Consider the following 139877-nt stretch of genomic DNA (forward strand, 5'->3'; position numbering starts at 1 on the left):
AAAACGAAGCAAATGGCTTCTTCCTACCACTGTGATCCTTCCCTGCCAAGTCGGTGAGCAGATAACCTCTGGGACGCAGCCTACTCTCCTCTCCCGATTTCTTGGTCCAGCCCTTTCCCCTCTGACATGTTTTTCAAAGACCACATGGTGGTCCTGGGCAACACCATGCTTGAAGAAACGTTCTAGGTTATCTGTTGAGTAAATAGATGGGTCTAGCACCCCTTACTGTCTTGGGAAGTCTTGTGTAAACAGGACACGGGAAGAATGGCCCGTCGTCCCGTCTGCCCTGGGTCTTGATCAGATCAGTGAAGCCTTCCTTTGCTTCCACCGGACATAGTGGGGAGTATGTGCTAAGAATAGTTACACCAGTCTCTGTCTTTCCTCCTTCCACTCTTTAACCTCCTCTCCTGCCACATCTTTTGTCTTTTTCCCTACTTAACCCAACTTTTTAAAAAAGATTTTATTTCTTTACTTGACGGGAGAGAGAGAGAGAGCACAAGTAGGCAGAAGGAGAGGAAGAAGCAGTCTCTCTGCTGAGCAGAGAGCCCGAAACGGGGCTCCATCCCAGGACTCCGGGATCATGACCTGAGCCGGAGGCAGCCGCTTAACCGACTGAGCCATGCAGGTGCCGCTACTTAGCGCAATCTTGTTTGAGATAGCTTTAATGTGGGTCTCGGGGTAAAGCCTTTAGGCTACCTTCAGTGCTGCTGTTACTGCGTCTTCCCAAATAACGGGGTACATGCTGGGACAGGATTTCCCAGTCTTGGTGGAAGCTTTATACAGCAGATGAATATTTATTTGTTCCCTGCCTTGTTTCAAAAGTCATGAAGGTGGTTTACACGTGGGAATGAAACCCTGTGATATGGTCAGTGTCGAGTTAAATTTTGTGCTTCTTACCTACACCGAAGGCATAAAAGACCTTACGTGATGGAATGTTTAACCCTCACAACAACCCTAAAACGAATGTGACTCCCATTTTATAGAGAGGTTAAAGCCACAAAATGTGTGATCCTAGAACTTGTGCTTTTAGCAATACAGCTAACCAGTTACCATCTCTGCAAGAGAAATCTTCACTGCAGCCTACGAAACAAGATGCAAGCTGTTTCCACGGACAGTTGGCCAGAACACCCTTGTTCTGCTTTTCACCATCCATGTAAGTAATTGACGGTAAATTCACAAGCAGCTCTTGGTATCTCTGCTGGTCAGCTCAGAACTGGCTTTGGCCTTGGCTTGTCATGTGTGGGTGAGCTTAACAAATTTTGGTGCCCCGTGTGGGGACCGTAAAGGTACAGTGCCCTTATCATATGCGTGCCCCAGGATCTGGTAGTGCAGCCCTCACCTGAATAGTGGGCCAGAGGCAGGCATCCTACCTATTTGGAAACTGTGAGGGTCATGGGTCAGGTTAGCATATAGAATTTTCTGGAACCTCATAGTTGATGCTGCCTGTTGATAGACGTTTGGAGGTCAAGTGGCTAGAGGTAAGATTGGTGACTTCAGGTGTTAAAAGTGAGTTTGAGGGGCACCTGGGTAGCCCAGCCGGTTTAGGATTTGACTCTTGGTTTCGCCTCAGGTTGTGATCTCAGGGTTATGGGATTGAACCCTGAGTTGGGATCCGTGCTCAGTGTAGAGTCTGATTGAGATTCTCTCTCTCCTTCTACCCTTCCTCCTGCTCTCTTTCTCTCTCTCTTTAAATAAATAAATAAATAAAATCTTAAAAAAAGAAGTGAGTTTGAGGCTGCATTGACGGCCATTTAAAACCAAAACTCAGTTTAAAGCTGTGCTTACTGGTGTAAGTTGCTCCCCTTCCGTCCAGCTACTACACAGACCTCCTGTAGTGCCTTTGCTAAAACTCCTTGGTTTGTGTTTCTGTATTTAAAAAAAAAGAAAAAGAAAAAGAAAGGCACCTAATAGAGTTTGGGCAAAAACCTTGCAAGGAAGCCGTGGGCAGGATGGGGGTAGGGGGACTGCTGGTGCAGGAGATAAAGATGAAGTAACTTGGCAATTTCTTTTACGAACTGTTGTAATTGGCATTGAAATATTTTACGTGCTTGAATTGTGAGTGTGTACAAAGTGCTAGAAAATTCCTCTAGGGTCCACAGCTTTTGGTCTGTGATGATACCTTTTTTTTAAATCTCTGCGTTGGAAGGTTTTTAATTTTTTTCATTTTACGTTATATATGTTTATCTATAAAAAGCACACATAATTATGCAATCTTTATTTTTCATCGAGCATTATGTTAATTTCAGGTGTCTCATTCATACAGCGGATCAATACTTGTGCACACACGGCAAAGCAATCTCCACGATACGTCTAGTTACCCTTCCTCACCACCCAATTGACCTGAGACCCCTTTCCGCCTGCCCCCGACCTCCTTCCTCTCTGATAAACGCCAGTCTGTTCTGTGTCTGTGCATTTTGTTTCTTTGTTTGCTTTGTTTTTTGGATTCCACATACAAGTGAAATCATACAGTATGTGTCTTTCTCTGTCTGACTTATTTCACTTAGCATAATATCATCACGGTCTGTCCATGTTGTCACAAAAGGCAAGATCTCATTCTTTTTTTTATGGCAGCATAATATTCCATTATATCTAGAGACCACATCTTTATCCATTCCTCCATCAATGAACATGTTGGTTGCTTGCTTCCTTATCTTGGCTAGTGTAAATAAGGTTGCAATGAACATACGGGTGCATGGGTCTTTTTGAGTTAGCATTTTCATTTTCTTTGGGTAAACACCCAGAAGTGGAATTGGAATTGCTGGGTCATATGATAGATCTATTTTTAATTTTTGGAGGAAACGTCACATTGTTTTCCACAGTGACAGCCCCAGTTTACGTTTCCACCAGCAGCGTGTGAGGGTTCCTCTTTCTCCACATCCTCCCCATCACTTGTTTTTTCTTGTCTTTATAATGATGTCTTGTTGTTTGGCAAGTTAAAGATCTCATTCTTAGTGGCCTTGGCTGCCTGCCAGTGGGAGAAACCACAACCAATAAGCCCCGACAAGACCCAGAGCGGGCTTGCCAAGTAGAGTGTCTTGAAACAATGAATTTCTCTGACAGCCAAGGAAAACTGCTGTGTTTTAACAAAGTAAAAAATTCTATGTTCCTAATTCAGAATTTGTAACTCTTTTTTAAAAAGATTTTATTTATTTATTTGCTTATTTATTTATTTAACAGCAGGGGGATGGGGAAGAGAGCATGAGCAGGGGGAGCGGCAGAGATGGAGCAGAGAGCAGAAAGCCTGACGTAGGACTCGATCCCACAACCCTGGGATCACGACCTGAGCCGAAGGCAGATGCTTAACCGACTGAACCACCCAGGTGCCCCAAAACTTGTAACTCTTGACAAGAGTTCATCAGAGCTGGCCCTATTCATCTTGCCGTAAAAGAGGCTACATGAGTTTCCTCTGGCTGCTAAAACAATTGTCCCAAAGCTGGTGGCTTAAAGCAACAGTTCCGGGGGCCAGAAGTCTGAAATCAAGGTGTCAGCAGCTCAGTTCCTTCTAGAGGCCCCTCGACCTACACCTCTCTTCTAGCTTTTGGTGGCTGACAGCGGTCCTTGGCCTTCCTTAGCTTGCAGACAAGTCAAGGCAATCTCTGCCTCCGTGTTCACGTGCTCTTCTCTGTGTCTCTTTTTCCATTTTGCCGTCTCCAGTGAAGACCGTTGTTACTGGAACTTCCTCATCCAGGATGGTCTCATCTTGAGATCCTCTCAGACAACTGCGAAGACTGCTGATTTCAAATAAGGTCACATTCTAAAGTCCAGGGTAGGGGTATTTTTGGGGAATTGCCATTCAACCTGTACAGAGGCCCTACTATGTCGGGCTTGGCCCACCTGCCCCTGACAAGTTGGTCATAATGGATTTTTTTTTTTTTTAAAGATTTTTTATTTATTTATTTGACAGAGAGAGAGCACAAGCAGGCAGAGAGGCAGGCAGAGAGAGAGGAGGAAGCAGGCTCCCTGCTGAGCAGAGAGCCCGATGTGGGGCTCGATCCCAGGACCCTGAGATCATGACCTGAGCCGAAGGCAGCGGCTTAACCCACTGAGCCACCCAGGCGCCCCGGTCATAATGGATTTTAACACCGCTTCTTCTGGAGGTTGATGAGAACATGGTGCCCTTTTGGAAGAAGATCGGTGTGACCCTGTGGCTGCAGTTTAGGATGCTGGGATGGTAGTGACCCTGGTTGCTAAAGCATCTGGGGGACAAGTGGTACTCGGCTGTTGCCTCAAGACCCCAGTCTTTTGCGTTGGTGGCTAGAGTTACGGAGGAAGGAAAGGATTCTGTAAAGCTAAGAAAAACAGCATGGTGGTTATTCACCCTTTTGTACCACTGGGAGAGCAAAACTTCCCTCCCACTTGTGGCTGTGACCGCAGGAGAAACTCCCTGGGGGTCAAGGACAGTCATTTGCGCAGATATGTACTAAGGTCTGCTCTTACAGTGAGTGGGGAAGGAGGAACACTGGGGAGGGTTTTGGGCAAAAACTGAATGTCTTCATCCACCTGGACTGCTGTAACAATATCATAGACTGTGAGGCTCATAAACCACATAGATTTATTATTCACAGTCCTGGAGGCTGGGAAGTCCCAGATCAAGTCACCTGCAGATTTGGTGTCTGGTGAAAGCCAGCTTCCTGGTGCGGGGATACCCGTCTTCCAGATGTCCTCACGTGGTAGGAGGGTGAGGGAGCTCTCTTGGATCTCTTAGAAGGGTGCTGATCTCCAGTGAGTCTTTTTCTTTTTTTTTTTTTTTAAGATTTTATTTGTTTGTCAGAGAGAGGGGGAGAGAGAGCAAGCACAGGCAGACAGAATGGCAGGCAGAGGCAGAGGGAGAAGCAGGCTCCCCGCCGAGCAAGGAGCCCCATGTGGGACTCGATCCCAGGACGCTGGGATCATGACCCGAGCGGAAGGCAGCTGCTTAACCAACTGAGCCACCCAGGCGTCCCTCCAGTGAGTCTTTACCTCAACAGTGAAATAATGGCCTGCCCAAGAGGAGCTCTCTGCTAAGTACCCATGGGCAATGATAAGGGAAGCTATAACTTCCCTTAGAGTCACTGTAACTTCAGCCTGGATTTATAATGGAAACCATAAGTGCCCAGATGATAAGATAGTCATTCAGGGTCAGGGTGACTGGTTTGTTCAATTGGCACCAATTGTCAGGGACCATTAAATCCAGAAATCTTCATCTACTGGACAACCAATTCCCTCAAAATAGAAGCCCAGATACAGGTCGAAGTAAAGACCCTTCAGGCTAAAGAGGAGAAAAAGAAACAAATTGAAGGTCTAGGCTGGAGGGCAACGTGGACCTGACATTTATGCCAAGAAGTTCCCAAAGAGGAGATTGATAGTTTTTCCATGAGAGAAATTCACTATCAGGCCATGAGAAGGCCACAGAATTTAAAGATCTGGGCTGTAGGGGTGCACGGCTGGCTCGGTTGGTAGAGCACGCAACTCTTGTGCTTGGGCTTGTGAGTTTGAGCCCCGTGTTGGGTAGAGAGATTACCTAAAAAGAAAATCTTAAAGAAATATATGAATTAGAAGAAGATCTGGCCTGTTGCAGGCAAAGACACCCGGCCAACTTTGGCATTAACTGTGGACGAACAGGAGGACCAAGTGGGCTAAGAACCACTATGAAGGTCTGTGTTGTTCAGGTTGGAGTTGTTCCAATGCATTCACACCACCCCTCAACCCAGATGTTACCCCCTTTAATAACAAAGAGGACTGGACTAGGGTGGGGCCCCAGGGTAGCTCAATCGAGCATCCAACTCTTGATCTCAACTCAGGTCTTGATCTCAGGGTTGTGAGTTCAGGCCCCACATTGGGCTCCCCACTGGGCAAGGAGCCTACTTAAAAACAAAAAGGGAAACACAGGAGTAGGGCACAAGCCAAGGTCCCTTCTTCCCTAAGGAGGGCTGGAGGCCGTCTGCACTGGTCAAGGTGTTCTGGGGACTTGATGGCAACAAAGGTTACCAAACCTTTTCCAAGTTTTTGGACGATGATCTGGGATAATTTCTTTATCTCAAATTCAGCTGGTTAGGAACTTTATTTATTTTTACAAAGATTTTATTTATTTGACAAAGAGAGATCACAAGTAGGCAGAGGGGCAGGCAGAGAGAGAGGAAGGGAAGCAGGCTCCCCACTGAGCAGACAGCCCCACGAGGGACTTGATCCCAGAACCCTGGGATCATGACCTGAGCCGAAGGCAGAGGCTTTAACCCACTGAGCCAACCAGGCGCCCCAGGTTAGGAACTTTAATTCCATCTGGCTCTCTAATTCCCCTTATCAGGTAACATAACTATTCACAGGTTCCTGGGATTCGGACTTCAGTACCTCTGGGCATCCAAATTATTTGCCTCCCAGAGATGTGTTTTCAGAGAGGCACTCCATGTCCATCTGCACGGGACGTGGGTGCCATACCAGTCAAGGATGCTTAGATGGACTCGTCGCATTTTTTGATTTCCTGAGCACATCTTTGGAGCAAAAAGTGCCCAGCAGTGGGCAGCATCTGGGGCCCTTTCAAGCTGGCATCCTCCCCAGGCAACAGGTGCCTCTGCAGGATGGCCTGGGCTCCTAAACAAGGAAGAGATGGCAGGGATAACCAGCTGGACAGCTGAGGCTCAGCTTCCAGCAGAACAAACTACAGACAGTTCAGTCTCTGAATGTGGCAATTCCTGAGCAAGGACCTCCCATTAAAATATGCTGTTTAGGGGCGCCTGGGTGGCTCAGTGGGTTAAAGCCTTTGCCTTCAGCTCAGGTCATGGTCTCAAGGTCCTGAGATCAAGCCCCACATCGGGCTCTCTGCTCAGTGGGGAGCCTGTTTCCCCTTCTCTCTCTGCCTGCCTCTTTGCCTACTTGTGATCTCTCTCTGTCAAAATAAATAAATAAAATTTAAAAAGAAAGAAAGGAAGAAAGAAAGACACTGCTGAGCTGCCTAAGGATGAGGCTGGGTGTGTGGTGTGGGCCATACACAGGATGGCAGACAGGGTGACCATCTGGCTGTAGAGGCAGGACATAGAGTCATGTGCTGTGGAAGGAGGGGAAGGACCCTGCCTGCTGGAGAGAGAAAATCTTAGACTTCAGGAGGTTAGCTAAGGAGGCTATGTCAGGTGATGTGGCAAAGCAGAGTCTGCAAGACTTGTGGGACTGAGTGGGCCACCCTACTATTTCTAACCCCACCAAGTAACGTTGGTGGAGAGCCCCACGTCTGCCTGAATGAGGACAGCCCGTGGTGGGGTCCTGACAAGTCAATGGGCAAGGGCAGATAGACAGGGAGCATTGAGTGGATGGTCCTACAGGAGGCTGGGAAGAACAAAGAAGTAGCAGGGCTGTGAGCAATGGGGTTTCCAGATGGATCTACCCTTGGTGAGCCTCAGGAAGGGAAAACAAGATGATACAGCAAATCTGGGGGGAAGTTGAGAGTGGGGGACAAGACGGGAAAACTGGTCAAGGCTGGAAACCCAATCTAGAGAAGGCAGGAAAGAGAGGGGACTTGAGAAGGGTTTCCATATAGTCTCCAGGAATAAGGGTCTTGCCCAGAGGGTCTTCATCTTCTGGACATCATCTGGGGAGGAGACCATACATTCACGGGTGAATACAGAACTCTTCTACTTTCTCTTCTCTCCTCTTTGCCCTGATGGGATTTTGTGGCTGGTTTGCTACTTGAGTCTAAAGCCAATTTTTTTTCAGATTTTTAAAAAGATTTTATTTATTTATTTGACAGACAAAGATCACCAGTAGGCAGAGAGGCAGGCAGAGAGAGAGAGGAGGAAGCAGACTCCCTGCTGAGCAGAGAGCCCAATGCAGGGCTTGATCCCAAGACCCTGAGACCATGACCTGAGCCGAAGGCAGAGGCTTAACCCACTGAGCAACCCAGGCACCCTTTTTTTCAGATTTTATTTATTTATTTAGAGGGGGAGGGGCAGAGGAGGAGAGAGAATCTCAAGCCAACTCCATGCTGGGCACGGGGCCTGATGCAGGGCTTGAGCCCATGACCACGAGATCACAACCTGAGCTGAAACCAAGTCAGACACTTAACTGACTGAGCCACCCAGGTGCTCCTAAAGCCAAAATTCTAACCCAGTGTCAAGCCAACTCTTAAAACGAGGGTCCAGAAACTGTCTACGCAGCAGTTTGCCAGGCACTTCTGACCTGTGAGGACATCCCCCAGGCTTCTCCCTGAGATAGAACCCAGACCCAGCCTAAGAGAAAGAGTCTCGGCACCAAGAAGAGGGAAGAAACTTTCTGGCTGCAGTGTTCCAACAGGAGAGTGAAACCTTCCTAGGGACAGTCAGAGCTGGGGGTTTTGCCCCCAGGGTAAGGGGGGCGGTGGGGGCAGATTCCACGCTGTTGACCTGCTAGAGGAGTTAGTACGGGGCAGGTTCCTGAGCAAAGGACTTAGTTTAGGATAATCATGTTCTGTTGCCAGCCCCATTTTCCCCATGTCCCATAACCAGAAGCTATGCTTGTGTCCAGCTTAGGAAAAATCAGCACCTGCCTAATTTTCCGCCACCTGAATTCCTGGGGTCAAGATCAGCTCTGCTTTCCCTGTCAGCTCAGCCTTGACCTCTGTTCCTCTGACCATGATCCTCTGACTACCGGGCACTGACCCTGGGTTTGTAATCACAGGCAGAGTGTGGGAGCCCGACATACAGACCTGACCTCAGATCCAGGAAAATGACTGTTCACTCATCTACAGGATAGGGGTATTAATACTTAAGTACCAGGATTGCTTTGATAATTAAGAACCCAAACACCATGTTTAGTCCACACTAAGATAACATTAGTTGTTACATGCATCGTTGTTTCCTATATTATCATGAAAGGAAAAATGCCATCATTGCTGCTTTTTGGCTTTTTTGTGGGGGCGGTAACACTATTGAAATATGGTGTTCTCATTTCATACCACATGGCCTTATCATTTCATACCATGAAATTCACCCATTTGAAATGTGTAATCCCATGGTTTTTGTATATTCAGAGTTGAGAGTCTATCATGACAACCTAATTTTAAGACATTTTCATCCCTCCCCACAAAGAAACCCCATTAGTGGGCGCCTGGGTGGCTCAGTTGTTAAGTGTCTGCCTCTGGCTCAGGTCAAGATCCCAGGGTCCCATGATGGAGCACAGGATTGGGCTCCCCGCCTGCAGGAAGACTGCTTCTCCCTCTCCCCCTCCCTCCTGCTTATATTCGCTCCCTCCCTGTCTCTCTCTGTGTGTCAAATAAATAAATAAAATCTTAAAAAAAAGAAAAGAAAAGAAAAGAAACCCCATTAGTGGTCACTCCCCATTGCCCCCTTCCTCCAGCCCCTGGTAACCATTAATTTTCTTCCTGTCTCCATAGATTTGCCTGTTCTGGACATTCCATATAAATGGAATCATACCTTACACGGCCTTTGGTAACTGGCTTCTCTCACTTAGCATCGTGTTTTTAAGGTTTGCTCATGTTGTAGATAAACCAGCACAGGCAAACCTCGTTTTATTGCACTTTGTAGATATCACATTTTAAAATATATTTATTTATTTGAGAGAGAGAGAGAGAGAGAGAGAGAAATCATGAGCAGGGGGAGGAGTAGAGGGAGAGAGAATCCTTAAGGAGACTCCCTGCTGAGTGCAGAGTCTTACTAGGGGCTTGATCCCAGGACCCTGAGCTCATGACTGAGCTGAAATCAAGAGCCACACATTTAACCTACTGAGCCCCCAGGTGCTCCTTAGACGTCAGATGTTCACACTGAAGGCTTGTGGCAACCCTGGATTGAGCAAGTCAATGGTGCCATTTTCCCAACAGCTTTTGCTCACTTTGTGTTTCTGTGTCACTTTTTTCTAATTCTTGCCAGGTTTCAAACTTTTGGGTTAGTACATTTGTTATGGTGATATGTGATCAGTGATCCTGGATGATCCTCTTGTACGTGTTTTGGGGCGTCATGAACTTTACCCACATAAGACGGCAAACTTAACCGTAAACGCTGTGTGTCTTCTGGCTGCTCTGCCAATCAGCTGGTCCCCATCTCTCTCCCTCTCTTCGGGCCTCCCTAGTCCCTCAGACACAACAATATTGAAATCAGGCCAATTAAAAAAACCCTACATGGCCTCTCAGTGTTTAAGCGAAAGGCAGAGTCTCCTCTCTCTCACTTGAAATCAAAACGCTAGAAATGACAAAGCTTAGCAAGGAAGCCATGTCAAAAGCTGAGACCGGATGAAAGCCAGGTGCCTCATGCCAGTCAGCCAAGCTGTGAACGCAAAGGAAAAGCTCTTGAAGGAAATTAAAAGTGCTACTCCAGTGCACACAGGCATAAAGACTGAAACAACCTTATTGCTGATATGGAAAGAGTGTTAGCAATCTGGAGAGAAGATCAAACCAGCCATGACAGTCCCTTAAGCCTAAGCCAAATCCAGAGCGAGGTCCTAAATGCCTTCAGTTCCATGACGGCTGAGAGAGGCGAGGAAGCTTCAGAAGACGAACAGGAGGCTGGCCGAGGCTGGCTAATGGGAAAGGAGACGTCTCCATCATATTCAAGTGCAAGGTGACAGCGAGTGCTGATAAAGAAGCTGCAGTGACTTCTCCAGAAGGTCCAGCTAGGATAATTCCTGGAGGGGGCTATAGTCAACCATAGATTTTCAATGCAGGCAAAAAAATCTTACTGTTATTATTATTTTTTTAAAGATTTTATTTATTTATTTGACAGACAGAGATCACAAGTGGGCAGAGAAGCAGGCAGAGAGAGATGAAGGGAAGCAGGCTCCCTGCCGAGCAGAGAGCCCAATGCGGGCCTCGATCCCAGGACCCTGGGATCATGACCTGAGCTGAAGGCAGAGACTTTAACCCACTGAGCCACCCAGGCGCCCTTATTGTTATTATTTTTTTGAACAGTCTTATTTGGGGAGGAGATGCCATCTAGGACTTTCAGAGCTAGAGAGAAGTCCATGCCTGGCTTCAAAGCTTCAAAGGACAGGCTCACTCTCTTGTTAGGGGCTCATGCAGCTGGTGACTTTGAGTTGACGCCCGTGCTCATTGGTCGTCCTGAAAATCCTAGTGCCCTTAAGAGATGTGTTATGTCTACTCAGCCTGTGCTGTGTAAATGGAATGAAGCTTGAATGACAGCATATCTGTTTACAGCATGGCTTACTGAATATTTTAAGCCTGCTGTTGGGATCTATTGCTCAGAAAAAAAGATTCCTTTTAAGATGTTACTGCTCATTGATGAGGCTTCTGGTCACCCAAGAGCTCTGGTAAAGACGTCCAATGAGATTCATGTGGTTTTCATGCCTGTTAACACATCCACTCTGCAGCCCATGGATGAAGGAGTCATTTTGACTCTCAAGCCTTTATTATTTAAGAAATACATTTTGTAAAGCTTTGGCTGTCATGGACAGAGCGGTTCCTCTGATGGATCTGGGCAAAGTAAATTGCAAACCTTCTGGAAAGGATTCACCATTTAAAAAAATTTTATTTATTTAGTTGACAGACATAGATCACAAGTAGGCAGAGAGGCAGGTGGAGAGAGAAGGGGAGAAGCAGGCTCCCTGTTGAGCAGAGAGCCCGATGCGGGGCTTGATTCCAGGACCCTGAGATCATGACCTGAGCTGAAGGCAGAGGCTTTAACTCACTGAGCCACACAGGTGCCCCAGGATTCACCATTTAAATGCCATTAAGAACATTCGTGATTCATGGGAAGAGGTCAGAATATCAACATGATATTGGAGGAAGTTGATTCCAAACCTCATGGATGACTCTGAGAGACTTAAGACTTCGGTGGAGGAGGTCACCGCAGATGTGGTGGGAATAGCAAGAGAATGAGAGTTAGAAGTGGAGCCCACCAATGGGACTGAATTGCTGTGATCTCACGATAACTTGAACAGATGAGGAGCTATTTCCCAAGGATGAACAAAGATGGTTTTTGAGATGGGATCTACTCCTGGTGAAGATGCTGGGAAGATTATAAAAATGACCACAAAGGGTTTTGAATATTGCATAAGCTTAGTTGATAAAGCAGGGTTTGAAAAGATTGACTCCAGTTTTGAAAGAAATTCTGTTTTAGGTTGTGCTGTCAAATAGCATCGCACGCTATGGAGGAGTCACTGGTGACACGAAGAGTCCACTGATGCAGCAGGAACTTCACTGTTGTCTTATTTTAAGAAATTGCCACAGCCAGGCCAACCTTCATCAATCAGCAGCTGTCAACATCAAAGCAAGACCCTCCACCCAGAAAAGATGACAACTTGTGGAAAGCTCAGATAGTGGTTAGCATTTTTTAGCATTGAAGTATTTCAAAATTAGGGTGTGTACCTCTTTTTATTTTTTATTTTTAAAGATTTTATTTATTTATTTATTTGACATAGAGAGAAAGATCACAAGTAGGCAGAGAGGCAGGCAGAGAGAGGTGGGGGGAAGCAGACTCCCTGTTGAGCAGAGAGCCCAAAACGGGGCTCGATCCCAGGACCCTGAGATCATGACCTGAGCTGAAGGCAGAGGCTTAACCCACTGAGCCATCCAGGTGCCACTGTACCTCTTTTTAGACATAATGTTCTTGCACACTTACTAGACCACAGAGAGCTGTAAACATAACTTTATATGGACTGGGAGACCCCAAAATTCATTTGACTCATTTTATCATAATATCTACTTTATCACGATGGTCTGGAGCCAAATCCATAATATCTCTGAGGTTTACCTGTACTACTACTACTACAATGATTTCTCTTCCTCCTCCTCCTACTTCTTCTTCTTCTTCTTCTCCTTCTCCTTCTTCATCTTCTTCTTCTCCTTCTCCCCCTCCTCCTCCTCCTCCTCCTTCTTTTTAAAGATTTTATTTATTTATTTGACAGAGAGAGATCACAAGTAGGCAGAGGCAGGCAGTGAGAGAGGGGGAAGCAGGCTTTCTGCTGAGGAGGGAGCCCAATGCGGGGCTTGATCCCAGGACCCTGAGATCATGACCTGAGCCGAAGGCAGAGGCTTAACCCACTGAGCCACCCAGGCACACTCTTCTTCTTCTTGAGATGTAATTGACATATAACATTATGTTAGTTTCAAGTGTACAACATAATGATTTGATATTTGTATATCTTTTGAGTACTTCATTTCTTTTTTTTTTTTAAGATTTTTTTTATTTGACAGACAGAGATCACAAGTAGGCAGAATGGCAGGCAGAGAGAGAGGAGGAAGCAGGATCCCTGCTGAGCAGAGAGCCCGACGTGGGGCTGGATCCCAGGACCCTGGGATCATGACCTGAGCCGAAGGCAGAGGCTTTAACCCACTGAGCCACCCAGGCTCCCCTTCATTTTTCTTTTTATTACCAAATAATATTCTGCTATATGGATGTACCATTTTGTCTCTGCACTCATAAGTCGAATGATGTTTGGGTTGATTCCACTTTTTAGCTCTTTGGCCTTTTGGCTATTATAAATAATGCTGCTAGAAACATTCCCATACAGGTTTTCATATGGACATATATTTTTGTTTCTCTGGCTATTCATCTATGAAAGGAATTGTTTTCCAAAGAAGCAGCACATTTTGCTTTCTTACTGTCAATGTATGAGAGTTCCCTCCCTTTTTTCCCCCCACATCCTCACCAATACTTGTAATGATTGTCTGTCTTTTCGCTAATAGCCATCCTAGTGGGTGTGATGCAGGATCTCACTGTGATTTTGATTTGTGTTTCCTAGATGGCTAATGATGTTAAGCATCTTGTCATTACTTCCTATCACCTAGAAATTTCTTTTTTTCTTATAATGAGACCTTTAGGATGTACTCTCTTAGCTACTTGCAAATATGCAAAACAGTATTATAAACTATAGTTACTTGTTGTACATGATATCCCCATGACTTATTAATTTTTTAATTGCAAATTTGTACCTTTTCATCCCCTTCACCCATTTCACTCATGACCTGCTTCTGGCAACCACGAACCTGTCTCTTTTTTTTTGAAGGTTTTTTTTTTTTATTGTGCTTGGGATTTTTTAGATTCCACATATAAGTGAGATCATATGGTGTTTGTCTGATTCATTTCACTTAGCATAATACCCTTAAGGTCCATTCATGCTGTTACAAATGGAAAGGTTTCCTTCTTTTTCATGGCTAAATAATGTGTGTGTGTGTGTGTGTGTGTGTGTGTGTGTGTGTGTGTGTGTGTGACTGCAGCATTATTTACAATAACCAAATATGGAAACAACCTAAGTGTCCATCAATAGATGAACAGATAAAAAAATTTTTCATAGTTATGTATGGTGACAGATGTTAACAAGACTTACTGTGGTGATCATTTCACAATATATATAAAATCTAATCACTATATTGTACACCTGAAACTAATATAATGTTATATATCAAATATACTTCAATAATAATACAAAACCCTATTAGCCAGGTATAAAGTTGTTAAGGAGGTAACTTAAAGTGTAAAAAGAGGCTGTAGGGTATCATAGATTTAGAAATTGTCTGAAGTAGGGCCCCTGGGTGGCTCAGCGGGTTAAGCCTCTGCCTTCGGCTCAGGTCATGATCTCAGGGTCCTGGGATCAAGTCCCATATTGGGCTCCCTGCTTGGCAGGGAGCTTGCTTCCTCCTCTCTCTCTCTCTCTGCCTGCCTCTCCGCCTACTTGTGATCTCTCTCTCTGTCAAATAAATAAATAAATATTAAAAAAAAAAAGATTTTATTTATTTATTTGAGAGACAGAGACCATAACTAGGCAGACAAGCAGGCAGAGAGAGAGGAGGAAGCAGGCCCCCTGCCGAGCAGAGAGCCCAATGTGGGGCTCAATCCCAGGACCCTGGGATCATGACTTGAGCCAAAGGCAGAGGCTTTAACCCACTGAGCCACCCAGGCGCCCCAAATAAATAAATTCTTTAAAAAAAAAAAAAAGAGAGACGCCTGGGTGGCTCAGTTGGTTAAGCCGCTGCCTTCAGCTCAGGTCATGATCCCAGCATCCTGGGATCAAGTCCCACATCCGGCTCCTTGTTCTGTGGGGAGCCTGCTTCTCCCTCTGCCTCTGCCTGCCACTCTGTCTGCCTGTGCTCGCTCTCTCTCTCTCTGACAAATAAATAAATAAAATCTTTAAAAAAAAAGAAAGAAAGAAATTGTCTGAAGTAGCTACAAATAAAAAAAAGTTTTGTTATTGATTGTTTTATTCACAGATTATTGGTTACATTTTTCCTTCTTCTTGTGTCCAGTAATTTTTGTTATATGTTGGACATTGTGTAACATGTTGTAGAGGTTCTGGATTATTTTCTCTTTCCATAAAAATATTATGTTTTATTCTGGCAGGCAGTTAAATTACTAATAGATAACCATGTCTTGTGAGGCTTGCTTAACAAAGGCTTGCTTTGTTACAATGGGTCTACTTCAGTTTTGCTCTTATCCCTAGAGTGTGGATAGCTTTACTCCTAGAGGAGTTCAGATTATTTGCCAAGCTCTCTTCATTCTGTATAGGGGAATATGGGCTGACCACAGAAAACTCTAACTAAGAAGCATGAAAATAAAATTAGATTTTATGGGAAACTTGCTTTCCTCTAATAGCTCTTATAGAGAGAATTTTTATTATTTAATAATATATCTCACTTTTCACTTCTCAGGATTAGATTTTTTTCCTCAGACTTCTTTTTTTAAGAATGTTCCACACTCAACATGGAGACCAATGTGGGGTTTGAACTCAGGACCCAGAGCTCAAGACCTGAGCTGAGATGAAGAGTTGGAGGCTTAACTGACTGAGTCACCCTGGCACCTTTCTTCTTCAGACTTTGAACAGCAGTCTAGAAGCAGCAGACAGAACAAAACAGGCATAGTTTGGGGGTTAAAGGTGTCAAAGATTCTAGAAGAGGGGCCAAGATTTAGTCTTTAATGGAAGTCATGAACAGCTTATATTTAAAATGGGGGAAGTTAGGAGAGTGGAAGAAGGGATTAAATAGAATTTGATAGAAAAACGAGTGCTATTTCCCCCTTTACCCCTTCCTTTTTAATACAAAATTGGATTGGTCAGTAAGTTGCTGTAAGCTAGGCGACAGGAGTTATCAGATCTATTCCCACTGTTGGCACTATCTTTGGGGCTGTTTATTTCAGTGAGACCTCAGTTAGGCATGTTGTTAGGGGAGGCCTGGGGAATAATCAGAAATTGAAATCCTCACCCTAAACAATAGCTCTACCTACTTTCTCTTTCTTTTACATTCTTCACCAGAACCACTCACACATAGGAATGCCATGACTTGCAAAGTTTGCAAAATCATGATTTGGAAATCCTTTCTCACATTTTCTTCCTGTTTCGCGGTGAGGCTGCCATGAGAAGGGAGTGGACTGGTTAAGCCATAAGCAGAGAGCATCACGCCCTTGAATCCCTGAGAACCAGCTGCATCCTTCCCTCTCAGGGGCTCAGTTTTCCATCTGGCCTCTCCAGGGGCTCAGAACAGGCCATCAAAGGACCTTGGATGAGCCCTAGTTGGAGGTGGGGGTCCGAGAACCCACAGTCTCCTCCCCAGGGGAGGTGGTCAGTTGAGCAGGTACTTTCTGGGGCCCACGGGCCATTTTCTGCCTGAGCGCTCCACGCTGCGGGCGACAGAGTGACGTGAGGGCACTGTGGAGGCAGCTCAGTCTGGACACGGATGTGGAGGTGGAAGGGTGTTCTGGCCTCCAGAGGCCTCCAGCTGCTAGAGCCATTCCCGGCCTCTTCCTTCCCACGGCCGGGGGGGTCGGGGGGCCTCACGGTGGCGCTGCCAGAGCAATTTCACAGCCTCATCGCGCGCGCGCTCGCTCGCTCGCTCTCTCCCCTTAGACGCATCTGACCTTCGGGAAGGAGTTCCCAGAAACAGTGGAAGCCAAACAGGTGGTTCAGCAGGAAGGGACTGCAGCAGTTACACAGGGTTCTATATACTTATAGGAGCTATTGTAAGAATGACCAAGGAGACGATGCAGCAGAGGAAAGAAAACCCAAGTAAATATCAAAGAAGTCCAAGACACCCAGGTCCTTCCTCAGTTACCTAGAACAAGCTTTTTTGGGGGGAATCACAAACCACCAAGATATCTGTGACATACACAGGTTTTACAGAAAAATAAGATGACAGAGAAACACGAAGCTATGGACTGAATCTTGAGAGAATCTCAAGCAGACTCCGAACTTAGTGCAGAAGTGGACACAGGGTGGGGCGCCTCGGTGGCTCAGTGGGTTAAGCATCTCCCTTCAGCTCAGGTCATGGGGTTGAGCCTTGCATCGGACTTTCTTGCTCAGTGGGGAGCCGGCTTCTCCCTCTGCTTGTGCGCTCTCTCTCTGTCAAATAAACAAATAATATATATATATATACACACATATATATATGTATATATATATATATAAAAGATGAGACCCTGGAGAGCAAGCTCTCTCTCCACTATGTGAGCACATACAAAAAAAAAGGAGCTTTTTGGGGGGACACCTTGGTGGCTCAGTGGGTTAGGCCTCTGCCTTCAGCTCAGGTCATGATCTTGGGGTCCTGAGATCGAGCCCCGCATCTGGCTCTCTGCTCAGCAGGGTGCCTGCTTCCTCCTCTCTCTCTGCCTGTCTCTCTGTGTACTTGTGATCTCTCTGTCGGATAAATAAATAAGATCTTAAAAAAAAAAAAGGGGAGCTTTTTGCTGGCCCCCTGATCTTGGACTCCCAGTCTCCAGAACTGTGGGAAAAGAATTTTCTTTCTTTCTCTCTTTTTAAAAAGATTTTATTTATTTATTTTAGAGACAGGGAGAGAGAGTGTGAGCATGGTGAAAGGGGCAGAGGGAGAAGAGAATCTTAAGCAGACTCAGAGTGCAGAGCCCAATGTGGGGCTGAATCCCATGACCCTGAGATCATGACCTGAGCTGAAACCAAGAGTCAAATGCTTAACCTACTGAGTCACCCAGGCACCCCAGAAAAGAGCTTCCTCTAAGACACCCAGTTTCGGGGCGCCTGGGTGGCTCAGCCATGTAAGCATCTGCCTTTGGCTTAGGTCATGATCCTAAGGTTCTGGGATTGAGTTCTGCATCAGGTTTCTTGCTCAGCGGGGAGTCTGCTTCTCCCTCTGCTTGTGCTCTCTCTCTCTCTCTCTCTGAATTAAAACAAAAAAAAATTTTAAATAAAGACACTCAATTTATGGTAGGTTTTAATTATAATGACCTTAGCTGATTAATATATGTAACTGTAATAAATGTTCCATAATGTATGTTCTAGAACAAAAAGACCCTTCTACAGGGAAAACTAGTCCAGCCTTAAGCTGGATGAGAGTAACTCATCTACTTTCATTCACTCACCGAATGCCTGCTACGTTCCAGGCTTTGTGTTGGTACTGACGTAAAAAATGTTGAGGTTCAGAGCCAAAGGCCAAGAAAGAATTCTTGGGATGTCTTGCCAAAGGTGCCAAAAGGTGGTTTTATTAAAGCACGGTGGGCAGGACCTGTGGACAGAAGGAGCGGTGCTGGGGTCATGAGGAGTGGCCGATTTTATACTTTCAAGTTGGGAGGGGGTTAAGGATAGCGTCTCTAAGGAATTTTGGAAGCGAGGTTTACAGGACTTTGAGGAGGCTAGCTATGGTCGGAAAAGAGTTATTTATTTATTTATTTATTTAAAAAACTTTTTAAAAGATTTTATGTATTTATTTGCGAGAGAGAGTGAGAGAGCACAAGAGGGGCAAAGGGAGAGGGAGAGACAGTCTCCCTGCTGAGCGGGGAACCTGACGCAGGGCTCAATCCCAGGACTCCCAGGATCATGACCTGAGCCAAAGGCAGCCGCTTAACCAATTGAACTATACAGGTACCCTGTGAAAGGGTCATTTATTACTGTTTAGTAAATCCTGAGTCATGAGACCTTTCGGATGTATATCTGTGGGTCATATGATTGGGGAATGATTGTTAACATGTTTCTTGGAGGGTAGAGGTAAAGGAAGTTTCCAAAGGAATTTTTATTTGTTTAGTTGACTCACAAGGATCCTGGGGGGTTGAGCTAAGACTGCCTTTTGCTTTTAGCAAAGTGTCAACATCGAGGCCACTGAGATCCCGGAGGAAAGCCACCCTGTTTCAAGGACTTGTCAATGGGCTGTAAGTAGTAAGGAAATTCAATTTATTTACTTTATATTTTATTTTAAAGAGAGAGGGGGGAAGGGGAGGGGCAGCAGGAGAGGGAGAGAAATCCTCAAGCTGACTCCCTGCTGAACATGAAGCCTGACTCTGGGCTCAATCCCAGACCCTGGGTTCATGACCTGAGCTGAAACCAAGAGTCAACATTTAACGGACTGAGCTACCCAAGCACCCTGGGACATTTAATTTTTCTTTTAAAGATTTTATTTATTTATTTGACAGAGAAAGGGAGAGGGAGAGAGAGGGCACAAGCTGGGGGAGCAGCAGGTAGAGGGAGAGGGAGAAGCAGACTCCCCACTGAGCTGGGAGCCCCACACGGGGGACTTGATCCCAGGACCCTGGACCATGATGTAAACAGAAGGCAGATGCTTAACCGATCGAGCCACCCTTGTGCCCCTAATTTTTCCTCTGCCTCTGTTTCCCACATCAGTACTGAGGATATAGCATTGAATAAAATAAATGCAATCTCCACTTTCCTGATGCTTATGTTCTGCAGGAGGTGAGGAACCAATAAACCAAGAAAGTGATTCACAGGTACAAATCAGGGAGTGGTAAGTGCTGTACAAAACTAAATAGAGTATGATTAAGGGAGCACATTAGTCTGGAAAACTAACCCCACATTCTGGGAAGTGACATTACATTGAAGCCTGAATGACAAGAAAAGGACAACCAAATGACCGGGAAGAAGAATATTCCAGGGCGCCTGGGTGGCTCAGTGGGTTAAGCCTCTGCCTTCAGCTCAGGTCATGATCTCAGGGTCCTGGAATCGAATCCTGCATCGGGCTCTCTGCTCGGCAGGGAGCCTCTCTGCCTACTTGTGATCTCTGTCTGTCAAGTAAATAAATAAAATCTTTAAAAAAAGGGGGGGACACCTGGGTGGCTCAGTGGTTTAAAGCCTCTGCCTTCGGCTCAGGTCATTATCTCAGGGTCCTGCGATTGAGCCCTGCATCAGGCTCTCTGCTCGGTGGGGAGCCTACTTCCCCTCTCTGTCTCAGCCTGCCTCTCTGCCTACTTGTGATCTCTATCTGTCAAATAAATACATAAAATTAAAAAAAAAGAAGAAGAATATTCCAGGCCAGGAAAGAGCTGGTATAAAGGCTTCTTAGGGAGAGGAACTCAATGTACTTGAAAAAAATTAGATAAGGCCTGTGGGGCTGGAGTGGAGTGAGGATGGAGGGAAAATAGAAGTTGAAGTCTGGGGAGCCCCTGGTAGCTCAGTCACTTAGGCGTCTGACTCAGGTCATGGTGTCAGAGTCCTGGGATGGAGCCCACCCCATGAGGGTCCATCTCAGCGGGGAGTCTGCATCTCTCCCTCTTCCTCTGCTCCTCTCCCTGCTTGCAAAGGTGTACTCTCTCTCTTTCCAAAATAAATAAATAAAAAAAATTTTTAAAAAAAGGTTTAAAATAAAAAAAAGAAGTTGAAGTCTGAGAAACAGCCAGAGACCAGATATCACAGGCCATGCTAAGATATCTTAACCTTATTCCGTCTGAGTCAGTGAGAGCTACTGGATGGTTTTTAAGCAGGCAAGTCTGATCATCTGATTCACCACGGGATTTGAAGAATGGCTTATAGGGTAGGAGCAGAAGCAAAGAGACCAGATAGGGAACTTTTGTAAACAAGACAGTAAGCAAATGCTGGTGATTGTGGCAAGAGTGGCACCTGTGACGGTGAAGAGATGGGAACAGATGTGTCCTCCGGATTGGGACTCATGGCTGGGTTGGACACTGGGGACTAGGGAGAGGAAGGAAAAAGCATGATCCCCAGATTTTTGTCTTAAGAAATTTTGTCTTGAAGCAGAGAGAGTCAATTATCATATGGTTTCACTTATTTGTGGAGCATAACAAATAGCATGGAGGACAAGGGGAGATGGAGAGGAGAAGGGAGTTGAGGGAAATTGGAAGGGGAGGTGAACCATGAGAGACTATGGACTCTGAAAAACGATCTGAGAATTTTGAAGGGGTGGGGGGTGGGAGGTTGGGGGCACCAGGTGGTGGGTATTGTAGAGGGCACGGATTGCATGGAGCACTGGGTGTGGTGCAAAAATAATGAATACTGTTATGCTGAAAAAATAAAAAAATTAAAAAAAATAGTAAAAAAAAAAAAAAAGAAATTTTGTCTTGAGAACCTCGTGGGGGAGATTGCGTCCTTTACTGAATCCGGGAAGACTGGGGGATGGTCCCATTTGGGGAAAATTCAGAAGATTTCCATACACCAAGCTCATGATGCCTTTAGTCTCTCAGATGTCAGGTAGACAATTAGCTGTGTCAAGAAGACGACTGGATAGGCAAGTGTTATATAATAAAGCATGTGGTTGGTCTTTGGCCCTGGTTCCTGGGAGGTCGTCCCTAAATCCTTGAAATTTTTGAAGTGATAGGAGCCAGTCCTGAGTTAAGTGAAAGCTGACTCAGATGGGGACTGGCTGGAAAGACCAACCACGCGATCAGAGGGTTGGACCTTTGGGCCTGCCTGACCTCCAGACAGGGGAGGCTGCATCATGAGTTCAGCTACACGATCAGTGAGTCAGTCAGTCATGCCTAGGTAATAAGACAATGAAAATTCTGCAAACCCAAGGCTCATTGAGTTGGCTTCCTGGTTGGTGAACAGATTAATGTGCTGGGAGGGTCATGTCCTGATCCTGTGGGGAAGTGGACGCAGAAGCTCTGCTTTGAAAACCTGTCCAGACCTGGCCCTAGGGGTGTTTCCATTTGGCTGATCCTGATTTGTATATTCTTTTTTTTTTTTTTAAGATTTTATTTTATTTATTTGACAGAGAGAAATCACAAGCAGGCAGAGAGGCAGGCAGAGAGAGAGAGGAGGAAGCAGGCTCCCTGGCAAGCAGAGAGCCCGATGCGGGACTTGATCCCAGGACCCTGAGATCATGACCTGAGCCAAAGGCAGAGGCTTTAACCCACTGAGCCACCCAGGTGGCCCCTGATTTGTATATTCTAACAAAACTGTAATAAGTGTAGAGTTTCCTGAATTTTCTGAGTCATTCTAGCAAATTATCAATTCAGGGGAGGAGGGCCATCGTAAGCCCTGAATTTGTAACTCATTGGTGAGAAGTGTGGGTCGTCTGGATACCCTTGGACTTGGCGTGTGCAGTGAAGGTAGTTTTGAGGACTTTGCCCTTAAATCTCTGAAGTCTGTGCTAACATGGGGTGGTGAGTGTTAGAATTGGATCGCAGTCTTACAGGAGTTTAGAGACTAGGCAGAGCTAGAGATCTGATAGTCCTTGGCATGGAGATGGTCTTTAATGCCTTGGTCTGTGGGAGATTTCCTAGGAGGAGTGTACAGTTGGAGAGAGGAGTCTCAGGAATGACCTTGGGGCGTGCCAACATTTTGAGTTTGAGCAGAAAAGCAGCCAGTAAAGGAGATTGGAAAGCGCCTGGCAGGGAGAGGAGGGAAACTTGAAGGATGTGATAGGGTAGAAGCCAAAAGAGGAATGGATTCCTACGAAGATGAACGGTCAACTGTCTTAAAAGTAAGAAGATAAAGAGAGGGAGTGCAGGAAAGGGACCAACTGTATTTGACAATATGACCTTCTCAGTGGAGTATTTACCTCCTAAGCATCTTTCCTCTTAGATCTTCAATATTCACAAGGTCCTTCCTTTCTCACCTTCCTCCTCGGTCACAGCGGAAGAGGACATTGAAATTATGCCCTCTGTGCAGGCAAAGCAGCTTTCTTAGCCTCCTTCCTAGCTACAGAAAGTTGGAGGCAGAAAGGACATTTTATATCTCCAGACCCTTTCAGTCCAGGTGGGGGGCAGTGTGCCAACATAGCTCTCTCAAAACAGAATATTTCCTATGTATTTTATTTATTTATTTAAAGATTTTATTTATTTATTTGACAGAGAGAGAGAGAGATCACAAGTGGCCAGAGAGGCAGGCAGAGGGAGAGTGGGAAGCAAGCTCCCTGCTGAGCAAGGAGCCCGATGCGGCACTCGATCCCAGGACCCTGGGATCATGACCTGAACCGAAGGCAGAGGCTTTACCCCATTGAGCCACCCAGGCGCCCCTACGTTTTTAATTATTACCCTTACATTTTTTTTTATTAGTTTCAGAGGTGGAATTTAGTGATTCATTGCACACAATATCCAGTGCTCATTACATCACTTGCCCTCCAAACTGCCCATCACCCAGTGACACCGTCCCCCCACCTCCTCCCCTCCAGCAACCCTCAGTTTGTTCCCTATAGTTAAGAGTCTATTATGGTTTGTCTCCATCTCTGTTTTGTCTTATTTGATTTTTCCTTTCCTTCCCCTATGGTCATCTGTTTTGTTTCTTAAATTCCACATATGAAATCATATGATATTTGTCTTCTCTGACTGACTTATTTGCTTAGCACAATACCCTCTAGTTCCGTCCATACTCTTACATTCTTTTTTTTTTTTTAAGATTTTATTTATTTATTTGACAGACAGAAATCACAGGTAGGCAGAGAGGCAGGCAGAGAGAGGAAGGGAAGCAGGCTCCCTGCTGAGCAGAGAGCCTGATGTGGGGTTCGATCCCAGGACCCTGGGATCATGACCCGAGCCGAAGGCAGAGGCTTTAACCCTCTGAGCCACCCAGGCGCCCCCATACTCTTACATTCTTAACACACATACTTATCCCTATATTTTTCCCATCAAAATCTAATAGTGACTGGTCAAAACACCTCTTCTTTTCTGAGTGAGACAAGATTCTTGGCTTTTTTTTTTTTTTTTACTATATTCTAAACGTTCCCTCTCCATATCTTCTGCTCTTGCTTTCTGATATTTAAATTTACAAATATTTACATATCATTCAGTAGTGTTTATAACAACAATTTAGACACACCAGTTTATTTTATTGATTTTTTAAAAAAGACTTTATTTATTTATTTGTCAGAGAGTGAGACCACAAGCAGGGGAAGTGGCAGGCAGAGAGAGAGAAGCAGGAGCCCGACATGGGACTCCATGGAAGGAACCTGGGATCATGACCTGAGCCGAAGGCAGAGGCTTTAACCCACTGAGCCACCCAGGCGCCCCTCGCTTCACTTTTAAAGTTACATGTAGGATTCTTAATTGACAGTCATTTCCCCGTGGTGCTCCTTGGGTCTCCAGGGGTTTCCAAGGTACACTTGCAGAACCTTCTGACCTATCTTGTTGCTAATACACAAGCTGCTTCCATTCTGGACAACATTCCCTTATTAGAAATCCCATAGTATTTGTCTCCTTTCCTGGTATTTTTACATTTTGCACTTGAACCTTTGATCTTTCCCAACCTCACCACAATAAAAAATTGTTTTTATTTTTCCTGCTCAGAACGTGGTGTGTCCTTAAAAAAAAAAACAAAAAACAACAAAAAAAACCCCAACAGCATATTTATTTATTTATTTATTTAGAGAGAGAGGGGTGGGGAGGAGTAGGGAGAGGGAGAGAGAGAGAGAGACGCAAGCAGATTCCTCACTGAGCATGGAGTCCAACCTCGGGGCTTGATATCATGACTCCGAGATCATGACCTGAGCCAAAATCAAGAGGACACTTGACTGACTGAGCCACCCAGGCGCCCGCTGGTGTGTGCTTTTCAAATGGAGGATGCATCCTCCTTTCTTCAATCCTGGGAAATTCTTAGCCATTAACTCTTTGAATATTCCAACTCCCTAGTTGTGCTCTGCTTTTCTGATAGAATTCCCATTTGATGCCTTTTGGACTTTCTCACTTAACCTTCATGCTCCTTAACCTACTTGTCATTTTTGCCCCTAGTTCTTGAACTCTCTATACAGCATTTTGGGGAATTTCTTCAGAACTGTCTTCTGTGTTCATGGAATCTCTTTTCAGCGAAATCCAAATTTTTCATTTCTCCACTAGCTTTTATTTTAATGCTTTTTTCCCCCTTTATAGGCTTTCCATTGGAATCTTTGTCACATCTGCCTGTTGTTTTTTTCTATAATGTTCTGGCTTTGTTTTAAGGATTGAATGTGTCTTTATTATCTTTGGAATATGCAAACATATTTGTTTTATTATTTATTTTATTTTATTGTTTATTTTTTATTTTTAAAGATCTTATTTATTTATTTGAGAAAGAGAGAGAGGCAGAGATAGTGAGAGAGGGTGCCACCTGGGAGGAGAGGGAGAAGCAGGTTCTCCACCGAGCCGGGAGCCTGACACCGGACTGAATCCCAGGACCCTGGGATCATGACCTGAGCCGAAGGCAGATGCTTAATTCCCTGAGCCACCCAGGCACCCCTAGTCTGATTTTTTAAAAATCAGTAATCTCTATGCCCAACATGGGACTCGAACTCACAGAGTTCCGAGCCAGCCAGACAACCCGAAAGTTATGTTCTTTTTTTTTTTTTTAAAGATTTTATTTATTTATTTGACAGACAGAGATCACAAGTAGGCAGAGAGGCAGGCAGAGAGAGAGGTGGAGGCAGGCTCCCTGTGGAGCAGAGAGCCCGATGCGGGGCTCCATCCCAGGACCCTGGGATCATGACCTGAGCCGAAGGCAGAGGCTTAACCCACTGAGCCACCCAGGCGCCCCCCCGAAAGTTATGTTTTAATTGGGTATTACAGTGTTACTGAAATGATACTGATTTTTGTACGTGGATCTTATCCATACTCATTTTAAAGTCTGTTCCCAATTGTCTTACCATTTTTTTTTTAAAGATTTTATTTATGGGGCGCCTGGGTGGCTCAGTGGGTTAAGGCCTCTGTCTTCGGCTCAGGTTGTGATCCCAGGGTCCTGCGATTGAGCCCCGCATTGGGCTCTCAGCTCGGCAGGGAGCCTGCTTCCCTTCCTCTCTCTGCCTGCCTCTCTGCCTACTAGTGATCTCTGTCTGTCAAATAAATAAATAAAATCTTTTTTTAAAGATGCGGCATGAATAATTTAGAAATCTTAGAAATTTTGAAATCTAGAGGAGGGTAATTCAGAGCTGGGCTGGCAGTTTTACAATATGAGGGCCCCAGGCTCCTCTAGCTCCCCGCTCTCTAGTGTCCCTAGGATGAGGCTTGATCCTCATGCTTACAGAATGACTGCAGAAGTTGGAGCCATCAACTCCACATTTCTAGGGTGGGGGGTGATGGGAAAGGACCAAGTATAAAAAGCTGAGAGGGCTGGTTGCATCTGCCCCTCCTTACCAAGTGATGTCCATTGAACAGGTAAACAATGGCATAATGGCAGCTTAGCTTGCATTCCCGTAATCTATCATAGATAAGAGTGTGGTCAGAAGCTCCCAGAGCTTTACCTCTGCTTAAATCTGAAGACCAAGGCAGAGCCCCACTTGGGCTCAGCTCCTCTGTTCCTCCTCAGCTCCTCCTTCTGCTGCTCCCAGGCCTGGGACCTTACAACATTGCCACCAAATAGCCAACTAAACCCTATGGTATCAGGTTACCCGAGGTTTGCATGATGCCAGCTGGCTGAAGGAAGCACCTTAATAAAATGCAAAGGTTGAAAGTACACTGACTGTGAAATGCAAACAAACTCTACAGACTGATCGCCCAGCTACCTCAGTCTTTGTGGAGCCTCTGAATTAGCTACTGGGTCAACACAACTGGTAATACTCTCCGGGGAGTCAGGTTACAGGCCAGCAATGCCATGAGGGTGTCCTTTGGAGAGGGAGGTCATTCTGTTCCTTGGCACAGCAGCTCTAGAGAAGTTGGGAGCCGGTGGGGGTGCCCAGGGTAATGGATGGATGGCTCTAAGCACAGATGGGAGCGTCCTATGCAGCTTTGCTGATAATTGTACTGGTTCACTTCATCCCATGTTACCTGTATTTGTTCTGGAAGGTCCGGGGGATAAAAATTTAAAAAAACAAAACAAAACAAAACAAAAAAACCTACATCTACACCATCCCTGCCCTTTGTTTCTGTCTTATCCATACTGGGCCTGTGGCACAGGGCAGAAAAGAGCTATTTAAGTGAGTCTGGGCTCTGAGAAACCAGGAGATTTTTTTTTTTTTAAAGATTTTATTTATTTATTTGACAGAGAGAGATCACAAGTAGATGGAGAGGCAGGCAAAGAGAGAGAGAGAGAGAAAGAGAGGGAAGCAGGCTCCCCGCTGAGCAGAAAGCCTGATGCGGGACTCGATCCCAGGACTCTGAAATCATGACCTGAGCCGAAGGCAGCAGCCCAACCCACTGAGCCACCCAGGCGCCCCACCAGGAGATTTTCTTAACTTGTCTGAGGGATAGGAGTAGAACCGGGAGGCGGTGGTACATGGACAGCTCAGGATTTATGAATTGACTGGGTGCTTCATAAGTATTCCCAGTCCAGGCAAGGACCTGGAATTCATGGGCACAATGGTGTCACGACTGTGGGTCCCCACAGCCCAGAACAGGAGTTGGGTTGAGAGCTGCAGACACTGGTTGGGAGTGAGATCCGGTTCCCTGGGTAATGTAAGGCTACACGTAGAGGGCACAAGGATAATCCCATTTAAAAATGGATGTGGCGCTAGGTGTCCTGAGAGTCTATTTCTTGATTTATCTCTCTCCCCCTTTGTGCTCCCTTTGCTCATTTGTTTTGTTTCTTAAGTTCCACGTATGAGTGAAATCATATGGCATCTGTCTTCCTCTGATCGACTTATTTTGCTTGACCTAATCCCCTCCGGGTCCACCCATGTCATTGCAAATGGCAAGATTTCGTTCTTTTTTTTTTTTAAAAGATTTTGTTTATTTATTTGTCAGAGAGAATGAGAGTGAGCGCACAAGCAGGCAGAGGCAGAGAGAGAAGCAGGCTCCCTGCTGAGCAAGGAGTCCCATGCAGGACTCGATCCCATAATTCTGGGATCATGACCTGAGCCGAAGGCAGCAGCTTAACCGACTGAGCCACCCAGGCGTCCCAAGATTTCATTCTTTTTTATGGCTGAATAATATTCCATTGTAGATCTATACCACGTCATCTTTATCCATTTATCAGTTGATGGACTTGGGCTGCTTCCATATCTTGGCTATTGTAGGTAATGCTGCTATGGACATAGGGGTGCATGTATCCCTCTGAATTAATGTTTTTGTCTTCCTTGGGTAAACCTAGTAGCGCGATTACTCAATCATAGGGTAGTTCTATTTTTAACTTTTTGAAGACCCTCCCAACTCTTTCCCCCAGTTTGCATTCCCACCAACAGTGCAAGGGAGTTCCTTTTTCTCCAAATCCTCACTGATACCTGTTGTTTTATTATTATTTTTTAAAAGATTTTATTTATTTATTTGACAGAGGGAGAGAGAGATCACAAGTAGGCAGAGAGGGGGCAGGGAAGCAGGCTCTCCCCTGAGCAGAGAGCCCCATGCGGGGCTGGATCCCATGACCCTGAGATCCTGACCTGAGCTGGACAGAGGCTTAACCCACTGAGCCACCCAGGCGCCCCCTGTTGTTTCTTGTGTTGTTGCAAGGCAGTCCCCTTTATAAAGGCCAGACAGTTCAAGTTCATATATACAGAGTGAACTTATTTATGGAGACAGTTCAATTCTCCCTCACACTTTTTCATGGATGAACCACACTAATTAGAGAAAGATCGCTCAGAAACTGCATTAGCGTGGCAATGTAGACATGGGATAATTTACAAATGAAATTTTTAGAGGTCACTTAGCTATGAAATGTGGCGAAAACTACTCCCGTTGATGAAGCTCTAGGGCCAGTGGCAGGTACATGACTTAGAAAACAATAGAAATTGTGGAAGGGGTTTCAGACTTTAACAAGGAGCATTTTATTGTTTTCAGAAGTGAGGAAACTCTGTTCATATTTATGGTAAAAAAAAAATTTATGATCATAACTGCTAACCAAGAAAAAAATTTTTTCTACCCATTGGTAGAAAACTGAAATGAAATTTGGTTAATTTCCAGATAGTGGTCCCTGGACCAGAATTCTGTGATCTTATTTGGTCACCTCCCCTGAGGTCCAAACCCATAGATTCTCAGATCCCAAATTCTGATGTGGAAATGTCAGATCCTCACAAAATTTCCAGAGCTGACGGGATGCCTGGGTGGCTCAGGGTTAAGCAGCTGCCTTCGGCTCAGGTCATGATCCCAGCGTCCTGGGATCGAGTCCCACATCGGGCTCCTTGCTTGGCGGGGAGCCTGCTTCTCCCTCTGCCTCTGCTGCCACTCAGCCTGCCTGTGCTCGTGCTCTCTCTCTCTCTCTGGCAAATAAATAAATAAAATCTTAAAAAAAAAATTTCCAGAGCTGACATGGCTCATTCCTAGAACCTTCCATTTTTCTTCCATTGCTAAGATATCAGAAGAGGAGAAATGCAAGAAGAGTCCGAAGACAGTGATTGGTGAATAGCTTTGATCTCTACACTGACCAATTTTGAGGCTTATGGCTGTTTCGTGGGGAGGACACAGCGGATCAGGGTACCACTGCTACAAAAAGTGCTATGTAACAAACAGCCCCACACTCAGTGGCATAAAACAGTAAGCACTGGGGCACCTGGGAGGCTCGGTCGGCTAAGGACCTACCTTTGGCTCAGGTCATGATCTCAGGGTCCTGGGACTGAACCCGGCATCAGGCTCAAAGGGAGTCTGCTTCTCCCTCTTCCTCTACCCCCTGCCCCATGCTCTCTATCTCTCTCTCAAATAAATAAATATATCTTTTAAAAAGAAAACAGTAAGGGGCGTCTGGGTGGCTCAGTGGGTTAAGCCTCTGCCTTCAGCTCAGGTCATGATCTCAGAGTCCTGGGATTGAGCCCCGTATAGGGCTCTCTGCTCAGGGGAGAGCCTGCTTCCCCCTCTCTGTCTGCCTGCCTCTCTGCCTACTTGTGATCTCTCTCTCTCTGTCAAATAAGTAAATAAAATCTTAAAAAAAAACAAGACAAAACAGTAAGCATTAATGATCGCTCTCATGTTCACAGGTCAGTGGGGCACCTGGAGCAGCTCTGTTCATATGTCTCTCGTATTTCTGGAACCAGAGCATCTTTTTCTCCTGACAATGGTAGCAGCCCAGGAATATGAGTAGATGCAGGCAACGTGTCGGAAGTTCTGGGCTCATTCTGGCATGCCCTCCCTTCTGCCCCTACTCTCCTGGGCCAATCCCAACACCAGCAGAGTGGGGAAGGATACTCCACGCCCAGCGGGAGGACCCGCAGGGTCCCGTCATGGAAGGCACCCATCCACGGAAGGGTGAATCACTGAGAACTATCATGCCGTTGACTCTATGTGGTCTGTCCCTCAGCAGCTGGACCTAAGGAAGTTCATACGAGCCCGCTCTCTAGACTTAGGACACTGCCGAGAGCACACAAAAGTTGAAGACTGAAAGTGTACATTTGATTTAGTAATGCGAAGGTCACGGGGTTCTTAGCAGAAGCCGTTCTTGTGACACTGTGGAGGGGAGTCCTTGACAGAGACATTGAGGCAGGTGTGGCTGGGGGAGGGATGAGGCCAATGAGGGCAGACAACTCTTCAGAGGAATCTGGCTGCAGAGGGAGGAAGGAGAATAGTGGCGGAAGAAAAAACTGGGGAGAAATTTTCTTTTCTTCATGAGGTGTGAACGTGTTTAAATATTGCCTGGAGGGGTCCAGGAGAGAGGGAGAAACTACCAGAAGCCAGGGGAGGGGAGTCTGGCTCACAGGTGTCGCAGACGATCCAAGCTCGTGCTGTTTTCCTCCTCCTCTGTCCTCTCTACTGTGGAAAGATGTGGGCAGCAGCTCCTCTCATGGGGAGAGTGGGGCAGGCCCTCTTCTTCTTACCTGTCTCACGCCTCCCGGAGCACACGTCCTCCAAGTTCCTTCCCAGCCCCACTCCAGGCCAAGCTGTAGACGTGTGTGGTACAGGGAGAGAAGGACATGATGTTTCAAATCCCCTTCCTAAGAGTGGATGTTCCAAGCTGGGACTCTGTGTCAGTCAGGGCTCCTGGAAAAACAGAACCAGAAAACCATAGGACATCTAGACATCTTTATCTCTTCGTAGATAGAAGACTCACAACCAGGAGTTGTCTCCTGTCATGATTGGTGCTATGAAGCCTCAGGATTGGCAGTCGGCAAGCTGGAGACCCAGGAGAGCTCACAGGGGAGCTCCAGTCCAAGTCTGAAGGCCTGGGACCCAGAAGAACTGGTGGTGGGAGCTCCAATCTGAGTCTGAGGGCGGGAGAGGACTGATGTCCCAGCCTGAAGCCAGTCAGAGACAAAACTTTTTGTTCTCTTCAGGCCTTCAGCAGACTGAGGCCCGCCCACCTCTGCTTCCCTCAGTCCACAGATTCAACTGGGAATCTCATACGGAAACAGCCCACCAGATGCAAGTATCCGAATACCCAGGGGCCCCAGTCGAGCTGACACAGAAAAGTAAGTCAGTGCGGATTCCAAACAATCCCGGGCATTCAGAGCCAAGGCTAGAACTGGCGGTGCTTGCTTTCAAGGGGAAATGGTGTTGTGGGAATTCTGGAGTCGGTCTCCCCACACATGTCTTTCTTTGTTTCTGAGGAAGACCTCATTCCTTGTTTACTCGAGAAATGAGTATCAGTGAGAAGTCTAGAATGATGTTCTCGAGATCAGGACTACTGAGCTCCTGTGCTTTGCAGCTCAGCGAGCTCAGCGCAAGGGCGTGCTTTTTCTGTGTGTCGTGTAAGGGCACACACAGCCCGGGGAGGCATATTCAGGCACAATTATGCCTGGAGAGAGAGCGAGAAAGTGCACAGAAGATGGCACGGAAAGATGTTCTGATGGAATTTCAGAAGGGTGTGAAGGAGTGGATGAAATGGCATTAAAGAGACTTTAGAAGCTTACAGATGTTAGCAAGTAAGTATGGATAAATGGATAGTATTTACTCACGTGTCAAGCATTATTCTAAGTGCTTTACTTGTATGAACTTTTTATATTCTTTTTTTAAAAGATTTTATTTATTACTTATTTGACAGAGATTACAAGTAGACAGCGAGGCAGGCAGAGAGAGGAAGGGAAGCAGATCCCTGCTGAGCAGAGAGCCCAATGTGGGGCTGGATCCCAGGACCCTGGGATCATGACCTGAGCCGAAGGCAGAGGCTTTAACCCACTGAGCCACCCAGGTGCCCCAACTTTTCATATTCTTAACAGCTTTGTGAATGAGGTCCCATTACCATGATCACTTGATCACATGATCACGGATCATGTGATCGCAGATCACGGATAAAACCCCTGAAGCACAGAGAAGTTAAAGGACTTGCCCAAGGTCACACAGCTACAAGGTAGACCCGGAATTTGGCTCCAGAATCTATGCTTTTATCCCCTTGACTACCTTAATTGACTGCTCCTTAATAAAATGAAAGAAATGCAAATTCCTCCCAAGAAGGGAGGAAATTAGATGAAATCTTTGAGGATGAAAGGCACAGCACAGGGAATACCATTGTTTTGCATGGTGACAGATTACACTCGTGCCCTCGTGGTGAGCAGGGCATGAGGTAGAGACTTGTGGAGTCACTGTGTCATACACCTGAGACTGACGCAACATTGTGTGTCAATTACACCTTAAGAAAAAGAAAAAAAAATTAGATGCAATCTTGGTGAGAGTGAAGACTTCAGTATACGCAAGTTTTTTTTCTAGTTTTATCTTTTTTAAAAATTTTTCAATTCTTAATTTTTCTTTGGCATACTCAAATTGAAGGAAAGGATTAGATAATGGTGTAGTGTGGACTTAAAGGGATAGGTCCTATGAGGGCTCTCTAATGATAGGATACGGGTTTGCAATCTCAGCTGGCTGAGTGTTTATTTAAATCAGGGAGTGGTGAAGTCTCAGATCCCAGTGAAAAATTTCCACCTGGTAAACAACTCAGCCTGCTGAGATGGTAACTCTAGTTATTTCTGGATAGAGTGAACTAATTTTCTTAGTAATGAAGTTTAATTCCTGGATAGTTCAGAGGTAAATATAAAGATGAAATAATACGGGACGCCTGGGTGGCTCAGTTGGTTAAGCGGCTGCCTTCCGCTCAGGTCATGATCCCAAGGTCCTGGGATGGAGTCCCGAGTCGGGCTCCTTGCTCTGCAGGGAGCCTGCTTCTCCCTCTACCACTCTGTCTGCCTGTGCTCACTCTTTCTCTCTCTCTCTGTCAAATAAATAAATAAAATTAAAAAAAAAGATGAAATAATAAATCAAACCCATTGTATTTATATTATATTGTTGGGGCCATACTCAGGAATGATTTGTGTGTTGTAAGTAATGGGGTTATTGATTATTGATGACTTGTTTAGTTATATATTTATTTACTTATTTATAGAGCACGAGCAGGAGGCGGGGAGAGAGAAAAGCAGGCTCTCTGCTGAGCAGGGAACCCGACCCAAGGCTCGATCCCAGGAACTGGGGATCATGATCTGAGCTCAAGGCAGAGGCTTAACTGACCAAGCTACCCAGGTGCTCCTAAGAATTGTGAGATTTAAGAGAAATGTATGACCCTGGATTAAGTTTATAAAGTGATGGGATGTTTTATTTTTTTATTCTTTTTTTTAAAGATTTTATTTATTTGTTTGACAGACAGAGATCACAAGTAGGCAGAGAGGCTGGCAGAGAGAGAGAGGAGGAAGCAGGCTCCCCACTGAGCAGAGAGCCCGATGTGGGGCTCGATCCCAGGACCCTGAGATCATGACCTGAGCCGAAGGCAGAAGCTTTAACCCACTGAGCCACCCAGGCGCCCCGATGGGATGTTTTAAAAAAGAACTTGAGATGTACTACATTTTATCCTGTTTAATCGATTAGGGTTTCCTAGGTAGATAAGCACTTAGAGACGTTTTGCTTGTCTGATCAGAAGTGCTTGAAAGAGAGGAAAAAGTGAATAGAAATATGTTCCCCTTAAGAACGCAAGTACAGGAGTGCCTGGGGGGCTCAGATGGTTGAGCCTTTGCTTTTGGCTTGGGTTGTGGTCCCAGGGTCCTGGGATCCAGTCCTGCATCCGGCTCCCTGCTTGGCGGGGAGCCTGCTTCTCCCTCTCCCTCTGCTGCTCCCCCTGCTTGTGCTCTCTCTCTCTCTATCAAATAAATAATCTTTGAAGGAAAAAAAACACACAAGTACAGGCTGTCCGATGATTTGACTTACAATTTTTTTGACTTTATGGTGGTATGAAGGCAATATGCATTCAGTAGAAACTGTGCTCCCAATTTTGAATTTTGGTCTTTGCCCTGGCCAGCAATACATAACCCAATGCTCTCTCATGATGCTGGGTGGCAGTAGCTCCCCGTTTGCTACCTGATTGTCAGGGCAAACAACTGAGAACCTGTAATCATTCTGTACCTATACGGTTGCATTTTCAGTACAGTATTTCATAAATTACAGGAGACATTCAACACTTTGTTCTAAAAGAGGGTTTGTGTTAGACGATTTTGCCCAGCTGCAGGCTGACGGAAGTGCTCTGAGCACATAAGTTCACCTAGGCTGAGCTATGATGTTCAGTAGGTGAGATATATTACGTGCATTTTTTAAAAGATTTTATTTATTTATTTGACATACAGAGATCACAAGTAGGCAGAGAGGCAGGCAGAGAAAGAGGAAGGGAAGCAGGCTCCCTGCCGTGCAGAGAGCCCGACGCGGGGCTCGATCCCAGGACCCCAGGATCATGACCTGAGCCGAAGGCAGAGGCTTTAACCCACTGAGCCATCCAGGCGCCCCTATTATGTGCATTTTGGACTTAGGATATTGTCAGTTTATGATGGGCTTACTGGATGGAACCCCACTGTACGCTGAGGAAAATCTGTAGAAATGTTTTAGGGAATTTAATTAAATAAGATTGTTGTGGAAAAGGAGACTATCCAACCATCCAGAGAGCTGGGCTTCCCTCCTATGGCTGGAAGTCCCCCGATAGCCTGCTGCTAGGGTTGTTGCCAGGAACTGACTGCCCAGCCGGGGTCCACATTCCCCAGGCTCCTCTGATTAGGTGGGTCCAGGAGCCAGCTGTGATCAGTGGAAGGGAGTAGAAGTTACGCGTCCCTTTCGGAACAAAGAGGACATTTATCTGGCTTATCTTTTCCATGAGTTTCTTTCTATGGAGTGGTGACTTTCGAACCCACCTGTTGGGGATGAATGCTTTCAAAGTTGGAAAGAACCCAAGTCCCTGAATCACTCTGTCACTCCACACAGAACGACCCAACCAGGAACATCCACAACGGTCTTTACATGAGCAAGGAATAAACTTCCACTGCATTAAGCCATTAAGATTTGGGGGTTCTTTCTTCCCCTCTTCCTTCCTTCCATTTAAAAAAAAAGATTTTATTTATTTATTTATTTATTGGAGAGAATGACAGAGAGAGCACGAGTAGAGGGAGAGGGACGTCAGATTCCTGCTGAGCGTGGAGCCGGATGCAGGTCCCGATCTCAATGACCCTGAGATCAGGGCCGGAGCTGAAGTCAGACACTTAACCGACTGAGCCACCCAGGAGTCCCATGATTTGGGGGTGGTTTCCTAACAGCTATGATGGTACACTGATTGATCCAGTTGTCAATGGGACTGTGTGCTAGCTATTCTCTTCTTCCAGATCTATCTGCCACCCTTCACTGCCTGGTCCAGTGTTCCAAGAAGACATAGTCTATACAACTCATGCTCCTTCGTCTTCCTGCTTCCAGTTAGGTTCAGCCAATGAGAGAAACTAGCAAGAGGGTAGAGCGTGGGAGTATTTATTCCTCCAGCTCCCTCCCTTTGGTTGGCAAGGGCTGTGGTTCCCTAAGGCCACCAGTCTGACCGCTTCAGATTTCTCACTCCCCACCCTTAGCCCCTCAGCCCAAGGTAGTCCAGCTCCCTGCTGGTGCTAATGGCTGAAGGCTTCACCCCACCCACAGCACTGGCAGTCATTCCTTACTCAAACTCCCTTCGGCCATTTGAGTGAGTCATATCTTTGCTTGTGAAATTGACATTGACGGACATATAGTATTGTTGAAGGAAGTTTAAATATTAATCAAAGTTTCCCTTGAAACTCAGGATTAATCTTTACTGGATTTTAGCAAGGTTAGCAATATGTCTTAGTTGACTTTTGTCCCAATAGTGCCATATAACAAGCCTTTAGTCTCAGGCTCTTTGGTTGAAAGACCAACTGTGGTTCAGCAGATCTAGGCTGGGCTCAGCTGGGGAAGTCTGCTTTCGGCTGCTGGTCATGGGTTCCAGGTGGCTCTGCTTCCTGGGTTTTCTTCTGGAGCGACAGCTGAAGGGGCAATAACTGTCTGGGGCAGTCTCTTCTAAAGGCAGATTGCCGCAACTCAGGAGATAAAGCAGATTCACACAAACTGTAGTGCAGCCTTTGCTAACATCCATTTGGCCAAAACAGGTGTTATGGCCAATCTTCGGGTGGTAGCCTGGGGCCCACCGGGAGGCAGGGCAAGGGTGTGATGTGTAACTTTTTCAGGGGAACAAAGCCTCAGAAGCGATCAGTCAGCAGGTAATAAGATCTGTTCATTGAAAACAGAGCTTGCGCTTGAGACTTCACTAAATTCAATATTAATTTAAACCCTAGCAATCACAAAGAGACTTCTCAAAGCACAAAAGCTTCCCTTCAAATAATAAGTGCTAACACTTACTGTGGAAATATTACTTCCTGGACACTGTTTGAAGTACTTTACATATATCAACTCACTTAATTCTTTTTTTTTTTTTTCTAAAGGATTTATTTATTTATTTTAGAGAATGAGAGGGGGGTGAACGGGTTGGGGGGTGGTGGAGGTGCTGGAGGAGGTGGACAGATGCAGAGGGAGAGAGAAGAGAGAAACAGACTCCCTCTTGAGCACCAAGCCCAACCCCGGGCTCAATTCCACAAGCCTGAAATCATGACCTGAGCCAAAATCGAGAGTCAGATGCTCAACCAATAATCCACCCAGGTGCCCTTCGACTCACTTGATTCTTAAAGCAACCTCTCTACATTTTTACAGCTGAAAGTACTGAGGCACAGAGATGTTCAGTAACTTGTCCAAGGTCACACAACAGGTAGCGGGCAGGAGCAGAGCCAGGCTCTAGAGTTCATCTTTTTAAATTTTTTAAAAATTATTTTTTCTAGAGTTTGTCTTCTAACCAGCATGCCATACTGCCTCTTGAAGGCATCCAGACCATTCAGAAGACATCTGAGAAGCAATCTGCAGCCTCTCAAGTCTGTGTCCCCTTTTGCCCTGGTCCCCATGAGTCAAGGTCAAGGTCAAGGTCAAGCTGAAGCCAATAGGAGAACTGGCTCTGCTCTTTCTTGACTTTCTTTCTGTCTCTCACCAGGTGTCTCCCGGACACCAGGCTGCAGGGCAGGTGTGGGGCTTCCCGGTCGACAGAGGAGGCACCAGTCCCTCTGGGTCCCCCAGCAGGGCTCTGAGATTCACCTTCCTCATGTGAGAGTGAGACAGACCAACACCCAAAGACCAGATCTGGTAAGATCCCTTCCTTCCTTTCTCCAGCAGACAGTTTTTTTGAGTATTAACTACGAACCAGCCCTTGTGCAAGGGGATACAACGGTGAGCAAAACAGAAGGGGTTGCTACTGCCCCTTGGAACAATTTGTTACTTAAACTATAACCCCTGGAGGATTTTACTAGTTACCAAGCACATTTAGATATGGCCTTAAGAAAAACATATACTGGCAACAGGTCATTGGGGAGAAGGACGGTATACGACCGTGAAGCTGGGCAGCTGGGGGTGCCCGCTGGCTCAGGGCGGAAGGCCGCCCCTTCAAAGAAGCCGGGTGGCCAGGAACGCCCGGCCCGCCCAGGGCCGAACGCCACCTGCTTCAGGGAAGCAGAGCACCCAGGAATGCTGGGTCAGCTCAGGGTGGAACGAAATACCGCCTGCTTCCCTTTTCCAGTATTGCTCCTTTCTCTTCCCAGAAGCGCCGTTGTTTTTTAGATGAGTCCTTTGAATGTGCTTGGTTAACTATAAACTTTATCCTCCTCCTTGCTTGTCCACAAGACACGGGACTAACGTTTGACTTTCATCGGTCCTTCTGTTGGCTCTTGTTTCTTTTCCTTTTTTTTTTTTTTAAAGATTTTATTTATTTATTTGACAGAGAGAGATCACAGTAGACAGACAGGCAGGCAGAGAGAGAGAGGAGGAAGCAGGCTCCCTGCTGAGCAGAAAGCCCAATGCGGGACTCGATCCCAGGACCCTGAGATCACGACCTGAGCCGAAGGCAGCAGCTTAACCTACTGAGCCACCCAGGCGCCCCTATTGTTTCTATCTAATAAAAGTGAGACTGTGGAGTTCCTCGTGGCAGCAGTCTTTTCGACTGCTGTCCCCTGCTCCCAATCTCTTGCAGCTGACTTGTTTGTGCCTAATTTTTCTCCTGTTGCCTACTGGAAGTGGCAGGGGTGCTGCTTTTCAGGGAACGTGGGAACCAGGCAGCAGACACACATACACATGTGCACGCACTCATACGTGACTACACAGGCATGAAAAAGTCCTGGGTGCTACAGAAACACCAGAAGAGGAACCTGACCTGGTCTGGAACAGGCCTCTTTGAGGAAGTGACATTTAACCAGAGGCTGAAAGTAAAAGCCAGACAACAGAAGCCTGGGGGTGTGGCAGAGTCTCTGGGGGAGGGGGAAAGGCATGTGAGCCCTGGAACAGCCTTGACAGCTCCTTGAGATCCTGGCTCAGTCTGTTGAGGACCTTCCCCCTTGGAGGGTCTAACTTTGTGCCCTCAGAACTTCATTCTTAGTCTCAAGCAAATGATACCACTTCCTTTTCCTGTGGGATCATGACAAGTATGTGTTAGAGAAGGTAGGTGACCAAGAGGATGTGACCTCTGGTTGACCTTCAGGCTGAACCTGAGCAATTAGGGGTTTCTTCTCCCCTCTCCTGGCCCTGCAATGTATGCTCTGTGCACTGCCCCCACAGCGAGAGCTGTTCCAAAGACCACCTGAACAGTGCAGGCGACCAAACCCAGTTAAAGGCCCCTGTGGTATAAACTTTTTTTTAAAAGCTTTTATTTATTTATTTGACAGCTTGAGAGGGAACACAAGCAGGGGGAAGGGCACAGTGAGAAGCAGGCTTCCTGCTAAGCAGGGAGCCCGATGGGATGCAGGGGCTCGATCCCAGGACCCTGAGATCATGACCTGAGCCCAAGGTAGAAGCTTAACGAATGAGCCACCCAGGCCAGCCCTGCCTCCCCCACCACCCCGCCCATATAAACTACCAGCCTGGGGAGGAGATGTGCTGAGCTTCTTGTCTGCAGTGGACTGTGTTCTGCAAGTTCCCTCTTTTTAGAACTGCCACCCACCCATCTGGAATGGTCCGCTTTTTCTTCCATCTCTCCTTGTCTCCCCTGTTCGGGGGACATGAAGTTTGGGAATGAGGATCAGAGTGTTTCGTCCCTACCCCTTCTGTCCCCTGAACACCTAACTTCTTTTTCTTCCAATACCCATTTATTGAGCATGAGCAAGGGCTGGATTTGTGGAGGGGGGCGAGGAGTGCCTTTGGGTAAGAAAACAGTCCCAGCGCTCCAGGCAATCATTCACTCAGGGGACTTACTCTGAGCCACCCTGCCCCGTGTGGAGCTCTGGGAGTTCCAAAATGAATAGGACCCAGTCACCTTCCCCTGGAGCTAAGAAGTGGCTATCAATCACCAGCACTTTGGGAGGGTGTCAGAAATCATCTGACTTCCTTCCTCGCTGAGCACCCCTCCTCTTGGCCAAGAGCACTGTTTTAATTGGGCCAGGATGCAGAGCTGGCTGAATCAGTCTTTCACAGAACGCCTTTGAGAAGGCTTGCATAGGACACCAGGATCTGCCGGATGCAGGTGAGGTCCTTGCCAGCCACTCCAAGCTTCTTCCCCAAGGGACAAGCAGAAAAGAGCCTGATTATCAAAGATAAAGAGTTTGGCCATTGGTCAAATGACACCAGTGGCAGAGATGTTTGTCCTGGGCCCAGGGAGTGGCTGGAATAACCAAGCACAGAGGTGACTTAATTACTTAACAGCCTACCAGTTTATTCAAGTGGTAGCCTGCTCCGGGCCCACAGCCAGGGAGACATGGAGGTCACGTCCTGGTGGTAAATAGTAACCGGCCACAGTGACGAAGCCTGAGGTCACCCGCAGGGAGAGGCTATCCCCGGATCAACCCCAGGCAACATCTGGAGTGAGATGCACACCAGCCCAACCACCCACCCATCCGTGCTCCAAGTGGTGGTTCGGGGCCATCTCTTCTCTACCCCTCAGGGCAGCAGTGAACACCAGCCAGGGACCACAGCCTGCCTCCGCCATGGAAAGCTTGGTGTTAGAGCTCCTGGCTGGTCGGGCTGAAACCCAGCAAACACGACCTCACTTAGCTAACTTGCCAGGCAGAAGTTATGGTTGAATGAACCCAGACCCCACTTCTGAGTCCTGAAAAAAGTTCTGCTGTTTAGGGGTGCCTGGGTGGCTCAGTCTGTTAAGCGTCTGCCTTCGGCTCAGGTCCTGGGCCTTGATCCCAGGACCAGCAGGATTGAGCTCCTGCTCAGCAGGGAGCCTGCTGCTCCCTCTCCCTCTGCCTGCTGCTCCCCTGACTTGTGCTCTCTCTCTCTGTGTCAAATAAATAAATAAAATCTTTTAAAAAGTACTCCTGTTTAGGTGGAGCTGGCAAGGCAGGGGGGTACAGCAAAGCCAGCCCGGACCCCCCTTTATAGACCCAGCTCCTGGGAGCAGGTCCTAGCTCCATTATGGGCCACAAAAGTTTGAACGAATCATGAAATCTTTCTTGGGCTGGGTTTCACATCCGAAAGGCAGCGCAGGGCATTATCACAAGGGTTGAATGAAGGAGGATAATGTATGTGACAGTCTTTTGTAAGCAATGAGGTCTCTGTACTACCTGCACAGGGTTAAGGAGAATGCTTTACTGATTAGTCTTGTCCAGGAAAGCAGAACATCCTTTTCCCAGCTGTTTCTAGAAAGCAGTCATCTGTATTGCTACCTCAGTACTCCCCTCAGGCAAGGTTATCTTTTCTGCTGGCTGCGGAGAAGCTGGGAACTGAACTTGGGACTCACTTGTACCCAGATTGTAGCTCCCTTTGGCATTTCTTTCTACTCTTTCTGGACTTAACCTGATTTAATTGATTGGAGTACCATTTTTTTCTTTTTTAATTTGCACCGCCTTGTATTGTATACATCTGTCTTAAATCCCTTTTGGGACACAACAGAGTGTAATGAAGTACATCCTATATCAAAAAAGAAACACTAGTCATTTGGCAAGACTTTGCCTGCTATTGTTTTGTTTACTTAAAAAAAGGTAGGTTTTGCAATGCGGGCTAGGTCATGGTGAAAACACAATACAGGCCCACTGGAGCTGAACCTCTGCTGAACCACAGTGCCGAGCACTGCGCGTGGGTCGTGAAAAGGGTCCTGCCATATTTTCATCTGAAATGCACCGGGCACTGGTGGCCGCACAGGTGTGTTAGGGGGATTCAACCCACTCCAGCTTCCCACCCCCGCGTCTCGTGCCAGAACAGTCCCTGTGGGGGTGGGGGAGGGATGGAGGCGGGGCAGAGGCAAAACCTGGCGAACGGATGTGTGAGTTGTCGGCGGGGCCCCGCGACTCGGGGTTCGCGTGCACCCAGCTTCCACCGAAGGAAGAGGGAGGGGCTGCGGTGGTCGGGAGGCTGGACTAGGGGACCGCACGGATTGTGTCGCTACGTGAGGGGGAGATAGAAGTCCCTTTACCAGCCGAGGAGAAGAAGAGGTCCCAGATACAGGCTGGAAGATGGCGAGAGAAGGGGCGGGGGTGGGGGCGGGCGACGCTGCAGCCTGGAGCGGGAGCGCTCGGCCTCGGGATGCTCAACGGGGACCAGCCCCGGCAGCCTCGGGAGGAAGGACGAACGAGCGTCGCTGTGACCGCGCTCCGGTCCCGCCTCCTCCAGCCCCTGGCTATTCGGGGTTCGGGGTACGCGCTCCATCCACGCGGTCCCCGACAGAGAGGGCCCCTCTGTCCACTTGGGCCCCCGACGCGGCGGAGACTGGCCGGCTCGGGATAGAAAATGCTCCACTCGCCGGGGAGGTGGGGGCGCTGCCCAGTCCCCCCGATGCGGTTCCCACCCCAGCCCCTCCACCTCCTGGCTGGTCACCCCACTTTGCGTCAGTTTCCCGTCCTAAAAGTGGGGCTAATGACTGTACTCACTCTCCTCTTAGGGCCGTTGTGACAAGTAAGTGGCACAACGCTAATAAAGCGTGTAGCGTCGAGAAAGTTCCTAACAAGTATCACCAGCGGGGGCTGTGGGCCTTCTCCCCACCTTCTCCAGATCCCCAGGGCGTGGGCCCGTGTGCGGTTCGGGGGTCCCCAAACGACGACACCGACGCTCTGGCGGACCGGCATCCGGCTGGGCGCACGGCGGGAGCGGGGGATTGGCGGGGGTTGGCGGCGACGTGGGAGGGGACCGACCGGGACTCTCCTCGTTTCCTCCACCTGCCCAGTTCCCAGGAATTTGCCTGGGGCAGTCGGCGGGGTGGCCGGGCCAGCGCCGGGCGGCGGTTTCGGGATGACTTGGTGCAGGTGAGTGTCCGGGGAGCAGAGAAAAGTGGGCGGTGGGCCCTGGGCGATGGGCGCGCCGCGGGGACGCCGCGGGTCTTCGGACTGAGCCGGACCTGTCCCCCCACGGAGGGCAGCGGGAAGGGGACGGGACGCCGTTTCGAGCCCCTGGTCTTTATCGATCGCCGCATCCTAGGGAACCCTGATTTTACAGTCGGAAAATTGGACATGGAGGTTGCCTCTGGTCCCAGGGAAGGTGTCACTCGGGTGTCCCGAGCGTGGGAATCGGTCTGCGGGGCGCGGCTTGGGACCCGGGCGCTCCACCAGGGGACTGCGGGCTCCCGGCGGACGGGAAGCCGAGGTCGCTCAGAAAACAGCCGGAGCAGTCGGGGAGTTTAGAAAGTCGGGTTTCAGACGCCCGGGGGGCGCAGCCTCGAGGCAGAGTGGGCGTCTGTCTGTTCCATAACCCGGGAGCGCAGGAGCCCGAGGACTAGAGGAACAGTCACGGGGCCGGGGGAGGGAGGGGTGCGGCGGGCAAGGAGAGGTGGAAGTCTGCTTTAATTTTTATAGCCTACAAAAAAGGATCAAAATACATTCTGTGCCTTTTTACCCCCAAAGTTTATTTTCTTTGTATTTTTCAATATTAGAGCCATTATTAAACACTGACAAGGAAGTCATCTTGCAAATCTTGCAAAAGAGTGTTCGTGCGATGATGAATGCTTTATAAGCATTAACAAGAAGCCGGGGTTCTGCGGAGGATGTGGCGAGGGGAAGGGAGGCAGCCCCGAGTGCGGGAGTGTTCCGGCTTTCATTCCATGTTCCCTCTCCTTCCCCAGCATCCCCCCACCCCTCGTTTCTTAATGTGTGACTGAGCAGTCCCGTCATCAGGCCGGGTGCCAACGAATTTAAAACTGGCAAGGCCTTGGCAGGTTTGACATTTCCTTCACACATGGACAGCTGGAAGGCCCAAGAGGTCTTGGTTTTAACTGATGTTGTTTGCTATGGTTATAGCCCCCATCTTAAGGCTGCTGGCCTGCGGGGCCATGGGGGGACCTAACGTTTCTTTCAACGAATTCTTTTAAACTTTCGTTTGCCTTTTTACGACTCTTTTTTTTTTTTTTTGAAGATTTTATTTGGACAGAGAGAGATCACAAGTAGGCAGAGATGCAGGCAGAGAAAGAGGGGGAAGCAGGCGACCCTGGCTGGATCCCCTGACCCTGAGATCATGAACTGAGCCTGAGATCATGACCTGAGCCGAAGGCAGAGGCTTAACCACTGAGCCAGCCAGGCTCTCCTTTATGATTCTTCTAAAAAGTACTCTCTACACCCAAGGTGAGGCTCAAACTCAGGACCCAGAGAGCAAGAGTCCCAGTGCTCCACTAACTGAGCCAGCTAGACGCCTCTAGTTTGTCTTTCTTTCATTCTCTGCCTTGTTCCTTCCTTCCTTCCTTCCTTCCTTCCTTCCTTCCTTCCTTCCTTCCTTCCTTCCTTTCCTTCCTTCCTTCCTTCTTTCTCTCTCTTTTTTTCTTCCTTTCTTTTTAAATTAAGAAAATGTGTGATTTGGGGGCACCTGGGTAGCTCAGTGGGTTAGGCACCCCACACTTAATCTCAGCTCAGGTGGTGATCTCAGAGTGAGTTGAGCCCTGTTGGGCGTGGAGCCTACTTAAAAAAAAAAAAAAAGTCTGATTTTGAAATGGATATTTCTGTTTTTGTCCTCTAGAACAGGCTAGTTCACTTGACACATGCTGCCAACCCCAGAAACGATCGTTACAGTGTCAGGTGCTAAACTCAGTAAATTGGTGAATTCATCTCATTTCATACACTGTGGATCACTTTTTTTTTTCAAGGCGGGGGTGGGGGTAAGGGTGGGGGGGCAGGCTTCCTGCTGAGCAGAGAGCCCGATGCGGGGCTTGATGTGGGGGCTCGATCCCAGAACCCTGAGACCATAACCTGAGTCAAAGCCAGAGGCTTAACCCACTGAGCCACTGAGGCGCCCCTGTGGATCACTTTTTGATTAGGTGTAGACCCTGTTCTAGATGGACTCTAGATTCTCCCTGTGGAGAATATTCTCTTATGTCCACTCTACAGTTGTGGAAATTGAGGAAAGAAGTCGCCCAAGGAATGCATTGGAAGGAGCAGATTGGAATTCAGTTCCATTTGAGACTAAAGCTGATGCTTTTCAATTGCTTGGGACATTTTATTTGTAATATTTCACTCAACAGATGTTTGATAATCTGCTATTTGCTAGGCATTGTGCTGGGTACTAGGAACACAGCTGTCCTCACCTCTTGGAGAAGTCGTAACTCCAGCATCTTTCATTCCCAGCTGTTCTTTTTTTTTTTAAAGTAGGCTTCACCCTCAGCATGGAGCCCAACGTGGGGCTTGAACTCACAGCCCTGAGATCAAGAGCCCGATGCTTAAGAGTCAGATGAATAGGGGCGCCTGGGTGGCTCAGTGGTTTAAGCTGCTGCCTTTGGCTCGGGTCATGATCTCAGGGTCCTGGGATCGAGCCCCGCATCGAGCCCCGCATCGAGCCCCGCATCGAGCCCCGCATCGAGCCCCGCATCGGGCTCTCTGCTCGGCGGGGAGCCTGCTTCCTCCTCTCTCTCTCTGCCTGCCTCTCTGCCTGCTTGTGATCTCTCTCTGTCAAATAAATAAATAAAATCTTTAAAAAAAAAAAAGAGTCAGATGAATAAGGACTGAGCCACCCACCTGCTCCTCTTAGCTACTTATTTTTAACACCCCCTTCCTCTAGAGGACAGAATTATTTGCAGTAATAATCATGTAATAATGATATTTTCTTGCTTCTTCCATTTAAAGACAATTGAAGTAAACTGTAATTCCTAAAGATACCAAAATTGGATAAACTATTTTAGGTATGAATTAAAATGGGTGATTACCAAACAAAATATTACACGTGGCAGTTTGTGCCATTTGGCTGCTTTAAATCTTAAACACTAATGAAAAATCAGTGGGCACACACGCGTAATGACAGAATTGAGGTGACTGAAGTTTGGTTTATTCATCTTTAAATTAGATGACAGGGAAGGGGTTCTTGCTGGGTGGCTCAGTGGTTAAGCGTCTATTTTTGGCTCAGGTCAGGATCTCAGGGTCTTGAATTGAAATCCTTGCTCAGCGGGAAGCCTGCTTTTCCCTCTCCTACTCCCCCTGCTTGTGTTCCTTCTCTCGCTGTGTCTCTCTCTGTCAAATAAATAAAATCTTTTTAAAGAATACAATAAAATAGATGACAGGGAGATAGAGGAGGGATTTGCTTCATCCATTCCACACATGGACCTGGTATTGCGGTATCTCCGGGTCCACCCCCTAGGGGCTTAAAAAAAAAAGCGTGCTATCCATGTGTGTTTCACATCTGCTGCTTAAATGGAGGAATAGGTAAGACCACATGGGTTAGAACCAAGCTGCGCCCTAAGCCAGCTTGGACTATTTCTCCATTTACCCCGGTTGCAAGCTTCCCTTTGAAAGGAACGTATGGAGCTGAGCCGGGTGTGTGTTGGGAGCCAAGTATGTAACTGGGTTGTTTAGATCAAATTCCATGAAAAATTTTTCTAAAGGATAAGCAATAAATGGTGTTCATTTATATTATTAAACTGTCACAGTAAGTGACGTAGACATAAAACAACAGTTCTCAACCTTTTTGTCTCAAACTTTTACACTCTTAGAAATGATGGAGGACCCCCAGGATCTTAAAATTAAAAAAAAAAAATTATGAGAGGCAGGGGAGGGGCAGAAGGAGAGGAAGAGAGAGAATCCCAACATGGGGCTTGATCTCTCAACCCTGAGAAAAATGACCTGAGCCAAAGTCAAGTGTCCAGATGTTTAACAGACTGAGCCACCCAGGTACCCCAGGAGCTTTTGTGGATAAGGAGTTGTATTTATTCCCACTATGACATGAGACCTTAAAGCTGACAAAGTTTATTTTTATTTTTTGAAAGATTTTATTTATTTATTGGATAGAGAGAACACAAGGAGGGGGAGCGGGAGAGGGAGAAGCAGGCTCTCTGCTGAGCAGGGAGCCTGATGCAGGGCTGGATCCCAGGATTCTGGGATCATGACCGGAGCTGAAGGCAGACGCTTAACTGACTAAGCTTTCTCCCGAAGCTGAGAAAGTTAAAAAAAAAAAAAAAAAAGTATTTGTTAAGGTATTAAAAATAACAATCCTCAACCTACCAGATGTTAGCATCTTGCATTTTATAACTTTTTTTTAAAGATTTTTATTTATTTATTTGACAGAGAGACAGATCACAAGTAGGCAGAGAGGCAGGCAGAGAGAGAGAGGGAAGCAGGCTCCCTGCTGAGCAGAGAGTCCAGTGCGGGACTTGATTCCAGGACCCTGGGACCAAGACCTGAGTTGAAGGCAGAGGCTTTAACCCACTGAGTCACCCAGGCGCCCATGCATCGTGCATTTTAATGAAAAATTAATTAATTGAAGGCTTGACCAGGACTGGTTGATGTGCTTGCTAGCTGTTATTGGCTGGAGACTTTGGTTTGCCTCTACGGGGCACTCTGTGGGCAACTCACAACAGGGCAGCTGGCTTCGCCAGAGCTGATGACTTGAGAGGGGGTGTGCCATCAAGATGAAAGCCACGGTGTCTTTTATTACCTATCTTAGAGATGATCTATGCTTTTTGCATATCGGTCACCCTGGCCAGTGTGTGGGAAGGGGCTACACTAAGGTATGACTACTAAAGAGGCAGAGATCATTGGGGGCCACAGTGGAGACTGGCGACCACAGGACTTTTGCATCTATTTTTATGAATGAGATTGGCTGTGGTTTTCCTTTTTTTTTTTTCCAAGATTTTATTTTGATTTTTAAAGTAATCTACACCCAATGCAGGGTTCATACTCAGAACCCTGAGATCAGGAGTCCAATGCTCCATCCGCTGAGCCAGCCAGGCACCCCCCACCCATGCTCTGATTTTTCTTTCTTATCACATCCTTCTCAGGTTTTGATAAACTCTTTATGCTGTTTCACAAAACAAGTTGGGGAGGGTTCCCTCTCTCCCTGTTCTTTGGAAGAGTAGAAAATGAAATAAAAAGGAAAATCAGACACTATAGGATTATTCAGAATTTTCTCTTTTTGCCCATGTTGGTTTTTGGAAGTTATATTCTTCTCCAAGAATTTTATTTCCTCTACTTTTTCAAGTTTATTGGTACAAGTTGTTAATTTATATTCTCTTATTACTTCGTTAATGGCTGTAAGGTTCTAGTGATGCTCTCAATGTTCCTGCCACTGGCGATTTGTGCCTGCTCTTGCTTTTTCTTGATCCTAGATGAGGTTGATCTATGATGAGGTTATTTTATTAGTTTTTAAAAATAAAACAATTTTTGGCTTTGATAATTCTTTATAGTGTATATTTCCTTTTTTTTTTTTAGATTTTATTTATTTATTTGGGGGCGGGGGGCCTGAGCACGAGCTGGGGGAGGAGCAGAAGAAGAGGGAGAAGAAGAGTCCAGGCTGAGCAGAGAGCCCGATGTGGGACTCAATCCCAGGACTCTGGGATCATGACCTGAGCCGAAGGCAGACGCTTAATGACTGAGCCACCTAGGTGCTCCAACAATAAGTGATTTTACCATAAATTACTTTGCCATTCTCCAAGCATTGAATATTTAAGTCATTCATTAAAACATTTATCTTAGGGGACGCCTGGGTGGCTCAGTTGGTTAAGCGGCTGCCTTTGGCTCAGGTCATGATCCCAGCGTCCAGGGATCGAGTCCCACATCGGGCTCCTTGCTGGGCGGGGAACCTGATTCTCCCTCTGCTTCTGCCTGCCTCTCTGCCTGCCTCTCTGTCTGCCTGTGCTCGCTCGCTCTCTCTCCCTCTGTCCCTGACAAATAAATAAATAAAATCTTTAAAAAAAAAAAACAACGTTTATCTTAGTTAGAGTGCCCCTTTGGTACATTAAAAATTGGCAAATATAGGATTATTCAGACTTTTCTCTTTTTTGGCTGTGTCAGTTTTTGTAAGTTGTATTCTTTAAGAGTTTTCTTAATTCCTTTGCATTTTCAAGTGTATTGGCAGAAAATCATCCATTTGTATTCTATCCCATTCTGTTCGATGGGTTACTAGTATCTTTTTTGTTATTATTATTATTATTATTATTTGAGAGAGAGAATGCAAGCGAGAGTTTGGGGAGGGCCCGAGGGAGAAGCAGACTGCCCAGTGAGCAGGGAGCCCAACTCCCTGGCTTAATCCCAGGACCCCGAGACCATGACCAGAGCCCCAGGTAGACGCCTACCAGACTGAGCCACCCAGGGACCCCAGGTTACCAGTATCTTATTATTAGGATATATGATAATTCTTTTAACTAGTCTCCTATGGATTGGCAGGTAGGTTGTTTATGGGTTTTTCTTTTTCTTTCTTTTTTTTTTTTTTTAAGATTTTATTTATTTATTTGACAGAGATCACAAGTAGGCAGAGAGACAGGCAGAGAGAGAGTGGGAAGCAAGCTCCCTGCTGAGCAGAGAGCCCGATGCGGGCTCAATCCCAGGACCCTGAGATCACGGCCTGAACCGAAGGCAGAGGATTAACCCACTGAGCCACGCAGACACCCCTCTGGTTTTTCAGTGTTAAGTAATGACACAGGGGACTTATGGTTGACTATATCTCTTTATCTCTATATGTCTATGTGTCTGTCTGTCTAGACATATATGTCTAATTATATCTCTAGTTGTGTGGTTTGACAAGCCAAGATTCTCAACCTCCTTCTATTGTTTCTTTTTTTTTTTTTTTAAGATTTATTTATTTATTTGACAGAGATCACAAGTAGGCAGAGAGGCAGACAGAGAGAGGTGGGGGGGAAGCAGGCTCCCTGCTGAGCAGAGAGCCCAATGCGGGGCTCGATCCTAGGACCCTGGGATCATGACCTGAGCTGAAGGCAGAGGCTTTAACCCACTGAGCCACCCAGGCGCCCCCTTCTATTGTTTCTCTGTGTGAACTTTTGTTAAACTTGGCAGCCTCAGGTAATTGTGTCCAGGAAAGTTCTGTGTCAGTAGATTTGCATGCTCACAGGAAAGGGCTGGTCCGAGCAGGCATCTGCTCCCGTGAAGTTGTCTCTGCTTTTCGGGGGTGGTGTGTCCTGGAGGGGGGAACAGATCCTTTTTTCATGTGTTCAGAGGCATTTTTAGGAGGCCTGCCTGACTGAGCAGCCTTCAACCTTGACAAGATCAAACAAACTAAACCATTTGCAGGTTCAACAAAGATGAGAAAAGGCGCTCCCTGCGGTTGGTTGAAAACACAAGCAAGGAAATAATTCACTTCTAAAAACGATTGTTTAAAACTGCGCAGTAGCCAAGCCTTCTAAATTTGGTTCCCTTCCTATGTGACAGCCAATGACAGGCTTCGTCAAAATTCAACACTGCATTCCCGGGATGAAACCAGACTTGTTTTGAATGTTAACATTTGCCACCATAACACATATCCATGATGATATTTTTCTTTTTTTTAAAAAAATTTTACTTATTTATTTGACACAGAGAGAGAGAGACAGTGAGTACACATACAAGACAGTGAGTACACATACAAGCAGGGGGGAGGGGAAGGGGCAGAGGGAGAAGGAGAAGCAGACTCCCCGCTGAGCAGGGAGCCCGATGCGGGGCTCGATCCCAGGACCACCTGAGCCAAAGCCAGACTCTTAATGAGTGAACCACCCAGGCACCCCAAAAAAGGAATTTCTTCTTGTGAATCGAATATTTTACAACTTTGAGGTATCGGTGATTTGGCTTTTTGTCTTTAAAATCTACCTCATTTGATATTAATATAGTGATACCAACTTTATCTTGGGCACTTAGTTTATTTATGTTCCTTTTTAAATTCTCAACATCTCTATATCCATGTGTTTTAGATGTGTCTCTTGTAACACCTCATATAACTGGGCTTCTTTTTTCCATCCAGCCTGACTATCTTTGTATTTTAGCTGGAACATTTAACTCATTTACTTTGGTTTAAATCTAACTTTCTATTCATTCCACCTGATCTATGTTCTTCTTCCTTTTCTTGCACTTTTTTGTATTGCTTATTTTTTATCATTCCATTTTCCTGTGTATTAGCTTGAAAGTTATTCACTATTTGTACTGTTTCCATGGTTATTTACACTATAGGTTGTAACGTATTCTTGACCTATCAGAGTCTAAAATTACATGGTATTTTTTATCTTCCTGGGCAACACAAAGACTTCACAACACTTTTCTGCCTTTCTGACTTATTTTACTTTTTGTGTGTTGTTGTTCTATGACATACAAAATGGTATTACTGCTTTATGTAGACAGTAGTTACCTACATTTTCCCACTTACTTGCCATTTTGATTTCTCTTCATTCTTTTCCTTATGACCTTCTACCGGGGATAATGTGCCTCCCGTAGCTCCTTTAGTGCGAGTACACTAGTGACAAATTCCTCAAACTGCTATTCGTCTGAAAATGTTCTCACCTTCATTCTTTTTTTTTTATTTTTGAAGATTTTATTTATTTATTTGACAGACAGAGATCACAAGTAAGCAGAGAGGCAGGCAGAGAGAGAGGGGGAAGCAGGCTCCCTGCTGAGCAGAGAGCCCGATGCAGGGCTCCATCCCCAGGACCCTGGGATCATGACCTGAGCTGAAGGCAGAAGCTTTAACCCAACGAGCCACCCAGGCGCCCCTCACCTTCATTTTTGAATATTTTTTTCTGGTACAGAAAATATTTCCATGTCTCTGGCTTCCCATGTATCCTGTGGGAAAGTCAGCTTACAACCTCTTTTGAAGGTAATCTTTCCTTCTTGCTTTTAAAAGATTGTTTCCTTTAGTTTTTGGTATTTTTGTTTTGATGTCCTTTGGTGCGTATTTATTTTAACATTTTCCTCCCTGTGGCTTGTAGAGCTTCTGGAAAGCACACAGTGAGGTCTTTCATTAGTTTTGAAAGTTTTTAACCATTTTTTCCTTCGAATATTAGTCTACCCTACCCTTACTCACTGTATCCTTTATATCCTTATTTCTTTAATTTATTTACATTAATTTATTTTTCTTCAAGATTTTATTTTATTTTTTTTTTTAAGATTATTTATTTATTTGACAGACAGCGATCACAAGTAGGCAGAGAGGCAGGCAGAGAGAGAGGAAGGGAAGCAGACTCCCTGCTGATCAGAGAGCCCGATGCGATGTGGGGCTCCATCACAGGACCCTGGGACCATGACCTGAGCGGAAGGCAGAGGCTTTAACCCACTGAGCCACCCAGGTGCCCCCAAGATTTTATTTTTTTAAGTAATCTCTACATCCAATGTGAGGCTTGAATCTATGACCCTGAGATCAAGAGTCTTACACTCTACCAACTGAGCCAGCCAGGTGCCCTTTCCAGTATTTAAAGTCCTCTGTTCTTCTGCCTCTCGTGTTGGTGGTTGTCTCCTGCTCTGTCTTTTAGTCTTGCCTAATTGTTTAGTGTAACCACCGAGCTGTCAATACTTGTTATTTTTTTGCTTCTAAAAGTTCCATCTGGTTCTTTTTTATATTCTTCAATTCTGTGTTGAAATTCCCAAATCACTAACTTACAATTCTTCAGTGTCCTAAGTCTATTTATTTTGCAGTGTGTCTGAGAACTCCAGTCTCTGAAGAGACGTGATTTGGTTTGATTTTGCCTTACTTGCCTCATTAGAAAATGTTATCTCCGTATGTGCTAAATATCGTCTTTACAAAATATGTTGCAGAAATCATCTGAGATGTAGGCTGCTGTCAGAATCGAGGATTCGTGTTTGGTTCTGCTAGGCACTGGGAGCACGGGCAATGTGTGGTTGCCTCAGTTCAGCTTCCGAGAGACGGTGGGCAGCCCAGCCAGCCACGCCTGATTCCGCTTTTCCTGGAGGAGTCCCTTGAAGTTCCCGCACAAAGCGACGGGCTTCACTTGGAACCCCCATCCCGACCTCTACCCATAGTGGATCTTGGACTCTAATATCTAGTCCTCTAATTCTGAAAGGCTGAGAACAGCATGCCCAGCCTCTCAGCTGCCCCCTTAGGAATTGGTAAACACAACCAGAGGGAAAAGGACCCTCATTCTTTAGCCTCCGTTACCCATCCAGTCCTGCCCCTGTAATTCACTACCTTGGTAGCCATCTGAGTGCTTCAGGCAGATGTGTTTTTGGTTTGGGTTTTGGTTCAACTTTTCCAGTTATCAACCGTAGGAAAGTTGGTCTAAATTGCTTTGTCCTCTCTTGCTGGAAGCAGAAGTCCTTCTTGCCCCTAAGGCGCTAGGATGAGGGGCGCCTGGGTGGCGCAGTGGGTTGAGCCTCTGCCTTCAGCTCGGGTCATGATCCCAGAGTCCTGGGATCGAGCCCTGCATCAGGCTCTCTGCTCAGTGGGGAGCCTGCTTCCCCCTCTCTCTCTGCCTGCCTCTCTGCCTACTTGTGATCTCTGTCTGTCAAATAAATAAATAAAATCTTAAGAAAAAAAAAAAAAAAGGTTCTAGGATGAGCAGATGAGCCAGCAGGGGAGGTAAAAGCTCCATGAGACTGATTTTGGAGTCTTATAGCAAAGGTGGGGTATAGCTAATTTTAATTGAGTCCAAGAAAATAAAGATATTATTTGTACTTCTAATATGGCAAAACAATTAATAATTATTATTATAGAATTACAGTTGATCCTGGAACAAAATGGGGATTAGGGGCACTACCCCCCCACCCCCAACTCCTACACAGTGAAAAATCCACATAGCACTTTTGACTCCCCCCAAAACTTAACTACTAGTAGTCTTCTGTTGACTGGACGCCTTCCCAATGGCATACACAGTTATATGTATATGTGTTATATAATGTATTCTTAGAGAATACCTAACTTTTTCTTTTTTCTTTTTTGGTATTTCTAGGCTACATGGTTTGTCTGTGAGTTTTTCATATTGTGGCAAATCTCCCGAATATTTCCAATATCCTTACTGAGAGAAATCTGCATATAAGTGGACCCACACAGTTCAAACCCATGTTGTTCTAGAGTCAGTTGTGTATAATAATTCATAGTTATTATGTATATAATTTGAATGGGTTTCTGATACTGGCAACCCCAAATTCCTAACTACAGTATGCAGAAGCAGTGTCTATATACCACGTTTACCTAAAATCTCACCAGAACTTTTTGGTTGTTAATTTAATACGTATAAAAAGGCTATTTCAAAGTTACTTTTAATTTCAGTACTTTTAACTTTCAAGTGAGAACAAATATTTTCCTATGTGTTTGACAGTAAATATATCTATCCTTGGGTTAGTCATTTTTTTTCATATTCTGTGTCCACTTATTCATTGGTATCTTGATGTCTTTTATATAAGTGAATTGAGATTAAACCTCTGCTCCCATATTTGTTAGGAACCATTTCAATAGTCCAATATTCCTATTTTTATTTCAGGGGTGTTTTTCACTGTATAGGTATTTTAAATATTTTCTTTTTTTTTTTTAAGATTTTATTTATTTATCTGACAGAGAGAAATCACAAGTAGGCAGAGAGGCAGGCAGAGAGAGAGGAGGAAGCAGGCTCCCTGCTGAGCAGAGAGCCCGACGCGGGGCTCGATCCCAGGACCCTGAGAACATGACCCGAGACGAAGGCAGCGGCCCAACCCACTGAGCCACCCAGGCGCCCCTTAAATATTTTCTTTAAAGATTTTATTTATATGTCAGAGAGAGAGCACAAGCAGGGGGAGCAGTAAGCAGAGGGAGATGCAGGCGCCCCGCTGAGCAGGGAACCCAACACAGGACTCGATCCCAGGACCCCTGGGATCATGACTTGAGCTGAAGGCAGACGCTTAACTGACTGAGCCACCCAGGCATCCCAACTCTGTGTACGTATTTTAAAAAGTTGGATGCATGCCTAAGCATTTTGGTCTTTCCCCTTGTAGGTGTTTCTAGGTTGTAAAGTGTCGTGGTTCACAACAAACAGAAATTATGAGATTGCTTTCATAGGCAACAGGAAAATCCTGCCTAACCGGCTTCCATTGTCTGATGAGATGTGGGCATCTGGACCAAACCTGCTAGGGTACAAGAGCCCCTCAGGGAAATGAGTATCCCCATCTTCTGACCCGGGACTCAGTCTGCTCCTGCAGTTTCTCCCTGGTCTGAAAGTTCTGTACCTGGAATATGAGAACTGTTTGTCAGGGTTAAGTGGCTTCACCTTGACCTTGAAGGGACAGGCTGACACCAGCTGGTACGGATGACTGGCATCTGTCCTTATTTCTCACTGACTTTAGAAATTGCATGTTGGCCTTTTCTTGAATGTTTCTCAAAGGGTCCAACCAGGATAGCAAACTCATGTGATAATAATTTTAACCAGTCCCCATAGCAGGACACAAACAGCGCAGACTGAACATTGTAGAACACTTGTACTTCTAAAATAAAAATTGAAAAAAAAATTTTTATCAACTAACAAAAAAATCAAATATCAGAATTTTTTATCAATTATCAAAAAAATTGATAAAAATTCAACTGCTTCATATCTTATTGGTAATCTCCTACCAAACAATTCCCCTTCATGACTGCATCCCAAACGCTATCGCTAGCTGGAACCAGGTTTTGTAAATAGGAACCCCAAAGCTGAGAAACGTCTGATCATGTGGTCCAACATGAGTAAGAGGAAGTGAACTCCTCTATTTTCTGCATGGGTTTCTATAACTTGACTATTTGAAGTGTGTTCCTCCTTGTCTGAAGGCCATTTTAGAAAATGCAGAAGTTACAAAGTAGTGAAAATTCCATATAAAATTTTTATACATACTCCTATTTCTGGGCTTTGGTTTATTCCCTTTACCTATTTGCTTATTCTGGAATCAGTATCATGCTTTTAATAACTGTAGCTTTCTAATAATTTTATTCTTCAGTAAGAATACAGCAGCCATCTCTCTTATTTGTAACATATTCCTCGCTATTCTCGTGTTCCCATTAGAGTCATTTTAACAACAACAACAACGACAAATCTTTTATTTTATTTTATATTATTTATTTATTTGACAGGGATCACAAGTAGGCAGAGAGGCAGGCAGGGGGGGGGGGAGCAGGCTCCCCGCAGAGCAGAGAGCCCGATGCGGGGCTCGATCCCAGGACCCTGGCATCATGACCTGAGCCGAAGGCCGAGGCTTAACCCACTGAGCCACCAAGGCACCCCCCAAAAGTAATTCTTGATCGCAAAAAGTAAGAGAGAGTATAGGAATATACTGATAGAAGGACACGTTGACTGAAAAATTCCTCACTGTAATCCGATTCCTAGCACTAACTATAATTAACAACTTGGTGTATGTCATTTCGGATATTTTTAAAAAAATATTTTATTTATTTATTTATTTAACAGAGAGACCGTGAGAGAGGGAACACAAGCAGGGGGAGTGGGAGAAGGAGAAGCAGGCTCTCCACTGAGCAGGTAGCCCGATGAGGGGCTCGATCCCAGGACCCCCAGGACCATGACCTGAGCCAAAGGCAGACGCCCAACCGACCGAGCCACCCAGGTGCCCCTCATTTCAGATATTTCTTCTGTGACCACAACACACTTTAGATAGACATGTAGTCTTGTATCCAATCCAATAAGGTCCTAGTTTTTTAAAGGCTTTATACTATGTCTGTTCAGTAATTTGCTTTAAAAAAAAAATGCATTTTGGGGCGCCTGGGTGGCTCAGTGGGTTAAAGCCTCTGCCTTCGGCTCAGGTCATGATCCCAGGGTTCTAGGATCGAGACCCGAGTCTGGCTCTCTGCTCAACAGGAGCCTGTTTCCCTTCCTCTCTCTCTGCCTGCCTCTCTGCCTACTTGTGATCTCTGTCGAATAAGTAAATAAAATATTAAAAAAAAACTGCATTTCAATATTTATTTAGATATTTGATTTCTCACGCTGGGGTTTTGCAAGCCGGTGAACATTTGGCAAATTCTTTCTCCCAGAGAACTGTTAACATACATTCCCAGACAACAGAAATATATAATTGAACTAGTATCAATGTATATGATTTTTTAATAAACGGATTATCAAGTAATAAAACAAAAACTCTCATAATAAAACAATTTCTCAAGTATCCAAAAATGAGGTGACACAGCTCAAAGCTCATCTGCAAGTGTCTCCTGTGTTTTGCACGTTCATGTAACACCACTTCACTTATGCGAAAGACCGACATTGTACTTGCTTCTGTTAGCCAAAAGAAATCCAAAGAGGATTTTTGCTTTTGTGAAAAAAGATGAAAAGCGAAAAAAGGTGAAAAGCAAAAATAGCGCTCCGGGTCTGTTTTGCAAACCCTCTGTGTAGAGGCGGCGTGCGCCCTGAGCCGTCTCAGTGGCGCCACCAAGCACCTTTCCCGGGAACTACACTCAGCATCTCAACATCAAAGGCGCCAGACCTTTGCACAGTGTCTGCGACCAACGGACTTGGGTCAATTTTATTTTGTGCATCCTTTAGCAAGAGGTTTGTAAGGTATCAGAAAAGTCTAAGTGTGGTCAGTTTGGAGGTCTGGCAACACTAAAAAATTTTCTATATAAATTCATGATGATTACTTCTTTGCACGGTTTTGCCTTACGAAAGGTCTCATATGGTCGCTTGCTCTAGTTTCAAAGAATGAGGCAAACCTGTCATATATTAGACTTCTGCTAAATTCCTTGCCAGAAATTCACTTCCTTTTTTTTTTTTTTGAAGGAGAGGTTGGGATGAAAAGAAAAAAAATCGCACTTCAAACAAAAATAAAAGTGGTAAACAACTCATAAAATCATGAGATCAGAGATTTTATGACTAAAATTCATTTTAGTTTCAGTAACAAAGCATCACCGCCTTTTAAAAAATAGTTACTAGGGTGCCTGAGTGGCTCAGTTGGTTAGGCAACTGCCTTCAGCTCAGGTCATGATCCCAGAGTCCTGGAATCGAGTCCCACATCGGGCTCCCTGCTCCACGGGGAGTCTGCTTCTCCCTCTGACCTTCTCCTCTCTCATGCTCTCTCTCACTGTCTCTCTGTCAAATAAATAAATAAAATCTTAAAAAAATAGTTACTAAATTAAAATATGTATTCTACATGTTCTGCGCAAGACAAAGGCAATCTTTTATTAAAAACATGAATAGCCCTCTCATTGTTTTTCAGGCTTTCCCTGCTAAATTGCATACTACATGCACACATTAGTGAACTGCATGGCTTTTGTCTGAAGACTTTATGGTTGTGCTTCCTTCCAAACGGAGGTTTTCTTTTTTTTTCTCTTATTTTTTCAAGATTTTAAAAATTTATTTGAGAGAAAGAGAGAGTGAGCACAAGCAGGTGGAGCTACAGAGGGAGAAGGAGAAGCAGGCTCCCCGCTGAGCAGGGAGCTGGATGTGGGACTTGATCCCAGGACCCGGGGACCATGACCTGAGCCAGACACTTAACTCTCTGAGCCACCCAGGCACCCCCAAAAGATTTTATTTATTTAAAAAAATTTTTTAAAAGATTTTATTTACTTGACAGAGAGAGAAAGATCACAAGTAGGCAGAGAGGCAGGCAGAGAGAGAGGGGGAAGCAGGCTCCTGCTGAGCAGAGAGCCCGATGCGGGGCTTGATCCCAGGACCCTGAGATCATGGCCTGAGCCGAAGGCAGAAGCTTAATCCACTGAGCCATCCACGTGCCCCAAGATTTTATTTTTAATTAATGTTTACACTCCGTGTGGGGCTTGAACTCATGACCCAAAGATCAGGAGTCATATGCTCTACGGACTGAGCTAGCCAGGCACTGCTAAATATATCTTTTTGATGAAATATACCCATAAAAACACTCCTGGTGTATACTGAAGTACAGTGGTAATTGTCTCAAGAGAAAACATCTGTGGGGCGCCTGGGTGGCTCAGTGGGTTAAAACCTCTGCCTCTGGCTCAGATCATGATCCCAGGGTCCTGGGATTGGGCCCCGCATCAGGCTCTCTGCTATGCAAGGAGCCTGCTTCCTCCTCTCTCTCTCTCTGTCTACTTGTGATCTCTGTCTGTCAGATAAATAAATAAAATCTTAAAAAAAAAAAGAGAGAGAGAAAGAAAACATTTGTGCAATTTGAGCTGTGAGATGAACTAGGTGTTTTTTTGTTTGTTTTTTGTTTTTTTTATATATTTTTTTTTATTTGTTTGACAGACAGATTACAAGTAGGCAGAGAGGCAGGCAGAGAGAGAGAGGAGGAAGCAGGCTCCCTGCCAAGCAGGGAGCCCGATGCGGGGCTCGATCCCAGGACCTTGGGACCATGACCTGAGCCGAAGGCAGAGGCTTTAACCCACTGAGCCACCCAGGTGCCCCTTTTTGTTTGTTTTTAATAAAGAGATCTTTAGCTTAAAAGTACGACTAATCAACCATGGTGTTTGGTAGGTGTCATCTCAAAAAATGGAAGTGATCCTGTTACCTCCCTCAGAAGAATAACTCGTAGTATTTGTTGCCGACATGTAAAATTCAAGCTTTCAAAAAATTAGAGCTTTGTACACCTTCTGTCCCCTGCAACGAGCTTGACAGCTTCTCGGTTTATAGAGATGTCTCTGATGAGGGTGGTGTTGGTTATCAGTGAATGTGGACTTTCGATATTGCATAATGAGATGCATTAACATTTGGAAGACCAGCATAACTCAGGGCAACGATATATTCCATATGACCAATGAATGATGCTGTAAAGTCATACTCGGGTAAGAGATCAAAGTACAGGGTAGATTAGTGGATTTTAATGTAACAGCACACACAAAAAAATCATTGATACGGTTTTGCATTCCTTTTAATGACTATGAACCTTTTAAGAAAGTCTGGATTTTTGGTCTTGATTTTTTTGTGTGGTATCTGGATGAATAGCCACAATTATCTGAAAAAGTAAAATATTTCTCCCTTTTCCAACAACATATCTGCGCGAGGCCATATTTCCTTCATATATGTCAACTGACAACGTGTAACATTGAATGCAGGAACAAATATGAGAATTCCTTCGTCTTCTATTAAGTTAGTTAAGAGATATGAAAACATGTTCAAGTGATGCTGGTCTTACTTGTGTTACATATTTTTCTTGTGTTACTTGTGTTACATATTTTACTTGTGTTACATAATTTTACATATTTTTCACAAAAATATGTTACTTGTGTTAACGTGTGTGGGGTTTAGTATTCTATTGTTAAATAAATAAATACTTTAAGAATTCCTCCAATTTAATGTCCAAGGTGGTAAGCATTGATAGGTGAAATCCACAAAACAAAGACTCCTTGGGGTCCTCAGTAATTTTTAAAATTGTGAAGTCGGGGCGTCTGGGTGGCTCAGTTGGCTGAGTGTCTCATTTGATTTCGGCTCAGGTTGTGATCTCAGGCTGGCGAGATGGAGTCCCACTTCAGACTCTGCCCTTAGTGTGGCATCTGCTTGGGACTCTCTTTCTCCTTCTCCCCCTACTTGTGCTTTCTCTCTCTCAATAAAATAAATAAAACCTTTTATTTTTATTTTTTTAAAGATTTATTTATTTATTTATTTATTTGACAGAGAGAGAGAGAGAGAGAGAGAGAGATCACAAGTAGGCAGAGAGGCAGGCAGAGAGAGAGAGAGAAGCAGGCTCCTGGCTGAGCGGAGAGCCCGATGTGGGACTTGCTCCCAGGACCCCGAGACACGACCCGAGCCGAAGGCAGAGGCTTTAACCCACTGAGCCACCCAGGTGCCCAAATAAAACCTTTTAAAATAAAATAAAAATAAAATTGTAATGTGGCGGGGTGCCTGGTTGGCTCAGTGGGTTAGGTCTCTGCCTTCGGCTCGGGACGTGATCCCAGGGTCCTGGGATTGAGCCCCACATCAGGATCTCTGCTCAGCGGGGAGCCTGCTTCCCCCTCTCTCTCTGCCTGCCTCTCTGTCTACTTGTGATCTCTCTCTCTCTGTCAAATAAATAAAATCTTAAGAAAAAAAAATAAAAAGGAACTTAGGAGACCTATCAGTTGATATATGGACCTTCTTTGGATCCTGATTCGATCCTTAAAAAAGAGAGAGAGAGATGATGGGGAGATTTAAATCTTGTGGACCCTTGATAGTAATAAAGAATGATTGTTAATTGTTTAGCTGTGGTACAGTATTGTGTGGGTGTGTGGCAGGGCAGTGTGTGTAAGAAACTTTGTATCTGTCAAGTCTCAGTCAAGGAAACAACTACTATGCATATTACAGAATAAGAAATCAATTATAGAGTCAAGATCCCAGTGTCCTGGTATCGAGTCCCCACATTTGGCTCCTTGCTCAGTGGGGAGACTGCTTCTCCCTTTGTGTGGCTCTCTCTTTCAAATAAGTAAAATCTTTTTAAAAATTTCATAAAAAAATTCATTACAGGAATTGGTATGCTTGTGGGCTAGGGAGGTAGAGGCTCAAAAAAGGACCAGAGAAGTCATGAACCAGCTTTGGCAAAGTACATTGGAAGCATCCATCTTCTGGAGGACAACCACAGAAAGAGTTGGTGGAGATGGTTATGGAAAATCGTTTGTTCTTTGTGGCTGCTGCTATCATGAGCTCACAGAGGAAGTTCTGGTAGTGAACTGGGGGTCATTGGTCAGCAGGTCCAGTCAGTGGGAAGGAGGGCTGGATGAGGAGTCGGGGAAAGCAGACCAAGTGGATGGAACTTGCCAGTGCCTCGGCTATCCCTCACAGCCTCTAAGGAAGGACAGGACAGGATGCCCTTGAGAGCACAATGGCTACAGTTTCACTTCCGCCTCCCAAATTGTATGCAAATTTCTCTCGTGGCTGTCCCTCACCTGGAATCACACAGGGAAAGGAGTTCTGGAAATGTGGTTCTGGCTCAGTCATGCAGGAACTATATAGCTACCCCATTACCCTTCAGAGATATGTACAAGAATACTCACCGGTGCAATCATATGGTGTCAAGATATGCTTCAAAATGGTTTGGGAAGTAAGGGGAATAGGAAGAAATAGACAGCTCCATTTTGCCCATGAGCAGAAAATGGGTGATGGTACCTGGAACATTGCTTGACTATTCTCTTGATGTTCTGTGTCTGCTTGGAATTTTCCTCTAATTAAAAAGTTAATTAAAAGTGCGCTCTTGGGGTGCTTGGGTGGCTCAGTTGGTTAAGCGTCGGACTCTTGATTTCTACTCAGGTTATGATCTCCGGGTCATGAGGTGTAGCCCTGTGTCAGGCTCTGTGCTCAGTGGGGAGTCTGCTTGAGATTCTCTCCCTCTGCCTCTCTCCCATGTGCTCTCGCTCCCAAATAAATAAATAAAAATCTTTTACAAAGTACACCTCGGGGCGCCCGGGTGGCTCAGTGGGTTAGAGCCTCTGCCTTCGGCTCAGGTCTTGATCCCAGGGTCCTGGGATCGAGCCCCACATTGGGCTCTCTGCTCAGTGGGGAACCTGCTCCCCCCCCACACCTGCTTCTCTGCCTACTTGTGATCTCTGTCAAATAAATAAATAAAATCTTAAAAAAAAAAGTACACCTCTTGCATTTTTTTCCCTTGAAGTATCAATAGACCCATAGATTTCTTTCTTTTTTTTTTTTTTAAGATTTTATTTGTTTATTTATTTAACACAGAGAAATCACAAGTAGGCAGAGAGGCAGGCAGAGAGAGAAGCGGGGAAGCAGGCTCTTTGCTGAGCAGAGAGCCTGATGTGGGGCTTGATCCCAGGACCCTGGGATCATGACCTGAGCCAAAGGCAGAGGCTTAACCCACTGAGCCACCCAGGTGCCCCTCATTTTGTTTTTTTAAGATTTATTTATTTATTTCAGAGAAAGAGAAAGAGAAAAAGTGGGAGGGGCAGAGGGAGAGGGAGAGTGAATCCCAAACAGACTCCACGTTGATCACAGAACCCGACCCAGGCTCAGTCTCACCACCCTGACAGCATGACCTGAACCTAAACCAAGAGTTGGTTGCTTAACTGACTGAGCCACCCAGGTGCCCCAGATTTTATTTTATTCAATGTGGTGTAGCTCATTGTAGCCATTGTTCTTGTGTATGCTTTAGTTGTCCCCAATATGGCTGGTGGAAGACTAAACTGGCTCCTATTTTTTTTTAAAGATTTTATTTATTTATTTAACAGAGAGAGATCACAAGTAGGCAGAGCAGCAGGCAGAGAGAGGGTGGGGTGGGGGGGCAGGGAAGCAGGCTCCCCACTGAGCAGAGAGCCTGATTCAGGGCTCGATCCCAGGGCCCAGAGATCATGACCTGAGCCAAAGGCAGAGGCTTAACCCACTGAGCCATCCAGGTGCCCCATAAACTGGCTCGTATTTCTTTGAAGATGACTGTGGTCTTCTTAGATAGCTCCTGTCCTTTCTGGCACTATGGGATATCCTCGACTCACTTTACATTTCCCTTACCCCAAACCCAGAATTGGGCGAGTTATCCCAGGTGCTCTGGTTTCCTTTAGAGGGGAAGAATGTTTAGAGACCAAGATACAGGTGTTAGGTGTTAGATGTGCTGGTGGTTATTAGTGAGGTGTCATTTCTTCTGGGTCCTTTCATAAATGTTTAACAAATGAAGAATGGATGTTGGATTTTATTAAATGCTTTTTTTTAAAATTTAGATTTTATTTATTTATTTGACAGAGAGAGACAGAGATCACAAGTAAGCACAGAGGGAGGGGGAAGAAGGCTCCCTGCTGAGCAGAGAGCCCGATGCAACACTCGATTCCAGGACCCTGAGATCGTGACCTGAGCTTAAGACAGAGGCTTAACCCACTGAGCCACCCAGGTGCCCCATATTAAATGCTTTTAAGATCATCTGTCAATATAACCATATTCCGAATTGTCACCTGGTGAAATTTATTAATAAATTGCATAATATTGAATCATCCTTGAACTCCTAGAAAGAACTCCCATTTGTTGATGATGAATCATTCATGTAACCTACCATTGTATTCTAGTTGCTAATATGTATTTAGCATACGTATATAGCTATTCATGAGTATTCATGTCTGTACTACTGTAAAGCTTTTATTTATAAACCAGGCTGGAATTATTTACTGGTGAAACATGGATCTGAGACTTTGTTGAAAGGGAGAGTAGATAGGCCTTTGATAATTTTCTCAAAGACTTTATCACAGGTCTGTTGAGGTCATTTGTGTTTTTCTGGAAAGTCATCCCTTTCATTGGGGTTTTCAAGATCCAGGTTTCACTTTGTGTCTCTCGCTTTCTATTCCCCCTTCTCTTCTTGGTTCAGGGGACCAGAATAATCTGATCTCATTTCTAATTCCTGGGGAAGAAATTGTGGTTGATGGCCCAGCTCACACCAGGTGTTCACCCTTGGTCCAATCCACCATGGCCGGGGAGTACCGTGTGATAAGCTGGGATCTTAGGTGTCCCCGGTGTGGGTCAGGAGTAAAGTCTTACAGAAGAGAGGTTATAAATGGGGCAGATACCAAAAAAGCTTTCTGCTCAGGGCGTAGAGTTAGCAATTACTCCATTTTAAGTTTCTCTAATTCATGACTTTCTCCTTGCGTTGTTCTTAAGTTCCTCTTTCTGCTTTTCTTAGCTTTGTTTCTTTGTCCTTTTTTCAAGCTTCTTCTTTTTTTTTTTTTTAAGATTTGTATTTATTTATTTGACAGAGATCACAAGTAGGCAGAGAGAGGGGGAGGGGAAAGCAGGCTCCCCACCAAGCAGAGAGCCCGATGTGGGGCTCGATCCCAGGATCCCGGGATCATGACCTGAGCCGAAGGCAGAGGCTTAACCCACTGAGCCACCCAGGGGCTCCTTTTTTTCAAGCTTCTAATTTGATTGCTTAATTTATTAATTTTGTGTCTCATAGTTAGAAATTGGCATTTAAAACTTCAATTTTTCCTCTCAGGACAGTTTGAGTGTGTTCCATAGTTCTGGAAGGTAATGTCTTTATTATCTTTATATTCTCATTCCGAGGTCCGGAATTCAAGGGTTGCTTTGGAAAGCCTTTCTGAAATCTCCATGCTGTTGGGGAAGCGGGCTTTTCATGAGGTTACATTTTTTACTGTGCTGTCAGAGTACATGATCTGAACTATTTCTACTTGATTACAGTTTTCTTTGCGTGGCCAATTTTTGTAAGTGTTGTAAGAGCTCTTTAACAGAATATGAATTATATCATTTAGTTGCTGTACTATTTTATATATTTTGGAGACTTGATTTGTGAAGCACTGAGCTGCGAGAGTGTTAGGTGTTAGATGTGAGAATGTTGGAGTCTAAGACTATCTTTGTATTTGTAATCCTTCTGCCTTTTTCTTTTCTTTCTTCCTTTTTTTTTTTTTTTTGCTTTCTGTGCTTTTTTTTTTTTTTTTTTAATGTAGGCTCCTCACCCAGCGTGGAGCCCAACACGGGGCTTGAACCCACTGAGATCAAGACCTGAGCTGTGATCAAGAGTCAGATATTTAACTGACTCAGCCCCCCAGGTGCCCTGCTATCTGTACTTTAATGTTATTATTTAGTGGATAAAGTTCATGACCACTACATCTGTTTTGTGGGTCATGTATTTGGTCATTGTAAGTGATCTTTTTTGTCCTAGTTAATACTTTTTTTTTTTTTTGGCCTTGAATTCAACTATGCTGACATAAATATTGCAACCTTACTTTCTTTTTTGTCCCCCTTGGGATGTTTTTGCCCATTCTTTGCTTTGTGATTTTTCCGAGTCTCTTTGATGTGGCTTGATTCTTTACTCTCTTTTTAAAATGAGAAATCACTTTTTGTAAGCAGTATAAGGTATTTCACTTACGTTTTTCCTCAAGTTATTATTCCCACGAACATTACACAGTCGAGTCATTTATTAGGTGATCAAGAAAAAAAAAGATGTTAACGGAATTTGTTCTTTTGTCTTCTAACAGGTCTGAGTTTCTGTGGCTTCTCAAAATCTCAGTGTTGCTCTTTGGACTTGGCTCTGTTGTATTTCTACTCAGAAGTGTGGAGTTCAGTAGCCCCACGCCAAAGCTCCCTCATTCTGCTCTGCCCGACCAGATCCCGAAGCTTCTACCTGAGGAACGGCTCAAGAACCTCTTTACCTACGAAGGAATCTGGTGAGAGTCAATTTATTCCATGTTGGTCCGATGTCTCCCTTGCTCCCCGATGGTTTACTGTGCCCAATTTATTGCCAGTTCCCCGCCTTCCCGACCCTGTGCTTGTTGTTCAAGTGATCCAAACTGGGGGACCTGGAGAAGGACTGGTCTGCAGGGTGCTGTGTGCTCTCTGCAGCACCGAGCAAAGTCCCTTAAAACTACAAAGGGTATGTTTGGCTAAAACTGTAAGAAAGATGCTGCCTTTCTGTCCCGCTGGCCTCCTCTTCTGGTGGGGCCCAGATGCCATGGGCATTCACATGACTCAAGTTCAAAGCCATTTGGTGCTGGGGATAATTCTAGAGAGCGGGCTTTCTTCCCCTTCCTCCACCCGACCCTTGTATCTCTGGGAGGGGCCACTGCTAGGATTCTAGAATCTCCTCCCGAGTAGGGCAGGTAGTATATGGAAAGGAGATTCTCAGGGTGAAACTCACACTGATCAGACCCCGGGGTCTCTCACCCACCAGCCCACCCACCCACTCCATGGTCACAGTCCTTTTCTGGTTTTAGGCTCTTCCCGAAAAACCAGTGCAAATGCGATGTTACCACACAGCAGGGAAGCTACAACTTTCAGGATGCCTATGGCCAGACTGAGCTCCCAGCGGTGAAAGCAAGGAGACAGGCTGAATTTGAACACTTCCAGAGGAGGTAATGCAGACCATGAGGGCTCTTCGGTCCTGGGGTAGAGCAAAAGCTCTCTCTACTGTGTCCTGAAGGTGTGGGTCCCAAGAAAATAGGGAGGAACTCCTCACTGGCAGGAGTCCCTGGGAGGAACTGTTAGGAATAAAACAAGGAGAGAGAACAGAGGAAAATGGCCCATAAATGAAGATTTACCAAACTTTGGATGTCTACAACATTTCATAGTAAGAACAGAGCAAAGGAATGAAAATAGTCTGGGATGTCCATGTGGTGTTGGTGGCACAACTCTGGCATCCGGGCCTTCACAGCAGGTGACTTTGCAGCAAGGTGCACTTCTAATTCATTTATGTTGGGAACATATGTCCCCCGTGTTATATGCAGGGCCTAGAATGACACACCTGGGGTGTATAGGCCAGGGTTGTTGATTGAAAAGAGCGATGATTGATTCTGATGGGCTTATATCAAAAGGGTGTTTGTGGAAGGATGTTGGAACCTCTTCAAAACTATAGGTGATAGGATGACCAGGTTAAGAAATCAAGAACCAAGGAGCACAGAAGGGCTGGACAGGCCCACCCTTGCTCCCTCCCCTCCCTCTCCTTCACTCCTTCCTCCCTCCCTTCCCTCCTTCCTTCCATCAATCATTTATGAGTTATAGCAGAAGGTATGCCATAATAAAAAATAACAATAAGGGCGCCTGGGTGGCTCAGTGGGTTAAGCCTCTGCCTTCGGCTCAGGTCATGATCCCAGGATCCTGGGATTGAGCCCCGCATCGGGCTCTCTGCTCGGCGGGGAGCCTGCTTCCCCCTCTCTCTCTGCCTACCTCTCTGCCTGCTTGTGATCTCTCTCTCTCTCTGTCAAATAAATAAATAAAATCTTTAAAAAAATAAATAAAAATAAAAATAAGAGCACCATGATTAGGGACTTGAACTCTAGCATAGGCTGGATGGCAAATGACTTTACCTCCTAGTACTTGACTATCCTCATATGGAAAATTATAATAAAGATACTTCTTTCATAACCTTTGAAGGCTTTGTAGTGTGCACTGTATTAACATACAAAGAGCTAGTAACTCATGAAGGGCCTGAAATATACAAGCACTACAAAAATATCACCTGCTGCTATTGTTGTGGTTTGCTATTAAAATTATTGCTCTTCTGGTTCTCCCAGGAGACACATAATTCATTAAGAGATACACAGATCACCTAAATATTAGATCATTGTAAGTGCTTCATTGAGACGTAAATTAAAAATAGTGTGGTGGAATGTTTCTTGATGGCATAAAATTTAATGGGATGATGAAGGAAGGTGACCTTGAACTCTGATTTGTATATCAAGCAGGAGTCCCCACCACCTCCTGTAAAGGAGAAGCTCAGAAGGAAGAGTTAATCCAGGGCCCAGAGCCTTGGGCATGGGTGCTTTCATGATGGCTGGATGACAAGCAAGCAGGTGATGGCTGTCGGAGCCCTGGTCACTCAGGGGAGGGCTGGTGGGATGAGCCCAGAGAGAGGCCAGTAAGCCAGGAGGTGGAGCATGCGTTTTGCTTTCTGAGTAATGCAAAGAATGGAACCATTTTTTGGCAAAGATCTTATTTGTTTATTTAGAGAGAGCATGAATGGGGGGAGCGGAAGAGGGAGAGGAAGAGGACGAGAGAGAAGGTCAAGCAGACTCCACGCTGAATGCAGAGCCCAACCCAGGGCTGATCTCACAACCTTGAGATCATGACCTGAGCTGAAAGCAAGAGTTCAATGCCCCACCGACTGAGCCAGCCAGGCGCCCCAAGAACTGAATGGTTTTTAGAAGTGGCAGGTTCTTAGAGATACTTTCGTAAAACATCGCTCTGGTTTTTCGTGGAGAATACATCATAGGGAAGGTATAGGGGAGGCAGGGAGACCCGTTGCATAGTCGGTGGGAAGGTAAATGTTCATCTACTGCTGGAACAGTGGTGGTTGTGCCTCTCGGATGCACGGTCCCCAGGTGCCCGGTTGGCTGAGCCTGAGTCATGAATCAAGGAAGAGAAAGGGTGAGTCAGGCCCTCCAGGGTTGATCTGGGGACTCAACTACCACCTCCCCGCTCCCCAACTACATACAAATGGGAGACCCCACAGAACAGAAATGGGAGCACCAACAGGAGGCAGCATTGGAAGTCAAAGAACCAGTGGGTTAGACAGAGGATTCTGGCATGGATTTGAACCCTGCCCCCACGTAACTGTGTGAGGAGCAACGGCGCCGTAGTTAAGAGTGCGGCCAAGGGAGGCTGACAGGTTGCGTTCGGGTCCTGCATCCTCCACATCCCACCCAGATGACCTTGGGCAGGCTGCCTACCCTCTTCTGTAAAAAGGGGATAGTAGGGGCGCCTGGGTGGCTCAGTGGGTTAAAGCCTCTGCCTTCAGCTCAGGTCATGATCCCAACATCCTGGGATTGAGCCCAGCATCAGGCTCTCTGCTCTGTGGGGAGACTGCTTCCTCCTCTCTCTCTGCCTGCCTCTCGGCCTACTTGTGATCTCTGTCAAATAAATAAAGAAAATCTTAAAAAAGAAAAAGGGGGGGATAATAATCATACCGAGAGTTGTTGTGACATGTAATGAATGGTGTGGGGGAAACAGGCTCATTCCTGCAGGACGAGGGCTTCTGTCTCTGGTCTGGGCAGTGTGGGGCTGCTGGGAGAAGGAGGTTAGGACTGTTTCCAGCAAGGAACATCTCAGGTGTACCCACTGCAGGAGGTGCTTGGTGGGGGAAGGGAGAAGAAGCAGGGAGCTTGGAAGACACTGGAGACAGTGAGATGGGGGAACAGAGCGGGTAGGAGAACATGAAGCAGAGGACTCATAGGAGTGGGTGCTGTCTAGAGGGAGCTGGGCAGAGGAATTAATTATAAGAAGGAGCATTACTTCAAGCAGGGAAGGATATGAGCTGGTCATGTCCTCACTTGGCCTCCTTTGCTTGGGGAAATGCCCAGCTCTCCTGGGATTATACCTGGCAACGCAGGTACCAGAACAAACAGCCCAGTAATAATCAGTGATGTGAACCAGGCCTCCTGTTGTCATGGCTGTAGCCAGGGAAGAAGATGCTCAGCTCCCTCCCCACCCCCCAGCCTCAGATCTTTCTCCATTAGCCAGAGAAACAGCCAGAACACCCTGAACAAGGCGCTGAGTTAGATGCAAAGACAGAGCTCATCTAGAGCCTGCTCCCAGGGAGCTCACAACAGAACCAAGAGGGTACAGTCAGTGGGTCCTCCCTGCGTCCCTTCCACCCTCTGTGTCGCCCTCTCTGCTGCCACCATAACATACCGAGAGCCTCGGGGTGACCGTAGGCGCTCCATGGCCCCCAGGGTGTGTTCAGCAAATGGTGTACAACCCAGGAGCTCCATCCAAAGCTCGGTGTTGCGATACTAGTCAGGAGAAGTGCTGTGGTGGGTCTTAGGAGGGAGAGCAGTTTCCAGTTCTGAGAATTTTACAAAAGGAATGTTCCAGAAGGTAGCATTCGGAGCTTCCTCATTCCTGTTCCTGAACGGGTGACGTCGTATTCTAGTTCTTGGTGTCTTGGTCTGGGTTGTTCCCCTCCAGGAATGAGATTTTCTTAGTCTCTTTGTGCCCACTTTAGCACAGGGCAAAGGGATCACATAGAGTAAATAATTCTTTGGCCCTGGCCAATGTCACCTAAGCCGGACAACTCTCTGTGAGTATAAAATGGAGATGATTCATGACTTACATGCTCTCTGCTGTGTGCGGGAACCCGGCAAATCCCCATTTGGAGATCACGCCTGTTATCTTCGGCTGGGGAGCGCAGGTCTGATGTGGGAAGGCGGGCTGGGGAACACCCTGGTGCACGCACCACCCCTGCGTGCTTGGTCTCCACCACGTGTTTGTATCCTTGAAGTCATGAGTTAGCTTGATGCTGGGTCAGATCTCTGGTTCATTTGAGTCTGATTAGCTCCGTATGATACTTCACTTAAAAAGTAGTACAGGGGTACAACTGGGTGGCTCAGTCGGTTAAGGGACTGCCTGGGGCTCAGGTCATAATCCTGGAGTCCCAGAATCGAGTCCCACATGGGGCTCCCTGCTCAGTGGGGAGTCTGCTTCTCCCTCTGATCGTCCCCCCTCTCTTGTTCACTCTCAAATAAATTAATAAAATATTTTTTTTTAAAAAAGAGTAGTGCAAGGATAATGCTCTTTTATTTATATATTTGGGAGAAAGAGAGCAAGCTAGCATACACAGGTCAGGGGTGAGGCAAAGGGGGAGGGAGAAGCAGGCTCCCCGCTAAGCAGGGAGCCTGATGTGGGGCTCGATCCCAGGACCCTGAGACCATGACCCACAGACCATGACCCAAGCTAAAGGCAGACACTTAACCTACTGAGCCACCCAGGGACCCCAGATAATGCTCCTTTAAAAAAAGTCCACTTGAACCGACCCCCTCAACTCTCCTTGCTCCCCTACCTTATATGATAGGCTCCCTTGCCAAACCAATCTGCCCTTGGGAGTTTGGTATAGATTACCCTACACTGTTTTCTACAGCTAAACACACGGACAAACACACATAATCACATACATATGTGAGTGTAGCTATAGCCACATAAACATATACTCTTGGGGTTTTGTGTGTATTGTTAAATTTCATGTTAATTCCAGCGTAGTTGACACACAGTGTTCTTTTAGTTTCAGGCGTACAATACAGTGATTCAGCAACTCTATACACAGCTCCCTGCTTCATCCCCTTCTCCTGTTTCACCCATCTGTGTGTATGGTTTTAATGTAATTGACACCATAAGAACAAATCACTCTAGAATTTGCTTTTTTCATTCAATTTGGTTTTTTTTTTTTTAAGTTTTTTTGGGTTTGTTTTAGAGAGTGCTTGAGCAAGGGAAGGAGGCAGAAAGAGAAGGGGCAGAAGGGGAGGGAGAGAGAGAGTCTTTAGCAGGCTCCACTAAGAGCTTGGAGCCGGACACGGGGCTCAAACTGATGACGTTGAGATCATTACCTGAGACAATACCAGGAGTTGAATGCTTTACCGACTGAGCCACCCAGGAGTCCCTGGTTAAGTACATTTTTAAGAGCTGTTTATGTGTCTAGTTCTTTCCTTTTATTTATTTTTTTTAAAGATTTTATTTATTTAGGGGCACCTGGGTGGCTCAGTGTGCTGGGCCTCTGCCTTTGACTCGGGTCTCAGGGTCCTGGGATGGAGATGGGCTCTCTGCTCAGCGGGGGGGCCTGCTTCCCCCGCACCCGCCCCGCCTGCCTCTCTGCCTGCTTGTGGTTTCTGTCAAATAAATAAATTTTTTAAAAAGATTTTATTTATTAATTTGATATATAGAGAGAGATCACAAGTAGGCAGAGAGGCAGGCCGGGATTGGGGGGGTGGGGGGGAAGCAGACTCCCCACCAAGCAGAGAGCCCAATGTGGGGCTCAATTCCGGGACCCTGAGACCATGACCTGAGCCAAAGGCAGAGGCTTTAACTCACTGAGCCACCCAGGCACCCTAGTTCTTTCCTTTTAATTGTTATACAGCTGTGAATATGAATACATTGAATTTTATTAAGCCATTCTCCTATTGAATGATATTCAAATTTGGGGGAAATTTTCATTATTACATTTACATAATTTATAATAATCATCTTATGTTATATTTACATTCTTTCCTTATTTCCTTCAGATGTGTATAAAGATGTTCATTTTAAATGAACTGAAATGAACCTCCTTGTGCATGTAGTTGCTTACACATGGAGGTGTTTTCCCCCTTAACTAGGATCTGAATCCCTCATTCATGAGAGGCACTTATTTCTACTTTTAATAAATACAGGCAGATAGCATTCAAGAGTGTCTACATTAATTCACATTCTCATGACGAGTGGGTATCTTAGACATCTTAGATACCCACTACCTAACCAATACTCCTTATCATTACATTTTGAAACATTAATCAAAAAAGTATTTCCTGGGACGCCTGGGTGGCTCAGTTGGTTAAGCAGCTGCCTTCGGCTCAGGTCATGATCCCAGCGTCCTGGGATCGAGTCCCACATCGGGCTCCTTGCTCAGCAGGGAGCCTGCTTCTCCCTCTGCCTCTGCCTGCCATTCTGTCTGCCTGTGCTCGCTCTCTCTCCCTCTCTCTCTCTGACAAATAAATAAATAAAATCTTTAAAAAAAAAAAAGTATTTCCTTGGTTTTTTTTTTTAAGATTTTATTTTATTTTAAGCAATCTCTACACCCATCGTGGGGCTTGAACCTACAATCAGGAGTTGCTAGCCAGGCACCTCCAGTTCATTGTTTTTATTTTGTAATTTATTTGTATTTGTATTTTTCTTATTATTTTAAAATTTTATTTATTTATTTATTGTCAAAGAGCAAGAGAGAGAGAGCATACAAGCAGGAGGAGTGGCAGGCAGTGGGAGAAGCAGGCTCCCCACTGAGCCTGGAGCCTGAGGCAGAACTCGATCCCAGGACTCTGGGATCGTTACCTGAGCCAAAGGCAGATGCTTAACCGACTGAGCCACCCAGCTGTCCCCAATTCTTTAAAGTTGCATTTCCCAGGTTAATTCTGAAGCTGAGCTTGTTTCATTTATGCATTAGCCATTTGCACTCCTTCTGTTAATTGCCTATTTACATCATTTCCCATTTTAAAATTTCATCTCTTTTGTATTCCCATAAATATTCACTACAGTAGTCTAATCATTCTTCCAGGGGATCTAAATGATACCTTTGGCTACACTGGATCCCCAAGGGCTACATTTCAACCATATTATGTTAGTCCACCAAAGAATCAATCTCGCTGGCTCGTGATGTGCTTGCCCTTGACTGAGGTTGTTATAACCACAAAACCATATGAAAATCATCACTGTGTTTGCTCTGAAAATACTGAGGCAACAAATAACATTTCTTGTTATGTATTTTCTTTTTGAGTTCAGTGCCAGGAAAAGGTTTATTTGCCTCTGGAGTTGTTTGCTTTGTACTGTTGATAAGACCGGAATATTGACCTCCCATGGCTTTACACCCTGACTACCAGGAAGTTCACCTGTGACCCTGGCATTTGTCTGCTGCAACTGGGTTCGCCCAGATGGTCTTTTACTTTGTTTCTTCTTCCCCTGCTGGTTGTGTTTTTAATTTTGTTTGTGCTTTGTTGTAAAGGGCCTGGACTCTTGTGGAATTCAAGGCTGGAGGGAATTCAAGGGTGAATAAAGGAGGGAAGGAATGGAGGGGTGAATGGGGCAGTCTACTTTCAATTTCTCCCCATTGACAGCACAGAGCTCCGGGTACAGGTACCACTTTCAGAACTAACCAGGGAGGCGCGTGAGAGCAGCTGCTGACAGTTCTGGTTCTGTTTCCTGCAGAGAAGGGTTGCCCCATCCACCACCACTGCTGGCTCAGCCCAACCTCCCCTTTGGATACCCGGTCCATGGGGTAGAGGTGATGCCCCTGCATACAGTTCCCATCCCAGGTAGGTAGCTCTCCATCTGGAGAGGAGCCAGACAACTTTCTTAACTCTTCTTAAGCAAAATGGGGGAGTGAAAGGGAACAGTCATTTATTGAGTACCTGCTGTGTACTCAGCACAATGCGGGAAGCTTGACATGATTTCACTTAGTGGTTAGTTTCAAAGTTTCCACCACTGGGGATCACCCTTAGGTGCTATGATGTCCCCGGGGATCCGGAATCACAAGAGTACAGAAATCTGTGTGCCTCAAGGAATCTTAGCACATGATTGGCTTTTTGGTGTCCTCCAGCATCATGAGATCAGGCAAAGATGTGCCCATATCCTGGGGGAGCATATTGAAAAGAATATTTCATGTTGGTTAAAACTCCCCTCCACAAGGGATTTCTATACACTTCTCTAGTTCAGCAGCACATTCCTGGGAGGTAAATGTTATTTTGCCAATTTTACAGATGACGTAAGTTATCTAAGGCCCCATAGGGAGGCTCTATTTGAAGTAGAACTTGAATTAAGTCATATTATGAGCACAGAGATAGATTCTAAAGTACATACATTTGGATGAATTGCTTTAGTCATTTAAATGAATTTAATAGTCATTTAAAAAGTAATTCGCCATTTTGGATGAGTCCTTTTTTATTGTAAAATATGCATAACATAAAATTTACTATATTAATCATTTTTAAGCACACAGTTTTGTGGCGTTAAGTATCTTCTCAGTGTTCTGCAACTGTGACCATCATCCATCTCCAGAAATTTTTTATCTTTCCCAATTGAAACTCTGTACCCATTTAGCTCTGCCTTCCTTCCCCCCTCCTGCCTGTGGCAACCACCGTTCTGTAGAATGTCTTGTCTCGTCTCTACCAGTTTGACTATTCTAGTAACCTCATATAAAGATGTTTCATTACTTACCCATTGCTGCCTTCCATTCCATAACAGAGATATCTGGAAGGGGTGGGATTAATTCACAGTACCCATCCAGGGCTAAGAATGGACATCGGAGGCTTTAGATCCACTGGAATTTGAGAAGGACCATGGGACACCACCCAGCAGGACCCCAGGGAGCGGGGAGCGGTCAGCAAACACTGTGCTCGGGAGATGAGCTTGGAAGGGATTCTGGAAGGATGTAAGGGAGTCATTAGGAAAGTAGTGAGCATCAGGGAGCCCTTGGCATTCTCTACAATGGTGTTTTTTTTTTGTTTTTTTTTTTTTTAAATATTTTATTTATTTATTTGTCAGAGAGAGAGAGGGAGAGAGAGCGAGCACAGGCAGACAGAATGGCAGGCAGAGGCAGAGGGAGAAGCAGGCTCCCTGCCCAGCAAGGAGCCCGATGTGGGACTCGATCCCAGGACGCTGGGATCATGACCTGAGCTGAAGGCAGCTGCTTAACCAACTGAGCCACCCAGGTGTCCCTACAATGGTGTTTTTTATCCTTTTCTCCTGTGTCCTCCAGGTCTCCAGTTTGAAGGACCAGAGGCCCCCATCTATGAGGCAAGTCTCCTTCCCAGCCCCCTTTTGCACTTGGCATCACTGCCCACGCCCCGTCCCCAGTGGTGGCCAGTCTCGGATTTTGACAGAGTGCTCATCCAGATTCAGTATCTACCATGAGTCCAAGGTGGGGAGAGTGGGGAGGGATGCCTCCAGAAGGCATGATTTTTCCGGCCGTGTGAGTGGCCAGAGCTCCAAGGAGGACTTCCAGAAACCCAGGTCAGTGCAGAGGCTGCTGCTTTTGCTGCAGGAAGAAGCTGTCGCCACAGCCCTGGCTCGGGTGCCTGTCGCCTCCATCGGGTTTAGCGCCAGCCAGCAACACGGGGGCTGTGTGCCCTTGCCTTTCGTTCCTGCTTAATGTAGCTCCGAATCCAGCCCTTGTGCATAGAGCAGATGGGGTGGGGGGAGGCAAAGTGCAACCAGAACCCTAATATAAAAAGGAGTCTGGGAGATGTAGTTTTAGTTTTTCCACTCTGCACACCAGAGGTTGGAGTGGGTGATGAGTCTGTACCTGAATTATTTTATATGCATCATGATATACTTAACCGCTGTTCTCCCCAACTAGAATATAAGCTTCTTGAAGGTGGGGAGTTAATTTTATTCACTACTCTTTTCCCAGGACCTATAATTTGCATCTCAGAAAACACCTGTTGGCTGACCGAAGTGTTTTCAGCAGGTGTGGGGGAACCCACTGTACTTTTCATAAAAATACCCGGCTGCCCAGAGGACAAGAAGGCAGGAGAGGAGATGGGCTTTAGGGAGTAGCAGTGGGATGGAGAGAGGGGACCAGTTCTAGCTACATGTTGAAGGTAGACGCGACGGACTCATGCAGAGCGGGAATGACCTCCATTAGGGACCGCAACAGTTAAATGGATGAAGGTACCTTTTACAAGGCAGGGGGAACCGGGAAGAGGGTGACAAACAGGTGTATAGAGAAAAATCAGTGGTTCGGTTGTGAAGACTTCAGGTGCCTCTGGCACTCCTAGCGGAGCAATCGGCCAGGCAGTTGGATCTTGAGAGGAGAGCTGGAGACACACATTTAAGCCATTAGCATATGAATGGTATTTCAAGCCGCCACCTCTAGTGAGAAGGTGTTGAATAGGAAGAGAAAAAGGGCACGAAACCAAACCCGGAAAAACTGCATTGGGAGGTTAGACAGAGGCGGAGGAGGAAGTCGGAAATCAAAAGGAGTAGCCAGCAGGAGTAAGGAGAAATCTAGAAGAATGGGATCCTGTAATCCAAGACCTAAGAGACCAGTGGCCTTTGAACACACGAGTCCCCAGGACTTGGTTGTCCTTCTCTGGGGACAGAGCAGCAAACGGCTTTGGCACCAGACCCCAGCTCCCAGGGACGCTAGGGGGCGCCTCCTCCCCGCCCCCTGCTGGCCATCCTGGGTATGTGCCTTCCCTCGCATTTAGCGTCTTTCTGCCTCACCGGCCTTAGGTCACCCTGACCGCTTCTCTGGGGACACTGAACACCCTCGCTGACATCCCAGACAGTGTGGTGCAGGGCAGAGGCCAGAAGCGGCTGACCATTTCGACCAGTGACCGGAAGCTTTTGAATTTCATCCTCCAGCACGTGACTTATACCAGCACCGTGTACCAGCACCGCAGGGTGGATGTGGGTGAGAGCCTGTCCTAAGCAAAATGCTTAGGGAGTGGGAAAACACCACTGGGCCTTCTCAAAGTTTCATCCTCCAGGAAGCCTGCCAGCATTTAGGATTCTTCACTTACTCTTGTTTCCAACCGTAGACGTCCAACTTCTCAATTACTGTCCCCAACATTACTCCCATGCTGCCACTGACCCTATAGCGTGACTTGAAGAAAATGCATTTCCCTGTGAGGGCAGATCCTTTGTGCTCTGCACCTGGAAACCAGCTGGCTCCATTCCCCATTATCCGTAGCTCTCAGAGCTGAAGACTTCAGCTGTGAGAGAGGAGGGACCCAGTCTGTGCATCAATATCTCGTCCTGGGCATTAACAGAAAAAGAGGGATGTGGGGGAATTAAATCATTCTTTTCTCTTTTCACTAGCTACCCAGGATGCATTCCCAGGACACCAGCAGAAAAATGAAACACAGGATAGATTATGCATGACCATGAACTAAAGAGAGCACCCTTTCTACTTATAGATTCCCAAACATCTCCCTTCACCAAATGACCCTGTGAGATAAAACAGGGCGGGTGGTGGTACACTGGTTTTGTAGCTGGAGAAGGAGAGTAAGTGATTTACCCAAGGCATTTCGAATTTGTGTGGAATCCCTGCTCAGGGGCCATGGTGATCTCTGTATCTTTCCAATTTGAGTATTTGTGCTGCCGAAGCAAGCACTGATTTACCCAAGTAGTTCAGATAATAAATGGCAAAGTCAAACTTATTCCAGGCCCTCCGATTCGAAGCCTACTCTACCCCACCAGACTCTCACAGTGGAAGAAATTCGAGTTAAGGAGCATTCAGCAGGAGGCACCTGGCTGCCTCAGTCAAGAGTCAGCAGTTGACTCTTGTTCTCAGGGTTATGAGTTCAAATCCCATGTTGGGCATGGAGATTATTTAATTAAAAAAAAAAAAAAGCACTCAGCCAGTTACCCCATGTTGGGCATGGAGATTATTTAATTTAAAAAAAAAAAAAAAAGCACTCAGCCAGTTACCCCAGGGACACACAACAAGTCAAGGGCCAGAATGCTGTCAACTCAGTGGGGTCTCATTCCAGGCAGGACATTTCTTTACAGAGCCTTCACTCCCTGCTGCAGATCGTCTACCTTGGGGCAGTATGGAAAGTGACCTAGACTCCGTGTTGCCCTCCTTGACCTTATTTCTCCCTCCAGTGAGTCTGGAGTCTGAGTCCTCAGTGGTCAAGTTTCCAGTGACCATCCGCTATCCTGTCATCCCCAAGTTATACGACCCCGGACCAGGTAAGGCCCTGGCTCCTGGGGGGTGCAGGGTGGGGTCTTGTCGAGCTAGTTGGTGAAACTCAGAAGAGATCAGCTCTTGAGGCCAAGGAGGAGAGTTGATGAAAATAACCGCTCTGATAGGATTCTTGACAAAAATTAGAAAAATTAGAAAAAAATTAGAAAATTAGAAAAAATTAGAAAATTAGAAAAATTAGAAAAAAATTCTAATATTCTCATATTTCTTAATTGTATTTAATTTATTATGTGGTTGTGCTTATTCTGGAAAAAAACCAACAATTATAACATCTTAATAAGTAATAGTAATAAACACAGAGCGGTATTGGACAATGGCTAGATAATATCGATGGAATCGAATCGGAAACCCAGAGAATGATACGTTGGAGTTGTACCCTGTGAGAAAGGTAGCTTTCCAAATTAAAGGGTGCGGAGATGGATGATCCAAGAAGTCACATGGGACAACTGCGTTGATAAAGGAAGATAAAAAGATCAATCTATCTTATAGCTCACACCAAGACAAATTCCAAACTGATCAACTATCTCTTATATATTTTTTTAAAGATTTTATTTATTTATTTGGCAGAGAGGCAGGCAGAGAGAGAGGGGGAAGCAGGCTCCCCCCCGAGCAGAGAGCCTGATGTGGGGCTCGGTCCCAGGACCCTGGGATCATGGCCTGAGCCGAAGGCAGAAGCTTTAACCCACTGAGCCACCCAGGTGCCCCAACTATCTCATATTTTTAAGTGCTAGAAAAAAAACAAAACCCATGCAGTTTATTTTTTAAATTTTTTTAAAAAGATTTTATTTATTTATTTATTTGTCAGCATGAGAGACAGCGCACAAGCAGGCAGAGTGGCAGGCAAAGGCAGAGAAGCAGGCTCCCTGCCGAGCAAAGAGCCCGATGCGGGACTTCATCCCAGGACCCTGGGATCATGACCTGAGCCGAAGGCAACAGCTTAACCGACTGAGCCACCAACGCGTCCCAAACATGTGCAGTTTAAAAAAAAAAAACCCAAGGGGCGCCTGGGTGGCTCAGTCGGTTAAGCTGTTGCCTTCAGCTCAGGTCATGATCCCAGGGTCCTGGGATCAAGTCCCGAGTCGGGCTCTCTGCTCAGCAGGGAGCCTGCTCCCTCCTCTCTCTCTGCCTGCCTCTCTACTTGTGATCTCTCTCTCTGTCAAATAAATAAAATAAATAAAATCTTTAAAAAAAAAAAACCCAAAAACTCAGAGTATAAGACCTTTCTAAATATGACATAAAGCACAAAGACCAGGGGGCCCCTGGTTGTCTTAGTCGTTAAGTGTCTGCCTTCGGCTCAGGTCATGATCCCAGGGTCCTGGGCAGGGTCCCGGGATTGAGCCCCACATCAGGCTCCCTGCTTAGCTGGAAGCCTACTTCTTTCTTTCCCATCCCCCTGCTGGTCTTCCCTCTCTCGATGTCTCTCTCTGTCAAATAAATAAATAAAATCTTAAAAAATAAAACAAACCAAAAACACAAAGACCAGAAAGAGAAGACTACACACATAAAATACATAAAAATTTTAAATGCTATTTGGGCAGAAACCCACCAAAAGCAAAGGCAAATGACAAAGAACAAATTGGGGAAAAAAATATCTTCAACACACGTTAAAGTCAAAGGTGTACTTTTTTTTTTAAGATTTTATTTATTTATTTGACAGAGATCACAAGCAGGCAGAGAGGCAGGCTGAGAGAGAGGAGGAAGCAGGCTCCCCACAGAGCAGAGAGCCTGATGTGGGGCTCGATCCCAGGACCCTGAGATCATGACCTGAGCCAAAGGCAGAGGCTTTAACCCACTGAGCCACCCAGGTGCCCCCAAAGGTGTACTTTTACTTGAAATCACCTGTGAATCCATAAGACAGTTAATAGGCTTGTGTGCCTGGCTGACTCGGTCAGTAGCGCTTGCACCTCGTGATCTGGGGATTGGGAGTTCAAGCCCCACCTTGGGTGTAGAGAGTACTTAAATAAGTAAATGTTTTTAAAGATTTTATTTATTTATTTATCAGGGAGAGAGAGCATGAGCAGAGGGAGCAGCAGGTAGAGGGAGAAGCAGGCTCCCCACCAAGCAAGGAGCCCGATGGGGGACTAGATCCCAGGGATCATGACCTGAGCCAAAGGCAGATGGCTTAACTGACTGAGCCACCCAGGCATCCCAAATAAGTCAATGTGTTTGTTTTTGTTTAAACCACCTAAACAACACAAAACAAAAAGCCAAACACCTAGTAAGCCAATGGAAAAATGCACAGTTGGCAACAGATGAAATTCAACAGTACTTTTTGCTGTTAGTATATATGCTCAGTCTCATACTAAAAAAAGTGCAAATGAAAAATACATTCATTATCAGAAAGTACTGGACAAGGAGTGGGGAGGGGCAGGCATTCTTACAAACTCCTGCTGGGAAATGGAAATGGGCACAGCCTTTCCGGAGGTAATTTGGCAATACCGATCAACATTTGGAATGTGCATTCCCTTTGGCCCAGCAATTGTACTTCTACAAATTATCATACAGATATTTATATCTGTGTGAAATGATGTCTGTTCGAGGTTCTTTACTGCAGCATTGTTTGCAAGCACAAAAACCTTAGAAGTGGGATGCACCGATCAGATCAACTGTGGTCCATCTGTATAATGAAATTCTGTGCAGAGGCATTCAGAAGGAGGGAGGAGAAAACACAGGGGAAGGCTTTTTTAAATACTGACACAAAATGAGAGAGGGAAGAGGAAGCTATTGTTTCCGTAAAAAGAAAGAGGAGGAAGAATATATATATGCCATTGCTTGAACATTCTTATTTTAAATCATTTTTGGAGTTCTCTGTTATTTTCTGTCTGTCCGGAGTGGGTACATCTGTATACAGGAGATTCATTGGCTGTCGTTCATGCTAATTTCCTTTAAGTGCTCTGTAATTTTTGTGGGTGAGCTCATCATGAGTAGGAGGTTGTGCTTGTTTGTTTTCTCTCCCCCTTCTCTCTCCTGGCTCCTTCCCATCTCACAGCTTTAGCCTTGGATCTGATCCCTGTCTCCTCAGCCTTCTGGTCTACCTTCTGATATTGGAGGCTCGGGATTCCTTCTCATGGTGATATCGGAGTTATGAAAGAGCCCGTTGCTGGGCCTGAGGATGGCTTGGCACAGGTCGTGGCTGTGAAGTGATGTCATTTCTGTTTGCACCTGGAGGTGCGTGCAGGGGTGTTCTGGGGTTCCTTGCCTGGCAGGTAGTGGTGAGGGGTGGAGGGTGTGCCACCTAGCTCTAGTCCATGACTTCTAGCAAAAAGCCTGGTTCTGGACCCACACATTGCGTGAGATATCTTAATTCCATTACCCTTCAGAATCAGCGTCCTCTGTTACTTCTTTTTTTTTTTTTTAATATTTTATTTATTTGACAGAGATCACAAGTAGGCAGAGAGGCAGGCAGAGAGAGAGAGGAGAAAGCAGGCTCCCAGCTGAGCAGAGAGCCTGATGTGGGGCTCGATCCCAGGACCCTGGGATCATGAGCTGAGCCAAAGGCAGAGGCTTTAACCCACTGAAACACCCAGGCGCCCCTCCTCTGTTACTTCTGATCCCAGAATGCAGGAGGTCCCAGCTCTGCTCACTGATCTTTATTTTTATTCCTTGGAAGTAATGGTTATTTTCGTGCATTGTTCTATCTTTGTATTTTTATCGTTGCTGTATATTTGGAAAAAAAATAGGGACTCTCAAACAGAAAGCTACACCACCAACTTAGCCAGGAGCCCCCCAATCTTGACTACATCCTCTAGTAATTCACGCTCCTGGTTCTCTCTTTACTGTAACAAAAGAACCCAACTTGGCATGTGGCCCAAGAAAAGGGAGGACATAATTCACTTGGACACAATTTACTTGACTCTTCCCGCTGGTCATTTTTCCCTCATGCCCTCAGCCCCCCGGGGGAGCTGCTGTAATGGTACAACAGGTATTAAAAAGAAGATTCTGGAAGGACTTCTGATTTCTGTCATTCTGAGAAGGAGCTCTGCGGTGGTGTTCTGGAGCACTCGCCCACAAGCCACTGGTAGGGTTGTGGCTTTCAGCCGGCATTAACTCCCAACAGAGCCCACCCCACCCAGACATCCCACAGCCTCGGTCAGCGGGCGTGCCTCCACGTTTGGTGAATAAACCCCCAAAACACACCACAGCTCCAGCTGATTCATATGAAGCCTTTTCTGCAGAAAAGCTGTTCCTTTTCTAAATTTTTATATTGATCACATGCCTGGAGCTGGACTATCTGGTCCAGACTTTCCACTCTCCAAGTAGACCTTCTTCCACGGATGTCTGCCTGAGCAGGGAGACCAAGTGTGCTTCTCTCTAGGAGTGCAGCTGATGACGGGGCGCAGGTCTCAAGTCCTTTAGATCTTTTCTCCCCTCCCCCGACCCTGATCTTGAACCCCCTGATGGGCAGAGCTCTGTGCCTCTCCATTCCTAGTATTAACACGACAGCAGGATCCAAATAGTTTTGGTAAGACAGAGCATTCACACTGATGGGAGGAGATGGTATAGTCAAGCCAACAGAACCAGGGAAAGAAATTCTAGAAGACACATGCAATTTCAACAAGCTGGCTGTGTTTTAAATACATTTATTTTCTGTTACGACTAACAAACTCTTACCAAGTGCTGTATACGAGAGGCACAAGGACGTGGCATAAAGAAATCACCAGAACAGCTCAAGTCAAGTCAGTGAGGCTTCCCAAAAGGCAGAGCTCTGACACCCCACCCTTTCTCGTCCAGAGAGGAAGCTCAGAGACCTGGTGACGGTTGCCACCAAAACCTTCCTCCGTCCCCACAAGCTCATGACCATGCTCCGGAGCCTTCGTAAGTACTACCCAGATTTGACAGTGATCGTGGCCGATGACAGCAAGGAGCCCCTGAAGATTAATGACAACCATGTGGAATATTACCTCATGCCCTTCGGGAAGGTACATACCGCCCACATGGGGAGGTGTCTGGGTCCCGGGAAAGAAGGCCCTGGAGTCAGGTTCTGCCCCAGATGGGGACGCTTGAGTGGCTTTCCCAGAATGGCATGATGCCGGAGCAGAGGGGATCGGACTTTCCTCTGTGTCCCTTCACCGACTCCAAGTTCACAGGGAAATCGGACCACCCTCATGTTTCTGCATGAATGAAGTGGTTAATCTGTCTTTGGTACGGACATTAATTGAGGTCCTTCTACGTGACTTGAGGTGTCTGACATTCTAGGGATTCCTGACATGCAGAGAAACTTGTGATCCCTAGGATTCCTTCCAGGCTAGAGGCTGTCTCTCTCTCTCTCTCTCCCGCACACACACCCTCTTTCCTCCAGGACACACAGGAAATGGATATTATACAAACTGTAACTCCCCACCCTCCATCACCTTCCAGGCACCATCAGGGGAAATGGAAGGAGAGCCACAGAGACTCGGGTGAAAAAGGACTTCCATCCTTCCACACTGGTCCTAGGACCAAGGGAGAACTTCCTAGCCTTTCCCCGCCTCAGCCTTTGATTCAGGGAGTCACTGTCCTTCCTCCCATGTCTCTGAGACACGAGCTCCCTTGAACTCAGTGGTTTTCAACTGCTGTTTGGGGTGCAGCCTGGCGGTGGGGAATTTATTTTATTTTATTTTTTTCTTTAAAGATTTTATTTATTTGACAGAAGAGAGAGAGAGCTCACAAGTAGGCAGAGAGGCAGGCAGAGAAGAGAGGGAGAAGCAGGCTCCCCGATGAGCAGAAAGCCCAATGCGGGGCTCGATCCCATGACCCTGAGATCATGACCTGAGCCGAAGGCAGAGGCTTAACCCACTGAGCCACCCAGGCGCCCCCCCTGGAAAGCTCCCAGGTGATTCTAAAATGTGGCCGGGGACGGCAACCTCTGATCTGACCTCATTCCACCCGCAGGGTTGGTTTGCTGGTAGGAACCTGGCCATCTCTCAGGTCACCACCAAATACGTTCTCTGGGTGGATGACGATTTCCTCTTCAACAACGACACCAAGATTGAGGTGCTGGTGGATGTCCTCGAGAAAACAGAATTGGACGTGGTAAGGGAGAGTGGCCAATTTCATCCCAGTTGCAACCTGTAGAGCCGGTCAGGAGAGGGAAGGGGAAGAGGAGGGGGAGGGTCGGGGGAGGGGCTGGGGCAGGAGAGGAATAAGCTGGCACAGCTCGATGGGAATCAGGAGCTGTGTGGTTTCGGCTTCTGCCTCCAAATTTTCTTTTCTTTGGGCAAATTACATCCCCCCACCACCACATTAACCCTCGTTCTGTCTTTAAAATGGTGTGTTGATGTAAAAAAAAAAAAATGCAAATGGTACAAAGTTCTAAAAAGCACACATCGCCCTCATGACATTTAAAAAAGAAGAAAGAGAAGAATGAGAACATCAAAAGTCATTTGCTTCATAGAAAAGAAAAAGGCAGCTACAGTTAATAATAGTGTATTGTATTCTTGAAATCTGTGAAGAGAACAGATCTTCAGTCTTCTGGCCGCGGGCACAATGGTTACAATGCAGGTGATGGATATGGTAATTAGCTTGATTGCGGTGGTTTCACAATGTCTACACATATCAAAACATCAAACCCTACACCTTAAATATGTAGGATTAAAAATATATGTACAATTTTAATGTGTCAAAGAGAGCTCAATAAAAGCTGTTTCTAAAAAAAAAGAAAAAAACAGGAAATAGATAAGAAAATCAGTGGCATTGGGATCACAGTTCTCTCTTCCAGGAGGACAGTCCCCAAGACATCTGTATTGACTAAGATGTCTCCTGGCTAGGGGTGCCTGGGTAGCTCAGTTGTTAAAAGTCCGCCTTTGGCTCAGGTCGTGATCCCAGGGTGCTGGGATCGAACCCCACATCGGGCTCCCTGCTCAGCGGGAAGCCTGCTTCTCCCTCTCCCACTCCCCCTGCTTGTGTTCCCTTTCTCGCTGTCTCTATCAAATAAATAAAACCTTAAAAAAACAACAACAAGAAAAGACCAGGGTATCTCCTGGCTACTCTTCCAGAGAACAGATCACAGTACATCAGTGGAGTAGAAAGCAGAACTCTTGTCGTGTGAAAATCCAAGCTGGCCCTTAACTTGGCTTCCAGGGTCCTCCTGGGCCAGCCTCCTTCCCTCGGTGCTGTGCTGTCCTCACGGTCCTCGGCTGTGTCACCGGAAGAAAGGGGGAGAAAACATGAAGGACAAGCATTTGCCTTTGCAGAATGTGTGAGAAGTTGCAGACATCCCTTCTAACTCACATCCCTTCAGCCAGGACTTAGACACATGGGAAGTGGGGAAGAGTCCGTCTTTACTGGTGTAGCTGGCTCTCTTCATTTAGTCCACTTACAACTCGGAGGGTCTCTTTGCTAAAGAAAGAAGGAAGGAACTAGTGACGGGGGTACTAAGGGCCACCCTAGAGGATTATGAGGGTTCAGGACTCATCCTGTTGTGCTGGGGCTCACACGTAGAAATGCACAGATCTTCCGTGAGCGTGTGGACAGACAGCTCAGGGAGGAGAGCCAGGAGCAGAGGAGTGGGAGGAAGGCAGCTTGAGACACACGGCACACGGCTTGTTGCAAGAAGCCCGGCCGTGGGGACTCCACAAAAGGACCCGTGTGCACGCAGGCTGCTGCTTGTCGGCACGCAAACACTGCTCCTCCTTGTGAAAGGGAGTGACCTACCTTCTGGAAAGAGCGAACTTGCTGTCGGGTGAGTGGAGCAGAGTCGTGTGCCCTTTGGACTGGGCGCTTTCTGCTCCTACCAAGGAGATTTTCTGCGGTGAGCAGGATGAAAAGATCAAGGGACCCAGCCGTGGTGTTTGAAAGACTGTGGCCACAACAGCAACAAGAGAGTATCCAAGGACTAGTATGGAGGGTAGATACAGAACAGGTGTGATTCTTGTTGTAACTCAGGTTCATTCCAGGAAGGCTTCCTGGCAGAGGCAACGTGGATATCAAGTCTATGTTCTCTAACATGCGTTTCTCTGCCCACCGGTTAGGTAGGTGGCAGTGTACTTGGAAATGTGTTCCAGTTTAAGCTGTTGCTGGAGAAGAGTCAGAATGGGGACTGTCTTCACCGGAGGCCAGGCTCTTTCGGACCCCTGGATGGCTTCCCCCACTGCGTGGTGACCAGTGGCGTTGTCAACTTCTTCCTGGCCCACACGGAGCGGCTCCAGAGAGTTGGCTTCGACCCCCGCCTACAGCGGGTGGCTCACTCAGGTGGGGACAAGCTGAGTGGGGAAGGTGGTGGCCCGTGGACTAACCTCAGGTGTTTGTCCTTTCCAAGAGCCACGAGTCACTGATCATGGTCGTTGCCGGCAACAGTGGGCTCTTCTCCCTTTCCCCCAACGAGGGAGCTTAGGGTCTCTCTTGCCTCCCTTCTTCCTCTCACTGTGATTTCTTATCTCCCGTCTGCTGCTCCCATGTGAGACACCCTTCCCCTGCAGCTCTGTCCCCTCCCTCACTCCCCTCCGATTCCCTCAGTTCTGGAGTTTGCTGTTCTGGGTCTCTCTGCCTCTCTGGCCGCACCTCGGAGAAATGTGGTTACTTATTTCCTTCCCACTCATCAGCCTGGGCAGGGGGCTTTGCCTGACGCTCAACTTCCCCGTGGGTACACACCGCCCCCTTCCCCACCTGCCTCTCCCCCCAGACCTGGAATATGGCCCCGGGGTCTCTGGCTGAAGCTTACGCTCTCCCTCTCTTGGCAGAGTTCTTTATTGACGGGCTTGGGAGCTTGCTCGTGGGGTCATGTCCAGAAGTGATCATAGGTCACCAGGCCAGGTCTCCAGTGACCGACCAGGAGCTGGCCGCTCTGGAGAAGACCTACAGCACATTCCGGACCAACACCAAGGAACAGGTCCAGTTCAAGCTGGCACTCCACTACTTCAAGAACCATCTCCAGTGCTCTTCATGAAGGCTCCTGGGCATCGGAAAAGCTCTAGGCTTACTGGGGTTGAGTACCTAAGACAGTGGAACTGGGGGTGGGACACCTCATGAGACAAGGCTGTTGAGGACAAGCCAGTGGGTGGGGCAGGGGGTGGGGCTCAGTTACTACAAATACTCATCAGAGGCTCATTAGAAATGGACCAGTCCCTGAGAAAGGCAACAGAAGCCCATCGTTATTTGTATGATGCAGTACTGTTTATGGAACACCTGCACATCCCCTATTGGATCTCCTGCAAAAGAGTAGAGTATGGGTTGGCTCCCTTAGTCATTCCTTAGGAATGGCTGTGGGGTTTTTGAGGGTTATTTGGGAGGGATGATATCGTAGTCAGAAATATCCACTCTAGGGGCACCTGGGTGGCTCAGTGGGTTAAAGCCTCTGCCTTCGGCTCAGGTCATGATCACAGGGTCCTGGGATCAAGCTCTGTATCGGGCTCCCTGCTCAGCTGGAAGCCTGCTTCTCCCTCTCTCACTCCCCCTGCTTGTGTTTCCTCTCTCTCTGTGTCTCTCTGTGTCAAATAAATAAATAAAATCTTTAAAAAAATTTTGAATTGGGTCTGCAAAGCAAGTCTCTGTGGATGGCTGGACTTCAGACATCACACTCAGGAGCTGACGACGTGTCCCTTACACCATGTGACAGGAGCTGAGACAGCCAGCCTTCAACCAGGAAAAAAAAGCAACATATGCACAAAGAGGAGCTGAAATGAGAGCCTCCTGACAGCCTGGTTCTTTCCTGAGGTCTGGCTACAGTCCTGCCCTGGGATTTTGTGAAACACTATACCCTTATAATTCTTCCTTTTTGCTTAACCTAATTTGAGTTGGCTCCTGTTACTTATAACCACAGTGTTCCGAATAATACAACCATTCTGTGTGTCTGCCTGTTTTCAAAACAGGAAAGCGTAACTAAAAAGTTTTCTCCTTGGGTGGTTTGGAAGCAAAAATCAGGAAACAGACGATAAGAGCCACACGGACCTCCGTCCAGTCTTGCATTTCAGTCACAAACCCAGCAGCCCGGATCAGGTCAACAACAGAGGTTTCCTTCCAGGACACTGCAGGACAGTGAAGTATCACTTCCAGGGAAGTGACACTAAAGGACAGTGAAGTCATCCTTCCTGAGACTCTGGCCAAACCCCAAATTCCAGGACAAGTTGGTGTAAATCATTGTACGGGCCTCCAGGTGGAGCTCGAGCCTGCTCTCACTGTCTCCCCTCCACCGGCTCATTCCACATACCCTGCTCAGGAAAGGAAAATTGCTTCTGGGACTTTCAGCAAAGAGGGAACTGCAGGCCACCAGGCATGTGTGGGTGTGTCTGTTTCACGTGGCCGGAAGTGGAAATGGGACCGGGATCAGCTTTCTTCTGGATATTCTCTCCTCCACCCGGGAAGGTCCTGCCCCAACTGTTAGTTATCTGGATTTATTTATTTATTTGACAGAGAGCACAAGTGGGAGAGGGGCAGAGGGAGATGGAGAAAGAAACTCAAGAGGACTCTGGTGCTGAGCGCATAGCCGGAGGCGGGGCTCGATCTCACGAGCCTGAGATCAGGACCTGAACTGAAACCAAGAGTCAGAAGCTTAACTGTGCCACCCAGGTGCCCCGTTTTTGATTTTTCAGTATATATTTTTCAATATATACCGAAAGTATATATAAGCCGCTATGAAAAGATTATCTATTAGAATGCTTTTACCTACAAGTACCAGAGACTTGACCCAAGTTTAAACTTGTGTTGAACAGTCTCAGGTGGGATAAAGAGGCAGGGCAGACCACAGGTGTGCTAAGATCAGGAGGAAGATCAGGGATTCCAAGCCTGGCAAGAGGAGGGGGTGCCTTGCTCAGCCCATCTGGCAGTTCCAGGTTCTTCTGTCAAGGAGGGGTGCCCTTGTCCACTATCGTCCACATCCCCATCTGAGTGGTCCTGGGGCAGGGTGACCCTTCTGTGGCCTGTCAAAGCTTTATCTGCCCACTTCCTGTTAGTGCCCTTCACGTGCCCAGGAATGGCCGTGAGATAAAACTCACTGGAAGTTATCAGTAAGATTTTTAAGGGAATTGAATTGCTAATGAAATTTTGTTAGCAGTTCCTTAAAACTTAAGAGGTTTTTCTGTCATTTCCAGTCAATTTCAGAAATCTTCCCTAGACATAGTCTTTGAGACTGGGAAACCCATTCTGGTAACCCCAGGAGGCACCTTGGGTGCCTCCTTTACCCTCTGGCACTCAGTTAAATGGCTTCTGCCTTGAGGCTGTTCAAAACCTTCCTCTGAAGGACAAAGAGACTGTAATTGGCTCTTTGCTCCCAGGCTTTTCCTCTTTGTGCGCAGAAAATAATGAATACATCACAATGTAAATAGGCTGGGGTTTTTTTTGCTTAACCTGGTCTCCTGCTAAGTCTCCTGTCTCCGTTGGTGCTTTTTCTTGGGGTAGAGAATTAAGCTCTTCTGGACCTGCAAGGCTCCAAATTACAGGACTTCCAGGAAGCTAGGATTTCAAGCCACTCTTAAAGAAACCATATTACACCTCCTTTAAAACAGGGCACTTTCAGCCTGAAGCTTGTCTTCCTTATAGGACCATCCTAAAGACTACTGCAGGAAATCACTAACATGCCAGCACGCTGATTTTTCCTACCAGTTCTCATTCCTGATATTCTAGAGTCTTGATAGGCACATAGTCTGTTCTGGACACCAGTAAGTTTCAGAATCACCCGTTTCCCAGTTGGTCGCTGTCTCTACCCCATCTCTTCCTCTCAACCGTATATCGAATGACCTTCATAGGAGTCATATCTGAATGCAGCTTTTTCTTTTTCTTTTTTTTTTAATTTATTTTTATTTACTTTTATTTTTATTTATTTTTCAAAGATTATTTATTTATTTATTTGACAGACAGAGATCACAAACAGGCAGAGAGGCAGGCAGAGAGAGAGAGGAGGAAGCAGGCTCCCCGCCAAGCAGAGAGCCCGATGCGGGGCTCGATCCCAGGACCCTGGGATCATGACCGGAGCCAAAGGCAGAGGCTTTAACCCACTGAGCCAACCAGGTGCCCCTAAAATTTAGGTGTAAAGATTTTATTTATTTATTTGACAGAGAGAGAGGGCACAAACAGGGGGAGCGTCAGACAGAGGGAGAGGGAGAAGCAGGCTCTCCGCAAAGCTGGGAGCCCAACGCGGTGCTCGATCCCAGGACTCTGGGATCATGACCTGAACGAAGGGAGAGGCTTAACCTTCTGGGTCACTCAAGTGCCCTGGCTCTTCTTTTTCTTAATCCTTTGCCTAGATGCTCCAGCCGGCCTCATGCCCTTTAGCCTTCCTGCTCTGGCTTCAAACAAGTCTCCCATACAAAATGTATGTCTCTTATCCCACTTGAAATTTTACCAAGAGATTACCAAAGTTTTAATTATGTAACTGAATAATCTGTCCCTCTCCTATCCCGTGTGCTTGGCAAAGGATCCCAGCTCTCTGCATGCAAGGACACAGAAGGCATGACTCATAAAAGTAAAACAAAAGGATATATTTGATTTGGTTGAAATTAAACTAAAGCCTTCTGCCAATCAAAGGACACTATTAAGAAAGTGAAAAGAAGGGGCGCCTGGGTGGCTCAGTCGTTAAGCATCTGCCTTCAGCTTGGGTCATGTTCCCATGGTCCTGGGATCGAGCCCCGCATCGGACTCCCCGCTGGGCAAGAAGCCTGCTTTCCCTCTCCCACTCCCCCTGCTTGTGTTCCTGTTCTCATTGGCAAATAAATAAATAAAATGTTAAAAAAAAAAAGAAAGAAATAAAAGCTACAGACTGGGAAAAGAAAAGATCTGTAGGGCGTCTGGGTGGCTCAGTGGGTTAAGCCGCTGCCTCAGGTCATGATCTCGGAGTCCTGGGATCGAGCCCTGCATCGGTCTCTCTGCTCAGCAGGGAGCCTGCTTCCTCCTCTCTCTGCCTGCCTCTCTGCCTGCTTGTGATCTCTCTGTCAAATAAATAAATAAAATCTTTAAAAAAAAAAAAAGAAAAAAAGATCTGTAATACAAATATTTGGCAAAAGGATGCATATCCCAGATATACAAAGAATTCCTATAAATCAATAAGATAAGGGCAGTTGTTCTAAATGGGCAAAATACTTGAAGAAGCACTTAGAAAAGAAGACATCCAAATGGCTAGGGAGCATGTAAAAAAGAGCTTCAACATCATTAGCTGTCAGGGAAATGGTTTGTGCTTACTTTATGTAAATGACATCTCAATAAAATACCATTTAATTAGATTTTTGTTCTATTATGGAACAATCTTCAAGATCCAGTGCTAAGTGAGTAAAACAAAGTGCGGAACAGTGTTTCTACTTTTTTTTTTTTTTAAAGACTTTATTTATTTATTTGACAGAGATCACAAGTAAGCAGGGGGTTGCGGGGGCGGGAAAGCAGGCTCCCTGCTGAGCAGAGAGCCCAGTGCGGACTTGATCCTAGGATCCTGGGATCATGACCTGAGCTGAAGGCAGCGGCTTTAACCCACTGAGCCACCCAGGTGCCCCCAGTGTTTCTACTTTTTTAAAAGAAAAGGAATATGGGGTGCCTGGCTGGCTCAGTGAGTGAAGCATAAGACTCCTGATCTCAGGGTTGTGAGTTCAATCCCCACGTTGGGCATAAGGCTTACTTTTTATAAAAGGTGGGAAAAAGAAAGGAGTATGCATATTCATGTATATTTGTGTAAGGATAAAATATCTCTAGAAGGAGAGCATCAGAAATTGCCTCTGAGAGCAGAAAATGATAGTCAAGGGGTGCCTGGGTGGCTCTGTCCTTCGGACGTCTGCTCTCAGCTCAGGGCATAATCCTAGGGTCCTAGGATGGAGTCTCACGTCAGGCTCCCTGCTCAGTGAGGAGCCTGCTTCTGCCTCTCTCTCTGCTGCTCCCCCTGCTTGCACTCATTCTCTCTCTCTCTCTCTGTCAAATAAATAAATAAAATCTTTTTTTTTTTTAAGATTTAAATTTATTTGACAGACAGAGATCATAAGTAGGCAGAGAGAGAGGAGAAAGCAGGCTCTCCACGGAGCAGAGAGCCCGATGCGGGGCTCCATCCCAGTACCCTGGGACCATGACCTGAGCCGAAGGCAGAGGCTTTAACCCACTGAGCCACCCAGGCACCCCATAAATAAAATCTTTTAAAAAGTTATAGTCAAGGGGCCCCTGGGTGGCTCAGTGGGTTAAAGCCTCTGCCTTCGGCTCAGGTCATGGTCCCAGGGTACTGGGATGGAGCCCCGCATCGGGCTCTCTGCTCCATGGAGAGCCTGCTTCCTCCTCTCTGCCTGTTTCTCTGCCTACTTGTGATCTCTGTCTGTCAAATAAATAAATAAAATCTTAAAAAAAAATTATAGTCAAGAAGTTTTGTTTGTGCATTTCCTTTTATACCTTGTGAATTTTGTATTGTGCTCATGTATTACCCACGTAATACTTTAAACTTTTTAAGGAAAGAAGAAACAAGGTGTTTGTTTTTTTTTAAGAAACAAGGTTTTTAAGTAACATGTCATTGTTATATTAAGCACAAAAGCAGAACATAAAATTTTACAATGAAGACTACATAAAAATGGATTTTAAAACAGAAAGTGGAAAAAAAAAAATCAAGTGTCAAAGGTGCTTGTTGGGGAGGGCCTGGCTGGCTCAGCCAGAAGAGCGTGGAACTCTTGATTTCAGGTACGTGGGTTGGAGCCCCACATTGGGTGGAGAGATTACTAAAGAAAATAAACTTTTTAAAAAAGTGTTTGTTGGAATTGTAGTTATTTAAAATTCTGCTGTGCTGTATTTTCTACATTTTCCATAGTAAATGCTTCACCTTTATAATCTGAAAAGATAAAATAATTATTTTAAGAGGAGAAAGTGAAAACTTTCAAAAAAAAAGGATAAAATGTAGATGCTGTTTTGTTCAAAGAAAGTAAGCAGCCAGATTGCCCCGTCAGAGCCTCTGTAATGCCAAGCCCAGAGCAGGGGGCAGGGCGGGATGCTCAGAGACGCAGGGTCTCACGTGTCACCTGGCACAAGGTGGCGCTTATGGCTTGTCTGGCATAGCTCGGGCTCCCAAGGCAAAGTAGTGGATTTGTGGCACATGTCGTCTGTCCTGTGTGGCAAAGACACAGAGCAAGGTTGATTCTATTGCAGCTAGCTGTGAGCAGTATCAGCATGGATAAAGGAAACTGACTTGGATTTGACGGTGAACCTGAATTCTTTCCACTTCACTCAAAGCATTACTGTACCTATTGTCCCATTCGCTAACCATTTACAGGCTCACAGGAAACGGGAGAATATCTTGAAACTCCCTAATCCCGGACTTGAGCTATCTTTTCTTTTTCTTTTTTTTAAAAATTTTATTTATTTATTTGACAGAGATCACAAGCAGGCAGAAAAGCAGGCGGGGGATGGGGAAATGGGCTCCCCATTGAACAGAGAGCTTGATGCGGGGCTCCATCCTAGGACTCCAGGATCATGACCTGAGCCGAAGGCAGAGGCTTCAACCCACTGAGCCACCCAAGCGCCCCTTGAGCTGTCTTTTCTTAACCTCTGACCTCATTAAACTTTCTGGGCCACCCTGTGCCTCTGTTCAGCCCTCAATCCCGGGTGGCACCGCTGAAGCCAAGCAAACCCCGCCTCCCACAGAGCCCAGACTTCCCCACGTGTGAGGAGCCCCCTTGTGGAGGCTGAGGGTCTGTACTCAGAGCCTTCATGGGATGCCATCTCTCGGGTGTCATGCATTACGGATTTATGTTAAAAGAAACGAGTGATGGGCACGCAGGGGGATTACATATTGTCTCTGTTTTCTCTGTTGTCTCAAATAACCAATGTGATGTTAAAAAGAATGTTCTTGGGGCACCTGGATGGCTCAGTCGTTGGGCGTCTGCCTTCAGCTCAGGTCGTGATCCCAGTGTCCTGGGATCGAGCCCTACATCAGGCTCCCTGCTCAGCAGGAAGCTTGCTTCTCCCTCTCCCACTCCCTCACTTGTGTTCCCTCTCTCGCTGTGTCTCTTTCTGTCAAGTAAATAAATAAAATCTTTAAAAAAAAAAAAAAAAGAATGTTCTTTCTCCCTCCTGAGTTCTGGTATGGCACTAGCCACATTTATAAATCAGCCAGTCCTGGGCCTTGACCCCAGAGCAATTCACAGTCCAACCAAAGGGGACATGGGGAGGGAGGAAGGGAGAGACTGAGCCACAGAACACAAACACCTATAACTCTAGCAAGTAATGACAAGAGCTATCAAGGAGAGGATCCTTCTGCGTAACTTGAGGAATTCACGAGTGGGGATTTCAGTGAAGGGTCTCATTTGGGCGGGTAAGATGTTTCAAGCTGAGAAGATGGAGGAAACCCGAACCAGGAAGAACCAGGGAATGGGAGGAGGCAGAAATCTTCCTACTGGACAGAAGGAACTACCTCCTGTACACTTTCAAAGGGCATAATCACAATTCTTTAGGATTTTTACGTAGCTTCTGAAAAATTAATTTCAATACACCTTCACCGGTACAGAGCGCTTGTAAGAAGGAAATAGATGGGAAATGAGAGACTAAAGCCATTTGATATCAAGTCAATTCCATGTTGTTACTCCAGCCTAATGAAGAGACACCCTTATCTCACCATGGGAACGCAATGGGAGTTTGGTTCACTCCTCGAAATGGAAAAGCTTTAATGTTTCTTCTGACAATATACAAGAGTTATCAAATACTTTTTCAAGCAATACAGTAAATCATAAACTGTAAGAAAGGGGCCTCATAAATGTATTTCCCAGGGATATCTGTCCACAGCAGACCTTTTTGGATTTGAGCAAAGCAGGGTTTTTTTTTTTCTTTTTAAGATTTTATTTATTTGTTTGACAGAGATCACAAGTGGGGGGGGGGAGCAGGCTCCCTGCTGAGCAGAGAGCCCAATGTGCGGCTTGATCGCAGGACCCTGAGATCATGACCTGAGCTGAAGCCTGAGGCTTAACCCACTGAGCCACCCAGGCGCCCCCAAGCAGGTTGTTGACAGAAGAAAAGAAACAGATTCGGGTAATTTAAACAGGAACAGTACTCCTTGGAAGAAAGTCGGATAGCTCATAGCATGAGGGAGAGCAACTCAAGAAAACAGACAAGAACTAAGGGGACCTAAGCAACTAGGAACCCAGCCAAGGTCAGGATCCAGGGCAGTCTGATTAGGACCCAGCTTCTGCTGCCAGTGGAGATGGCACGGCTGCTGTCACTGCCCTTGAGACACTGGGTGTCACAGCTAACACGAGGAGCAGAACAAGTTCTAAAATGTCCCCATTTCTGGGCATCAGTCGCTTTGGATTCCAAGTCCAGCTGGCCAGGCTAAAGGACACACAGTCCCTTTGCTGTCACCCAGACCCACACCATGTTGGATCCCTCAAGAAAGGCAGCCAGTCAGATGTGATGGGACAAATAAATGACAAATGTCTATTACACATGTATGAAGTTTTTCTGTTTGTAGAAAAGTGGGACTTTGCTATGCATACTAACTGGTAAGTAGATTTTTGGTGTTGGTTCCATCTGGGTAGACCTGTCGCTCTTTTCATGTCAATACAATAAATCAATGTAGTCCTATACATCAAAATAATGTCAATACAATAAAAACTCATCCCCTAAATTCCTGCACAGTATTAATAATATAGATATTGTCAATATTTACTAAATCGATTTTCGCTTTTATATTCTCTTCTTTACCATTGTGAACATCACCGCTGAGAACATCCTTGAACACTTGGCACTGGTCCTCGTTGTCCTCTAGGATAAAGTTACAAAAGTGAAACTGCTGAGTCAAATCTTATAAAAGGTTAACTAGGCAGTTAACCTGGAAAACCCCTAAACGGTCTGAGAGGTCCCCCACTCACCAAGACCTACAGGTTGAAATGTACCACCCACCACCATAGTGTCCACTAAGGGTCTACAGAATGTTCTGGGTTTCCGCAGAAAGCCGTGGTTTCAAGTCCCACTAAAGGAACGCGGGTTTTGAACCGCCGTCCTGGCACGTGCCAACCCACTTCCCTCCCCGCTTGGCCACAGGGGCCACGCAAACAGCGTTTCGTGGAAATAAATAAATAAACGAGTCCGGAGCCCGGCTGCGTGCGCCTCGCCTTCCGCTCCCGGCAGGGGCCGCCGCCGCCGGCCGTCTCCGCCCCCAGCCGCCGTCCTCCCGGCTTCCCCGGGCGCAGGTCAGGACCTCGGGAGAAGAGCAGGAAGAGCGGCGACAAGAGGTGACACCCCGGCACTGGCCACATCAGGGCCGCGGCAGCCCTTGCTGTTTCCGCCCGCCCGAGCGGCCTCGGGTCCAGAGCGCCCAGCCCGGGCCGGGGGAACCGGGCCGCCGCCGCTGCCGCCGCCGCTCTGGAAAGGCTGTTCAGCGCGCCATGTGGCTTGAGAAGCCTCCCGGCCGCTTCAAGCCGCCAGCAGGTCCCATGGTGTAATGGTTAGCACTCTGGACTTTGAATCCAGCGATCCGAGTTCAAATCTCGGTGGGACCTCTTCGAATCTTTTGGTTCTACAATTACTGTTTTGAGGACTTCTGGCGGCGGCGGCCACTTCGGGCTGTGCAATTACCCCCGTGACCTAAGGGATCGTGGTTTAGGGTCCCTCCTCCTCTCTTGTTTAGGTCCGGCCTGTGAGTCGAAGTGCGCATGCGTGAGAGTTCGGGCGGAAAAGTGTTGGTGGAGACCGAGAGTGATTTTACCTTGAAAAGGAGCGCGGAGGAAGCCGAGCGAACGCGGTGAGCCTGCTTTGGACCGCAGCCTTCAGGACTCCGACACCTCCCTCCTGCTGCTGGGAGTCCCTTCTTCCTATTGGCTGATGTGCAGAGTGCGATCAGTTATTCCTTTATCAACCGGGAATGAAATGCTGGGCGGAGCCAAAGGGCGCGGGAAACAGTAGGAGGCTGGGGAGAGGAGAGTGTGTTTGGGGCCAGTCCGCCTGTGAGTCTAGGCGGTCAGATGGTGAAGTGGGTCTGATTCAGGCAGTAGGCAGTGAAGTTGTCCATGTGGATTCTTAAGGCCATGCCAGCCGGTCAGGGGATCTCCACACGCGGTTTCTCACCCGGTGGATGGGGTGTTGATCCTTTAGAGGGTAGGAATCTCTATGGGGTTCACCACAGGGCTGAGCACGTCTCCTGGAGAATCTGTCCAGGACTGGTGTTTTAGGTGCTGGCCAGCCGCTCCTGATTTGCAGGCAAGGGTGAGTCTCTGGGATGGAGGGGAAGAGGCGCGCCTGGAGTGCTGTCTTCTTTTGAGTTGTATCTGGGTTTTTTGAGAGCTCTCTGGCCCCCTGGGATGAGTGACGAGGGAGCCCATTGACGCATTTGTGATCTCCACACAGGGTGATTGGCACTGTGGCTCTACGTGCCCGCCCCTTGGGAGGATGCCATGGAAACAGGATGCTCGTTCCTCTTCCCCCTGAGCACTCCTCCTCCCCACCCCTCCGCCCCCATACACTGCAAATACGTTTGAATGGATTTGTGTGTATGAAAGATCCCAGCCTCGAAAATACGTAGGCATGAGAGGTGGGAGGGCTTGCTCTACCAGACATTAAAGGTTATTATCAGCTATAAACTATAGCAATTAAGATAGTGTGGTCCTGGTGCAGGAGAGACAAACATGCCAATGGCACATAAGGGGGTGGGCCGGATACAGCCCCACACGTATTTGGACAAATGATTCAGGACAAAGTAGCACAGCAGAGCAGGAGGGGAAAGAGTCTACTTTTCAAAAAATTATTCTGGGAGAATTGGGAGTCCAAATGGAAAAGTATGATATCAGATTCCTCCCAATTTACACTAAAGACAGAAATACATTCCATGTGAATCATAGACCTTAACAGGAAGGGAAAAGCAATAAAGCTTTTGGAAGAGAACATAAGAGAATATCTTTATGACCTCAGGGTAGGGAAAGTCCTCTTAAACAAGACGCAAAAAGTTCTAAAAGCTTAGTCTCCGTCACTATATTAATATGATACTCTGTTCTTCATATCAAAAAAACCCAGTAAGAAAGTGAAAAGGCAAGCCTCAAAATAAGAAAAGATATTTGTAATGCATGACCGCCAAAGAACTTGTAATAATCGGTAAGAATATAAAATTGCAATTTTTAAAAAATCAGTAAGAATAAAGACAACCTACTAGAAAAATAGCAAATACTTGAACTGGCACTGCACGAAAAAAGGAAATCCCAAATAACTGACATAGGGTCACCTGGTTTGGCTCAGTGGATAGAGCATGCAACTCTTGACCTTGAGGTTGTGAGTCCAAGTCCCAAGTTTGGTGTAGAGATTACTTAAAAGTAAAGTCTTAAGGATCACCTGGGTGGCTTAGTGGGTTAAGGCTCAGGCTCTTTGTTTTGGCTCAGTTGGTGATCTCAGGGGTTTTTTTCTTTTGTTTTTTGTTTTTTTTTTTTTTTTTTAAGATTTTATTTATTTATTTGACAGAGAGAGATCACAAGTAGGCAGAGAGGCAGGCAGAGAGAGAAGAAGGGAAGCAGGCTCCCCACTGAGCAGAGAGCCCAACACAGGGCTCGATCCCAGGACCCTGGGGTCATGACCCGAGCCAAAGGCAGAAGCTTTAACCCACTGAGCCACCCAGGTGCCCCCCTTTTTTAAAATAATTTTTAAATTTTTTTAATAAACATATAATGCATTATTAGCCCCAGGGGTACAGGTCTGTGAATCTCCAGGTTTACATACTTCACAGCACTCATCATAGCACATACCCTCCCCAATGTCCATAAGGATCTCAGGGTTTTGAGATGGAACCTCCTATAGGGCTCTGTGCTCAGCAGAGAGTGGGGGGGCATTCCTGCTTGAGTTTCTCTCTGCCCCTCCCCACCATGTGCTCTCTCTCTCTCTCTGTCAAATAAATAAATAAATAAATAATAAAACCTTTTAAAAAATAATTGATCTACATTTGAAAAGATGTAAAGCATCATTAATCATATCAAAATGCAAATTAAAATCTCAATGAAATACCACTATACACTCGCCAGAATGACAATGCTGACTCCTTTTAAGAGTAGAGAATAACGTGAACTCTGACGGGAATGTAAACTGGAGAAACTAATTTGATGTTAACTATTGAAACCGAAGATACTCATACCCTATAATCTAGCAATTTCAGTCTTGTACCTATATCCGCAGAAAGGTGGGCATGTATAAGAGTGGTTTTGGCAACACGATAGCCAAAAATGGGAAAGAGTTCAAATGTCCAGCAGTAGAATGGATAAATAATTTATTGTAAGGCCATACGAAAGTATATTATACAGCAACAAAATGGATGAGTCTTCTTTTTTTTTTTTTTAAAGATTTTATTTATTTATTTGAGAGAGAGACAGTGAGAGAGAACATGAGCGAGAAGGTCAGAGAGAGAAGCAGACTCCCCGTGGAGCTGGGAGCCTGATGCGGGACTCGATCCCGGGACTCCAGGATCATGACCTGAGCCAAAGGCAGTCATCCAACCAACTGAGCCACCCAGGCATCCCAGGATGAGTCTTCTTTTTAAAAAAGTATTGAGCAAAAGAAGGCAGATACAAAGGAGTAAATAATATATGACTCCATTTATATAAAATTGCTAAACAGGCAAAAATAACTACTGTATATTGTTTAGAACTGTAAACTTAGACGGTACAACTATCAGGCAAAGCAAAAATTCCCATGTGAGTGAGGATATCCAGTATCTCTGGAGAAGAGAGAGGGCCATGACTGGAAAAGGGTCAACAACAGTCTTCTGGGGGTAGTGGTATTATTATTATTTTTTAAAGTAATCTCTATGCCCAGTGCAGGGCTTGAACTCAGGATCCCAAGAGTAAGAGTCATGTGCTCTCTTGACAGAGCCAGCCAGATACCCAGTACTGTTATTATTTTATTTCTTGTCCTGGGTGGAGGTTACGTAGCTTATTCACGACAAAAATTTGTTAAAATGCACATTATGGTGGGGCGCCTGGGTGCCTCAGTGGGTTAAAGCCTCTGCCTTCGGCTCGGGTCATGATCCCAGAGTCCTGGGATCGAGCCCCGCATCGGGCTCTCTGCTTGGCGGGGAGCCTGCTTCTCCGTCTCTCTCTGCCTGCCTCTCTGCCTGCTTGTGATCTCTGTCTGTCAAATAAATAAATAAAATCTTTAAAAAAAAAAGTTTGTTGGGGCACCTGGGTGGCTCAGTGGGTTAAAGCCTCTGCCTTCGGCTCAGGTCATGATCCCTGGGTCCTGGGATCGAGCCCCGCATCGGGCTCTCTGCTTGGCGGGGAGCCTGCTTCCCTTCTTCTCTCTCTGCCTGCTTGTGATCTCTGTCTGTCAAATAAATAAATAAAATCTTAAAAAAAAAAAAAGTTTGTCCACAGACTGGGGAGTCAGGATAGAGATCCTCTACCCTGAGCCAGCCCAAGGGCATTCTAAGGATCAGGTTCAATCCTGGGCATTGCAGAAGAACACTGATGAATATCACCCCGTCACTAGCTGTCTGGGTGCATTTGGGTAAGCAATTCGGATGTTCTGAAATCGTAACTGTGGTGATGGAAAGGTTAACTAAACTTATCGTGATAATCATTTCACAATTCACATGTAAAACACATCACTTTCTTGTACACCTTAAACTTATATGATCGTACATGTCAATTACATCCCAATAAATCTGGGAAGAAATATTAGGAGCCTCATTTGTAAAGGAAAAGGGAAACAGCGGTGCCTTTTGCATAGCAGTGGGGGCAGGAACTAGTAAAATCGTAAGCAAAAGTTGTCTTCTCTGCACCTGAGCCAAGATAGGCTCTATAATGGTAACTGCTAGAAAGAATCAGAATAGTGAGGACTACAGAAGCTCAGGTTCCTGAGAAAAGAAACACCTGCTTTTGTGGGGGAGGAAAACAAAACTTGAAGGGTAGCAACAGAGGCAGGGAATGAGAACCTGTGGGTGGAAGTTAGAGCTGCAGTAGGAAGAACTTTCTAACAATTCCTGCTGTCCATCCACAGAACAGGCTGAGGAATTCTGATCGTCTCATGCTTGGAAGTCTTCTGGGGGTGCTCGAAGGTCATTGTCACCGAGAGGTGTGGGATGATTTCTAAAGCTTGGTCCCGATCTACTAAATAGATTTCATAACTCACTAACTTCAGTAAAATCACTACATTGATTTCATAATTCTTGTCTCTTAACCCACAGTTAGGAAAACATTTACAAACTTGCCACTCCCACCTCAGCCCACTCCGTCCTTCCCCTCCTCGGTCCAGATTCTCTGAGAGCCTCTCCACATTTCTATCTCTTTCTATCCCTCATAGCTCAGGAAAGAACCTCTCTCTCCTCCAACAGCCTCCCAAGGCCTTTATTCCCAGAAGGGTTCGCCCAAAGGCAGCAGTTTCCAGAAGGTAGTGTCTGTCCTATGTTGTCATTGACCAGAGTCACCAGGAGAGGGCAGAGGGCCAAGCCACCAGGGAAGCCAGGTCTGTGCCTTGCCTGGCCTCTCTCTCCCTCATGCTTGATTCCCAGAGTTGTCCGTTTATTATCTTCTTTGTCTATTCGTTGTTGCCTGAGATAATGTGTATACAACACTTATCACAATGCCAGACACATACAAAGTCTATAAATTATGGGACACACACAGTCATTTAACATGCGCCTGTGCTCAAGGTGCCAGAAATACAAAAATCAAAGACTCGACTTCAGCCTTCAGGGTGCTTGAAATCTGGGCTGATAAAATGAGGACTAAAGTAGGGTGTAGGGGCACCTGGGTGTCTCAGTGGATTAAACCTCTGCCTTCAGCTCCGGTCATGGTCTCAGGGTCCTGGGATGGAGCCCCGCATCGGGCTCTCTGCTCAGCGGGAAGCCTGCTTCCCCCACTCTCTCTGCCTGCCTACTTGTGATCTCTCTCTCTGTCAAATGAATGAATGAAATCTTTAAAAAAAATTTTTTTAAAAAAAGTAGGGTGTGCGTGGTAGGTGTGTCCAAGAAGAAATAAATCTGTAGGTCTTGTCTGTTAATGGTTTAATAATAATAAAGTAGTGTGTAAGATGAAAAGCAGTAGGGGGAGTACGGGGGACACACTAGGGACTCGGAAGACAGAGGGGCCAAGGGCATGTTGAGAAACCACTTCAGAGTTGCCTCCCCCACCTCCTCTTCTAATCCTCAGAGATCAGGGAGGAGGACAGGGAATAGGTGATCAGGGTGTTATTTTGAACCTCGCCTTGAACTCTGCTCCTCAGGAAGCATCCTGCCTCCTCCATCAGGCTGGAGCCTCTGCCTCCCTACACAGGACCAGATATGGAATATGGGGGACCCCGAGCAAACTGAGAATGTGGGGTTCCTGTTCAAAAATCATTCAGAATTTCAAGCAAAGTGCACACCTGGGCGGCTCAGTGGTTAAGCCTCTGCCTTCGGCTCAGGTCATGATCTCCGGGTCCTGGGATTGAGCCCAGCATCAGGTTCCCTGCTCAGTGGGGAGTCTGCTTCTCCCTCTCTCTCTGCCTCTCCCCATGCCGCTCGTGCCCCATTCTCTCTCTCTCTCTCAAATGAATAAAATCTTTTAAAAAAATTAAGAATAAAATAACATCTTATAAATAAAAAATTTTTAAAAAAGAATAAATAAAATCTTAAAAAAAAATTTCAAGGAAAGTGTTACACCAAGCACGGGGCCCTTCTCAGTAGGAGGCTCTATGGGACAGCACAGGTTGAAAGCACTCATAAAAACTGGTCTTGTTCCCAGGCCCCAAGCTCAGGTAGGGAATTGGAGTAGGGGCAGGCCGGGGGGGGGGGGGCTTGGACTGATTTTCCTAGAGGCCCTGAGATCAGGGTTGGGTAATATCCTCTGCCTAAAGCACCAAGATCCTAAGCAGCCTATTCTCCTCCCCACCCCCAATTCCTCCAGGTGCAAGGATAACACACGGAAGACGGGGGTGGGGGTGGGGGGATGGAGGGTTGGGGGTGCTGGGCTGCCTGATCCACTAAGAAGGATTTCTAGCTGTGGCCAGCCCCGAGCCCTAGGTGCTGAGCCCTGAATTAACCAGACAGCGGTTCCCTTCTTCCCCTCCTTTCCTTCTGAGGCCCGGGGATCCCACCCAGGGACTCTGGTGAATATGGAGCATGGAAGGAAGGTGACAGAATTTAAAAACGATTCAGCTGTTTGTTAGTTGACTGGGAAATCCAGAGTCCTTTTCCTGACTTAGCATCACTTTATCGCTCAGAATCATTAGAATTTCGATGGCCGGGTCTCTGCTTAGCCTCCTCACACCATGACCCTCCCTACTTGTTCCTTTCCATGGCCCATCCTTCTCCGCTTAATCCTGAGTCCCTGATTGTTCTCCAAGCTCCACTGCTGGGCTCTCCACATGCTGCCCCACACGGTCGGTCATCCTTCTCGGACTCACCTCCTTCCGTATTACCAGATGTCACCTCCAGTGGTTTCAGCAGGGCAAAAGGGGAGGGAGGAGAAGCCAAGGAGAAATCACGGAGAATCATCTGGTGAGAAAGGCCTTCGGATGAGTGACACCACCATTCCCTCAGTCATCCCAGACAGAAACTTGAAGTCGTGTGTGATATTTCCTTCCCATCCTGCCAACATTCAAGCAATCTCTAAGCCCTGAAAATGTTACCTCTTAATTATCTCTCCAACTCATCACCTCCTCTCCATCCTGACTCCACTTCCCCAACTCAGGCCCTGATCACGTCTGAATGTCTGCATCCCGGTGATTCCCCTTTCTCTGGGAACTGCCCTTATCGGGGTGACCTAAAAGTCAGCAGGGAAGGGAATTCCTTCCTCTCTGATCCTGGAAAGCAATTCAGCTTCTGGTCAGATGATCAAGGTCTTAGAGGCCAACCGAAGGACTGGAAGAGACAAGGACATCTGGGGAGAGCTATGTGGCTGGTCCCCTTAGGGTGAGTTCAGAGACTGAAAATATTCAAGTGTCATGAATAGGTTTACCAGAAGGCTGCCCCTGCAGAAGAAGTTCTTTTTTTTTTTTTCTTAAAGATTTATTTATTTATTTGACAGACAGAGATCACAAGTAGGCAGAGAGGCAGGCAGAGAGAAAGGGGGAAGCAGGGTCCCTGCTGAGCAGAAAGCCCCATGCGGGGCTCAATCCCAGGACTCTGGGATCATAACCCGAACTGAAGGCAGAGACTTTAACCCACTGAGCCACTCAGGCGCCCCAGCAAAAGTTCTTGATAAAACCTGGACAAGGTGACCCCTGGGTTGACTGGCAGTCATGAAACAAAGCAACAGAGAGGCAGAAACAGAGGTTCTGCAGAAGCGGAACAGTCAAGGCTTTCTTGACAGGTCTGTCAGTGAGCCAGTGATGGTGACAACCCTGAGCCCCTCTTGCAATCCAGACCTCAAGGACAACCAGCCAGTTCTCTGGTGGCAGATCAATAGAGGGGACAGAGTCACTGGAGTAGGGATTTACTCAGGATTCAGATTTGTATTCCTTGTCATGTTTCTGTCAGTGCTACTGTCTATGGATTTATGAAATGTCTTCTAGGTGGCCATGGTGTCCTAGACGTACTAACTCCACATAGAAGCCCTTCCCTGGGGACACCTGGGTGGCTCAGTCAGTTGAGCGTCTTACTTTGTCTTAGGTCATGGGTCACGATCTCAGGGTCCTGGGATTGGGCCCTGTGTGGTGGTCCCTGCTGAGCATGGGGCTCCCCTCTGAGTGCGGGACTCCCCACTCAGCTTGTCTCTCTGTCCCTCCCCCTTCTTGTTCTCTCTCAAATAAATAAAATCTTTTTTTTAAAGATTTTTATATATTTATTTTTTAATTTTTTAAGACTTTATGCATTTATTATTTTTTCAATTTAATTTATTTATTTGACAGAGACAGACAGAGACACAAGCAAGGGGAGCGGCAAGCAGAAGGAGAGGGAGAAGCAGGCTCCCGGCTGAGCAGGGAGCTTGATGTGGGGCTCGATCCCAGGACCGCAGGATCATGACCTGAGCTGAAGGCAGATGCTTAACTGACTGATCCACCCAGGCGCCCAAACAAAATCTTTTTTTAAAAAAGAAGCCCTTCCCTGAAAAATAAGTAAGACACTAAGTGGAATGTGGGTCCTAGAACAGAACAATGATGCCTAGTGAAAACATGAGGGAAATCCAAGTTGCAGTCTGGACTTGAGTTCTGGTATCAGCCCAATGTTAATTTCCTCGCCTTACTACAAGGATGTGGTTTTATGAAACATTAACGTCGGGGGAAGCTGGGTGAGAGGGATACGGGAACCCCCTGTCCTAGCTTTGCAACTTCTCTGTAAATCTAAGGCAAGGGGTCAGTGCTGATGAGATTTGCTGACCTCACCATGAGTCCATCATCTGGGAGCCGCTGACGAAGGACTGGCCCGGCCAAGCCCCAGTGGGGTGCCGACTAGGAAACACTTTGCAAAGATGAGGGGCTATTGTCCAAGTGAAGCTGCTGCGTGCTCCGTGCTCCATAGCGAAACACGAACAACACATGGTGCTTCTCTTTGTCAGGTATGAACCCCCCCATCTCTGCAACAGGGGTGGGGCCGGACGGCTTAGATGACACCTGGGACCTGCTCTCAGCATCATAACTGGGGCCGCTGAATTGGCTCCCGCACAGGACTGGGCACCCAGGGAGGGAATGTGGCCCCCTGGGGCCATGATAATTCCTCTGGGGCAGAAGCTCAGGTTGCCTTCAGCCATTTGAGGCTCCTTTGGGCATGAGCGAAACAGAAGAGGGGTTCAGGGTGTTGGGCTGATGACTGACTTTGGGGCTTAGGGGTCCTGTGACTGTTACCCACCTTGGGGTGGACGGAAAGGGTATGGGAGGAGCCAACAGAAGGCCCAGAGCATCTCTGGGCACCATGCACTGAGAAAAGGCAAGCAGAAGCTGTTCCTGTAAGCAGAGCCCCATCCAGGGTTCAGACCCCTCAGGAATAATGGTGTCCCCACAGGGTCAAGGAGTCCCAACAGCGCGATACCACCTGGAGGGAGCAGAACAAGGACTGGTAGGTGGGAGGAGGAAAGAAGCGGTAGTCTTGTGGCCTGTAGCCCACACCTGCTTTTCCTTTTTTTTTTTTTTTAAAGATTTTATTTATTTATTTGAGAGAGAGACAGTGAGAGAGAGCATGAGCGAGGAGAAGGTCAGAGGGAGAAGCAGACTCCCCGTGGAGCTGGGAGCCCGATGCGGGACTCGATCCCGGGACTCCGGGATCATGACCTGAGCCGAAGGCAGTCATCCAACCAACTGAGCCACCCAGGCGTCCCCCTTTTTTTTTTTTTTTTTAAGATTTTTATTATTTGTGAGAGAGAGAGAGAGAAAGAGTGCACGAGGACAAGCAGGGGGAGCGGCAGTGGCAGTTCCTGGCTGGGTGAGGAGCCCCATGCAGGACTTGATCCCAGGATCCTGGGATCATAACCTGAGCCGCTAAGGCAGATGCTTAACCCACTGAGCCACCCAGGCGTCCCCTGGTTTTCCTTTCTTACAGCTAGAGCCATATGGAATGTTTACTATTTTATTTTTCAAAGGTTTTATTTATTTATTTGACAGAGAGAGCGCACAAGCAGGGGGAGAAGAAGCAGACGGGGAGGGAGAGACAGATTCCTTGCTGAGCAGGGAGCCAGATGAGGGCTTGATTCCAAGACCTGAGATCAGGACCTGAACTGAAAGCAGAAACTTAAGCGACTAAGCGACTGAGCCACCCAGGTGCCCCACCCTTCCATCTTAAAAAAAAAAAAAAAAAAAAAAAAAAAGAATTACTGTATTTAAATCTTCTCTTTCTCATTCCTCTTCTTTTCCCTCTCAAGTATAATGAGATTGGCTGAATCTATTTGAGGTTGCAGAAAGGTGAGTTGAGGGTCAGGATGGAATTTTTGGGAGGGAGTTGGGAAAGGAGCAGACACTTCCCCGGAAAGCCTGGATTCTGACCAGTGGCCCATGACCTCCCCAGCAGGCCCAGGGCATATATCACAGTATTATGTTTAGTTTCACACACTTGCCATCTATCTAATCATCTCCCAAGCCAGAAGCTCATCATCCCTGATGACTCCTCTCTCCCTCACCCATCACTCAGTGAGATGTCAACATCTGAAAACTTCATTTCCCAAAGAACTCCTCACCCCACCTCCTGATCCAGACTTAAGACGGCCTCCCCCAAGCTAATGATCATCTCCTTAAGTGTCTCTCTGCCTCCATTCTTTCTCCTTTTAATCTCCTCAAAAGCCAGTTTCCTTCTAGAATGCAAACATTGCCAACTGACTCCTAGCAGATGAAGGGGGATGACAGAAGACCCCTGTGCTTATCTCCAACCCCACCTTCTCTAGCAAGGATCTAGATCTGGCCCTCCAAAGATCTAGGTCTCTCCCTGGACAGTCCACTCTAACCTTGTTGGTGTTTGATTTCAAACCCTGGTTCCTACATCTTTCCCTCCTCCTATCTATACCTCTGTTGATATGACCACTTCAACCAGATTTGCCACACATCCATCCATTTACAACTTCAGTGTTTAGGATTTGGCTCTGGATATCACCTCCTTCTAGAGGCTTTTACTGGTTCTCCCTCCCAGGATGCAACTCACCCATCTGGTTGGTTGCCCTCCTCTCCCCACCAAGTCTTTGCCCTGAAAGCATTGTATCATGTGAGTCCTTCTGACTTGGTTTTTGAATGTAGGTGAGGTTTGGTGGGCTGAGGTCCGGAGCCAACGACCAAGAAAGAACTCTTGAGACGTCTTTGGTGCAAAATGGTGGTTTTATTAAAGCACGGGGACAGGGCCCATGGGCAGAAAGAGCTGCTGGCCCAGGGTTGTGAGGGGTGGCGGGACTTGGGAACTGGGGGTAAGGAAAAAACAAGGTTTTCAAAAGAATTTTTGTGTGCTAGAGAGGACCTACAAGATATGGGAGGCCTTGCCATTGTCAGGTAAATGTTGTTTCTCCTTCTAGGAAAGCATTGACAGTAAGACAGTTGGAGTTTCCTTCTGGAAGTTAGGTTTTTGGTAAGAATGCTTTTTTTTTTTTTACCCCTGGTAAATCGCTAAGATATTTGTAAACCAAGGGAGACTCCTATCTTGCAGGGCTGTGATCCCTAAGAAAGTAACTATTTGTTTTTCCTTTCCTTTGCTTTAGGGCAGCGGGAATGTCACACAGATCCCACCTGGGGGAGGGCGATGCGGGGTTACGGGGTGTCAGCTTATGCCCTGTTCTCAGCTTGCCCTTGCCTTCTGTGCCCTCATCACTTCTGTGGTTCCATAAAACCATAATCTCCTTGCTGACAAGGCCCAGGAATCCGTGTCCTCCTTAGCCAGGAGCCAGCCTCCCTCCTGCTCATCAAATCCTGTCCCTTGGCTGCTTCATGCCTGTCGCGGCAGGTGGAGAACACAGTTCTTAACTGAGTTCACGGGGGTCCTTTAAGGCTTCGCGCATCTCCCTCTTGGGCCTCTGTGTGCCCCGTTCCTCCCCACGGCCCGCTGGCTGCAACAGTTCCCTCGGACCTTGCCCATGGCCCTGGGTGTCTGTCTGCCATGTGGCCCACGCCACTGATGGTCCTTTCTGCACAGAAGTGCTTACTGACCTCACTGCCAACTCTGTTCCCGCCGTGTCAGCACTGCTACTCTGCCCTCCCCAGTGCCCAGCACGCAACAGACACCCCACAACATTAAATAGAGCGTGACCTCATGACATCACAAACTCTTTTTGTCCTCAGGCCCTCTGGGGCGATCTAAGTGACTAGGAGGAAGACCACAGGGTTAGACATAAGATGGGGAAGAAGGGCCCCCCCACTCTGGCCCTCCACCAAACGACTATGAATAGGAATGCTGGTTCCTAGGAAGAGAGTGGCGGGAAAGACGGGAGGACTATAGGGAGGGGTCAGCGTCTCTAAGGATGCTGTCTGGGGTCCCAGGGCGTGGCGGGCTCTTCGGACCCCACCATGGAATGTGCCACAACTGCTGAGCCAGAGTAGCTGTCCTCGAGAGCCTCCAAGGGGAGCCCGCAGTGACCCAGGTGTGGGGGTGGAGAGCTAAGGGCAGGAGTGGGGCAAGGCTCCCCAGTGCATGGGCTGGGGGTCTCCTCCTGCTGTGGCTGAGAGAGGGTGGAGAGTGTCCCCCCACCCCTGGGGCCCTGGGTTCCTGGGGAAGAGCGGGGTTGAGCAGGGACAGACGGTCGGGGTGGGGCGGCGTCCAGGGCCCTCAGCTTAGGGTGCAGCCACCTTTCTCCTTGAAGGGATTCTTGTCCTCAGGGATGCCTTTGAGGAGAGGGTCGTTTCCTGCTTCAGCCTCCACGTAATCCTTGATTTCCTTTCCCGTCTTGGAAATCTGTGAGAAAACAAAGGTTCCAGCCCTAGTTCATCTGTGGGCATCCACGATTTGCTCGGTGTAAGAAAACAGGTCCTGGACTGGGTGGGGACGGAGGCTGGAGAGGAGAGAGAGAGGCAGGCGGTGGGTGGGGGGTGAGGTCTCACCTCCAAGGGGCGCTGGGCTGGGCACACTGTGGGGCTCGCTCCTGGCACCCCCGCGGGGCTCAACCCCAGCCTCCCTCTGCGGCCTCCCCTGGCCCAGAGGCAAACCTCCCTCTCCTGCCACTTGTGCTGCTCTCTCCAGCGGCCTCCCTCCCCCTTGGGGCTCCAGCTCTGTGAGGACCCCGATGTGATGGAGAACAGGGGCAGGGAAGGGAAGAGGGGGCTCACCAGACTCCTTGGGTTCTTGATTTCCTTCCTCAGCTGTTCTACCTCCATCTTCAGGAGCTCCTTCTCGCTGAGCTCCTGGGCCATCCTGCTCCAGAGAGACCTGCTTCCAGAAAGGATCCCGCATCTGGGATGGCAGATGCCCTGGGCTCCCCTGGGCTCCCTCCCGCACGCTCCACACCTCAGCTTCCACCCACTTCCCTGCGCAGCCCCTCACTTCACACCACCATGAGACCCGGCTCTGGAGGAGAGGATGCCCCCAGTCTGATGGGGGAGTCACAGACTCTGCCCTCGGAGTAGTCTCTGTCTAGGGATGAAACAGGAATCAGTGTGGAGAAGAAAGAGAAAAGAAGTCTCTTTCAGTGAATAAGATTCGGGAAGCCAGGTTATTGTTCCACATAATGGCACAGGTAGAAGTTTTCAGGAAACAGCGGATCCTGTCAAGGAAGAGTGTACCATAGTGGTTAAGAGAAAGGCTCTGGAGCCATCAGATTCCACTTCTGATCCTGGTTCTGGCCCCTTCCAAGCTGTGAGGCTTAGGCAAGTCACTCAGCCTCCTTGAGTCTTAGTGTCTCTGTCTGTAAAATGGGTATAATAACAGTACCTACTTTGTGTGATTTTTGTGAGTCCTAAGAAAATAATGCATATAAAATACTTTAACCCTCTGTATGGCACATAATGAATAATAATAATATTATTTTTATTGTTACAGTTATTGATATCATCATCATCATGAGGACAAGGTTATCAGGAAGGCCTGCTGGCTGCCCGATTTTAATAATTCTGAGACTAAATCCCAACCCAGTGCAACCTCAGCCCCTCTCACCTGCCAAGAAAGAGTTTGCACTTCAAGTCACTGGTCCCCGACTCAGGCAAGATGATGTCTGAGCTTCCCAGCTCCTCAGCTTCTGAAAGTCTTCAGATAAAGCAGATGGTTTAAAAGCCAAAATCTCTGATGCCTAAGCTGATCATGGGCTCAAGGTTCTAAGCCCATCCGCTGGCCTGAGCCTCCAAGTCCCTACTGCCACTGGAGCAGATACCCTGCCCCTACACCTGGCTCGCTCCTTTTGAGACCCCTCTGGCTTCTAGCCAGTTCTCACCCTCAACCTGACACGCTCCCCTCCCCGTGCCTTGTCTCCCAAGCCCTCCCCTCTGCTACCTCTGAGCCTGCGCTGAGACCGTTCTCCACGAAGCAAGTCCTAGACCAGCTCCTAACTTCCCTCAACCAAGAAGCCTTGGTATCTCCCACTGAAACCCCGTGATTACACCTTCCAAGCTTCTCCTAGTTCAATCTTTATTCAATAAAAATGGACTCCTCACTTAGGATGCTGGGCCTGTCAACCCTTGGGGCCATGGCCACCTCCAATGGCTGTGTCCATGCTTCTTGGCGTCAACGCCTCCTTCTGAGCCTTGCCCTCACCAATCACCTAACACAGGGCCCATATCCTCATACCTCTCTCCATCTCCTTCCAGCACCACCCACGGGCTCTGCTGTTTAATAGACACTGAGTTCCTGCTCAGGCTGACAGCTGCCCCATGGCAAGGGGACGTCCCTAGAAGCAGATGCCTAAGAGATCAATATGGTTGGTAAGGGATCCTCTTTTTGTCCTGTCTCTAGGTTCACAGGAGGGGCTCTGGAAGAGGCTGGGAGGAGGCCTGGAGCCCACCCTGACTCCCCCGCTCCAGGGTCCAAGTCCCACTCACAACTGGAAGCGCTAAGAATTGAAGAGCCTGGAGGGTCCTAGTCCAGCTGTCCTGTAAAAGCAGGATAGGAGAGCTCAGACCTCTAGAGGCCAGCTTGGTGCTCTGTCTGCCGCTGTTTCCTAAGACCGGCCAGTTAACCTGGAACTTGAACCTGGTGCTTCTCAAAGCCAATTCCTTCCTGTTGTCTAATCTGAAACCCCCATGCTCTGGCTGGGCTTACCTCCATCAGGACAGAGCATGCGCACCGGGGCTTCTCCACGCACAACCCCTCGGAGGTTTGCTAACACTTCTCAGGGGACCTCTGGATGTGTCTTCCTGGTGTCTGAGCCGATTCCTCTTGCGGCTGCATTGGCTGGTTTCCATTGTTGCTGGGCCACCCTCCAGTCCCCAGCGCCCCTGGTCTCCATATCCTATCCACCCTCCACTCCCCGGGCCCTGGGTGACTCATCCCTGAGCTTCCCAAGGAAGCCCCCACCCTCTGCCCTTTCCTCCCCTTCCATGAGTGGAAAATCCACCTCCCCCTCCCATCCCAAGCAGGCCAGCCTCCTTCCTCCTCAGTCTCCCAACCCATCCCCTGCCCCCCACCCGGCCCCCGCCCCACCAAACAGTTTCCTCTCCAGACCCAGGGAGCAATCACAGCGCCCCGACCTTGACTTCCTCTGCTGGGAAGGGATTGCCGGGCTGGGGCCCCCAGAGGGGCCCCTGGCTTCCCCCTTCCTCTGGGCAGGGGGCAGAGAGGCACGGGTCCAGGGAGCGGAGACTGACTTCCTCTTGTCCCGGAATGAGCCTGCCTGCCCTTTGCAAGCAGGTTTGGGTCTCTCACGGAGAGGAAACCAAAAGCAGTGGGGTGGGGTTGGGGGAGGCCAAGCGACCAATCAAGAGCAGGGTGAGGCACAAAACCGGCGGGCTCCCTGGGGAGGCAGCCAGAGGCAGGGGGGCCATGGCAGAGCTGCAGCAGCTACAGGAGTTCGAGATCCCCACGGGCCGGGAGGCCCTGCGGGGCAACCACAGCTCCCTGCTGAGGGTCGCAGACTACTGCGTGGACAACTACGTGCAGGTAGGCCAAGCGGCCCCCGCCATGACACCCTGGCCCCTGGGAGCCCACCTCCCAGGCAGGACCGTGGGAGCCATCCTGACAGGTGCTTATTCTGGGCCCGCCTGGGAAATCCTTCACCCCAGGACTTGGCTTCATTCCGGTCCCCCCAGACTTCGGCCCCGACCCCATGCTACCCAGCCCCATCATGCCCCTTCCCTCTCCCAGAGCCTCAGAGATGCCCAGGCACGCAGCGCTGTTCCATCCTGTTAGCGGGCCTCACACCACCTACATCTCCTTCCTGGGTCCCGCTCGGGGTGCAGAGGCCCCTGATTTGTCTTACACAAATGCTGGCCTCATCATTCCATTTGCAGGCTGACTCGAGGTGAGACTTGCGAACTTCCCAAACAATGTCACAAACTGGAGAGGGACCAGGGAGAGAATTGTTTCCCTGATCTTTGCGCGACAGTGGAGAGACATCAGACGAGGCTGGGTCTGGCACAGAGGCAGGGGGAAGGACTACATGATTGCTGAGAACAGTTCACCAGCAAAAGATGGCAACCATGGCGTTTTAGAACAGTCTTCTAATTTTTTTTTTAAAGGTTTTATTTGTTTGAGGGAGAGAGAGTGCAAGTGAGCGCAAGCGGGAGGGAGGAGCAGGGGGAGAGGGAGAAGCAGACTCCCCGCTGAGCAGGGAGCCCCATGCGGACTCCATCCAGAAACCTGGGATTGGGGAGCCTGGGATTGGGATTGTGACATGGGCTGAAGGCAGATGCTCAACCGAACGAGCCACCCAGGCGCCCAGAACAGTCTCCTAAGTTGTATAGTTGTTCTAGGACCTTGAACACGATTTCCGGAACAAGGAAAGATTGAGCACCTCTGTTTTTTCATTAATCCTCATAAGCGCCTTATGAGGACAAGTATTATTATTCCTCGTTCGTAGATGAAGAACCCGCAGCGAGGGGAAGCCAGATGACTCGTCCAAGGTCACACGGCTTAGCCTTGGCAGAGCTGCTGCTGACTTCTTCTTTTTTTTTAAATGCTGGCTAAGTCAGCCATTCTGGTTTTTTTTGTTTGTTTGTTTTGTTTTTTTGTAAGATTTATTTATTTATTTATTTGACACAGAGAGAGAGATCACAAGTAGGCAGAGAGGTAGGGGGAAGCAGGCCCTCTGCTGAGCAGAGAGCCCAATACAGGGCTTGATCCCAGGACCCTGAGATCATGACCTGAGCCTAAGGCAGAGGCTTAACCCACTGAGCCACCCAGGCACCCCAGCCTGCTGACTTCTGAAACTAGGCTCTCTCCTCTCCACCTTTCCCCTTCCCTGACATGCCCTAGGACTTAAGGACAGTTTCTTTGCACTGGCATGCCCAGGGACCTCCCGGCTCAGTAAGAGCATTGAAAAAAATAATGAAACTAGCAAGTGCTTCTGGGAAAATGACAGATGAAAGAGAGTCAGTGATGATACCAGTGAGAATGTTCTGCCCTTTTCCTTTGGGCAGGTATGTTGCCCAGATGGCCTCTTGTAGTGTTCCCCCAAGTCCTGAGAGGGGAGAACCACTCCCACTCCACAGCCAGGGAGCTGAAGTTCACCCAGACCCACTCCCTTTCCCAACGTCTCTGAGCTGGTGGCAGAATTGGGATTCGAACCCAGAACTCTGACTCTGGAGCCCAACCCCAAACCTCTAGTTGAATAACTGCTGTTCGTGTAGATGTTGAGTAACCCGCTTGTGGATGAGATGGACCTGGCTTGTAAGCCTGCTGGGTTCTCAGGGAGCAGCAAAGCAGGCTTCTCCTACGGACAAGGAGAGAAGCGGTTTTGTGCACGCAGGATTTGGGGTCCCTAAGACCTGAGTCCGGTTGCCAACTTGGCCTCCTAGCAACTACAGGACCCACGGCAAGGAGGGTCACCTCACCTCTGATGCTTACACCTTCTCAGGGGGCTCACGTGGGTTAAACTCGAGAAGGTGTTAAAGCAGATAACCCAGTGCCTGTCCCTTAGGAGGGGCGGGATGCATGGAAACTATTACTGTTACTGCCATCATCATCATCACCATCATCTTCCGTCGGAAGGATGAAAGGCACATAGAGATAATGAAAGTCAATTCTAGCAAGGCGAGGCGGCCCTTGCAAAAACATGCATGTCAGATTCCCCGGGCTCCTGCTTCCTTCATGTGGAACACTAACTAATTGACCTTAGTTACCTTTCCCGGCCTCTCTGAGGATCCCCGTCTGGGGAGCAAATGCCTACAAAGGGTTTGGATGACTTCTCAGCACCATCCTTAAACAAGGCCTGGTTCCCACGCCCTCCACCTCTCCCCCACCCCCTCCTTCCACCCCAACCAGGTGTCAGGAAACCCATGGGGAATGGGGGGAGGGCGGGCTGGGGTCGACAGCAGAGTTCACAGTCAGAGTCCACTGAGTTTACAGACAAGGTAATTTGCATGGCAAATAAGCAGTGAGCCATGACAATGGATCTCACACCTTTGTACCTCCCAACCTAACTCGGGGCCAAGCCCCAAACCAGGGGCCAGTAGGTACCCACCCGGCTCCAGCCTCCCATAGCTGGGCCCAAGCAGACATGCAGACATTCTCCTGTCTGGGCTGACAGCTCCACATGGCAGGCCAAACAGGGGACAGTGATGGTGAGGTGAGCTGGGAAATCTGGGTGCAGACCAAAGGAGGAGTGAGTGGTCACTAGCCTGTTCTGGGCCTTCGTGTCCTTGCCTACTAAAAAAAGATCTTGAGCTAGAACAAGACTTCCCTCTCCTTTCTGGTTTAAACATCCTGGGTTGATTTCTTTGCCTTTTCAAGGCTCTTGGTTACATATGCGGATGAGATGTAAATCACATGCAAATGAGCATCCAGCTGTTGGAGCAAAAAGGCAAGGAAGGGCTGCCCAGAAGGTTCTGGGTCTGCCCTTTGACTCCAGCCTGGCTCAGGCTCCTTTGGAGGCACCCTGCCCTGAGAGGTTCCAGGTCTGCTCTCTGTAGGATAGGCCTTGGGGAGAACCTAGGGGCCTTTCACAAGGAGACCATGTGGTGCAGCCCTGCCTGTCTATGTGTGGGCCTGGCCCAGACTTGCCCTGGACTCACTCCTATACCCCCTAGAGAAGGCTACAGGCTAAATGGCAGCACCTCCATGATCCGACCTGAGATGAGGAAGCTGCCTGGGGAACCAAATGACCAGAGGAGCTTTGCTCTAGACCCATGGTTTTATCTGGAACTGAAAAAACAAAAACCAAAAAAACAAAAAAAAACTTCTTCTGTCTTCAGCCATTCCCTGCCCACCCTCCCACCACTGACTCCCAGTGTGACTCTGGCCAGCATCTGGCACAGTGCCTGGTGTACAGTAAGGAGATGCCCAGCAAGTGTGTGGGTTCATATTCAATTCATTAATTAACTCATAAATGCATATTTATTAAATATTGTCTGTGTTTTGGGCACTCTTCCAGGGTAGATACAGAATAAGATAGGTTCTCTGCCCTCCCAGTGCTTACATGTTAGTCTGTGGGGAGAAATAGATAATGAAGTAAACAGATAATTTCCGATAGGTAGTGCTAAGTTCTATGAGGACAAGAGAACAGGGTAAACATGGTAGAGAGTCAATACAGAAGTAGGCTAGGAGAATCTTAGGGTGGTGATGAAATGTGTCTCTGAGGAGCTGAGACTTAATAATAAGGTTTCTAGAAAGAAGTACAGCAAGTGCAAAGGTCCTGAGGTAGAAACAATCTTAGCTTGATCCGACAACAGGAATCTAATGGCCACTGTGCCTGGAGGGGAATGAGAGGGAGTGGTAGAGGAGAGCCAGCCAGCCCTGTGGGGCCCTATATAGGTCATGGCTGGAAGTCTGGATTATATTCTCAGCGTATTGGGAAGCTACTGGAAGGAATGAATCAAGTCACACTTCTCTGGGCCTCAATTTCCTAATCTGGTAAAATGGACTAGACCATTGTTTCCTAAACACTGCTCTGCAGACTGGAGAAAGACAGGAGCACAAGAGTCCCCTGGGGGGTTTTTAAAGGCATAGATTCATCAACCTCACTCCCCAGGGGATTCTGGTTAGAGGGTCTGGGATAGGGGGGCTGCCATCAATTGGTTTATTTTTATTTTTATTTTTATTTTTATTTTTAATTTTTTATTTTTTAAAGATTTTATTTATTTATTTGACAGAGAGAGATCACAAGTAGACAGAGAGGCAGGCAGAGAGAGAGAGGGAAGCAGGCTCCCCGCTGAGCAGAGAGCCCGATGCGGGACTCGATCCCAGGACCCTGAGATCATGACCTGAGCCGAAGGCAGTGGCTTTAACCCACTGAGCCACTCAGGCGCCCCAATTGGTTTATTTTTAAATTTGAAAGTACGCTCTCCTCTTTCCTTTCTACTATTCATCCTTTATTCCCAAAGGTCCCCTGGAGGTAGTGGGGTCAATCTGCAGCTTGAGTCTTGCAGCAGGGAGATCTTTCCTTCCCCTGGCACCCCCATTCCTCAGGGTAACAGATTTGCCCTCCTAATGTTCCCAGGTCCCTCTCAGGGAAACCACATCAAACATCTGGAGTTAGCGCTTTCTCCCAGTTCAGCCCCCACGCTCTTCCTCTCCCATCCTACCCACCCAGCCGGTGATCTAGTGAGCCAGGCTGGCCTCCCACCAGAGCTGTGTGTATTTCAGGCCACAGACAAGCGGAAAGCACTGGAGGAGACCATGGCCTTTACCACCCAGGCACTGGCCAGCGTGGCCTACCAAGTCGGCAGTCTGGCAGGACACACTCTGCGGATGCTGGACCTACAGGCGGCCTCGCTGCGGCATGTGGAAGCCCGTGTGAACACGCTGGGCCAGGTGAGGGCTGGAGGAGGGCTTCTTGCCCTGGCTGCCCGTCCTTAGTCTTCGTCCCCACTGGGTCGTGTCCTTGGGCAAAAAGTTCTTTCCTGCCTTCCTCCAAATGCTTGCACTTCCCAAGGGTTTTGAGCCTCCTTATCTCTGTGGCATTTCCCTGTGCTAAGCCGTGCTGCCCTGCCAGACTAGGAACTCCTTGAAGGCAGTCCTTTTCCTTTCTGACTTCCATCTGAATTCTATCCTGCCTGATACAGCAGAATTTACCAACCGCGGAGGCTGCTAGAACAGGAAAGAGGCAAATGGATCTTGTTCCCCGCTAAACACAGTCAGTGACTTAATCAGTGTCCTCGTCCCAGAGCGTGTGTGTGCCTGGCAAGGTCATCTTCAGCCCTAAAGGCACCACGCCATGCCCTCCACCCGCCCCACCCGCCCCCCTGCTCGCTCCCCACCCATCTAGCGCACACACGCCCTCCTCCTTCCTTCCTGGATCCTTGGCTGAGGACTTGCCCCATCCACCACGTGCACCCATCCCCAACACAGGGGCCTGGCCCGCACATCCCTGGCGTGTTCACTGTGGGCGGGGCCTTTTCCTCTCGCCCCAGCAGACCGGAGTTCCCACCCTCTCACGTGGGAGTCTCCCCACGTGACATTCCAAGAGATGGTGAATTCACAGCTTTGTCCCTGCCAGAGAGATAGGCTCTCTGGCCATCAGGCTCTGCCACCCTCCACGTTATCCACCTCCGCCTCACAGCCAACCCAGTGTAGCCCCGGCAACCCCAGGGAGCGGTGTTTTCTCTTTTCCTCTGGTTCCTGCTCAGCTAATAATAACCCTCATTCTCTTCCACGAGGAAGTTGCTCCAAAGTGGTCCCATCCTCCCCTGGCAAATTCTTTTCCCAAACACCGAGTGACCCCGGGGGCAGCATTTACTCTTTCTCTGGACCTCACAGCCTCCCCTGGCCCCTAACCTCCCATCCCAAAGTCTCTATCCTCTTCCTCTGGTTAGAGGAAGGGCGCGGTACAGAGCCTGGCCCACTGTCACCTCAAACCCTGTCGTGGCAGATGGTGAACATGCACATGGAGAAGGTGGCCCGAAGGGAGATCGGCACCTTGGCCACGGTCCAGCGGCTGCCCCCTGGCCAGAAAGTCATTGCCCCCGACAGCCTCCCACCCCTCACGCCCTACTACAGGAGACCCCTCAACTTTGGCTGCCTGGATGACATTGGCCATGGGATCAAGGTAGGGAGAGGGGCCCTCCTCCTGCCCACAACCCACCGTCGTCTCCTTTTCAAGGCTCCTTTCACCCCAGGTCCCCAGTTCTCTTCCCCATCTACATCCCTGTGTGTCCCAACCTGCCGCCCTCATCTTTCCTGACTCCCCGGAAGCCATCACCCTAAGCAGACCCCTCCTCTCCAAGCCTCCCTCCTTGAAGGTCCTTCCTGACCCCTTCCCCCTCCACAGCCAGCCTTGACCGTGTCCTCCGCTGAGGGTGCATCTGAGCAGCCCCTTCCGTGGGGGCTGGGTGCATGTGAAGGGGAAGAGGGGAAGGGGCGGTGTCAGGGTGTGCATGAGAATGGCTCCCCAGCCGCAGAAGGGCAACTTCCTCTGTCTGGAGGTTTGAGGTCACCGCACTGAGCGCTCACCCCAGAGCTGCTTGCTGTTGTGTGGGAACAGATGGGGGTGCAGCCACTCAAAGGGGGCCTGGTGAGGACAGGGGAGCAAGACACTGCCATTTCCTTCTCCCTGAGAGGTGGGAGAGGACACTCCCCCAATCCCATTTCCTCAGTTCCCCCTTGCCAACTTTCCAGATTAGATTAAAGCTCCCCCGGGTCTAACTGATCCCTGGAAACCCTTCCTGTCCCGCAACATCCAGACCACACCCCCTCCTTCAGGCACCAGTAAGTTCTCATTCCCCAGCTTCTATTCTTTATGACTCCACTGGGGTCCCTCTTATCTTGTGCCCAGTGGAGGTTAGTGGAGGACAGCATTCCCCATGTGCCCCACGCTGGGGGCACCCCACCAGTTACAGATGCGTTCCCTGCCTGTGGGCTTGGCCTGGCCATTTGAGCATTTTGAAAGCTCTGGCCCTCTCTGTCCAGAGCTGGTTCTGCAGGCCCATCAAAATGGCAGGTGGGGAAAAAAAAATAAATGGCAGGTGGGCTCTTTCTAAGTGTGATGGTCCTCTCCCCCCTCCCCCCACCTCCTCAGCCCCGAGTTCGGGTTGGGGTCTATCAGAATTAGAGATCACCAAGCTGGCCATGGAGATGCTTTGGGCCCGAGGTGCGGCTGCTAGGCCCTGCAGAGGAAGTGGCCTTCAGACCGTGTCTGCTTCAGGTTTCCGCAGCGCCTGCGGCCTGGGGGGGGGGGGGGGGGGACCAGAGGCTCCGGGCCCCGGAGAGCGGGAGGCTGTGGGGTGGGGTGGGGTGGGAGAGGGGGCTGGGGAGTGGAAGTGGGAACTTGCTGTCCCTGCTCTCTCCCTCTCAGTTCTCCGCCGCCCCTCCCTTGTTTCCTTTGTGGGACCACGGGGACTGGGGGGGGGGGGAGTCATAGACATCACTCTAGCCCCCTGCTCCGCCGCAGGATCTGACCACGCAGCTGTCGCGGACCGGGACCCTCTCGCGAAAGAGCATCAAGGCGCCTGCCACGCCGGCCTCCGCCACCCTGGGGTGAGACCTTGCGATCCTGAAACTTTCCTCCCCCACTTTCAACGCAGAGAAGCCAAACTTCCTCCTCCCCGCACCTGACCCCTGCTGCCGAAGCCTTACTTCCCCCAACTGACGACACCCCGCGCCTTTTCTCCCCTCCCTCCTCAGGAGGCCACCCCGGATCCCTGAGCCGGTGCTGCTCCCCGTGGTGCCCGAGGGCAAACTCTCCGCCGCCTCCTCCGCCTCTTCCCTGGCCTCGGCAGGGTGAGCCCCAAGAGTCCAAGTTGGGGGGGTGTTGAGGGGGCCTCCTGCCAGTTGTCAGGGTGACTGCTAGGGTCGGGAGGACTCTCATCACAGGCCTGGGGCGCACGACTGTGGGGGCGGGGCCAGTGGGGGGGGATGCTGAGTTAAGGAAGTGTCCCCCAACCTTGCCGAGCCCCGCTTTCTCTGGTCTTCAGCAGCGGCGAAGGCGTCGGTGGGGTCTCCACGACCAAGGGGCAGGCAGCACCCCCACCCCCACCTCTCCCCAGCCCCCCGGCCCCACCCCCTCCACCAGCCTCCGAGGTCTTCCTGCCGCCCCCTCTGCTGGAGGAAGTGTCCCTGCCCCTGCCGGGTAAGGAGCTCCGCCCTCTCCTGGCTCTATCGCGGGGTCTCTTCTCACCTCCCTACCCTCTCCCTCTCCCTCCTGTCGGCCCGCCTCGTCCCAGGTAGGGGGTAACCGGAGAGGAAGGGGCCAAAGTGGGCTAACAACTTAGCGCCTGCTTTCTGCCAGGTTCTGTGTTCAAGTTTCTCATCCATTTTCGCACTTGAACTTTAACAACCCTAAGAGGATCTTCACACACTGATTTAACAGCCGGAAGCGGCTGGCAGGTCCAATTGACTTGCCAGAGGGTACTCAGCTAAGTGGCAGTGCCTCACTAGCCCACATTGCTCAACATTTGTGTGTTTGCTGAGAAGTTCTAGAAGCATCATGGCGGAGGCCAGGATGGGCGGGGGTTGGAGAAAGATTACAGAAAATCGGTAGATGCCGGCGCGCCCACTGAACAGCAAAGTTTCTGGGGGGCCATGGGAGGGGGTCCCCTGTGCCACATCTGCAGGCTCTCCCTTTTCCCTCCCAGCACCAGAGTTGCCTCCGCCCCCGGATCTAGATGAATTGGGGCTGCCACCTCTGCCCCCACCAGACTTCGGCCCTGAAGAGCCTAGTTGGGTTCCTGCTTCCTACCTGGAGAAAGGTACCTGACTCCTGGGACTAGGGATGCCCCCCACCCCCGCTTCTACTCTAGAATCTGCAAAGACATGAACCTGTTACACACACACCTATTTTCTAATGAACTGACCAAATATTCATCCAGGAGTGGTGAATGAAGCCAGAAAGACAGGCAGCTGACCTGGCAGAGTATTACTAAACTGGGGAGGGGGTCCCAAGAGCTTTGGAGCCCCACTCCCTGCAGCCGGGATTCCCCTTAGATGTTTCCTGGCATCCCCATGGTAGGGTGGGAGGCACGTCTCATGGAAACCCTTCCTCCCATCCCACAGTGGTGACACTGTACCCATACACCCGCCAGAAGGACAACGAGCTCTCCTTCACCGAGGGGACCATCATCTGCATCACGCGCCGCTACTCAGATGGCTGGTGTGAGGGCGTCAGCTCGGAGGGGACTGGATTCTTCCCAGGGAACTACGTGCTGCCCAGCTGCTGACAGCCTGCGGCTCTCTGAGCTCCCGACCCAGGCACAGCCCTCATCGAGCCCCTGGAGCTCCAGTACAAAGCCAGTTCCACGGTCAAGGCTGGACTAGGCATGCCCACCTCTTGGCCTGGGAGCTGGGTCTGTCCCTTCCCCTCATTTTGGTGGGAAGGGGGCTCTGGGGAGAGGATGTACCCAAAGGCCTGCTGTGGACGGGAAAGAACTGGAGGCCAAAGAGTTTGGTGATCTTGCCCCCAGAGGATCTCCCCCCCGCCTCAGTCCACGCAGGATGGGGTCTCCAGCTACAAATGTCCACTTCGAATAAAACTCTGATGACCTCCTTGGTGATTGCCCTGCAGGGCTAGGGGGCCAGAGAGAGAGTGAAAGGCTCCTGCTAATTATTGACGCCCTCTGCTCTGCCTTGAGCAGCTGTCTCTCCCCATCATTTTGGTCCTAAGTGCCCCCTGCACTAGACCCCTGACGCTGGGCAACGACTGCAACCTGTTCTTTTGCTTGTTGCTTGCTTTCTGTGTCCCAGACAGGGGGACCAACTCCCCCATTTATGTGGGGCTCTCTCAGGCCAGGGATCGCCTCACCCTCACCCTTCAGACATCCGCGGCGCGAGAGATCTCAGTCAGCTCTTCCCCCTTAACCTTCTTTATAGCCTGAGAACACCAAAGAGGGAGGAGGGGCTTGGCTTTCGCTGGCTCGGCTTTAAAACATCATGGCTTTCTGTTCCATACGGGAGGACGGAGGCGCAGAGGGCCCAGCCCGCGGGGCGACTTTGGTAAAGTCCCTGGTCTCTTGCTGCATAGAAGAGGCTGGGGTGAGGGGAGACACCGTCGCGCGCTGCGAGGTCCCAGGCTGGACGGACCCGAGTCGGACAGTGTGCTACCTCGTTCCACCACCAGGAGGCGACTGTTCCCTCTGGCTTCCCCCCACCCCTTTGGGGATGCTGGTGGGGGTGGGAGAAGGGGATTGTGCGTGGGGAGGGAGGCCAGAAGAAAAAGGGTGTCGTGTGGAGACGCGCTAGGTGAAACAAGATCTAGGCCTGCGGTCGTGGGTCCAGAGCTTCATCTCTCTCTGCTGGGATTCCGGCGCGACGGGGAGGCTTTGGGGTCGCGAGTTCCCTTAGCGGAAGAAAGGGAGATGGGAAGGTTCCGCAGTTCAGGGGAGCAGTGAAAGCCGTGGGAACCACTTCCTCTCAGTTCCAAGGACAAGGATCTTGGAAACACCGCTGTCTTCCCAGGGATGTGCACCAACCACCTCGGTGGGGCCGGACTACAGAATTTAAGGTTGCAGTGAAACGGGGACAGGGCGGGGGTGGGTGGGGCAGAGAGGCAGCCGATTGGGGTTAACTGCATAGACAGGGACGGCGCCGAACTCCCTCTCCCAGCCCCCACGTGGACGAGCCCGGGATTCCCGGAATTTCCAGAGGGACATACCGAAGCGAGAGCGAGGGAAAGGGAGTAATAAAACTAGGTTTGTCTTTCCCGCTATCCCCCACCCCCACCCCGCCCGGGCGCCCCCTGCAGGCCGCCGTCCTCAGCACGTCTTCAGCACCTGTTGCAGATGGAGGCGCACGTCGGTGGCAGTTTCCCAGGGCACCACGTTGGCGCGGAAGGAGCTGGGCTCCGCCTTCTGCGCCTCCTGGATAAGGCGGTGCATGGGGTAGCCGCGGCGCGGGAAGGCCACGTCGCCGCCCGCCAGCAGCCCCATGGGGCAGAAGTCGTTGGCGCCGTCGCCCACATAGAAAAGGCGCTCGAAGTGCACGCCGTCGTGGGCCCGCTCGCGCAGGTAGTCGCTGAGCACCTTGTGCTTGCACATGTTGGCGGGGCAGCGCGCGCAGCTGTGCGTGTGGAAGGGCCTCAGCGCCAGCAGCCCCCGCGCGTCGGGCCCCGACGGGTTGCTGAGGATGCGACGGAACAGGCCATGGTGTCCCGCGGCGCGCAGCGCGCTCTCCACGCCGAAGGTGTTGGCGTCCGAGATGAGGATCACCTCGAAGCAAGAGCCTTGCTTGGCCACAAACTGCAGCAGGTCGCTCATGCCCGGCGACAGGGGGATGGCCTCATAGATGGCACGCAGGTCCCGCGGTCGCACGCCCTGCTCGCCCAGGTACTGGAAGACGCGCTGCATGTACTCGTTGTAGAAGCCCTCGCGGTAGGTGGCCCGCAGGCTGTCGGGGAGCCGCTGGCCCGGCGCGGCGCGCACGATGGAGTCGTCGCTGTTTTCATCCACGATGGTCTCGTCGAAGTCGAAGGTCAGGAGGAAGCGCGGCGCGCCCAGCGCGGCCATCCCGCGGTCCTGGGAGCAGGGGGGAGAGGAGCAGGAGGAGGAGGAGGAGGGAGCAAGCGAGAGGGGGCGCGGCGCGAGCCGGCCCGGGAGAGGCTGGTTAGCGGGCCACGGCCAGAGGCGCTGGCACATCCAAGACCTGAGGAGGACCCAAGGCAGGTTAAGGTAGGCAGAGGACCCCACGCCGCCGCCCCCGCCCCAGCCTTCCCTGCCCACCCCCATGTTGGCACCTCTCAGTGAACTGTGCTGGGGTTTATCCCCGGAAGACCGCCTTCTTCCTGAACCCAGAAGGGCTTCCTTGGCACCTATTTCTGCTAACTCCTCTGTGGGGCCACTGGGGCTTAACGGGGTCAGCTTAACGGAGGGGAGGAGCAGCTTCCAAGGGGTCACCCCTTTAGGTAGGTTTCTGGACCAGGCCGTTCTGGAGACTTCCAGTGACCCCCATTCTGGTTTGGAGCCCTCTCCACCCACTTCTTCCCTAACATATGTAGGCAAGGGAAACCAGGCATTCACCCAGATGAAGCAGCCTCCTCATTCCCTTTTTGGGCCACGCCCAGCTGATAGGACTGTGGACAATAAGGAGCCAGGCTCCAGGGAACACTCGTTGGTGTGAATGCCAGGTCTTTGGGCCTGGATCATGGCTAAGGGCTGGGCCTGGAGAGTTACGCGTCTGGACCTCTGCACTGGCCAGAGAACTGGGTTTTAGCTCTTGGAATAACCAGGTCACTGGGTTGACCCAGGAAGGCTCTCTGGGAGCTGCTTCCAGCCAGATGGCACTGGGCAAGGGTCCCAGGATGGGACACGGCTTCTCCAAGGAGTTTTAGGGCCCTGTGCGGACAGCTCATCACTAATCACTTGCCAGTTCCCTGGGAGGAACACGTCAGCGGGTGGGGTTTCTGCCAGAGTCCGAAGGAAGCGGGCAGCAGAAGCAGTGGGACTTGGGGAGATAGAAGCTTCCCGCGCCAGGCCGCGACATACCTGGGAGACAGGTGAGGGAGAGGAGAGAGAGCAGCGTGGCTGAAAAGGCAGAGCAGGAGGGAGCAAAGAGTGGGTACAGGACGGGGAAAGAGAAGGCTAGGAGAAGGTCATGCCAGGGGAGCCTGGAGACAGCACAGTGGGGATGCAGGGCTCTAGGAAGCAGAGACCTCGGGCCACAGTCCCACCTACAGAGGATGTGGGAGAGAATGGAGGCCAAGAGTGCAAGTGCGAGGCACAAAGGCAAGTGAGTGGAGGCCCCTTTTGCTTGGCAGAGGGGCAGAGAGCCAATCATGGACAGTTCCAGAATACCCACCACACTGCCTTTCACCCTCCTGGCCTCCCACCTCAGTCAGTCCAGACGGAACCACTCCTCCTCCTGGCTTCTTCCTAACTCGCTCTCTGATACTCCTGTGAGGTTTGTGGCCTGGCCCAGCTTGTGAAATGAAGTCCAAGCTCCCAGTGTCAGAGCTGGGGTGTGGACCTAGCTCTCTGCTTCCTTAATAGCACTGTCCCTTCAAACTCATCCCTAAGAGTCACGCTCTGGTCTCATGGACATCCATCTGGGAGTCTCAGCTGCTCAGGATCCCTGGAGTTGAGGTTGTAAAAGCATCAGGACCCCACACCTGGGATGGAAGCTTCCAGAGATTAGTGGAGGCCCAGTAGAGATGAGGGTAGGCCTAAAAGGGGCTGGAGAGGGCTCCTTCCACCCCGTGATGAGAAGGCGGTTGAGGCCTTAGCCTCAGAGACCCCTGGAGGTACCCACTTACCCTAGACAGGCATCGGAGACCAGTGACTGGAAAACACCCACTCATTGTCACTGCATCACCCTGGGCACCAACTGCAGAAGACTCCGTTGGCCTCCAGCCGTCGTCCAGAGCTCCTGACAACCACACAAGGTCTGTTGGAGGGCGCCAGCAGCTAGCCTTGTGTCCATCACTAATGCCCACCTGATTCTGTCTCCTCAGCTGAGCCCCCGGAGCCACTCCCAGGGGCTAAATAAAAACCCCTCAGATAAGCTCTGGGCTCACAGAGGGCAAAATCCTTGCGAGGTATCCCCCTACCAATCCCCTGTGTCATTTGAGAGGTTATAGTAACTGGAGACCCAGTGAGGTCAGCCGACTTACTCAAAGGTAAGTGGCAAAGACAGATCTCAAAACTGGAACTTAGGGTCTGAGACCAGTGCTTTTTCTCTTTTTCTCTTTTTCCTGGCCCCTTTCCTGTGTCAGGGTTTACATGTCACCAGCACACATGTTCTCCCACTGCTCGTCACAGTTTGCATGAATTCAGCAGATAAGAAGGGCCCAGAGAGGTTAAGGAGGCTGTACAGTGTCCCCGGGGAGACCTGGTTCATAAGCACCTGGCCACAGCCTTGGATGCTCTCTGCCCTTAAAGGGACAAGGGCAAATGTCGGGCTTACTGTACCACAGCTGGGGGCCGGGACCCCTGAGCATCCCAGACGATCTGGGACTGGCCTTCCTGGTGATTTCAGAGACCAGCAATCGGCCAGAAGTCAGTTTGAAATTTCTGTGGGGCTTTGCTATGTGGCTTTGGGGACAGGGATTGCCTTCGTGGGGGTTTCACCCACTCAGCTACAGAGGGCACCACCTACAGCTCCCAGGGCCTCCCCATGCCCCATCCCCGGCCCTCACCTTGGGGTTGAATGAGAGACTAGAAGCATCTGGGACAGATCTGGAAAGATACTGAGAACCAGGAGACTAGATGGGGAATCGAGCAAAGTCCTGGCTGGTTGCTGCCCTCTGGTGGTCATAGCAGATGACACTGGAAACCCCTGACTTTGTCAAGGTGACACTCTTCCCAGACTATCCCAGACCCTCAAGGAGCAGTTGTGGGGCCAGGAGATAGAGATTGGGACCTCCCAGGAACGGGGCACAGGTGAGAGGGCGGGCCTCTGTCATCTTGGAGCTACCACGCCCTAATCACAGGTGTGTTGAGCCCTTTTGATATGGATGGAAGTGGGTCTCAGGCTCTTCCTGGAAGAACTTTTCATCTAGAATTGGGAAGGGCAGCCAAAGCTGAATGGGGAGAGGGGACAGAAAAAGGTGGGAGCTAGGGGAGAGGTCAAGGAGACGATGGGTGAGAAAACATGGGGACACTGGAATGGCATGTTTTGGAGGATGGGAAGGCTCTTCCCAGGCCCTATCTGGAGGGAGTTCCAAACTCCCAGGATCCTGCCTGATAGCCCCTGTCTGCTCCTAGGCCCAGTGAATTTGAGGGGAAAGGCCAGCGGACGCCACTTCTATGATAAAAGCAAGCAGCCCCTCGGCACACACAGACTAGAGCAGGGCTCCGGGAAAAGGGAGTGGGAGATAGAAAGATACACAGGCTCTTCAAGCAGCCACCCAGAGACCAACTTGCATCCCACAGAAAAGGGCCACTCAGAGACCAACTTTCATCCCACAGAAAAGGGCCTCCTGGGTTTGCCCTTGTTTCTTTTTTTCTTTTCTTTTCTAAAAATTTGGTGGAATCGTCTACTGACTTTCAATCATATCCCAAACTTCTCAATCATTAGAGCAAAAGACATAATTATGGTTTTTTTTTCATCTAATAATACTATTGAGGGAACAACATTTGTTGTTTAGTGAGTTGCCCTTGTTTCTTTTAGGCCCCAGAGCAGAAAGCCTGGCATCCTGAGTTTCTTCCCCCAGAAAGAGAAGGCTGTGCTGCTACCCCGCCCTTACCCCAGAGTAATCAGTGGCCCCCCAGGCCCCACCGGCATCTGGGACTCATGACATTCAGTAAGTTTACTCACCTCTGGCAGCTTTGTCCTAAGTGACCAAATTCTTTTGTGGTCACCAAAAAGAGTCCCTCAGAGAAAAGGGGGACAGGATGTCTGAGCTTCTCTAGATGGCTAGAGCATAGAGAGGAGAGAGGAGTTTCTCTGGGGCCCCAGGGAGTCCATATTCTAGTCCCACTTAAAAGCAGTGCTTGCCTCCCTGATGCCACGTCAGATCACTGGATTCCTCCTTGTTTCCTCCTGCCTTTGACAAAAATGCTTTAGATGACATTTGTGGGAATGCGGTTGGGGGAGGGAAAAATGGTTTGAAAGTCCTCCTCCCCTCCCCCATGAGGTGTGGGGAGCCCACAGGACAGTTCGGGGACAGTTTACCCCAGGAAACATGGAGGGTAAGGATTGAGGTGGGGAGGGAGGGCCCTGCAGATACCATAGTTACAAGCCCCTGCCCAAGACCAGATCTTCTCTATCAATCACTAGGAACTGGATCCCACAACTAAACTGAAGTTTTCTCCATCTCCAAGACTGTATTCCCAGCTTCACCATGGTCTCTTCCTTCTAACCACCACCAGCAGCAAATAGGAAAAGTGGAGGCCCAGAGAGGTCAAGCTAACATCCCTGGAGGTCACAGAACATCAGTTGCAGAATTAGAACTTAGGAGTCCCTGGTGCCCCTTGGTGGAGTTGCAGCCAGAGCTCCCCCTCTTGTCCTGGAGACCCCCTTGGGCTGTGAGTAAGCTGGCCCTGAGGACCTGGAGCCCTGGTGTCAGTGAAGAAGCTGTGACCAGGAGTCCCCTCTGGGCCCGCCCTGCCTGGGTGGACAAGCTGGAAGGGGATCCTCCGTGGACAGGGAGGTGGCAGCTGCCGGTGGATTGGGGGGAGAGATATTTTTAGAGGTGGCTGGAAAGCAGGCATCCTGGCACACCCCCAGCTGGCGGGTGCTTCGCTCCAATGCGGGGCAGTGGGGGGGCGGTGCGCAGCTCGGGGAGCCCAGGGGACTAGTGAGTGGCGGGGAGCAAGGGGGCACAGATTCCTTCGCTTTGCCTGAGTCAGGGACAGAGGGATATCCCGGCACCTCGTTCCTGGGGTAGGAGAAAGGAGGAAGGCTCATTTCTCCGCTCCAGGGACTCCCCCACTGACACACGTGAAGGAGCGCCCTCAAACTCCACACAGCCCCCACCCCACACTGGGACCCCAGCCCTCCCCTACCTCGGGGAGCCCAGGACTCACGTGGGGAGCGGCAGCGGCAGAGGTCTGTCCCGGCTTAGTTTGGAGTGTAAAGTGAGGAGAGGGGCTAGCTGAGGTATTTGGGCGCAGGATGGGGCAAGGGGTGCTTACGGGAATTGGAGGGGACGCGGTGTCTTATCCACCCCCGGATTTCTGGGCTCCGGCTCACGAGTCCCTCCAGTTCCGAGGGGCCGTGGATGATGTGCGTCTGGGCGGTCCCCTCCACCTGCCCCCCATCCCCCCGGGCCGCCGCCGCGTCCCCTTTAAATGCCCGGGAGCCGGAGCCGTAGCCGCGGCCGGTGCTGCGGCTGCCGCAGCACCCGGGCCCACCGCAGTCCCCCCACGTCACAAGCGACTGTCCAATCACAGCGGCGCCGGCTCACATCAAAGGGGCGGGCCGCCTGCGGGACACGCCTCCAGGCCGCCCCGCAGGCTACCGGAGCGCTAGCGAAGGTGGGGTTGCGCGCAGGGAGAGAGGGGAGGAGAGGGGAGATGGAGCGCATCCCTCCGGAGGAGCGTGGGTGGGGGGCACCCTTGCTGGAGCGGCTGCGGGGCTCTGCGTGAGTCCCCGCCCACACACCCAGAAGTGTCAGGGCTGTGCCTTCAGGGCGCCGAGCCCTGAAATTTGCAGAAATGCACTCCTACCTCCAGCCCCCATTCCCTTTTTCGCTCCTAAGCCAAGCGGTAGGCACCGTTGGACCCAGACCAGGGAAAGCAGTGCCTCCCCTCACGTACGCCTGGCTCGGTCCTCCGCGCGGAGTCGCGGCACCTCGCCTCTTGGGACCCTTCCTCGGGTTACAGGGGATCGAAGGGGAAGGGGCCCTTCCACACCCCACCCCATAAACACTGATTTAAGGACCCAACTGTTTGCCCTTTGCAAGTGGTGTTGTAAATAAAAAACCCACTTTCTCTCCTGCTTCCTGAGAGTCAGTGCCTAGCCACACTCCCCTGTGTCCCCCCTTCCCCCAACCCAGTCTCCCCCCCACCACCCCGCCCAGCTCCGTCCGCCCTGCAGCCGGATAGTTGAGGAGAAGCTTCTGTTTCTACAGTAGAGACCCGAAACTTATATATACTGGGAGCGTACTATGAACAGGGCACACTGTACGAGGTTGCTACACTTGCCGTTGAATATTCACAACCGGAGAAATTATTTGCCTGAGTTCAAACATAGGCGCGCCTGGCCCTCGGGGTCACAAAGGAGCTGTGTGGGTGCAGAGCTCAGGCGCCCCCAGGCCTGGGTCTGAATCTCCCCCTGCTCCACTCCTCCAGGAGAGCCCGCGGGTGGGAAGGCCCTGTGTGATCTGGCAGCCGGTGGCGCTGGAAACCAGCGATGGAACAAGGGTCCATAAGGAATTATCCTGTGCGGGGCACTAGTGTGGACAGGACAAGGGTGTGCTGCGTTTCTGCACGTACAAAGGAGAACGAAGGCCTTGAAGCTGCTTAAAAACCTTTGACCTTAACTTCCAGCGCCCCAGCTCCTTCATTGGCTTGCTGCTCATGTCCCTGTCAACACTGCCCACCCTCTCTTCTGGCATTGCAGCACCCCTGATGTTTTTCAGGGACTTCCCTCCTCAGGAATGCACCTGCCGCACTTGCTGGGGGAGTCCGGCCTCTGTTGAGGTCTTGAAGCTCCTTTGATTATACTGATCCCCCGTGTGTCACCAGAGCACGTGGGAAATGCTGTTGGTATATTTCCGTGGGTCAGCTCACGGAATCCTCACCACTCTGTGAGATGGTGCATGGCTCCTTTTGCTGATGGGAAATCAAGGCACGAAGAAGGGAGCTTGGCCAGGGTCATCCAGCAGGTGAATGGTAGAGCTGGGCTTCCAGCCTGGTTAGTTTTTTTTTGTTTGTTTTTTTTGTTTTGTTTTGTTTTTTTAAATTTGTCAGAGATAGAGCACCTGCACAAGCAGGAGGAGTGGTAGGCAGAGGGAGAAGCAGGCTCCCCACTGAGCAGGGAGCCCAAAGAGGGACTCGATCCCAGCACTTTGGGATCATAACCTGAGACATGATCATGACACCCAGGTGTCCCCCAGCCTGGCTGCCTTAACCTTTGCCCCACACGGGTCCCCTTCTTCAGCGTCTGCCACCCCTTCTCTCCTGTCACCAACAGGAGGGCAGAGACCACGCTTGCCTTATGCATTAGTGTCCTGCTGCACACAGTGGGCTTTGGATGTTTGTTATTGAATGAAACACGTCTTCTGCTGTGTTGGGCTGGACCTATCACTCCGTTTGTGTCTCCTCATTTCATCTTCTCACTAACTGGTCGCTCCAGGATTATCCCCCTTTTCCGCAGGGAACTGAGGCTCTGAGAGATCAAGTAACCCGCCAGAGTCCCATGCCCCCAAGGCGGCACCAGATTCAGATTCTGACCCTCATGATTAGGATTAACATCCTTTCAGCTGATTCCCAAAATCACCACGGGGGCTGAGGGTTCGGCGGGCAGGTAACTTTCTGTTGTGGCCAAAGCCAGTCCTTACTGGCTACCTCTGCCTTCCAGCCCTGGGGGTATTAGAGCCCCAGGAGCTCTCCGCAAGGTGCATCTGTGGAATAAATCTAGAAACTCCCAGTTCCCTCTGCGCTCAAGGTTTCTGGACACAATCCTGTATCTTAAACCCGCGCCTCTCATTGTGCCAATGAGCACAGCTGGGCAGTTGGGACAAGTTGGAATGATCACTGTGTGTCTAAGAGGGCGGACAGGAAAGGGAAGGGGGAATCCTACCTCCCACCTCACCCCCTCCCCTGCCCAGCAGGGTGAGGCACTGCCCAGCATCAGCTGCAGAGCTTCCTCCCTTTCCTGCAGGTTTCACCTGAGAACTCCGTCAGTCAGTCTGGCCCAGAGCTTGCGGGGACGGGTCATCTGAGGCGACAGAGACAGGAGTCTCAGGGAAAGCCTGATTCAGGTGGCCAGGGATGGGGGCTCTCCAGTTGGCCTTGACAAAGAGGGTGTGACTCTCCTCCTAAGGTTTTGGCAATAGAGCCTGGGAGGCCAGGAATCAGGATGGGGGACTCTGGCTCTCCGACAAGCCTGGTAGAGGGAGAGGCAGTGGCGGAAGGGGAGGGGCACATGGTCTTGTTCCTCCCAACTCGGCATCTTGCGGAGGGAGAGAGGGACTTCAGTGCCGGGAGCATCATCCCTATAGCAGCCCTGGCCAGTGGATTTAGTATTCTCATTTTACATATAAGAAAGCAGAAGGGTGGGGACATTAAGAAAGTGCCTTGCCCAAGGCCACTGTTTTAGCAAGTGGCGGTCATCAGCTCCACTGTGGAGGCCTGCACTTCTCTGTCTGGAGGAGGCTGAGGGCCTTCAGTGACCTGGCGACCTGGGCAGGTGGGTTCAGCGCCAGAGCCACCAGGAGGGCCCTGTTATAGTCTGACTCTAATCCCACTTGCTGGGATAGTTCCTCTCCTTTGGCTTCTAAGGCACCCTCCTTCTATGTAACGGCTTCCTGAGACTTGAAATCCGTCATGCCATTTCCTCCGTTTTTTTTGCAAATGTCCCATTAAAGATGACAAGGTGAATTTGGTCTCTGCCTGCCTCGTGACTGTCCCTGTTACTTCTTGCATCCTCTCCCACTCACTGTGTAAGAGACTTCTTTCAGACTTTCAAATGTGCTACCACCGGCCCTTTGCACTCACCATGGGCTCTTTCCAGAGTACTTCCCACTGCATCCATCCCACTGAATTCAGGGCTCAGCTCATCTGTCACTTCTAAAAGGAAACTTGTCCTGCCCAGGCACCCTCCCTCTCTTATACACACCTCCACAGCACCCTGGGCTCTTCCTGGATGATTGATTAAAATCTTTTTCCCTCAGACTATCAGCTCCACGATGATGGGACCAGAGTGGGTTTGCTCCCGATGATGTCCCCGGCACCTGGCGCCGGCCCTGGTCTGGAGTAGCTGCTCAAAAACCATTTGTTGCCTGAATGTTTATAAGACTCAGTCTCAGCTACTTAGGTGGGGGGTGGCCTTAGGCTGGAATGACCCCATACAAGCTACCTCCCTTATCCTGGGCCATCTGACTGGAGATATGCTAACGAAGGAAGGGCTGGCAGCTCAGCTTCTCCTGAGCAACCCGCTCCAAGGAGGAACCTTCCCATCCCCCAGGCAGTTCTGTGCTGTTGGGAGCTAGAGAAAATGCACCCTAGAATAAGAGTCCAACCAAAGGGAGAGTCCCTGGTATGTTCAGTAGGCTTTGAAATTTACAAAACACTGTCCGTAATTCACGTTATTTTCCTGATGAGGAAGGTGAAGCAGAGAGAGGTCAGGGGACAAGTGCAAAGTTGGCTAAGGCAACGCTCGAAATGCAGGTCTTTCGAAACCAGCCAGTTTTTCTGAGGGCGTTGTGTTGCACCAGGGGGGAGAAGATGCACTGCCTGCTAGCAAAGCTGCCAAGAGCCTGGGCTTTTGTTCTTTTTTATTCGTCCATCCATGTAGGCACACATGCACTCATTTTTTCAGGAGACGCAGGCTCCGGTCTTGCCTCCGCGGGGGCCCCAGTCGAGCGTTCGGGAACAGTGGTCCCCCTGTGAATGGCCTGAGCTTGCTGGAGATACTTTTTTGTGTTTACATATAAATGTGCATTTTTCATGTCAACTTTCAAAAGGTTCTCTGACACCACTTATCCTTCCCTCCCCCTCTGCGAAAATTGTTAAGAACCACTGGTGTCACACAGGCTAACTCCGTATAAATGGACAGCAGTCTGCGGGCTCATCAGCCTGTCCTGCCCGTTCGGGTGACTGAGGCCCCAGCACGTGACCATCTCTGGCTCCCAAGAGATGAACCTGGTGTCTGGACCACATGAGTCATCCACTGGCCCCGCCGACCTGGGACAGAGGCTCTCAGCCATGGCTCTGGGGAGAGAACCCCACGGAAACACACACACATGCGCACACACACGTACCCAACATCCCCAGCTCTATAACTCCTGACTCCAGGAAGCTACTTTGGTTTTGGTTCTTTCCCTCCAATATGAGTGACACACAACACTGCCCACAGGGGTGACATTTGCTGAGGGCTTGAGTGTGTCAGACTCTGTGATGCCTCCCTCCTCGCCCCCCCGCTTTTTAAAAAATTTGTATTTAAATTCTAGCTGGTTAACATCCTCCTAGTCTTTTATTTATTTATTTATTTTTTACAGATTTTTATTTATTTGACAGACAGATCACAAGTAGGCAGAGAGGCAGGCAGAGAGAGAGAGGAGGAGGAGGCAGGCTCCCTGCTGAGCAGAGAGCCCATTGTGAGGCTCAATCCCAGGACCCTGAGATCACGACTCGAGCCTAAGGCAGAGGCTTTAACCACTGAGCCACCCAGGCGCCCCCTCCTAGTCTTTTTAAATCCCCACAACAGGCCTCTGAGTGGAGGAACTTGCTCAAGGCCTGGAAGAGGCAGACATGGACGTGGGATGGGCGTCGAGGAGAGCTCAGTGTGTTTAAGATCCTTTGGGATGGGGCTCCTACTAGCCCCTTTTGGGAACGAAGCCTAGATGCATTCTGCGGGAGTCAGTCTTTCTTTCTTTCTTTCTTTCTTTCTTTCTTTCTTTCTTTCTTTCTTTCTTTCTTTCTCTTTCTACAATTTCTTGAGCATCTCCTATATGCTGGGGATGTGTGGGGGCTTAGTAGCTGGCCTCCAAAATGGCTCTGATGAGGCCCCCATCCCAGTGTCCACACCCTCCGGCAGCCCCCCGCTCCAAATACTGTGCCAGGGTGAGTGTGCGTGGCCCATGGCGTGGGGCAGGGCTCTTCCAGTGTGGGTTATGACAGACTGCGCTTGGTTAAGACACAGGAGCGCTCTCTTACTCTCTTGTTCCCCCTCAGCTGCCCTGCTGTGGACAGCCCTGGCCCTGCGGGGGGGAAGCTCACAAGGCAAGGAGCTCAAGCCTCGAGCCAGCAGCCAAGGCAGACACGAGGCCCGGCAACAACTACACGAGTGAGTCTGGGTGCAGCCCCTGAGCCCGGGTCAGGCTCTGAGATGACAATAATCTTGACAGGACTCTTGGCTCCCAGACACTGTGGAGATAATACACACTAGTTTGAGGCTGCTGAATTTTTAGGGTCATCCATTACACAGCAAGAGAGAACCAGAGATACATCTGCAACACAATTGCCAAGGTTCTCGCATTCTATTGAAGGAGGCAGCCAGTGGAAGGAAGGAAGGAGGAAGGGAGTGGGGGGAGAGGGAAAGAACCCAGTATGTCATATAGCAGGAAGTGCTATGGAGACAAATAAAGTAGGGAATGGTTGGGGGAGTGGGGGAGGGAGCTTGCTTAAAAAGGGTGGCTAGGGAAAGTCTGACTGATAAGGGGCCAGTTAAGCAAAGACCTGAGGGAGGTGAGCCTTGTAGAAATCTGAGGGGAAAGAACTTCAGGCAGCATGAACAGCATGTTCAAAGGCCCTGGGGTGGAAGCACATCTAGATCATGTCACCTACCCAGTGCACAGACTTTGTCTGTTTGGCTACTAGATTGACTGTCTTCACCAGGCCTGTCTTTGACCATCTCATCCTATGGCCTCCAGGAGTGGGGAAGTGGCATGCTGGGCCCCCACTGCTCTCTGGTTCTCTCCCTAAAAGGCTTGGGCCCTCGACCTTGGCTCTGTGGCTGTATTCCTAGGACTGGGTCTCATGTTCTCAGGAGGTGGAAGTAACTGCAGCGACAGATCTTCCCAGCCTTCAGTCAGGGCAGGTGATCTGGGGCAAATCCAAGTGAGACTGCAGGACGAGAGAAGTGATGGAGGAAATGCAGTTGGGACACAGAAATACTCCAATTTCAGAAGTCCTCCAATAATGCATGGGGCTAACTGGTAGAATCATCTAGTTCCATCCTGTTGCTGTAATTGTAGGTTATTCTTTGCCATTTACCTGTTTGGAGCAAGCAAGATACGAAGGGTGTCTCTGTGTCCTAGCAGAAGTGCCCAAAGCTGCTGATTTGATACGCACACCCGCTTTGCCTCTTGGTAACAGATGTATTGCTTGGTAAGACCTGAGGGCTGCCTCTTTCTGTGCCCTCCTCCCGCTCAACCCAGGGATGCCTGCCTTGTCCTACAGTGCGTCCTCAGAGCCTCTCAGGCCTTCCCAAGCAGGCCCATGGCCATAGCAACCGTATTTTCCAGAGATCAGGGCAGTGAGCACGAGGTGATAGGTAGAGGACACAAACACAGAGAGCTGAAGATGGGGATTCTGGGGAGAATGAAGTGGCACAAGTAGCAATGAGCTCTCCAAGAGACCCACTCATCCCCCAAAGGGCAGAGAAACTGTTCATTTATTCATTCATGCATTCTTTCAACAAATTTTTCTTAAATCTATTGTATGTCAGGACTGGGCTTGGTGCTGGAGAAGCAATGTGAACAGGACAGAGTTCCTGCCATGGGATGCTTCAGGTCTCCTGGGGAGACAGACAGGTGCATCAGCGGGGGTCTGGTGATTCTGGTAAACATGGGAGGGACACCCATCACAGCTCAAGGGGAGGACGAGAGAGGAGTGTATAGGTGTGTTGATGTCAGGGGAAGGTTCCATGAAAAGTGACAATGACTTCTTCTTCTTCTTTTTTTAAAGATTTTATGTATTTGTAAGAGACAGAAAGAAACAGAGAGCACAGGGCGGGTAGGAGCAGAGGCAAAGGGAGAGGGAGAAGCAGGCTCCCCACTGAGCAGGGAGCCCTACCCAGTGCTCCATCCCAAGCATGACACGAGTCAAGGGCAAACGCTTAGCCAAGGGAGCCACCCAGGTGCCCCAAGAAATGACTTCTAAGCCAAGACCTGCGGCATGAGTAGGAGTTAGAGGAAGAGGAAAACTATATCCAGGCAGAGAGAGAGCTTATGCAAAGGTCCTGAGGCGAGAGAGGTGGGTAGAAAGAGCAGAAGGTGGAGGGTCTCGTGAGCTTCATCCCTAAGGGCCATGGGGAACCACGGAAGGTTTGGAGCTTAGGACGGACACAATCACATCTGTGTTTTAGAGAGATCACTTTCGTTGCTGTTACTGACTGCTCCTCCTCCTTTTCGTGGCCCTGTGGCCAAGCAGGGGCCTTGGGGGAGAGTGCAGCCTAGGCCAGCCCAGTTCTCAGAGTGCTGGGGGGATAATGGCAGGCTCTTCTCTCTTCGGCATCCCTACCACACCTCAGCAGACTTTGGGGTCAGGTTCTGAGGGCTGCTATATTGGGCTCTTGCGGGAGAGGGTTCCATTCCGCCGCTGTCCACAGTGGGCCGGCTGCCCCCCAGATTGAGGGGTTATTTGTATCTTCTGGGTGGCGGGGCCTCCTCCCCAGAGCCATGGAACCCAAGATAACAGGGCAGCCTGGGAGCTGTTTATGAAAAGGCGGTCTAGGAGGGGGTGGGCAGAGCCCATGGGGACGGGGACTGCTGCCACAGATAGCAACTGGGGCGGGGAAGGCTGTGTAAATTACAGCTCCCGGAATAGAAGGGCCCAGAGGGAGTGGCGGGGCATCGTACCAGGGAAGCACTGGCGGCCGGCCAGGCCTGACCAGGCTCTGGGCCCCGCCGCAGGCAGAGGTGGGGTGGCCCCAGGGCTGGTGGCAGGGAGGTTCCTGGGGTTTGGGAGAGAACCTACCTGGGGTGACCTTCCGGGAGGGGTGAGGGCCATGAGCGGAGGGCAAGGCTGGGCTAAGGGAGGGGGTCTTGCCTGCCCCTGAAAGAGAGGATATTTCACAAGTGAGCCAGAGACCCTGTAAAAAGAACTAGGATGGGGATGCCTGGGTGGCTCAATCTGTTAAGCATCTGCCTTCAGTTCAAGTCATGATCTCAGGGTCCTGGGATCGAGCCCCGCCTCGGGCTCCTTGCTCTGTGGAGAGCCTGCTTCTCCCTCTGCTTGAGCTCTGTCTCTCTCTCTGACAAATAAATAAATAAAATCTTAAAAAAAAAAAATAACAAGAATGGCAGGCATCATCACAGCAGCTAGGTTAGGCAGTGCTCTGAGCGGCAGTGTACAGCAGGTCTCCCTCATGGCTCTCTGTGACGTAGGTATTATGAGACCCACTTTATAGATGAGGATACTGAGCCCATTGAGGTCAAGTATGGGCCAACTAGGGCTAGTGAGTAATAGACTTAAGATGCAAACCCAGGTTTGTCTGACTTCAAAGCTCGGGCTGAGTCAGGGAGGCTGTTGGAAACCTTTGTCTCCCGGGCTCAGTTTTCTCCTCTTTCTCACGGATCACAGCTTCTTGCTCTGGACCAGCCTCCAGAGCTGTAGGGATCACACGGGGACAGCGTGGTGTGCTGGGGAGAGCTGCAGGTTGGAAGGCCTGGCTGAAGTGTGTGACCTACCCACTGCCTCTGTTTCTTTATCTGTAAAATGGGGATCATTGTAGGTAACTCAGAGGGTCCTCAGCGAAGCTAATGAGAATATCTACATGTGAAAGTATTTGTATTTTTGAAGGCAGATTATAAACTGGAAGGAGCCACATTTCAAGTGATTAGGATGTGAAAGCCCAGTACTTACAAAGGCAATGATTTCCAGTTCACTAGGGGAGCTCACAACATCTTCCTTTGCTTAATTTTTTTTTTAAAGATTTTTTATTTATTTGTCAGAGAGAGAGGGAGAGAGAGCAAGCACAGGCAGACAGAATGGCAGGCAGAGGCAGAGGGAGAAGCAGGCTCCCCGCCGAGCAAGGAGCCCGATGTGGGACTCGATCCCAGGACGCTGGGATCATGACCCGAGCCGAAGGCAGCTGCAGCTTAATTTTTTATTTTATTTTTTATTTTGTTTTATTTAGAAGTTTTTATTTGTTTGACACAGAGGGAGTCAGCGAGAAAGGGGAACACAAACAGGGGGAGTAGGAAAGGGAGAAGCAGGCTCCCCACTGAGCAGGGAGTCTGATGCAGGACTCGATCCCAGGACCCCGGGACTGTGACCTGAGCCGAAGGCAGATGCTAAACTACTGAACCACCCAGGTGCTGCCCCTTTACTTAATTTTAAATTTTTTAAAAGATTTTATTTTATTATTTATTTGACAGACAGAGATCACAGTAGGTAGGGTGGGGAGGAAGCAGGCTCCCCGCTGAGCAGAGAACCCAATGTGGGGGGCTCAATCCCAGGACCCTGGGATTATGACCTGAGCCGAAGGCAGAGTCTTTAACCCACTGAGCTACCCAGGTGCACCCCCTTTTACTTAAATTTTAAAAAGATTTTATTTATTTATTGGGGGGGAGGGGCAGAAGGAGAGGAAGAGAGAAAATCTCAAGCAGACACCACACTGAGCATGGAGCCCAATGCAGGGCTTGATCTCATGACCCTGAGATTATGCCCTGAGCTGAAATCAAGAGTTGGATGCTTAATGCACTGAGCCACCCCAGTGCCCCCTGGAACATCCTCCTTTAAAATGAGGATTCAGGGACGCCTGCCTGGTTAGCTCAGTTGGTAGAGCATGTGACTTTTGGTCTCAAGGTCATTAGTTCAAGCCCTACCTTGGGTGTAGAGATCATACATATAAAAACTTAAAAAAAAATTAAAGTAAAATGAGGAATCGCCCCTTTGTTTATCCTTGGTAGATATTCAGTTTTCCTATAGGTTATGGCTTAAAGCAAGGCACACCTGCATTTAAAAAAATTTATTATTACTTATTTATGTATTTACTGGTGAAGGTTTAGTGCCTTGAAACTGTATTCCTCTACTGCTATACCCAAGGTGCTGATGCTGAGGACTATCCCTTCCCCCGCAACCCCCAAGTTCCCAGCACCACCAGCAGTTTCCTGGGCTAGGGGGTCTCCAAACAGAGACATAGGTTTGGGCTGGATGACGCTTGTCCCCAGGCTACTACTGTTGGCTTTCTGAGCCTCCTGCCCTGCCCTGTGGGTTACTTAATGTCATGTAAGATCCTCTGGTCTGCCCCAGGGGAAGTGCTGCAAGGAACCTCAGAGACTAGAACTTGCTGAATCATCTGCGGAGCCAAGGGCAGATTAAGGGGACTGAGTCCTGGAAAAGGAGGTGACACCTGTCTGGCATCCTCACCAACGCTCCCCTCAGGCCTGACTGCCTCCTCTCTCTTTCTCCCAAGCACCATGCTGGGAGTGGGGAACCACACCTTCCACCTGCTGATAGCTCATCCCTAGCCCTGGGCAGTCCCTTTCCAAGGTCAGGTCTTCTCCTCCCCCGCCTCCCGGGGCCTGGGAGCTTCAACATCTACTTGGCCGCTGTCCTGGTAAGGGTTATGATTGAGGTGTTAGGACTGCTCGTGGCTCGGTGAAATTGCACCAGATGTGGCTGGCTCCTACCGCTGTCCACAAAATCACAGCTCCTGGCCAGCATGCGCACCGGGTCTATCCTAGGGAGCATTCCATGGAGAATAACCAAGATGGAATCCCTCCTGCACTTACTCGTTCCTGTGTGAATGTTTATTGCATACCTACTATGTATCTGGAACTATTCTATGCTCCAGGGGCACAGTTTTGCCCTCATGGAGCTCACATCTAATGGGAGAGGCAACCAACAAGTAAATATACCGAGTTCCAGAAGGTGATGTGTGTTACAGGGATAGAGAGAGCAGGAAGGGTACTGAGAGGGAGGGAGGGGTGAT

The 139877-nt window shown here is 48.5% G+C and overlaps 4 protein-coding genes, 2 long non-coding RNA genes and 2 other non-coding genes across 39 annotated transcripts; 5 read left to right on the top strand and 3 right to left on the bottom strand.

Annotated features, from left to right (window-relative positions):
* Positions 1-42231: 42231 nt before the first annotated feature.
* B4GALNT2 (beta-1,4-N-acetyl-galactosaminyltransferase 2) lies at positions 42232-87126 on the top strand. 2 transcript variants are annotated; one of them, XM_047706595.1, is made up of 11 exons: positions 42232-42373; positions 65064-65252; positions 65799-65936; positions 73243-73349; positions 74792-74829; positions 76270-76450; positions 77647-77733; positions 82478-82665; positions 83618-83758; positions 85696-85915; positions 86404-87126. In XM_047706595.1, exons 1-11 carry the CDS (start codon positions 42360-42362, stop codon positions 86607-86609), a joined length of 1509 nt encoding a protein of 502 aa, XP_047562551.1. In that variant the 5' UTR covers positions 42232-42359; the 3' UTR covers positions 86610-87126. The 2 variants fall into 2 exon arrangements, with proteins under 2 accessions (XP_047562551.1, XP_047562549.1); XM_047706593.1 differs by lacking the exon at positions 42232-42373 and adding an exon at positions 64898-64927.
* Positions 77049-77152, bottom strand: LOC125088234 (U6 spliceosomal RNA). The gene has a single exon (XR_007123633.1). It is a non-coding gene; the product is annotated as a U6 spliceosomal RNA (small nuclear RNA).
* Positions 79313-79710, top strand: LOC125086934 (uncharacterized). The gene is made up of 2 exons (XR_007123311.1): positions 79313-79362; positions 79564-79710. It is a non-coding gene; the product is annotated as an uncharacterized LOC125086934 (long non-coding RNA).
* Positions 87127-96027: 8901 nt separating the features above from the next.
* Positions 96028-96099, top strand: TRNAQ-UUG (transfer RNA glutamine (anticodon UUG)). Its single transcript has one exon. It is a non-coding gene; the product is annotated as a tRNA-Gln (tRNA).
* Positions 96100-104577: 8478 nt separating this feature from the next.
* Positions 104578-107528, top strand: LOC125086933 (uncharacterized). The gene is made up of 3 exons (XR_007123310.1): positions 104578-105045; positions 106342-106381; positions 107473-107528. It is a non-coding gene; the product is annotated as an uncharacterized LOC125086933 (long non-coding RNA).
* GNGT2 (G protein subunit gamma transducin 2) lies at positions 107527-111694 on the bottom strand. Of its 11 annotated transcripts, none has more exons than XM_047706624.1 (5): positions 111135-111556; positions 110037-110126; positions 109428-109513; positions 109214-109313; positions 107527-108842 (listed from the first exon to the last, which is right to left on the bottom strand). In XM_047706624.1, the coding sequence occupies exons 4-5, from the start codon at positions 109295-109297 to the stop codon at positions 108717-108719; spliced, it is 210 nt and encodes a 69-aa protein (XP_047562580.1). In that variant the 5' UTR covers positions 109298-109313; positions 109428-109513; positions 110037-110126; positions 111135-111556; the 3' UTR covers positions 107527-108716. The 11 variants fall into 11 exon arrangements, 6 of the variants coding, with proteins under 6 accessions (XP_047562580.1, XP_047562579.1, XP_047562577.1 ...); XM_047706623.1 differs by having other exon boundaries at positions 109428-109517; XM_047706621.1 differs by having other exon boundaries at positions 109428-109788.
* Positions 111566-121485, top strand: ABI3 (ABI family member 3). Its single transcript, XM_047706619.1, has 8 exons — positions 111566-111971; positions 116613-116780; positions 117838-118014; positions 119356-119441; positions 119589-119684; positions 119879-120033; positions 120539-120652; positions 120957-121485. The coding sequence occupies exons 1-8, from the start codon at positions 111696-111698 to the stop codon at positions 121118-121120; spliced, it is 1236 nt and encodes a 411-aa protein (XP_047562575.1). The 5' UTR covers positions 111566-111695; the 3' UTR covers positions 121121-121485.
* A 261-nt stretch (positions 121486-121746) lies between these two features.
* On the bottom strand, positions 121747-128692 carry PHOSPHO1 (phosphoethanolamine/phosphocholine phosphatase 1). Of its 21 annotated transcripts, none has more exons than XM_047706609.1 (5): positions 128465-128597; positions 127146-127244; positions 125143-125255; positions 124257-124375; positions 121747-123536 (listed from the first exon to the last, which is right to left on the bottom strand). In XM_047706609.1, the coding sequence occupies exons 3-5, from the start codon at positions 125185-125187 to the stop codon at positions 122651-122653; spliced, it is 1050 nt and encodes a 349-aa protein (XP_047562565.1). In that variant the 5' UTR covers positions 125188-125255; positions 127146-127244; positions 128465-128597; the 3' UTR covers positions 121747-122650. The 21 variants fall into 21 exon arrangements, with proteins under 21 accessions (XP_047562565.1, XP_047562561.1, XP_047562558.1 ...); XM_047706605.1 differs by having other exon boundaries at positions 127146-127370; positions 128465-128586; XM_047706602.1 differs by having other exon boundaries at positions 127146-127374; positions 128465-128574.
* Between the last annotated feature and the right edge of the window lie 11185 nt (positions 128693-139877).

The sequence above is a fragment of the Lutra lutra genome, chromosome 16, assembly GCF_902655055.1.
Source record: "Lutra lutra chromosome 16, mLutLut1.2, whole genome shotgun sequence".
Lineage (NCBI taxonomy): Eukaryota > Metazoa > Chordata > Mammalia > Carnivora > Mustelidae > Lutra > Lutra lutra.

Bases quoted from the DNA above. Each gene is read 5' to 3' on its own strand.
- B4GALNT2 (XM_047706593.1), top strand. The intron at 65,937-73,242 runs GTAATGCAGACC...TGTTTCCTGCAG, and splicing joins TTTGAACACTTCCAGAGGAG to AGAAGGGTTGCCCCATCCAC. The intron at 83,759-85,695 runs GTAAGGGAGAGT...CCCACCGGTTAG, and splicing joins AGAAAACAGAATTGGACGTG to GTAGGTGGCAGTGTACTTGG.
- GNGT2 (XM_047706622.1), bottom strand. From the start codon at position 109,297: ATGGCCCAGGAGCTCAGCGAGAAGGAGCTCCTGAAGATGGAGGTAGAA. The intron at 108,843-109,213 runs GTGAGCCCCCTC...GTTTTCTCACAG, and splicing joins TCAAGAACCCAAGGAGTCTG to ATTTCCAAGACGGGAAAGGA.
- ABI3 (XM_047706619.1), top strand. From the start codon at position 111,696: ATGAGCCTGCCTGCCCTTTGCAAGCAGGTTTGGGTCTCTCACGGAGAG. The intron at 111,972-116,612 runs GTAGGCCAAGCG...TGTGTATTTCAG, and splicing joins GCGTGGACAACTACGTGCAG to GCCACAGACAAGCGGAAAGC. The intron at 119,442-119,588 runs GTGAGACCTTGC...CTCCCTCCTCAG, and splicing joins CCGGCCTCCGCCACCCTGGG to GAGGCCACCCCGGATCCCTG.
- PHOSPHO1 (XM_047706610.1), bottom strand. From the start codon at position 125,187: ATGAGTGGGTGTTTTCCAGTCACTGGTCTCCGATGCCTGTCTAGG. The intron at 124,376-125,142 runs GTAAGTGGGTAC...CCTGTCTCCCAG, and splicing joins GTCTCCGATGCCTGTCTAGG to GTATGTCGCGGCCTGGCGCG. The intron at 123,537-124,256 runs GCAAGTGATTAG...GGTCCTCCTCAG, and splicing joins GTGTTCCTCCCAGGGAACTG to GTCTTGGATGTGCCAGCGCC.